This window comes from Corythoichthys intestinalis, chromosome 22 (assembly GCF_030265065.1).
Source record: "Corythoichthys intestinalis isolate RoL2023-P3 chromosome 22, ASM3026506v1, whole genome shotgun sequence".
NCBI lineage: Eukaryota > Metazoa > Chordata > Actinopteri > Syngnathiformes > Syngnathidae > Corythoichthys > Corythoichthys intestinalis.
Window position 1 is genome coordinate 31,876,264 of NC_080416.1, and position 119,259 is coordinate 31,995,522.

Here is a 119,259-nt window from a genome sequence, read left to right on the forward strand (position 1 = left end):
AATTCATATAGGCAATTCATTGATATATAAATATGGTTTAAAAGGAAAAAGGTGAAAAGTTTTCGTTAATTTCTAATTGTGTTGTTTTATTTGTGTGCACCGTAGCTTTTACAGTGTGATTACATCAAGGATGGAATAAAAGTTGTAAACCATCAGTTTAAGAGACCATCTTTTCAATCGGGATGCTACACTAGTTAATTCTATCAGCATTTGAACTCATTGTTTATTTGTGATTTATTATTGTTATTTACTTGTTTATTTGTACTTTAATAAATAATTTAAGTGTTCCAATATGTTTTTTTGTGAATTGATAAACGTCAACAAAAATTTCATTGCTAAATTAGTAAAAAAAAAAAAAAAAAAAAAAAAATTAAATTATTAGATTAGTCGACTAATCGTAAAAATAGTCGGCTGACTAATCGGAAGAAAATTAGTCGTTTGGGACAGCCCTAATTCAGTGTCATTCGGCAAATGATGTCACTAACTCCTTTTCACATCCATTCAAAAGTCAAATAATTTGCTAGATGGCACTAAAAGACATCTGTTGTAAGCATTTATTAATGCTCATGACAGTGAAATGTCATAATTATGATTGTCTTATGACAGTCTTATGGCGCAACTGTCAAATAAAGTGTTACCAAATATCATGATTAGCCATTTTTGAGACAAGTGGAACAGTAACTGAAGAAATAATAAGCACAGAACATGAATTTTGTTATTTACATCTGTAGCGCTGCAATGCATGCTAGGAGGCATGTTGGATGACAATAGTGTTGACAGCAAGTGGCAGCAGAGGTTGACTGTCCCCCCAAAGGGAGCTGTGATGGCCAAATGAAGCTTCTTGAAGTTTTGCATCCAATTGGTTCAAAGCTTCATGGTGGTTCATTTGGTCATATGATAGTCTTATGATGCCACTGTCAAATAATGTGTTACCAGTTAATATTTTTTGGTGTAAATATCCCGTAATACAGTGAGAACAGCTGCGGTTTGTAGTCTAGTGCGGCTTGTCTATGAACAAATGCTGTTTTCCTGTCTAATTTGGTGGGTGTTGTCTTATAGTCAGGTGAGCCTTATAGTCCAACAATTAAGGTATTTTTGGTCTTTTAAGATAAATAACAACCTCATAAAAAAAAAAAAAAAAGTTAGAAAAATGATTACGAAAATTAAGACCTGCACAGATCACATTTTTTGTCAGGTAGGCCACAATACAATAGAGTTATCTCTCTCTACTTCGCGCTTCAAACTTTGCGTCCTCAGTCCATTGCAGATTTTTTCGATTAAAAATAAATATAGGATTTTATTTAAAAATGGTAAACTATACAGTATGCATGTACACATGTAAAAATCATTGTTTTCTTTTACATATATATATATCATTTACACCATAATTATTACATTTGCAGTGCTTAAAGAGCATATGACACGAGAAAAAAAGTCTTAAATGGCATTATTATGTGAATTAGAATCATATTTTGAGACGATTCGACTATATACAACAATTTACAAAAGCACAGATGACGAGAAATTAGTTTTTTAATCTGCCGGTTAGCCACGCCTACCATTATAGGGCTTTAGCGTCCCCAACAGGTGGATGACGTCAGCGGTAGACTGGGCTCATCGGTTTTACTATTCAGCCCATTGAGGGGGAATTATTCAGAACGAGGAAAACGCGATGAAGAGAGCCGCAAAATGTCATTGTTTCTGTCTCTTTACTTCAATATTTTTACAGGATATTCTTTTTATGCAAGTATTTTCCCCAATAGCTATATAAATGGCTTGAGAAGGACCAGTCAACCCATCGAGGGGGAACTATTCACAACGAGGAAAACGCGACGAAGAGAGCGGCAAAATGTCATTGTTTCTGTCTCTTTACTTCAATATTTTTACAGGATATTCTTTTTATCCAAGTATTTTCCCCAATAGCTATATAAATGGCTTGAGAAGGACCAGTCAGCCCGTCGAGGCGGAACTATTCACAATGAGGAAAACGCGACGAAGAGAGCGGCAAAATGGCATTGTTTCTGTCTCTTTACTTCAATATTTTTACAGGATATTCTTTTTATCCAAGTATTTTCCCCAATTGCTAAATAAATGGCATGTTCATGACAAATAACAGTCTTGTGCTGAATGGAATATGAAATAATAAAAATGCATTTATTCAGGACGACATGGCAAAATTACTCCATAATGGTCAAAAATGTCGACTTCACCTTTACTGTCACACCTCCCGAACGATATTTTATGACACCTAAATCGGACATATGTCATTTCCCTTCCCCGGCTTCGGAAAATGTAAACAAACCTGAAGCCGTGACAGCTAGCCGACATGCTAACCCGAACCGAGTGATGTTTCAAAGTCTTCGAAGAGGAAAATCACACATAACTATCCTGGATTATTTGACATGACGACCCGGTTGTCGATTGTCTTAGTGGATCGGCAAACCGCCCGGCGGAGAGCAATTTACAGTTCGTTCCCCGGAGGAGGGTGGCTGGATTTGTTGTGCAGCTAACGTGCTGCTGCTAATTAGCATTAGGAGAGCTTTTTACATGCCTATCAATGATCAAACGTAAGTAGTCCTTCATTTAAAGGAAGTTTGTAGTGTTTACTTTGTAATCGCTGTATTCGTATTTGACATAATACAAAACAAGATGTTTACTCACTTCCTCATAAGTCCAATGGTCCCACAGTTAATATCCACGGTGAATGGGAACCTTTTGAAACTCCAAAAAGGTGCATACGCCTCTCCCTCATACAGAATGATTTTTCTGCAGCCGTTTGGCTGGCGTGATGCGAAAAATAAACGTATTAAGCCGCAAAATCAGCTGAATCCTTCGTCCTCATACAGAACAGTACACTGTAGCGTGAAGAGGACGTCTTCTACCGAACACGTCACAGCGCCCTCCTCCTCAATGCAAGACCGAAGCCGGAAGTCACTCATTTTCATGGCGCGGGATTCAAAAAAACTAAATAAAAATAGCGATCGCTTCCACACACATCCAAGCGGCCCATATAATTCAGGGGCGTAAAATACCGCGTGTATTATGAAATAAACATGCTTTTTCGTGTCTCAGGCACTTTAAAACCCCATTTATTAAAATATACATACAGTACATATAAGGGTTTTCTGTATGTTATTATTGTTTTTTAATTTTATTTATACTTTGAGAATTAACATGTCTCATATACATCTTTTTCCAATGCTGTTATAAATCTGAATACAAACCAGACATGTGCCGATTACCCGTTTCAAGATATACCTTGGTATGAAAACGTCGAGGTTTCAAAACCGCAAAAAAATGCTGGTATGGGAATACTTCAGCTACAGAAAAGTTACAGACGACCGCAGCTTAGAGGAGGAGGGCCAACTGATATGTAAAACATGTTTGCGGAGGGTGGCTGCCGAGGACGCAATACCTCCAATATGATTTCGCATTCATACAAAATTAAAGGTTAGTAAACCGTATCATGAACGTTTCCACCAGCTACGAGGGTTAACTCCAGCGTGTTTAGTGTGTTTAGCGATGGTAAAACGTGTTTTTTTTTTCCCTCTCTGGCAACTGTGTTGAGAAAGAAAATGCGTGTAGAATGTGAACATGATACAAGTCAAATGCGTGTACTTTTTATGGAAAATAATTCAATTACAGTGTTTTTGTTCTAATGGTGATAATGTTGAGCTGTAGTGTAGCTGTAGTTAGCTTGGTTTAGGCTCACCTAAAGGACTTATGGCCCTTAATAACACTATTTTTGTTTTGTTTAATTTCAAACTATTGAACTCATTCACTGCCATTGACGGTGATAGACGTCCTTTCCGTTTTGCCTGGGAGAGGCTGGCAGCTATGTGATTATTGAAAACCTTGGAGGAAAAGCCTGCAAAAGGTTTGTATTTTTATGTCGCAGCTCATGGGACGCAGCAGAAAATAAGGCATGAAAAAATGAGAATCACAGTCAGAAAACTTTAATAACAGCTTAACAAACAGCAACGTGTGATGCTGATCAAAATCAGAAATTAGGTCATTGTCCTTAAAACAGGCTTCATTTAATAGTGTTACTCCTCGGGAAATCAGTCAAATGGCAGCTTGGTGGTGACAAATTTGGGACATCTGAATCAGCTATTTAGGAAGCCAGCAAAGAGTGGTGTAGCGTTGTGGTCTTGTTAAACTTACTGCTTAGTGATTTAGTGCCGGGAAGAAAAACAGAGATCCTTGTATAAAATGTGCAAATGAAGTGGACAGTTCATGCTGTAAGTAATGATGATTTCCGTGGTAGAATTTCAATATCTCAAATGGCCTGCCTCCCCTGTTGCTCTGTCCTTATGGAGCGACCCTGTGGAGATTGCGATGCATGCAGGAGGAGGCTGTTGTCAACACCGTCGAGGCTTTTTCGGCACACCGGGCAGGTATCATGCTGGACGGGCAAAAACAGAACGGAGTGTAAGGCTGGAAAGCCTGCTTAACTTCAATCAAAAGGTGAGCGTTAATTGATAGTTTATGAATCTTTAACTGCAAATGTATGGAAGTTGACAATCTTAGTGTTCAAGATTCATTGCAGTACAAATACTTTAATATGCGAAAAACAGAATTCTCTATAGATCATACTTTCATATTTAGCAAGCGCTATGTACTACAGTCAAATCTGAAACTGACCAGTGGCAAGATCTGAACCAGGAACCTCAGAACTGAGACCACTCATGTACCGGGCTATTTAAATAGTCAAAATATATGATTAGATTTTTACTTTGTCATAGAAAAAATATGCCACAAAACAAATCAGCTCCAAAATCAGATATTGTAGATAATATTGAACTACAACATAGAATACTTTTTTTAATCAATTCTCTATAAAAAAAAAAAAGCAAGTTTCAGATATTTATCAATATAGTTTAATTTTTATAAAGTATACTGTACAGAACAGATATTATCCTCATCCTACTAAATTCACCAAAATCTGCCTGTCTATCTGTCTGTCTACCTGGCTGGGACTTGCATGCTCGGAAAAGTTTGTGGGAAGGTGCGTCTTGGCCAGAGGAAGAACGAGTTCATATATTTCAAGCGATTGGTCAAAAAATGGGCTAAAATTTTGTAAAAATTAGTCACAAACGATTGTCTCCGTTGGTGGGGCGGGAAGTGGGGTGTTGAGGGTGCTGCAGCACCCTCTGGTGTTGTGGAGAAAAAAATGTTTTGGTAGCTTTGGGCTTTAGGAAAACACAGACAAAGGAGAAAAAGCATTTTCTGCTCTTGCACCCCTCTTTAAAATAAACTGCTGTATTTTAAGACAAAAGAATTGTTGTGCTTGATAGAACAATATGTCTATATGCTGCCATAGCAGATTCATGGTGCATTAAGCCCCCAAAATATTTTTAAACTCTCCGTTTTACCCCGGAACCCCCACATTTACAGACGTCGAGCAACCGCTTTTGTTTCAACCCAGCCATAAAACAAAGGTAATTAATTATATTTATTATTCAAAATGTCTGTCATTTTTAGCTTAGAATCATTAATTGATGTCTAATATTTCGTTTGAAAAAAATAAATAAATAAAATAAAATTATTCACTCGCATATTTTAAACTTTTAAACAAATTACATCTCAATGAAAAAAATGGTGTCTGTAAAAAAGTTACGGATATCTACCTCATAACTATCGCTTAAGTGCATTTTTTTTTTCTACTGTCGCATTTTCTACGATATGTTAAATGATAAATAATCGAAAACATAACAACAACAAAAAATGGGTAAATATATGAAAAAGAAAATCTTGACCACCCCTTGATGTCTGCGATTTCTGCATTGCGACCCTTCTTATATTACCATGTTTCACCCGTAAAATCCCCCCAAAAATCCAGCTGAAGCCATTGACAGCTGTGTCTTGACACTCAGTGTCAGTGTCATGCTACATGTCATGCTACAGGTTTTGGATCCAAACAAGGTAAGTACGCGATAATATCTCGTTAAAGTCGTGGCGTCTTTAATTCTGCTCTTTCATGCTCTCACCTCCAGATAGGGTTTCGCTGTTTACATTTTTTTTTTTTTTTGTAAATCTCCTGTTCAAAATTTTTCTTCCCCCAGAAAATTGAGATTTTAAGCATTCCAATGATGTATCACACATGCATATAGGACAATTTAAAAATTTGGCCAAATTAGGGGTCTCAGAGCGGAACTTCAAGTGATCTGAGTGTTTTCCACAATATACAGTGCCTTGCAAAAGTATTCGGCCCCCTTGAACCTTGCAACCTTTCGCCACATTTCAGGCTTCAAACATAAAGATATAAAATTTTAATTTTTTGTCAAGAATCAACAACAAGTGGGACACAATCGTGAAGTGGAACAAAATTTATTGGATAATTTAAACTTTTTTAACAAATAAAAAACTGAAAAGTGGGGCGTGCAATATTATTCGGCCCCCTTGCGTTAATACTTTGTAGCGCCACCTTTTGCTCCAGTTACAGCTGCAAGTCGCTTGGGGTATGTTTCTATCAGTTTTGCACATCGAGAGACTGACATTCTTGCCCATTCTTCCTTGCAAAACAGCTCGAGCTCAGTGAGGTTGGATGGAGAGTGTTTGTGAACAGCAGTCTTCAGCTCTTTCCACAGATTCTCGATTGGATTCAGGTCTCGACTTTGACTTGGCCATTCTAACACCTGGATACGTTTATTTTTGAACCATTCAATTGTAGATTTGGCTTTATGTTTTGGATCATTTTCCTGTTGGAAGATAAATCTCCGTCCCAGTCTCAGGTCTTGTGCAGATACCAACAGGTTTTCTTCCAGAATGTTCCTGTATTTGGCTGCATCCATCTTCCCGTCAATTTTAACCATCTTCCCTGTCCCTGCTGAAGAAAAGCAGGCCCAAACCATGATGCTGCCACCACCATGTTTGACAGTGGGGATGGTGTGTTCAGGGTGATGAGCTGTGTTGCTTTTACGCCAAACATATCGTTTTACATTGTGGCCAAAAAGTTCAATTTTGGTTTCATCTGACCAGAGCACCTTCTTCCACATGTTTGGTGTGTCTCCCAGGTGGCTTGTGGCAAACTTTAAACGAGACTTTTTATGGATATCTTTGAGAAAGGGCTTTCTTCTTGCCACTCTTCCATAAAGGCCAGATTTGTCCAGTGTACAACTGATTGTTGTCCTATGGACAGACTCTCTCACTTCAGCTGTAGATCTCTGCAGTTCATCCAGAGTGATCATGGGCCTCTTGGCTGCATCTCTGATCAGTTTTCTCCTTGTTTGAGAAGAAAGTTTGGAAAGACGGCCGGGTCTTGGTAGATTTGCAGTGGTCTGATGCTCCTTCCATTTCAATATGATGGCTTGCACAGTGCTCCTTGAGATGTTTAAAGCTTGGGAAATCTTTTTGTATCCAAATCTGGCTTTAAACTTCTCCACAACAGTATCTTGGACCTGCCTGGTGTGTTCCTTGGTTTTCATAATGCTCTCTGCACTTTAAACAGAACCCTGAGACTATCACAGAGCAGGTGCATTTATACGGAGACTTGATTACACACAGGTGGATTCTATTTATCATCATCGGTCATTTAGGACAACATTGGATCATTCAGAGATCCTCACTGAACTTCTGGAGTGAGTTTGCTGCACTGAAAGTAAAGGGGCCGAATAATATTGCACGCCCCACTTTTCAGTTTTTTATTTGTTAAAAAAGTTTAAATTATCCAATAAATGTTGTTCCACTTCACGATTGTGTCCCACTTGTTGATTCTTGACAAAAAAATTAAATTTCATATCTTTATGTTTGAAGCCTGAAATGTGGCAAAAGGTTGCAAGATTCAAGGGGGCCGAATACTTTTGCAAGGCACTGTACATTTATTCTTTTAAATAACATAGACACCACCTGACACCTTGCTTGCTACCAAGTCACGTTGGATAAGGCGCTATTTGTGAAAAGAGGACGTTAAACTGAGGCTCATTGGACCTTTAAATGCGTTTGTGTGTCATTGCGCCGTCTAGCTGCAGGGAATTGCATTATAATTTACGGGTCCTTTTATTTCCAAGACAAAAACACACACTGCAGGAGAAATAGAACGCTGTCTTTGTAGTAGCCTAGTCGTAGTATGCAAACTATCCTGCATCCATGTGTACTGCCATGGAGAAAACACGCGAGCATGACAAATTTGGAGCGAAACGGTTGTTTTTTGGATGGGAAAAACTAAAAAATATCCTAAGCAAAACGTACTGTGAGTGACTTTCAACCCCCCCAGATCTCAGTCTCAACCAACAAGGATCGCCACTGGACCCAACCGGTCCCCATTGATTGCAACAAACTATTCTCATTGCTTAATAGAATGATGTTTATATTTTGGAAGAACCCGTTGGTACAAAAAGGAATGGCCTCAAGGAAAATCAAAGGAGTAACAATAATGTATGTACGCTATAAACAGGCGTGTAACAGTACACACAATTAACGGTTTGAGACCGATCAACTGAGAATTCGTTACGAAAGACACTTTTATTTATGCACACAAAGGCAACACAAATGAAATCCTTTTGAATCTTCTCCTCTGTGTGTCTGCAAAACCGAACTCCCCACATCACATAATTCAGCTAGAACCCGGTCAGGCCAACAGCACCGTCTACTCCCGCCCAGGACTCGGCTGAAGACTATGGGCGACAGGGCCTTTGCAGCTGCTGCTCCCCGTCTGTGGAACGCCCTCCCAGACCACCTCAGAGCCCCGCAGACGGTGGATGCATTTAAAAAAGGACTAAAAACTCTTTTTAAAAAAGCTTATTCTAGCTAATTTTATTTGACTATCTTATTTTTATCTGATTGGTATCTGATTTTATCTGTGCTTCTGCCTGTTTTGCTTTTCCTCTTTTATTCTTAGTCTTTTTATTTATTTTATTTTTTTCTGGCGATGTGCACTTTGAGATTTGTTTTCAAATGTAAAGTGCGTTATAAATAAAATGTATTATTATTATTATTATTATTAAAACCGCATGTTTTTTTTTTTTTTTTTTTTTAATATTAAACTTTCCCGGCGTTATTTGGTTGTGTAAATGCTTTTATAATGATCATACAAATATGTAGACTATTTAAACATTAAGAAAACTTGCGTTTTTTTTCTGTCAACTGACAATTCGTTACGAAGGACACTTTTATTTATGCACACAAAGGCAACAGAAATGTGATCCTTTTGAATCTTCTCCTCTGTGTGTCTGCAAAACCCAAGGTTTTTCTTTATATTAAACTTTCCCCGCGTTATTTGTGTAAATGCTTTTATAATGATCATAAAAATATGTAGACTATTTAAACATTAAGAAAACTTGCGTTTTTTTTTCTGCCAACTGACAATTTGTTACGAAGGACACTTTTATTCATGCACACAAAGCAACAGAAATGTGATCCTTTTGAATCTTCTCCTCTGTGTGTCTGCAAAACCCAAGGTTTTTCTTTATATTAAACTTTCCCCGAGTTATTTCGTTGTGTAAATGGTTTTATAATGATCATAAAAATATGTAGACTATTCAAACATTAAGAAAACTTGTGTTTTTTCTGCCAACTCAAAGAAATGAAAATAAATTGCTGCTCCTGCGTTTTTTTTTCTTCGTGTCACTCCCAAAAAAAAAAAAAAAAAAAAAATTGGGTTTTTCGGGCTGGGCCTGCAAATCTAGTGAATTGATCGGGCTCGGGCCGGGTCGGCCTTCAATACCAGCGAGCCGTGTCGGGTTGGGCTGGATTTTTTAGGCCCGATCTAACCTCTATTGCACATATAAAGTGAGCTAGGGCTACATTTTACTTTTGTTCTACATTGCAATTTATTTGCAACTGAACTGATCCCTGGATTGATATTGCGATAAAGATGCTGCTGCACTACAATATTTTCTTTGTCTTTTTCTCTAATATTTACTTGAATATTTTTATTGATGGGTCGTTGTGACTAAAATACAGTGACTGTTATTACTGATTTTGCAGAGGAGTTCAGATGTTGCACTGTGTGAAAGGCTGCTACTGAGTGTAAAAAAAAAAAAGAGAAATCCCTGGTCTCATTCAAAGCACTAATTAAATGCTGTGATGTTTTTTTTTAATATATATATCTGAAAGTATTTTCATTTGACTTCAACCAGGAGTGACACAAGAGCCAATAAAAAGTTGTTTAATGTCTGACCGCTTGTGTTGCTAGTTGTTAGTTGTTAGAATTTTAATGCATCCCATGCTTTAATGCATCGCGATTCATTGCCGAATCGAACCGAATCGTGACCCTCTGAATCGAATCGAATCGTGGCCCTCCGAATCGTAATCGAATCGAATCGTGAGGGCAGTACCGATGCACCCCTCTAGTATTCACCATCTTACTGTGTGCACCGAACCGCGATGCCCGTACTGTGACGGAAGGCGACAAATACAAACACCTTTATGGTCTTAACTATAAGAATTATTTGTGTGTGGCCTTGCCGTTGCATCAGTGACGGCAAAGCTGGGGTAAATGCGTGAGTTTTAACAATTCAGGGGTTCCAGATTGCTGACCATATTTCAAAATCTGGGCATGATGATGTTATGCTCCAGTGGACCAATCAAAGCTCTTCACACCCCTGAGACCAATATCATACTTACCAGTTCCAGCCACGGTACTATACACTGACTGTGGAAGTAATGGAGGCAGGGTAACTTCCGGACAGATTCCCCTGATGAATACTCCTCCCTACAAATTGTACACTCCAGTCTGCATTCTGCAAGAGAGGAACAGACAGAAGCTTTGTTTACGAGAGCAAGACAATAAGCGAGACGATGTAAAAATACCAGTCAGAACATTTTTATTGATTTCTCGCAGATAATTTGAGACGCTGAATCATTCCATGTGGGTCCTCAGCAGAGTTGGGTAGTAACCCGTTACATTTACGCCGTTGTATTTACTTGAGTAACTTTTTGACAAAAAAATACTTCTAAGAGTAGTTTTACTAAGCTATACGTTTTACTTTTACATGAGTAGATTTGTGAAGAATAAACGCTGTTACTCCGCTACTTTGGGCTACACTAGTCGTTAAATTTTTCCTCTTTATTCTACATATTAGAGTTTTTTTTTTCCAGCGATGCCAACAGTGGCTCTTCCAGTTACATCAATGAGATGTCGCAATAATTACATGACTCTATTATACCAATCAGACTCAGGCTTGCCATTCTACGATCATGCTGGCCCATTCAATCACGCAGCGTCTTTAAAACGCCGTAAATACTTAGGTATTTGACACAGAGCGCTGCCTTCAACATGACTTAAAAGCGGGGACTCTAACCTCTCTCCCAGTTTTTATTTGTCACTGATTGACCTCGGAAAACCAGAGACATGATCCTTTTAATTTCATAATAGGAGTTATGAAGAAACATAGACTTCATCATGATATTGACGGGACACACTCCCCAGACACTGCGCCACTCCTTCAAGTAGGGGGCCGTTACACACTCCGCTTCAGTCGGTTGAAGTCGTCCACAGTTATTCTTAAACACATGCAGCGATCCAACGCCAGATTTAGGTTGAAAAAGTGCGAAAGCTGTACTGCATACAAACAGGAATGATTGCCTCAGGAGTGATTTGTTCGAGGATTCAAGGTAATTATTATATTTTTCGTACCATTTTGAATTGTTGTGAAAAAAATCAATGGGAGAAATTAACCGATACGGCATTGGTGTCATAATTCGCAATATTTACGTAAAATAAATGCTAACAGCCCTGGGTTTTTTTTTTGCTTATAACCAAGATTTGAGACTGTTTTGCCTCAATATCTATAATGAATTCAGGGATTTAAGCATCTATTCAAAAGAATTTTCAACGTAAAAAGCTCTTTGTGGTGATAAGGCGGAGCCACAGTGGCTTAAAGGCTAGCTATACATTCGACATATTTACGTAAAACAAATGCTAACTGTCCGGTTCCTTGCTCTTTGAACAAAGAATGAGGCTGTTTTACGTCCATAACTTTAAAGAATTCAGGGAGTTACGCATTTATTCACAAGAATTTTCAACGTAAAAAGCTCTTTGTGGTGATAAGGCGGAGCCACAGTGGCTTAAAGAGTAGCTGTACATTCGACATATTTACGTAAAACAAATGCTAACTGTCCGGTTCCTTGCTCTTTGAACAAAGAATGAGGCTGGTTTACGTCCATAACTTTAAAGAATTCAGGGAGTTACGCATTTATTCACAAGAATTTTCAACGTAAAAAGCTCTTTGTGGTGATAAGGCGGCGCCACAGTGAACTTAAAGACGAGCCGCACATTCGCAATATTTACGTAAAATAAATGCTAACTGCCCTGTTTTTTTTTTTTTTTTTGCTTTTAACCAAGAATTGAGACTGTTTTGCGTCCATATCTATGATGAATTCAGGGATTTAAGCATTTATTCACAAGAATTTTCAACGTAAAAAGCTCTTTGTGGTGATAAGGCAGAGCCACAGTGGCTTAAAGACTAGCTGTACATTCGACATATTTAAGCAAAATAAATGCTAACTGCGTGGTTCTTTGGTCCATGAACAAAGAATCGAGACTGTTTTACGTCCATAACTTTAAAGAATTCAGGGAGTTACTTATTTATTCACAAAAATTTTCAACGTAAAAAGCTCTTTGTGGTGATAAGGCCGCGCCACAGTGAACTTAAAGACGAGCCCCACATTCGTAATATTTACGTAAAATAAATGCTGCCGTTTTTGTTGTTGTTGCTTTTAACCATGAATCGAAACAGTTTTGCATCCATATCATAAAGAATTCAGGGATTTGTGCATTTATTCACAAGAATTTTCAACTTAAAAAGCTCTTTGTGGTGGTAAGGCAGCGTCACAGTGGCTTAAAGACAAGCAGCAGATTCGACATATTTACGTAAAATAAATGCTAACTGCTCGTTTTTTGCTTTAAACCAAGAATTGAGACTGTTTTACGTCCATATCTATAAAGAATTCAGGGATTTAAGCATTTATTCACAAGAATTTTCAACGTAAAAAGCTCTTTGTGTTTTCACTCGGTCAGCTTTGAAGGAGATAGACCCCCTGTTAATCGGCCCCGCGACCTGTCAATATATTATGAAGTCTATGGAAGGAACTACTGTATTCACAATTCAACTTTTTCAGACTAGGAACTATTTTCTCCACTAGAGAGCACTAATGCTCTTTGGACGAATTATGCTTCAGTTCTGCAGTTTATTTTTCTATCACCAGAATTCAATGATTTTTTTTTAAAACACATTTTGTTATACAGGTATTGTTTATGCGCCTTGAAAAAAAAAAAAAAACTCAAGACAAAATGGTGGAGAGACTCCTTCGTCGTAAAGTTGAAATCGCGTAAGTTGAGCATGTCGTATCCTGGGACTACCTGTACTTTCTTTTCCACTTTTTCCGGGAGTGTTGAGGAGTATAAAACATATGCTGTATTTTCCGCACTATAACGCGCACCGAAAAGCCTTCAATTTTCTCAAATGCAGACAGTGCGCCATATGATCCGATGTGCCTCATATATGAATCAATACTGGTTAATCATGGCATGACATTCACTTTAGCGCAGCACCATCTAGTGAATGTATAATGTAACCCCAATCATGTCTCCTACTTCTACCAATACCTTATAATGCGGTGCGCCCTATGTATGAAAACAGTTTTTAAAAATGGCCATTCATTGAAGGTGCGCCTTTTAGTGCGGAAAGCACAGTGTATATAAAACCCTATAAATGCATGTGTTATCATTAGAGCATTAAATTGTGGTTTCAAACATTTAAATAAAATTTAATTTAAATAACATAATAAAATAATGTAAAATTAATATAAAAAAATATGCACTGTACATTCATTTGCTCACGTCTCGGCCAATCAGCTTGCAAGATTTCCAAGTCGGGAGGGATCTTTTAGGGGGGAATCCTGGCCAAAATATCAGAGAGGTGCATTTTGAGTTGTCCGGGCTCTCCCTATCTTCTGCTAGCAAGCAGGCAACTTTCTCACTGTGTTTTCTCAAATATGAATTTTTGATGAATATTTTTTTAAAATCGATGCACTGAGGGCTTGAAAGTTAAACCGCAAAGTAACGAGAGATCACTGTGTACTGTATTTGTTTGGGTAAAGAAGTAAGGATACATAATGTAAAAGTTTGGTTTGGTGTATTTACAATGATAGGGAAAAGGGGAAGGAATGTAAGAACACAGAATGTGTGAATGGTAATAAGCTGAAAGACAATTTTATTATTTTTTTACTATATGCAATCGGATGAATTCAATGAAAGCAGAAGAAATAGATGAAGTAGATGAGGGATAAATAGCAGTACCATAATGAGATTCCCACCTGTTTGCTCTTCAGAGATGCAAACTGTCGGCAAGGATGAGATCATGTTCTTTTCAGCTGGAGGTGGACCTGTGTTCTCCAACTGTCCTAATAACTGACATGACAGAACACGTTCAGCTGCGTTTGCGCTACATCGGGGTTCACAAACATGGTGGTAGCCTACAAGGACCCCATGTTCAAAAAATGGGTTGTTTAAGACATCATCAACACGATCAATATCATATGAAAAAGTGAAGTTGGCCCCCTATCAGATGCAAGTTTATATAAAAAATTATGTCAATTGTTTGTGCTACGTTTGTGCGAGTTTGTGCTGTGATCATTTTTGAGATATTTACAATTACAATTTACAATTCCTTCATAGGTCAATCTGAGGTTAACCAGCTCCCCAGCTCATTTTGATCTAAACTGGCTGGTTTGTGCTTAACGCAATGGTGGACTGGCAAGCGGGGAAACCGCAGATTTCTCTGGTCGGCTGTTGTTGGGAGAAAATGGTAGGGCCTCAAATAAGTAGGGTTTGGTGTCACTACACATGCGCGAACTGCGACCCTACATATTTTACACGTATGCGTGAAAAATAAGTATTGGGTGAAAAATAAGTAGGAATTGGTGACTGCGGTCAAGCCAGCGAACGATCATGTTCCCGTGGTCAAATGAGCGGACCCTAAAATAACCTCCACCCGCATAATCCAAGCGTTCCGGTAAATGCATTCCGACTGAGTAGGATGGCAGTTGAGTTCCATGTGCTCACGTTGTTCCCAAATCTTAAAAACACTCCAAAATACTGTATATAACGCCACCATTGTCATCGTTTAACAAAGGAAATAAAGGGGCCGTTCATGGTGACTCACCGAGATTACGAAAAATGTCAAATTTGCATTTGCATTTGCGTCTCCATTTGAACAATGTCGCGATTCCGCATGAAAATGACATAGTATTCATGCCAGGCCCTAGGGGGCAGTGCAGATTTACTGGGCAACAGAGAATGATGCACTTTGACCCCACCAAGCTCCCTCACCCTTCCACTTTGGAGGCAGGATTCAGAATTTTTCGTCTTCGCCTTCCGTCTTCGCCGACACCATATGCACGCGAGGCGAGTCCGCAACTCAGTCATTGCGTCTTTGTGTCGCAGAGTCACCATGTAAACTGCCCCAAAGCCGCCTGATCTTAAAAAGGCTCCATTTACATGTGCACTGTCACATCAGTACAATATTATGTGATTCCCCTGAGCAAAGGGTAATTTTAGTAGTAGTAGATCACAGTTCTCATTTTTGTGGCACTGTAAATCCACAAATCTGAAAAAAGTCTGGCCAAGGTTGGTGAATTTTAGTAGTGGAACTCTCTGACTGGCCACATACTCAAAACAATGCATTTTTGCTGTGGCAATATTTAGAAAAATGAATTAAAAGTCCTACCTGTATACTTTGATCAGGTTACAGTTCTCATTTTGTGGTACTGTAAATCCACAATTTTGAATAATTTCTTGCCAAGGTTGGTGAATTTTAGTATTTTACAAGTAACATCACACTTGGAAATAATATATCAATATCTATAAGGCAGCACAAACAATTTTTTTTTACAACACAAACCAGCACAGAAGAACGGCACCATTGTGGTTCCGTTCCGCCATTTGACATCATCGCTACAAATCAAAAGTATAATACTGTATCTACAAAACCGTTTTAGCACTAACAATTTTTTTTAATAGCAAAACCAATTGACATTTTTAGCAGGTTAAGATCAAAATGGGGGCTGGTTGACCTCAGATTGACCTACAAAATAATTGTAAATATCTCAAAAATGACAGCAGTACAAACCAGCACAAACGTAGAACAAACAATTGACATTATATTTATATAAGTTTGCATCTGATTTAGGGGGCCAACTTCACAGAGGTCAGATGAACAAATGCATGGGCAGCATGTTGAGGGGGAAAAAAAACGAAATTTGACCTCTGTGATGACTGTATCCAAACCTCCCTGACCCCATGCATAATCTGCTGGGTTTGAGTACAGCTGCAGCATGCTTGATCTAAGAGCGAAAAAGAAAAAAAAGTGAAATAACATCAGAATTGAGCTGAATATGTGAAAATAAATGAATAAGAAAGTGAAGGAGGATTACAGTGCAGCTGGAGCGGCGCCGGGATTTCCATTGGTAGTAAACAAGTCGGCCAAGAAGTGCTGCACAATCCTTGAGAACGCCAAAACAGGGAGTAAAAATGATTGCATCCATGTTTTAAGGGCGGGTTTAACAAATCAAATTACATTTGCAGCTGTTCTAAGGCAAATAAAGTCAACTTGATTTACTGTATGCGGAGAAATCATTCCAGATGATTCAATTAAACATATTGCAACACTAATAGAGATCCAAAATAATGCCTTTTAAACTCACATTGTGCTGGCTGTACTTACAGTAGCCACAGTCATGTGAAAAAATGAGGACACCCTATGGAAGTCTGTGTGTTTTCGAACATATTTGGTCGTATGAATACAGTGCCTTGCAAAAGTATTCGGCCCCCTTGAACCTTGCAACCTTTCGCCACATTTCAGGCTTCAAACATAAAGATATAGAATTTTAATTTTTTGTCAAGAATCAACAACAAGTGGGACACAATCGTGAAGTGGAACAAAATTTATTGGATAATTTAAACTTTTTTAACAAATAAAAAACTGAAAAGTGGGGCGTGCAATATTATTCGGCCCCCTTGCGTTAATACTTTGTAGCGCCACCTTTTGCTCCAATTACAGCTGTAAGTCGCTTGGGGTATGTTTCTATCAGTTTTGCACATCGAGAGACTGACATTCTTGCCCATTCTTCCTTGCAAAACAGCTCGAGCTCAGTGAGGTTGGATAGAGAGTGTTTGTGAACAGCAGTCTTCAGCTCTTTCCACAGAGTCTCGATTGGATTCAGGTCTGGACTTTGACTTGGCCATGGATACATTTATTTTTGAACCATTCCATTGTAGATTTGGCTTTATGTTTTGGATCATTGTCCTGTTGGAAGATAAATCTCCGTCCCAGTCTCAGGTCTTGTGCAGATACCAACAGGTTTTCTTCCAGAATGTTCCTGTATTTGGCTGCATCCATCTTCCCGTCAATTTTAACCATCTTCCCTGTCCCTGCTGAAGAAAAGCAGGCCCAAACCATGATGCTGCCACCACGTTTGACAGTGGGGATGGTGTGGTCAGGGTGATGAGCTGTGTTGCTTTTACGCCAAACATATCGTTTTGCATTGAGGCCAAAAAATTCAATTTTGGTTTCATCTGACCAGAGCACCTTCTTCCACATGTTTAGTGCGTCTCCCAGGTGGCTTGTGGCAAACTTTAAACGAGACTTTTTATGGATATCTTTGAGAAATGGCTTTCTTCTTGCCACTCTTCCATAAAGCCCAGATTTGTGCAGTGTACGACTGATTGTTGTCCTATGAGCAGACTCTCCCACCTCAGCTGTAGAGCTCTGCAGTTCATCCAGAGTGATCATGGGCCTCTTGGCTGCATCTCTGATCAGTTTTCTCCTTGTTTGAGAAGAAAGTTTGGAAGGACGGCCGGGTCTTGGTAGATTTGCAGTGGTCTGATGCTCCTTCCATTTCAATATGATGGCTTGCACAGTGCTCCTTGAGATGTTTAAAGCTTGGGAAATCTTTTTGTATCCAAATCTGGCTTTAAACTTCTCCACAACAGTATCTCGGACCTGCCTGGTGTGTTCCTTGGTTTTCATAATGCTCTCTGCACTTTAAACAGAACCCTGAGACTATCACAGAGCAGGTGCATTTATACGGAGACTTGATTACACACCGGTGGATTCTATTTATCATCATCGGTCATTTAGGACAACATTGGATCATTCAGAGATCCTCACTGAACTTCTGGAGTGAGTTTGCTGCACTGAAAGTAAAGGGGCCGAATAATATTGCACGCCCCACTTTTCAGTTTTTTATTTGCTAAAAAAGTTTAAATTACCGTAATTTCCCGAATATAACGCGCACTTTTTTTCCCCAAAATCAACTTGTAAACTCATGGTGCGCATTATAAATGGGTAAATGGATGGAGACAAAAATATATATGTATTAAATATATATATAAACCGATTTTTTTTCATTGACACGGCCACGTTGTGTTGAAGAAACGTATGCGGCGACCCGTTGCCGACCATTACGGTACGTGACGTCACCGTTTTGTTTCGGTAATACTTCACTCTAATCAGCCGAATGATTTCGTCTGTGTTAAATTCTGCTTTTTTCACTCTTCATAAAGCACAGAATTGAGTTTCTTGAACTCATTTGAGTCGACGTTTATTGCAGCTCCGCAATTCGGACCATAACAAATGTAAGGACACACACTTCCTGTGTCCGTCAACTATATCGGTCCCTCGGGAAACTCAAACCCAAATAACAATAGTTCCTTTTGTTACTGTCGTGTTGACAGCTATGAGCTCTCACGGATTTCCGACTTACGTTCTCACTTTCATTTTACCGTATCAATCCATGGAAGAAACATTTATTCATCATGAGGAAATGAGCAAGTTATACAGCAGCCTTTAAAAGAAAAGTCACATCTGTTTTGTTTTCTCCTAGATTCTGGTAAGTTGGAGAAGTTGTCAAATCATATTATTACCGTAAATATTGTCAGTTTACGGTAATGTTTTGAACTACCAATGTGCTATGCTTGTGCTGTGTTTCACCAGTCAGTAAAATGACATCTCTGTATCTGTACACAAGCTCTGTTTTCTTCTAAAATTAGGGTGCGCGTTATAAACGGGTACAATAATTTCCCCTAGATTTTACAAGTAAATTTGGGGTGCGCATTATACACGGGTGCGCCTTATATTCGAGAAATTACGGTACCCAATAAATGTTGTTCCACTTCACGATTGTGTCCCACTTGTTGATTCTTGACAAAAAAATTAAATTTCATATCTTTATGTTTGAAGCCTGAAATGTGGCGAAAGGTTGCAAGATTCAAGGGGGCCGAATACTTTTGCAAGGCACTGTATTTAATATCAATTTGAACAATCTTGAGAGATTAGTTTAGTGTGCCCCTGACTGTTGAAGTGAGAGAAAACACCATGGTAAGATCAAAGGAGGTATCTGAGGCCTCCAGAAAGAAGATTGTAAACGCTTATGAGTCTGGTAAGGGAATTCAAAAGATCTCAAAAGAATATAAAATCAGCCATTCCACTGTCCTGAAAATAGTCTGCAAGTGGACGACATTCAAAACAACTACCACCTTGCCCAGTTCTGGCCATCCAAGCAAGTTCACCCCGAGAGCAGACCGCAAGATGCTAAAAGAAGTCTCCAAAAACTCTAAAATGTCATCACGGGACCTCCAGCAGGCTCTTGCTACTGTTGATGTGAAAGTGCATGCCCCTACAATCAGAAAGAGACTTCACAAGTTTAACCTTCATGGGAGGTGTGCAAGGAGGAAACCTTTGCCCCCCCAAGAAGAACATGAAGGCCAGACTAAAGTTTACAAGAGTGAATGTAGACAAAGACCAGGACTTCTGGAATAATGTTCCTTGGACAGATGAATTATTTGGACACCAGAACATAGGACATGTCTGGTGTAACCCCAATACAGCATTCCAGGAAGAGAACCTCATACCAACTGTGAAGCATGGAGGTGAAAGTGTTATGGTTTTGGGAGTTGCAGGACCTGGCCAGCTCACCATCATAGAATCCACCATGAATTCTGTGAATCAGAGGGTGCTTGAGGAACATGTAAGATCATCTGTGAAAAAAATGAAAGCTGAAGCGAAACTGGACCCTGCAACATGACAAATGACCCAAAACATACCAGTAAATCCACCAAGGACTGGCTGAGAAGGAAGAAATGGAGAGTGCTGGAATTGCCGAGTCAAAGCCCAGATCTCAATCCCATTTAGATGATCTGGGGTGACTTGAAATGAGCTGTACATGCAAGAAACCCCTCAAACATCTCAATTCTGCGTTGAGGAGTGGGGCAAACTTTCCTCAGACCGATGTCAAAGACTGGTAGATGGCTACAAAAAGCGTCTCACTGAAGTTATTTCAGCCAACGGGGGTAACACTAGGTATTAGCTGGTAGGGTGTCCTAACTTTTTCCTCAGTTAGAATATGCATTTTTATTGATATGTTTGGTTTAATGAGCAAAATAATGCTAAAATTTATTTGTTTACCTGCAACTCAATCACTTTCTTTTCCAGAGATAAAGAAAAACAAGATCGAACTTTGATATGTAAACATTTCTTAATAAAGAACTGAATATTTCATGGGGTGTCTGAATTTTTTTTAAATGACTGCAAATGAAAAATAAAACCAGTATTGGAAGATGATTAGAAGAAGACAATGGAAGATGAGCAGTCACAGCTACTCTTCCCAGTTCAGGTCAATTGGACGTCAATAATTGTCAGTGGAAGCCAGAGTTAATTTTAGGTCACCCTATTGTCATTTTAGGGCATTTCAGGGCCACCTCCTGTTCTTTGGTCACTTCCTGATGATTTTTGGTGACATGCTGGTAACTTAAGAGAACTTAAAAGTCACTTCCCATACATATTGGGTATATCAGTGTGGCTTCCTGTACATTTTGGAGCATTTCCTGTCATTTTTAGGACACTTCCTGGTAAGTTCCGCTTATGATGTTGTGTACCATCTCACACACCCTTCCATTTCAGGCCTTTGTTCAGGTTGGGCTGACCTCTCCTCTCCGGGCTGGGAGAGAAACTGCAGTTCTCTGACCTCAGCGTTGCCCGGTGGTACTAGCGGAAGATGACCGTGACCACTGAGAAACATCTCGACGTCTTCCCGGTCCGACTCTGACGACGGCGGGTGCGACAGCAGAGCAGAGCGCTCCATAAACAACAGCTGCCATAACTTGGAACGATAAAGGGGAAACAGTTAAGTCTTGTAGAAATAGGAGTGCAAATATTGAAATCTAATTAGTAAATGATTACTTCTGAGAACAACGAGTTGGAATCATCATTGGTCTCTGGTGTGCTGTTCTCCAAGAGTCTGGACAATGGAACAAAAGACAGTTTTATTTGTGGAATTAAACACAACAGCAATCCCTAAAAGGTCCTGTACCTGGAGTCATTTGCTACCTCCTCAATGAAGTCCGACTTGCACCTGGGGCAGACAAAATCCTTGAAAAGAAAAGATCGTACTAAATTCCACACAGAGAATTTTTAATGTCTCCAAGTGCTTCACAGACCCACACTTGACAGTTACAACCTTGATCTGAACCCCTAAAAGTGCAAAGGAAAACCCCCCAAATCACACTTATAATTATTTTTATTATCACTTTTAGTGGTGTTGAACTGTACTGCATCCCACTGAGCTGTATCACACATTGTTCAAATGATAAGGTGTATTATCCATCCATCCATCCATCCATCCATCCATCCATCCATCCATCCATCCATCCATCCATCCACTTCCGCTTACTCCGGGGTCGGGTCGCGGGGGGCAGCAGCTTTAACAGGGAAGCCCAGACTTCCCTCTCCCCAGCCACCTCAATCAGCTCCTCCGGTGGAATCCCAAGGTGTTCCCAGGCCAGCCGAGAGACATAGTCTCTCCAGTGTGTCCTGAGTCGTACCCGGGGCCTCCTGCCAGTGGTACATGTCCTGAACACCTCTCCGAGGAGGCGTCCAGCAGGCATCCGAACCAGATGCCCGAGCCACCTCAGCTGGCTCCTCTCGACGCGGAGAAGTAGCAGCTCAACGCCGAGTCCCTCCCAGATGACCGAGCTTCTCACCCTATCTCTAAGGGAGAGCCCGGACACACTGCGAAGGAAACTCATCTCGGCCGCTTGTATCCGGGATCTTGTTCTTTCGGTCACGACCCACAGCTCATGACCATAGGTGAGCATAGGAACGTAGATCGATTAGTAAATTGAGAGCTTCACCTTTCGGCTCAGCTCCTTTTTCATCACTACGGACCGGTGCAGAGTCCACAATACTGCAGACGCTGCACCAATCCGCCTGTCAATCTCCCGCTCCCTCCTACCCTCATTCGTGGACAAGATACTTGAACTCCTCCACTTGGGGCAGGATTTCATCCCCGACCCGGACAACCCACTCCACCCTTTTCCGACTGAGGACCATGGTCTCGGATTTGGAGGTGCTGATCTTCATCCCAACCGCTTTATACTCGACTGCGAACTGCTCCAGTGGAGTTGGAGGTCAAGGCTTGATGAAGCCAACAGCACCACATCATCTGCAAAATGCAGAGAAGCAGTGCTGAGGTCACCAAACCGAAACCCCTCAACGCTTCGGCTGCACCTAAAAATTCTGGCCATAATAAGTATGAACAGAATCGGTGACAAAGTGTAGCCTTGGTGGAGTCCAACACTCACTGGGAACGAATTCGACTTACTGCCTACAATGCGAACCAAACTCTGACACGGGTCGTACAGGGACTGAACAGCCCTTACCAAGGGTTTGGTACCTCGTAGTCCTGGAGCACACCCCACAGGACTTCGCGAGGCACACGGTCAAACGCCTTTTCCAGATCCACAAAACACATGAAGACTGGTTGGGCGAACTCCCATGCACCCTCGAGGACCCTCAAGGGTGTAGAGCTGGTCCACTGTTCCATGAAAACCACACTGCCCCTCCTGAATCTGAGATTCCACTTCCTGATGGACCCTCCTCTCCAGCACCCCTGAATAGACTTTACCGGGGAGGCTGAGGAGTGTGACCCCTCTGTGACTGGGACACACCTTCCGGTCTCCCTCCACTCCGGTCTGCCAATCCAGAGGCACAGCATCTTCCCCTGCCATCGGACCCAACACAACACCAGGTAGTGATCAGTTGAGAGTGCCGCCCCTCTCTTCACCCGAGTGTCAAAACATGCGGCCTTAAGTCCGATGATACGATTACAAAGTTGGTCATCAAACTGCGGCCTAGGGTGTCCTGGTGCCAAGTGCGCATATGGACACTCCTATGTTTGAACACTGTGTCAGTTATGGACAAACTGTGACGAGCACAGAAGTCCAATAATAGAACACCACTCGGGTTCTGATCGTGGGGCCATTCCTCCCAATCACGCCCCTTCAGGTCTCACTGTCATTGCCCACGTGAGCTTTGGAGTCCCCAGAGGTGGCGCTCTCCAGCACACCCTCCAAGGACTCCAAAAAGGGAAGGTACTCTTAGCTTCTGTTCGGTGCATAAGCAAAAACAACAGTCAGAACCCGTCCCCCCACCCGATGGCGGAGGAAGGGTAGCCTCTCGTCTACCAGGGTAAACTCCAACATACAGGCGCCAAGCTGGGGCGCAATAAGTATGCCCAGACCTGTTCGGAGCCTGTCACCATGGGCAACTCCAGAGTGGAAGAGAGTCCAACCCCTCTCGAGAGAATTGGTACCAGAACCCAAACTGTGTGTGGACGAGAGCAGAGTTGAATTAAAAGTCCTATACTGTATGTGTACATCGATCAGTTTTCAATTCTCTAATTAATGTTTTACTCATGTTACAGTTTATTGTAGACCTGTTTGCATCAAAATCACTCCATGTTTTAAAGTGCGTACGACAGGATAAAAATAGTCTTAAATAGCATTGTTATGTGAATTACAATCATATTTTGAGATGATTGGACTACATACAACAATTTGGCAAAGCGCAAATGACGAGAAATTAGTGTTTTAATCCGCCGTTTAGCCACGCCTACCATTATAGGGCTCTAGCGTCCCCAACAGGAGGATGACGTCGGCAGGAGAATGGTTTCATCTGATTTACAATTCATCCCATTGAGGGGAATTATTCAGAACGAGGAAAACGCGCCGAAAAGAGCCGCAAAATGTAATTGTTTCAGTCTCTCTGCTCCAATATTTTTACAGGATATTCTTTTGAGCTAAGTATTTTTCCTCATTTGCTAAATAAATGGTATGGTCATGACAATTAACATTCTTGTGCTAAATGGAATATGAAATAATAAAAATGCATTTATTCAGTATGATATGGCAAAAAATACTCCATAATGGTCAAAACTGTCGACTTCACCTTTACTGTCGCACCTCCCAATCCGTAGTTCGTCAGGCTTTTATCATTTCCCTCTGCCGGGGCTTTGGAGAATGTAAACAAACCAAGAGGCGTGACAGCTAGCCGACATGCTAACCCGAACCGAGTGACGTCTCAAAGTCTTATTTTTGCTTTTCGAAGCGAAAAATCACACAAAACCAGCCCGGATCATTTTACACGGCATCATGGTTGTCGTTTGTCTTCGCTGATCGGCAACCTGCCCGGCGGCGAGCAAGTTACGGCTCGTTCCCTTGCTATGGATAGGAGAGCTTGCCGGGGAAGCAGCGAGAGAGTAACATCGGACAAACCGGCCGACGTCGAAGGAACGCGTAGCTGCCACATGGTCAACACGAATATGGCGTAAAATAATCCTTAACTACACAGCAATGATGTAAACAGAGAGCGGCGTGCAGTTGTTGTGCAGTTAACATGGCAGGATCTGTCTGAAGAGAACTTCTCTATTTGTCCATGATCAAACGTAAGTAAATAGTCCTTTATTTAAACAAAGTGTGTAGTGCTTACTTTGTAATCGCTGTATTCACGGCCATTTTTAACAGAAAGTTAAGTCCAATTTCTGATGGGGTTGAAAATTTGACAGAACACCGGGCACACGAAGAGGGCAATAAGCCGAGTATAGCACTCTCCCGGCGGGGGGCGACAAGCTGCCGGTCGTCGGCCAAGTGGCATTTTCGGTGGAAAATCAACCACAAAATGCAAGCCACCTTCATATTAAAACGTCTGCCATTATCCCAGTATTTGACATACAGTAATACAAAATTTGATGTTCACTCACTTCTCCGTAAGTCCAATGGTCCCACAGTAGTAGGGCTTGTTTTGGCCAATATCCACAGTGAACGGGAACCTTTTGAAACCCAAAAAGGCACACGCCTCTCCCTGGTGCGGCAACAATTTTCTGCAGCCGTTTGACTGGCGTGATGCGAAAAATAAACGAATTAACCCGCAAAATCAGCTGAATCCGCAGTCCATCTGCATGCTATGAAGCGATGCTATATTGTGAGATGCTGACCCGGGTGACGTCACATTCGCATTCGTCCTAAACCCGAGACTGAGGCCGGAAGTCACCCAATTTCATGGCGCGGGATTCAAAAATTGAATATATAAAACGATCTCTTCCAAAAACATCCAAGCAGTCCATTTCATTCAGGCGCATAAAATACAGCGTGAAATATGAAATAAACATGCTTTTTGGTGTCATACCCACTTTAAAATCACTACACTATTGTGATTATTTGACTCGAGGCTAATTAAGGGCTCGGGTTATTGTTTACTTTATGATTATTGTTGTTACAAATTTTATTGGGCCGGTCTTTCAATGACTCCCGGGCCACTCCCCCATCCCCAGTCTGCCCCTTCGTCCAATTAATTTTGACTGGATTGGACATCTAGCGCCATAAATGGCTATGAAACCAAAACATTCCCAGCCAGTCTTATGGGCATTGACAGGTTACTTCCTGTTGATTTTGAGTCGCTTCCTATTCATTTGGGGACAATCTTGAGTCACTTTCTTTTCAGTAACCCATAAGCAACAAGAAACCTGTCAATGCCCCAAAATCAACAGGAAGTGACCCATAAATGCCTCAAAAAGAAAAGGAATTGACCAAAAATCAACAGCAAATGACATGAAATGGCCCAATATGAACTCGCACCCTGGCCTTTGCTGCCATTGAGGTCTACGAGTGATACAACCACTAGCGAAATGTATGGAAACACCAGTCTCGGACGAGCACTCACTCAGACATTTTATTATGTACAACAAACTTGTTCAAAAGTGCAACTCCTTGGCATTCAGAAACACTAAAAGAAATGAATAAACAAAATTGTGGTGGTCAGTAAATGTTACTTTTATAGAGCAAGTGCAGGGAAATATTCTGAAGAAAAAAATATGGAATCACTCCATTTTGAGTACAAAATACAGACACACGCAGTCAATTTCGTTTCCTTAATTGGGCCCCTGCCTCATATTAGATCTGCTCGTTAGTCAGCAGTTAAAAACAGTGCAGTTATCACACCTTGGATGGCTGCTGGACCAAGTGGATTCACAAGAATCATGGCTCCAACAAGAGAGATGTCTCTTAAAACCAAGGAGAGGATTATCAAACTTCTTGAAGAAGGCAACCTTACACGTATGGTTGCCAAAGATGCGGGCTGTTCACAGTCAGCTGTATCAAAAATCTGGACCAGTACAAACAACATGGCAAGGTTGTTAAGGGTAAGCGTACTGGTAGACAGAGGAAGACATCCAAACGCCATGACAAACAACGAAAGACCATATGGCTTGAAAACCGAAGATGTACAGCAAGACAAATGAAGAAGAAATGGGAGGAAGCTGGAGTCAAGGTATGTGACAGAACTGTGCAAGATCACTAAAAGGAAATGTGATTTTCATACAGGAAAGCTAAAAGGAAACCATCATTGACACTTAAGCAGAAAAGAACAAGACTGCAATGGGCTAAGGAGAGGCAATCATTGACTGTGAATGACTGGATGAAGGTTATTTTCAGTGATGAGTCAAGAATCTGCATTGGAAAAGGTGATGATGCTGGAACTTTTGTTTGGTGCCGTTCCAGTGAGATTTACAAAGATGACTCCTGAAGAAAACATCAAAATTCCCTCAGTCCTGGATAATATGGGGCTGCATGTCAGGCAAAGGCACTGGGGAGATGGCTGTTCTTAAATCTTCTATAAATGCACAAGTTTTCATTGATATTTTAGACAGCTTTCTTATCCCTTCAATTGAAAATATGTTTGGGGAATAATGAAATCATTTTCCTAGATGACAATGCATCATGCCACAGAGGTAAAACTACTAAAGCATTCCTTGGAGAAAGACTCATTCGGTCAATGTCATGGCCTGCAAATAGCCCAGATCTCAACCCGATTGAAAACCTGTGGTGGAAATGGAATAAAAATGGTCCACAGCAAGGCTCCGACCTGCAAGGATGATCTGAAAACTGCAATTAAAGAGAGTTGGCACCAAATTGATGAAGAATACTCATCTAGTCCATGTCTCAAAAACTGCAAGCTGTCATAAAAGCCAGAGGTGGTGCTACTAAATACTAGAGATGTGTTTTGATTATATTTCTGTGTTTGTTTCTCATGATTCCATATATTTTTCCTCATAATGGAGTGATTCTATATTTATTTCTCTGTACTTGCTCTATAAAGGTAACATTTACTGACCACCACAATGTTTTTATTCATTTCTTTTAGTGTTTCTGAATGCTAAAGAGTTGCACTTTTGAACTAATTCATTATCTTTTTAAACTTTTATCCGAGTTTGAGCTACATAATAAAATTTGTGAGTGAGTGCTCGTCCAAGACTGGTGATTCCATACTTTGTGATAGGGGTTGCAAACTCATTCCAATTCTCAGCAGAAGGATGAAAATAGCTTGTTTTTCTGTTGATTAGTTGTTTTGTAGAACAATTTCCTACTTGTTGTGTCGCCATATCATGAGATCATCGTTATCGTGAGCCTTGTATTGCAATTAGTATCGTAAGGTACCCAAAAGTTCCCACCCCGAAGGTGTATAAACCTAAGGATCAGAATCATACATTGGATTTTCTCCCACATATCGGAAGACCCTCCATGTGTGAGGACTGAACCTACTCTGCTTGCCAAAAAAGAAAATGTTCCTCTGACTTGAACCACATTATTCGTTTTAGCCTGCTTGTTTGTCACAGATTATTTCCATATCAAGATGAACGATGAGATCACTGAGCAAGCAGCGATCCTGAATGATGTCATGGCAATGCCGGGAGATCATAACACTTTACAAAGCATCCTATTAAAATGCGCTGATCTCATCCCTATTTCTGCTAAAAGCTCCCATGAGGCATTTTTGCATGGTGTCTGGGAATGGCTCTGATATGCTAATCACAATAATTATACTCCTCATTTCTTGTATGAAAGTAGCATTTGGCTTAGGCGGAAAAGGAAACGTCACCATTAAAGTGACTCCCAAGATTCAAATGTGCGCTTTCAAGAGAACAATTAGCCATAACTCAACTAAATCTTGTTATAAAGAGTGAGAAGGCAAGTTTACCAACGTACTATTTTTTTGTATTTTATTTTTCTCTCCCAGTACCACTCAATTGGGACAAGAATCATTTGAGTACTGCGAATCATTTATCTTTGTTCAACAATCCGTAAAAAAAAAAAAAAAAAAAAAACTAGTTTACTACTTACCTTAATTTACACTATAAGACACGCCTGACTATAAGCCACCACCCACCAAATTTGGCGCGAAAACGGCAATTGTTCATAGATAAACTGCACTAGAATATAAGCCGCAGGGCGGTGGGACGGGCGGCTGGGTAGAAATTCCATGCTGCGGTCCCACTGCCCCAAGCCAAGTTCTCCTATTTTGATGCATACATTGCACTACCCTCCCCTCACAATCCCATTACGGTGCTGGGTAATGGCTGCCAGCCGGGAACCTGAGAGCCACAGTAATAGTGGTAGGTGGGTCCCACACTTTTTCTCTATGGCATGGCTCCCGGGGCATGGCCTCCCCTCTGCCTGGGCTGCCGGCCGCGGGATTGGGGGGAGGTCGGGGTTCCAGTCTCGCGTCGCCCCGCTGGGGCTGGTGGTGCGCCTCCCCGGGGGACCAACCTGGATCCCTGGGGGTAGGGGGGGTGACGATGGCTCCTTTGCTGGGCTGCGGGAGAAGGGATGGGCTGCACTGAACCCACCACCCCCTGGCCGCCAGCACGGGGAGGGAGGGGCCGCGGCCCTGGGTAGGCGCCCGCGTGGTGTCCCCGCTCGTCTGTGTGGCTGTCGCGTGCTTGGTAGGGCTCGCGTGCGACTGGATGTGATATGGCGCGCTCGGGTGGGGGGGCCCGGTGCCGAGATTGGCGATGGGGCGGCGTAGGGTCGGTCGCCATCGGGCTTACACTCACAAGGGATTCACACGATTACTGGGTTCTAAATCACAGAGCTGATTTGTGTACACTCTACCCCTTTCAATCACTTACCTTATACACTTCCCCTCCGAGGTATGTTGCATGATCACAATGGGAATATGTCATACTCTCAATGTGAAACATTAAAACTGTTCATACCAACCGGGCACTTAGACTTCCATTGTCCGTGTTAAAGAGCTGAAAAGGACAGGTTTAAAAAAGAAAAAAAAAAAAAATATATATATATATATACAGTGGGGAGAACAAGTATTTGATACACAGTCAATGGGAAAACCCATTGGCAGTGTATCAAATACTTGTTCTCCCCACTGGTCAGTGACGTGCGGTCAGGGGAGGCAGGTGAAGCAGAGCCTCACCTGTCATCATGACAAAAAAATAATTATAGCATCAAATTTATATTAATATTTGTCCATTGCTCTTTATTTATGACTCATTTCAAACATTTTTTATAGTCAAAATCGCTGAATTTGCCTATTTCCTGTTCAAATAAAGAAATGAAACGAGAGGTGCGGCAGCAACGAGTAAAGCCTCACCTCTGATTGCGCAATCCTTAACAAACTGGGTTGATACATGGAATTGGAGTGTGCTGGTTGCCGTACATCTGCATGTCGCCATTATAATGTTTCCAGATACGTTTATTTGACCTGATTTTCCTCAGTCTGGCTAATGTCTTTAACCCTTAAAGTTTAATGTTTGTTAGCGACATATTTAGTTTTGCTGATGGGAAATAAAACCGCAGTGAAAAGACACAGGCTGCGGCAGATAGTACTCTGCCGCACTGCAAGGGGGCGTACGTGAAACTGGACTTTCCGTTAAAAGTGGACGCGGTTAACACAATGCCGGAGCTAAAAGGTTTGCTTCAAACTACGGGACAGAGGATAACTCGCGCTTTTCAAACGGACTGGTGCACCCGAAAAGACTGTCTATGTGGCTGTCCTTCGAAAAATCGCCTTTGCTGCTTTCCCTGCCTTTTCTTCTCAACTTGCGCCAATGTCTGGACTAACACGAGATATTGTGACATTAAAAAACTACCACGAAGCCTCAGCAAACATGAGAGCTCGACCACTCACATTCAAAGCCTGTTTGCTTTAAAAACTTTTGGAAGCTCAAGGATCGATTTGGCTTTGACGAACAGCGGAAGCTCAACGGTAGCATCCTCAAAAGCTAAGGTAAAGAAAAGAGTTTGAAAGACCTCATTAATGCAACCTGCATCCTAGCTAAACAGGAGTTAACATTTCGTGGTAACGACGAGCGTGTAGCTCTTCTAAAAGTGGCATATATGTAGAACGATTTCATGGTTTTGCTGAGAAAGATGAAAGGTTAGCTAGACATTTGGACACATCCACTGTGTTTTGTGGCTTGTCAAATAGAACACAGAACGATCTAATTGAAGCAATCCTCTCCATTGAGGCGGAGAGATTTTTTTTTTTTAAAGTAAAGGAAAATAAGGAGGACTTTTACTAAAAGGGCGTAGGTTTGCATAGGGACGGTAGGGACATAACACTACCAACTTTTCAGCATGCTAAAATAGGTCCCCACCAACTTTTAAGCAACCTTACCTTTTTTGCATGATATAATGTTCAGTTATATAGAGAATTTAGATCTTTCAATAGTTCCATATGTTGTAAGGATAGAATTGACCCTACCATTATTAAGTGAATTATTTTCACTACGTTTATGTTTGCTAATAAAAACCAGACATTTATTCAGGAAGTTTTCAAAATGTTTCTTTAGTATTTTCTGAAAACAAAGGTTTGAATTGAACAGTGTATCATCTAAACCAATGCACGTAAAAGTTATTATCAGTAGATAAGGATTTATTTTGCATTGATCATTTTGCCTATTAATTAATTAGGTTCATATATATTATAAATGTGGCCCTTTGCCCCCTTCATCCAATCTGTTTGGTCTAATTAATGTCCCGTCCCCAGCAAAAAGTGTACCTACATGCAGGTTATGCTGTTATATCGTCCCTACGAATGTTGAGACAAAACCTATGCCCTTCCAAAGTAACGCCGGTTTTTGTGGTGAAGGACAGGCGCAAGACCACAAACAGTTTTCATTTCAATCTTATTAAAAAAAAAAGAGCTTGGACCAAGAAAAATACAATAGAATATTTAAAAACTAAATTTTGGCCTTAAATAACATATTATTTGTTTTTCTTTTCACACTTTTTGTTTAGCAATCTGTAATAAATTGATTAAAGTTTCAGAATTAAAAGTTTTAAAAACAACTGAATATTTCACTAAAGGTCAGAATTGAATTCTGTGGTTTTGTACACCACTCTTTACTCTCATTTATGTTGCATTAATTATAGAATGGTGACGGCCAACACATTGAGGGTGTAGAGCAAATGCATGTTATTTTCTTACTTTTACGTATCGATAATATGTACTGTGTGTGCCTGTTTTGTGAAGAATGCTGATGAGATATGAAATAACCAGTAGCCAATTGAGTAAGCTACCCTTTTTGGTTTATATATTTGGAAATCTGACACTAAAGGAGTCAGTGCCTCACCAACCATGAACCTCACCGCACGTCACTGAGATATATATATATATATATATATATGAGGGGGAAAAAAGAAAAATAATATAAGCCACAGCTATCCTCACTCTATTATAGGATATTTACACCCAAAGATATAACCGGTAACACTTTATTTAACAGCGGCATCATAATTCTGTCATGAGACCAAATGAACCACTATGAAGCTTTGAACCAATTGTCTGCAAAGCTTCATTTGGCCAACACTGCTCCTTTAAGGGAGACAGTCAACCTCCACTGCCACCTTCTGTCAACACTGTTGTTGTCCAACATGCCTCCTAGGATGCATTGCAGCGCTACAGATTTAAATAACAATCAAAATTCATGTTCAGTGCTAATTATTTCTCCAGTTACGTTTCCAGTTGTTTCATTATTTGCCAGTTATGGTATTTGGTAATACTTTATTTGAAAGTGGTGCCATAAGACTGTCATATGACAATCATAATTGTGACATGACACTGTCATGGGCATTAATAAATGCTTATAACAGATGTCATTTAGTGTTATCCGGCAAATGATCTCTCCCCTTTGAATGGATGTAAAAGATCTGAGCTGGACATAAATGGAGTTAGTGACATAATTTGCCAGATGACACTTAATGACATCTGTCATGAGCATTCAGTAATGCCCATTTTAGTGTCATGTCATAATTATGGCGGTCTTTTGACAGTCTTATGACGCCGCTGTCAAATAAAGTGTTACCTATTAACCCAAAATAATCAACAAATAAGTTGCACTAACTATAACACGCAGGATTCAAAATGAAGGAAAAGTGTTGCGGCTTATAGTCCGAAAATTACGGTATTTTAGTTTAAAGCAGCACTTGGTAATTTTTTTTCAGTTTTAGTTAATTTAAGCGATGCCGGGGGACAAAAGCGGGAGTGTTTTGCCTTAAAGGGATCCACGGATAGAAAAACATGTAGTTCTTAAATGATAAATGTTAGTACAAGTTATAATTATTTGATATTAAAACCCCTCTTAATGTTTTCATTTCAATAATATTTGTAAAAGAGTTTTAACTAGTAGGTTGCCATTGTTGTTGACGTTGCTTGGCGGTGACGTCACAGTGCCACGCTGCCGTACTTCACAGTGTCACTCTAAAATAAAAAACGTGTCACTCTTTAATTATGTAAGGTAGTGATTTAAATACGCCACAAGGTGTCAATGGCAAGTTTTCAATTAATTAGGGATCTAGCCAATGAGTGCGTTTTGTCCCTTGACTGACGCCGTAGTTTTCCTTTAATGTGCACAATGGGGTGTAAGGCAGAGAAAAAGGAGTGTGGAAACAGGCGTTCAGATTCGTAGCTCGGACCCGCCTCCTTCACAACAAACATAAGTGCCATATAGTGAAAATAAAACTAAAATAATATTCATATCTCTCAAAAAATAATGTTCACCCAAAAAAAAAAAGGCTAAAATCTACATTAATGAGGCCCTATTCTCACACAGTTAAACAACAATGAGAAGAGAACTGGCATTCACAAATTCATAATCAAAATATATATGCATAGCACACATAAAACTTACTCAGAGTTCGGTCAAATTCTATTTAAACATTTTAAACGTTTAGCTCCACAAATACACTGGATGGCAAAATTTAGTCACGATATACAAACTATGATGCTGGGAGCAATTATCAGAAGTCTTGTTTGTTGTGACCTACTCTACTACGGCGTTAGTCGAGGGACAAAACGCACTCATCGTCTTGAGCTCTTATTAATTTAAAACTCGCCAATGACACCTTGTGGTGTATTCAAATCACTACCATACATAGTTAAAGAGTGACACTGTGAAGTACGGCATCGTGGCCATGTGACGTCAACCTCGTGCGACGTCAACAACAATGGCGAGCTACTAGTTTATTTTTTGTTTTAAAATTTTACAAATTTTATTAAAATGGAAACATTAATACCAAATTATTGTAACTCGTACTAAAATTTATCTTTTAAGAACTACATGTCTTTCTATCCAAGGTACCCTTTAAGGAAAACTGCCCTTTCCCATGAAGACCAGCGCACACCCGCATAGTGTCGTAAAATCATGATGGTCGCCTGCAGATGGATTAAACAACATTTCTGCTTCCTACGGCTGTGTGAAGGATGTACAGTGGGGCAAATAAGTATTTAGTCAACCACTAATTGTGCAAGTTCTCCCACTTGAAAATATTGGAGAGGCCTGTAATTGTCAACATGGGTAAACCTCAACCATGAGAGACAGAATGTGAAAAAAAAAAATGAAAATCACATTGTTTGATTTTAGAAGAATTTATTTGCAAATCATGGTGGAAAATAAGTATTTGGTCAATACCAAAAGTTCATCTCAATACTTTGTTATTTACCCTTTGTTGGAAATAACGGAGGGCAAACGTTTTCTGTAACCCTTCACAAGGTTTTCACACACTGTTGCTGGTATTTTGGCCCATTCCTCCATGCAGATCTCCTCTAGAGCAGTGATGTTTTGGGCCTGTCGTTGGGCAACACGGACTTTCAGCTCCCTCCACAGATTTTCTATGGGGTTGAGATCTGGAGACTGGCAAGGCCACTCCAGGACTTTGAAATGCTTCTTACTAAGCCACTCCTTTATTGCCCTGACTGTGTGTTTGGGATCATTGTCATGCTGAAAGACCCAGCCACATCTCATCTTCAATGCCCTTGCTGATGGAAGGAGATTTTCACTCAAAATCTCTCGATACATGGCCCCATTCATTCTTTTCTTTACACAGATCAGTCGCCCTGGTCCCTTTGCAGAAAAACAGCCCCAAAGCATGATGTTTCCACCCCCATGCTTCACAGTGGGTATGGTGTTCTTCGGATGCAATCAAGTATTCTTTCTCCTCCAAACATGATAACTTGTGTTTCTACCAATTATTATTGGTAGAAACCAACTATTTTGGTTTCATCTGACCATAACACATTCTCCCAGTCCTCTTCTGGATCATCTGAATGCTCTCTAGCGAACCGCAGACGGGCCTGGACGTGTACTTTTTTCAGCAGGGGGACACGTCTGGCAGTGCAGGATTTGAGTCCCTGGCGGCGCATTGTGTTACTGATTGTAGCCTTTGTTACTGTGGTCCCAGCTCTCTGTAGGTAATTCACTAGGTCCCCCCGTGTGGTTCTGGGATTTTTGCTCACCGTTCTTGTTATCATTTTGACGCCAGGAGGTGAGATCTTGCATGGGGCCCCAGATCGAGGGAGATTATCAGTGGTCTTGTACGTCTTTCATTTTCTAATAATTTCTCCCACAGTTGATTTCTTTACACCAAGCGTTTTACCTATTGCAGATTCAGTCTTCCCAGCCTGGTGCAGGTCTACAATTTTGTCTCTGGTGTCCTTCGACAGCTCTTTGGTCTTGGCCGTAGTGGAGTTTGGAGTGTGACTGAATCAAGTTGTGGACAGGTGTCTTTTATACCGATAATGAGTTAAAACAGGTGCCATTAATACAGGTAACGAGTGGAGACTCGTTAGACCTCGTTAGAAGTTAGACCTCTAGACAGCCACAAATCTTGCTTGTTTGTAGGTGTCCAAATACTTATTTTCCACCATTATTTGCAAATAAATTCTTTAAAAATCAAACAATGTGATTTTCTGTTTTTTTTCCCCCACATTCTGTCTCTCATGGTTGAGGTTTACCCATGCTGACAATTACAGGCCTCTCTAATATTTTAAAGTGGGAGAACTTGCACAATTAGTGGTTGACTAAATACTTATTTGCCCCACTGTTCTTCATTCTATCCCATTTGGCTATCCATAGTCATGGTCTGTAAATATGTTATGAAGTGATTGTCTGTTGCGCAACAAATGCACTCCAGCAGGGCTCGCACAAAAGCCGGCCTCCCCCAGCACTTCCTTAAAAATGCTCAGCCAGTACCCGAAACATTATCCATCTCAATCTGACTCCCATTTAATCCAAATATGCAATAATTGTGCAACTTTTACATCGGTTGCCTGTGTGTGCTTCAAGTAGCATGCCAAATAAACAAGACCAGAACAGCAGACCAGCCCCCCTTGTATGCAAGTGGAGACAACTGGACACCAGAGTAGCCTTCTAAATATGGCCATGCATGTGAATCACCAAAGTAATACTGTATGTTTATATCTTAAATCTTCTTTTGAAGCAATAAAATGCTTTCATACTGTTTGAAATAGTACAATTTAGTTGTTCACTTCATTTCAGATAGTAGACCTGTTGGTAAATTAACTATCTTCACAAAGCATGATGGACATCTCGGTGGAGCTGGAAAGGGTGGGAAAAAAAACAAACACGCCGTGAGGTTTATCATTCAAATGACTTACCGGCAGCTGAGGTTGCGTTTCACACTTGCAGCAGTGACAGAAGAACCGGTGCTTTAGTGGAGCCGCGACGGCCCGGGCCTCCGCCATGTTCCGGCTGAGGCACCCACCCCCTGACATGTGCATATCCTTATAAGTCAGAAGACCAGGGCTGAAAGTGGCTAGACTTTCTTGCCGGAACTCCCTGACAGAAAGGTCGCTAAGGAGTCAGATTGTTTTGGGGTTTTTTTGCAAAGAAAACGTCATTCGGCATAGTTATACCTATAACACACAATAAAACACAACATGTCTTACACATTCATTAGTCTACTGCATTAGACCTATTGTAACAAGGCATACACGTAAAATTGATTTTAATTCAAAATTATTTTATCAATCTGCAAAGTACCGAAAAAAACAGTAACCCCAAACTCCATTTCATAATTTTTATTTTTCTATCAGCAAACCTCATTTAATACTATTTAATGCCACTTTCAACACTTTAAACTAATTTAATGCCCATGCCCAACTGCAGATAGTTTCACACATACAGTACAAATTGTAAGTAGAGTTGTCATATAATAACTTTATAACCAATATCCCAATATCGTCCAACTCCCAAAAATCTGACACTGATATATACTAAAGATACACGATAATATCGGCTACCGATAATTATCGGCCGATAATGGCAATTATGACGTCACAGAGATAATAAAAAAATCAACCGATAATGCAATCCGATAATTATATACTTGATTTAGCCTCCAAATGTGCGCAACCAAGCAGTTTTCTCCACTTCTTCACTGCCGCCTGCTCAACCCCTCCCCTCTCTGAAGCCCCTGTGGGAGGAGGGGTTTAGGAGTACGGCGTCATAGAGGAGGCGGTGTTACACATCAGTGTTGACACTGTTGAGGCGCTCTCACTAGCGTGCGTTGCTTTTCCCGTGTGTGAAATGAAATAAACGATGCTCTCGCCATCTACAAAACAGTTCCTCAAGGCCTAAAGAAAGCGTCCTCATTGAACACCACTAGCACTAACCCAGCAGCCATTTAAAACTGCATCACAATGATTTTTGGAACGAATATGAGGCTGCTGCTAGCATGAATGCTAAAGCTATTGTTAACAAATAAACTATAAAGGAAGCTACGGGGCTTGTGACGATACAGAGACGCTGCGGTCCTCCCGGAGTCGGGGGGTTTGGGAATGCAGCCCAAAGCGAGTGGTAAACTCCCATCTATGGCTAAACACCTCACGAGATCGATAGTTGACAAGTAGCTGTCTTCCGACGGAGCCCGCCGGTCCGGCAGGCCGCCGCCTCGCCCTAGGCGGGTAGAGGATGAGAGCAGAGCCATGCACCGAATGCGCCGCAGCGAGCCGGCCGGGGCGGGCGGATATCCGGTACGAACTTAGCTGCCACCGCCACTCCGGTTCAAGACAGAGGCCTGGCGCGGGTGCTAATTTGGCAGCCGGGCGGACTGAAGGGCACAGGCGGGAGGAAATTCCCGAAATGACCCGATAGCCAAATCCCTGGATGAAAAAATAATGCAGTTTATACGACCACGCTTCTTCGTGAAAGACATGCCGATCACATCAGTTTTACCACGTACATTTACATAGGTGATGTCAACAAACCATGTTTATCATGACGGCACAGTGGTTAGTTGATAATTGTAACATGCACCAAACGACACAAAGAAGTCATCCAGTCAGTAATGCATTCAGTACGCTTTAAATTTATGACGTCTTAATCAGATCATTCTTCTTAAATCTAGTCAAATAATTTTCTCCATCTTGTTTGAGTGTTGAAGACTAGTTGAATGCGCCAGATTATTCCACTTACTTGAACTAAATATTGCAATTTGTTCTTATTAAGCCCAAACATCTAAAAAAAATAAGGTGATTTTCACCTAAATCAAGAAAAAATTGCTTTCAAATAATGTTTTGAACCATTGAACATTTCTGACAAGTTTTTTTTTTTTTTTTTTAGGATTATGTATAATAATTTATTGCTTAAAATAAGGCTGTTAATCTTATTTTCAGCTGGCCATTTTTCTTCAAGAAATCTGAGTGAAATATACTTGAAGTGCTGGCAGTTAATTTAACTTATTTCCAATAGATTTACACTGAAAACAAGGGACTTTAACTACTCTTAAGGAGCTGTGTTTTTGCTGTGTAGTAATGTTATACTTTAGGAATGGCATACTTTTAAAGCCATTTTTGTGCAACTTATGTATTTACTCTGTAAGTAATTGTTGCCAAAAGTTTACCATTACACAATGTCAGACAATCTGTCTTTATTTAGATGTTGGAATTTACTACTACTACTACTTGTTCACATTTGATGTTGAAAAAAAAAAGAGCAATATTATTTTTGCACAGCAATATTTTCTCTTGTGTATACTTTAAAATTTTACATAAATCTTTAATAAAATTATCGGCTTGACATTATCGGTTATCGGTTGGAACGAGGAGGAAATTATCGGTTATCGGTATCGGCTGAAAAATGCATTATCGTGCATCACTAATATATACGGTCATGGACTTAGAATTTTATGGCTAATTGTATTGTGAAGCCCCACTGGATACTTTAATAATGATGAATGTAACAACTTCAAGGTTATCCAATAAGCATTCTGCAGGGGTTAATTTGTGCCGGTTCCTGCCGGAACAAGATCCGGCACCACTTGATTTTGGCCTCCCTGTGTTCCGGGACTTATTTGGGCAGATCTGGCACCTCTCTTGTAAAGAAAATAATTATCATAAAAAAACGTTTTTTTTGTGTGTGTTTTTTATTTTATGTATTGTAATAGCCCCGAATGGGGGGAAAGAAGGAGAGTGGTCGTTGATGGCTTTCTCCACTTTATTGGGGCAACAATACAGTTTTTCTCAATTGCTAAAGCACAATTTCTTGATCTCTGAGCCCAATGACCAGTTGCCTAAACACATTTATTAAATCAGGCCGCAAGTTGGCTTAACTATAAACACGTCATTTCACCTCAATCTCCAATTTCAAAAAACTCTAAACACAATTGCAATTCTCTAAACACATTCACACTTAGGCTAAACACTTTCGCACTTGCTAAAACACACTTTGCGCCATCATATGAGCACATTCTCATTCACTGAACACATTTTGCTCACACAATGCAAAATGGTGGACTCAGACATCAAAAGTTGAACACAATGAAAGCACGGGCATCATAGCTTAAACACGGTAACTCATAATTGAAGACACATGAGACTATCCACCTTGGCCTCTTGAGAATGCACAACAACTCAAAATTGAGGCTCTCTTTGTGTCCTTCAACAACCAGTGTCTCCTCACATTCTTGGGAGAGCTACAGGACATCCTGATTGACCGTGAGCAGCAGAATCTGGTTCCAGCACAGCCTCCTTCTATCTATGTCATCATCTGGGACAACATCGGCTTTCACCGCACCAACCAGATTAGAGAGTGGTTCAATATACACCAACAAGTCCTCAATGTATGTCTGCCACCCTACACACCTTTCCTCAACCCCATAGAGGAGTTAATCTCATCATGGCCGTGGAAGGTGTATGACCGGGAACCATACAGTGGAGAACCTCCTCAGGGCCATAGACCTGGCCTGTGATGATGTGGGGCATTACTCAGGCTGGGTCCGGCATGAGAAAAGTGTTTTGTGTTTAGAGAAAAGAGAGGGCAGTTTCCTGAAATGTGTTCTGACATTCGAGAAAAACTGTAAGAAAACAATAATAAAATAAAATAACAGCGGACTGCTGCCACCTTCGACCACTAACTTCTGCTTCTTGCCCGTCTCCCCCTCGCTTCCTACTACCTACAGCTCTCCAGTCCCAGCGTCTTTTAAAGAGATTGTGCATAGTTACGGACATTACAGTCAAAAATAAAATAATAATATGCATAAATTCATTTACAGAACAAATCCCAAGAACTGCATGTTGTTTATAAAAATTTAACTTCATTTGAAAGAGTTGGAGATTTGCTGATGCACTGAAAAGCTGGACCAACAAATCACGCCCCTGACATAAAACAAAAACAAACCAAAAAAACTTTGCGGCATTTGGGGAGCAAGCAAGCAGCCAGGATCAAATGGTATTTCAACCTACCAAAAAGAAAAGAAGGAAGATGGTTCAAAACGAGTCAGAAAAGCACCAACTGGCGATGAGGGCAGCAGCAGCGATCATGCTAACGGAGGAGGCATGCTAACAGCAGGAGGCTAGTGCCTAGCAACTAGCCAGGTTCACGAACAGCCAGCCAAGGAGGAGCAGGAGGCTGCTACCGTGGCAGCAGGCCAGTACTCTTATGGGAATTCAGGTTTGAGCTGCACAATTTGTAAGGCGGTGGGAACTTTGGGGCTAGAGAAGACTGGGGGGGGGGGGGGGGGTAAAACTTGCAAAAGAATGGGTTTGTGTCATTTATTGTATTCTGATTTTTTTTTTTTTTTTAATGTTTTACAAGTTAGACTGTACGTTACTGTAAGTCCCACCTGTGATTATGTGGGCAATTGCCCGTGCTGTGCAGAGTATAGCCTAAATAATTGTAAATTGTTGTCATAACATTTATACCATGGATATTATCTGAAATTGAAGCTTGTTAGTCCCCCAGCATGGCAAGTGGGCATTTGCGTGTTGTTTTCAGCGCCATTCTCTGCGTGTGTTCTGGTACCTGTGCCCGTATCGTCATCCCTGCGCTGTCATATGTACTTTGCATTCCGGCACATTATGACATACAAATTAAGCACTGGCATTCTGTGGAAAAATAAGAGATTAACTTCAACTGAAGTTATGGAAAAAGTGCACCACTATATTTGTTGTTGAAATAAAAATAGTGCTAACATCAGTTTTTTGGATCAAGTGCAAGTGCTAAGTGCCAGTATGGCACTTCCATATCACCTATGGTTCACACAGTGGTTCTGGCTCAAAATAACAACAAAAGGCACACATGTACCATAATGAGTTCATAATTCATTATTTTTCAATTATATATTGTTCATTTACTTTTTGCACCATGTATGTCAATGATCTGCTCACATAACAAATCCTAAGCATCTTAGTTTGGAGACATCTAATGGTCAATAAGCATGACTGCTGTGCTAAACTGTGATCAGCCCTTGTACAAAGGCATAAAGCTTCTACATTTACTTTGAAGGAAACATGCATACTGGCCCAGAACTGATAACGAAAAACCGATGTCTTTATTATTCAATGTCATTTTAAAATGCGTTTATCGGCCAATATTCTCAGGTAGCCAATCGTAATGGCCCTTATAATGATCTTATTATCGCGTAGCCTGGATAAGAGAACATACAGTGAGGCAAATAAGTATTTAGTCAACCACTAATTGTGCAAGTTCTCCCACTTGAAAATATTAGAGAGGCCTGTAATTGTCAACATTTGCCACGTTTACATGGAGCCAAATATTCCAATTACAATCGGAATAAATGTGTTTCATATAAACACCTCATTCGGAATGAACAAGCCCAAACAGAATGGAATTTCATTCCGATTCACAGGGGTGGAATATTCCTTTTCCCAAACCGATTAGAAGTAAAATTATATCATGTAAACAGGGAAGCGGAATGGTGTCTGGTTGCGTTCTTTCTGCACATACTCCGTACTGACGTGGTGACGTCACTTGGTGACGCAAGTAACGTCACTTCCAACATGGCTTCCAAGCACACGCACAGCACACCCACACAACTTTTTAAATGAACGGCGTATCATTCTGAAGTTTTGTTTCCACTCGAAAAGTTAAAACAGCAGCTGATCTGACGATCGATCTCCATGTTTTGCAACGTGACGCTTTGTTTTGATTAATCTGCTTATGTCAGACGGCAGTTGTCAAACGTCCTTTCGGAATAAAGGCAGACACATGTAAACGCTGGCTCGGAATAGATGAAGTGACATGTAAACAGCTGATGTGAAATTTCCATTCGGAATGATTTGAATCGGTATGAATAAAAGTCAGCATGTAAACGTGGCTGTTGGTAAACCTGAACCATGAGAGACAGAATGTGTAAAAAAAAACAAAAAAAAACAAAAAAAAAAACAGAAAATCACATTGTTTGATTTTTAAAGAATGTATTTATAAATCATGGTGGAAAATAAGTATTTGGTCAATACCAAAAGTTCATCTCAATACTTTGTTATGTACCCTTTGTTGGCAATAATGGAGGCCAAACGTTTTCTGTAACGCTTCACAAGCTTTTCACACACTGTTGCTGGTATTTTGCCCCATTCCTCCATGCAGATCTCCTCTAGAATAGTGATGTTTTGGGGCTGTCGTTGGGCAACACGGACTTTCAACTCCTTCCACAGATTTTCTATGGGGCTGAGATCTGGAGAATGGCTAGGCCACTCCAGGACCTTGAAATGCTTCATCCGAAGCCACTCCTTTGTTGCACTGGATGTGTGTTTGGGATCATTATCATGCTGAAAGACCCAGCCACGTCTCATCTTCAATGCCCTTGCTGATGGAAGGAGATTTTCACTCAAAATCTCTCGATACATTGCCCCATTCATTCTTTCCTTTACACAGATCAGTCGTACTGGTCTCTTTGCAGAAAAACAGCCCCAAAGCATGATGTTTCCACCCCCATGCTTCACACTTTACCTATATCAGATTCAGTCTTCCCAGCCTGGTGCAGGTGTACAATTTTGTCTCTGGTGTCCTTCGACAGCTCTTTGGTCTTGGCCATAGTGGAGTTTGGAGTGTGAGTGACTGAAGTTGTGAACAGGTGTCTTTTATACCGATAATGAGTTAAAACAGGTGCCATTAATACAGGTAACGAGTGGAGCCTTGTTAGACCTCGTTAGAAGAAGTTAGACCTCTTTGACAGGCAGAAATCTTGCTTGTTTGTAGGTGACCAAATACTTATTTGGTCATTGTTGAGGTTTACCTATGTTGACAATTACAGGGCTCTCTAATCTTTTCAAGCAGGAGAACTTGCACAATTGGTGGTTGACTAAATACTTATTCGCCCCACTGTATCAGAAAACTCAATGCAAAAAAAAAAATAAAATGAAAAATAACCGTGACCTTAACAACTTTTCATGCCTTAAAGATACTGTATTTTTTAATGCTTTTTAATGTTTTTTAAGGCCTGAATTTTGACAAAATCCATTTAATGACTTTTCATGCTTTTTAATGACCTGCATAAAGCCTGTGTACGTATGACTGAAAGTGTCGGGACACATCTGGACCAGGGCATCATGGCGCTCCTGGACAGTCTAATGAGGAGCAACCTGGCGGCGCCGGATGGACCAAAACATAATATCCCAGAGGTGATTTATTGGGTTTAGTTCAGGTGAACGTTGGGCCAGTCATTGGTATCAATTAGGGCTGCAGCTATCGAATATTGTAGTTATCGAGTATTCTACTGAAAATTCCATCGATTAATCGAGTAATCGAATAAAACCTTTTAAGGTGCATCTCAGATGTGACTAGAAAAAAAAAACAAACACACAAAAAACGTAGTTTTTTCTGTTGTTGTTTTTTATAAGATCTTATTTCTTACCAAAAAAAATGTCATTTTACTTGATAACACACATCACTTGAATGTTGTTTTTCCCACGTGTTTCAATTGAATTTCCATTTGTGTCAAGCCATTTTTAAGTTCTAGTTAAGTTTTAATTTAGTCTAAATTGTAAGTCCCGATAGGAGTTTTTGCAGTGTTCAAAATAAATGTATGATACCTGCTGTGTTGGAGCACATTAGGCACCAGTGCTACTTGGTGTTTTATCCATCAATGACACATGCGCATAGGCGGAGTTTGACTTTTGAGCCAAGGGGGGGGGCACAACATGTTGATGACCTCGAAACGCAGCGTCAGCAATAAAATTAACTTACAAAAATATTTATAATAAGATGACAATGAGCATTTTTTGTTTCCCATCATTCTTGAGGGGAATTCTAAATCAGGGTGCTTAGGCAATACTTTTCGCCAAGATCGTCAACCATTGAATATGGTACGCCCGCCGGTGTCGTGCCAATGTAGTTACCCCAGTCAAAAATTGTATCCCCTGGGCAGAGCCATATGAAGGTAGATTTGTGTTTTTATTATTCAATCAAAAAAAAAGTTGCTTCAATCCAAAAAAATGTGTTTGAATGCAAAAATAAATTTGAAACTCAAATAAATGCATGTGAAAGCTATTTGACTTTGATTTTTTATTTATTTATTTATTTTTTTTTGATTCAAGTTTTTTTTTTTTTTTTTATTAAAGCAACTTCTTTGATTGAAGTAATGTTGATTTGTGTTTGGGCCACATTTTGGCTAGGACGTTTTTGTCTTTATTATTCAATCCAAAAAAAAAAGGTTGCTTGAAAAAATATATATTTTCAAAAAGAAAATATCTTCGAGAGAGAGAGAGAGAGAGAGAGAGAGAGAGAGAGAGAGAGAGAGAGAGAGAGCAAAGTCAATTTCATGCAATGACACTTTTCGGCCACCAGGAGGGGCTTGGACCCCCTTTAAATCTGCTTATGCACATGCGGCCTCTTTTCTTGAATGGAAAGAAGGCTAGAGCATGTTGCAGGCATGAAAATGGGTCAGGGGTTAAAAAGGTGAGAAGGGTGTGGAGGAAATATATTCCAGTACACTGTATTGTACACCCCAACAAAATATTGAGCTCTGTCGACCCACACTGTGTTTCAGCAGGGCCATGCAGAGACCGGTGGAGGGGTGGGTGCTCGTAGATCAAAAGGGGCACATGAACAAGTATTTACCGTAATAGACCTTAAAACAACATAACTTCAATTTTAACCAGCTTTAGATAATAATTGGCTGCGACTGTGACATACTTTAATTGGGAGGGGGCAACAGTGAATAGAAATCAAAACTGTCATCAACACTTTCTGGCTGTGACTCAGTCAGTCTGCCTCTTTTCTTCCTTCAACCTCTGCATCAAAACTTCCTTCCTCAACTTGTTCATCTGAGAACAAACCACATCAGATGGTCACTGAGCCACCAACAGCACAGTTTTCTTAAAACTATTATTTCATTATTATCCATACTTAACAACTCTAGCACCTAATGATTAATAAAGCAATGACATAAAAATCTTATAGAAAAATAACATTGTAATTGTGTTTATAATTGGATTTAATACCCGACTATCCTTGCAAACTTGGTCTTACCAGGTCTGCTATTCACCCAGCTGATGAGGTATCCACTGCCTTTAGCAGCCTCATCTAACTCCTTTTTTTTATCCATCAATCTCCCTTCCCTAAGACGCATGTCTATGTAATGAAATATAAATATTTAAACAAACAGACTCCCCGGTGGCTTTTAGTTTTAAAGCTTTCTTAATTTCTTTCTCACTCAATAACGATGGAGTTAGATTTGTGTTTTTATTATTCAATCAAAAAACAAAGTTACTTCTATCAAAAACAAAGTTGCTTCAATCAAAATACAGTATATACTTTTAATCCCAAAAAGTAGCTTCAATAAAAAAAAAAAAAAAATTTTTGATTGCAATAATAAATTTGAGACAAAAAAAAAGCATTTGAAAACTATTTTTCTTGATTGAAACAAATGTTTCCATTTAAGTAATGTTTTGCGTTTGGGCCACATTTTGGCTAGGACATTTGCGTCTTTATTATTCAATCAAATAAGTTGCTTCAAACAAAAAAATATATATAAAAAGAAAAACTTTGCACATGTGCCAATCACCGTTTACCAAAGCCTGAGAGGGTTTGAGTAGACTCACTATGAAGCTTTTAATAAAGCCAAGCATTTTCTAACTACTTTATTCTTGTTTAAAAATAATTCGGTGGGGCAGTAACATGTTTAAAACTTATCATAATTCTTACATTTTGAAGTGCTTGAAAACCATTTATAAATGATACTTTGGTGAAAAAAGTGAAAAAACATGTCTTATATATATATATGTATCTTTTTTCCAATGTAAAATCTGAATAAATGCATTGAACACGCACAAAAAAAATGGGGGGGGGGGGGGAGGGGGGGCGCTACTTCGCGGTTTTCACTTATTGCGGCGGGTTCTGGTCCCCATTAACCGCGAAAAACGAGGGATCCCTGTATTTCTGAAAAGCTTTAAGAAGCAGGACTCATTCCCACCACTCGTCGGGCCGCTGTTGTGCCGACACCGGCCGTCAGCTCAAATCCAAGCCGAAAATAACGCGTCTCCGGCGGACGACGGGAGCGATGTGAGGCGCCCCCTCCATCCGAGAGAATGCCGCTTAATTTGACTCAACAGTGTGTTTCTTCACCAAATTCAATCTGCTGGCAAATACAGGCAAGTGTGTATGCTGCGCTCTGGTCTGCCCCGATGTGGATAAGGCCTGCTTTTTAGCTTTGCAATGCAACCGAAGGCTCTCCGAGCACTCCATGTACACGCGTAAGGAGTGCGCGCGTTTGGAATAATGGAACGCAGCTTGGGCCGATGATTGGTTCTCGTCAGCGAAGCATCTAGAAGGATTTGCTGACTGTGTTCTTAAGTGCTCAGTTTACGTAATAAGTTAATCACATGATGATAATAATAATAATTAAATAAAACCTCCCGACCCCCCCCCCCCCTCCCAAAAAGAATTTCTCCTCGGATCTACGCAATTCACGTAGGTCGCCCTTTTTGACTTCAAAACGGCGAATTTCGCCGAAAGGTGAGAGATTTTCATGCCTGATGTTGTGACCTTACACTTTTGAAAGCAAATACCTATTAGTGCATTCCATTATTTAAAATGTATTAATTTTTTCACTACTTATTTAAAAATGTTTTTTATTTGCAGCCTATGCAGCCATTATTTTCATATGATCATACGTTAATCATAATCCCAATTGAGATTTTTTCCCCCCATAATTTCTCAACCCACTGATGCACTTTGGAGATGAAAATAAGGGAAAATAAGATGAGACAACCAATTGAAGCAACGTATTACTCTTGTGGTGAAGGACAATGTTGGCTGACATGTAGTCCATGTATAGGCATAGACTTCATAACCTATTGACATGACATTGGAAACGAGGCCGATCTATAGAGGGCCTATTTTCATGAACTTCAAATATTTTCAAAACCAAAGCTGCTACAGACCTAAAACCAGGGGTGAAAGTGGGCCAGACTGGTCAGGAACGCAGTTCCGGTATAAGATTCAGGGCCAGAACGCTGTTCCGGTATAAGATTCAAGGCTGGAATGCTGTCCGGTACAGGGTGCTTTGATTCCAGAAATATGACGGCAACTGTCAAAACGCTATATAGAAAAGAAAAAAAAAAAAAAAATGCCAAGCTGCCATACATGCATTTCATCTCCAAGAAGAAAACAATGTACCAACATCAGATTTACATACACAAGTGTTAACAACAAGCATAATAGAGTGCTTGTGTAGCGTAATCCGTTTCCACCAATATTTATTATTTATTCTATTCCATGGAGGTTTCCCCTGCTGCTGCAGTTATCGGAGTCTGACGATGATGAGTAACATCAATGTGCGAATGCACGCAGCAAAGCAAAACGCCTGTACTCATTTATCCGTTCAATTGGCTGACATACTGACACCTGATCAGCATAGATAGTTAGCTCTGATTGGTTCAAATGTGCATGTTTTCTGGAACAGCAAAAAAAAAAAAAACAGGTTGAATTGATGCGACAAAAAAGGGCAATGCAACATAAAATGGATCAAAAATATTTAAGAGCAACGAAAGAGTTGAGGAGGCTTATTTATCCTATTTAGTTTTATTTGCTCTGATGGGGAGGTTCAGAACATCTTAGCTGTCAATGTGCACTTTGGACTTATATGTGTTCTTTTATGGTGGGCTATTCATTTCCTAATGATTTTTAAAAAAAAAAGTCAATGTTTGCGTTATCTTCACTCTGCATAATATAAGTCATTTGTACTTATTTTTCTGAATGTATGTTACTTATATCTTTATTATTAAAAAAAAAAAGAAAGTTAATGTTTACATAAATTTCCATTTTAATATACATTCTATGTTCTTAAGTAGTTAAAATTGAGATTTGGCATTTAGTATGTGAGGAAATGAGGGAAAATAAAAATTAGGAGATGAAGCTTGGGGTTATTGCTGTTTTTGTTAACTTTGATTTTGCAAATCATTGAAAAGATACAATTTTGAATGAAAATCAGTTTTTGTATGTGTTATGGAAATAACTGAGCTAAAACAGTTTTCTTTGCATTTTTAGTTTGAGGGGTTTGATCCCCCCACCCCCAAAATGAAATAAATAAAATCTCTGGCTCCGTGGCGACCTTCACGTCGGGGAGTTCCGGCAAGAAATTCTAGCCACTTTCACCCCTGCCTAAAACCAAAACAGGCACCTACCTCAGCCGTATATGATGCTCCATCAGCAGCGGCATCAAAAAATTCTAAGTCGCTCCCTAATAAAATCCTGATTATTTTTTACAGTGCCTTGCAAAAGTATTCGGCCCCCTTGAACCTTGCAACCTTTCGCCACATTTCAGGCTTCAAACATAAAGATATAAAATTTTAATTTTTTGTCAAGAATCAACAACAAGTGGGACACAATCGTGACGTGGAACAAAATTTATTGGATAATTTAAACTTTTTTAACAAATAAAAAACTGAAAAGTGGGGCGTGCAATATTATTCAGCCCCCTTGCGTTAATACTTTGTAGCGCCACCTTTTGCTCCAATTACAGCTGCAAGTCACTTGGGTTATGTTTCTATCAGTTTTGCACATCGAGAGACTGACATTCTTGCCCATTCTTCCTTGCAAAACAGCTCGAGCTCAGTGAGGTTGGATGGAGAGTGTTTGTGAACAGCAGTCTTCAGCTCTTTCCACAGATTCTCGATTGGATTCAGGTCTGGACTTTGACTTGGCCATTCTAACACCTGGATACGTTTATTTTTTAACCATTCCATTGTAGATTTGGCATTATGTTTTGGATCATTGTCCTGTTGGAAGGTAAATCTCCGTCCCAGTCTCAGGTCTTGTGCAGATACCAACAGGTTTTCTTCCAGAATGTTCCTGTATTTGGCTGCATCCATCTTCCCGTCAATTTTAACCATCTTCCCTGTCCCTGCTGAAGAAAAGCAGGCCCAAACCATGATGCTGCCACCACCATGTTTGACTGTGGGGATGGTGTGCTCAGGGTGATGAGCTGTGTTGCTTTTACGCCAAACATACCGTTTTGCATTGTGGCCAAAAAGTTCAATTTTGGTTTCATCTGACCAGAGCACCTTCTTACACATGTTTGGTGTGTCTCCCAGGTGGCTTGTGGCAAACTTTAAACGAGACTTTTTATGGATATCTTTGAGAAATGGCTTTCTTCTTGCCACTCTTCCATAAAGGCCAGATTTGTGCAGTGTACGACTGATTGTTGTCCTATGGACAGACTCTCCCACCTCAGCTGTAGATCTCTGCAGTTCATCCAGAGTGATCATGGGCCTCTTGGCTGCATCTCTGATCAGTTTTCTCCTTGTTTGAGAAGAAAGTTTGGAAGGACGGCCGGGTGTTGGTAGATTTGCAGTGGTCTGATGCTCCTTCCATTTCAATATGATGGCTTGCACAGTGCTCCCTGAGATGTTTAAAGCTTGGGAAATCTTTTTGTATCCAAATCCGGCTTTAAACTTCTCCACAACAGTATCTCGGACCTGCCTGGTGTGTTCCTTGGTTTTCATAATGCTCTCTGCACTTTAAACAGAACCCTGAGACTATCACAGAGCAGGTGCATTTATACGGAGACTTGATTACACATAGGTGGATTCTATTTATCATCATCGGTCATTTAGGACAACATTGGATCATTCAGAGATCCTCACTGAACTTCTGGAGTGAGTTTGCTGCACTGAAAGTAAAGGGGCCGAATAATATTGCACGCCCCACTTTTCAGTTTTTTATTTGTTAAAAAAGTTTAAATTATCCAATAAATGTTGTTCCACTTCACGATTGTGTCCCACTTGTTGTTGATTCTTGACAAAAAAATTAAATTTCATATCTTTATGTTTGAAGCCTGAAATGTGGCGAAAGGTTGCAAGATTCAAGGAGGCCGAATACTTTTGCAAGGCACGGTATATAACAAAACTTAAAATGGCTATAAAAGTCTCAGATTTTACACTAGATGCACACAAATCACCAAATGCAGAGATAATCACCTATATTTTCACGATCAATAGCAATATTTAACATATCATATAGGTTTTTGCCCAAAATACCAACTTATTTTTAAGTTTTCAACAGCTAATAAATCACTCAATTTTCACATCAGAAACTTAATACTTGAGGAAAGCATGCAGAATCAATTGCAATATATAAATAGATTATAATAAATTCTATATACAATCACAACTTTTTATTGAATAGAATAGCCCTTCATGTCATTATACAGTTGTACAATGAAATTGTGGAGCATTTCCCTTTGCAGTGCATGATAAGTTAAAATCTCAAAAGTGATTTGCAAGTATTCTTTATAGATACGGACGTAAAACAGTCTCGATTCTTGGTTAAAGCAAAATAAACCGAGCAGGTAGAATTTATTTTATGTAAATATGGCGAATGTGCGGCTCGTCTTTAAGTTCACTGCGTCGTCGCCTTACCACAAGTCCACAGCAAAGAGCTTTTTACGTTGAAATTCTTGTGAATAAATGCTTAAATCCCTGAATTCTTTATAGATATGGACGTAAAACAGTCTCGATTCTTGGTTAAAGCAAAATAAACCGAGCAGGTAGAATTTATTTTATGTAAATATGGCGAATGTGCGGCTCGTCTTTAAGTTCACTGCGGCGCCGCCTTACCACAAGTCCACAGCAAAGAGCTTTTTACGTTGAAATTCTTGTGAATAAATGCTTAAATTCCTGAATATTGTATGGATATGGAAGTAAAACAGTCTTGATTCTTGGTTAAAAGCAAAAAACACAAGCAGTTTGAATTTACTTTGTTCTGTCGAAGGATGATGCTAGTCTGTTAGCTCTTTGTTATGATATGGGGGCTGCCACAATGGCTTTTTCCGTTCAAAATTCTTGTGAATAAAATAAATGCTTAAATCACTGAATTGTTTATAGATATGGACGTAAAACTGTCTCGATTCTTTGTTAAACGACCAAAAAAACAGGTAGTTACGCATCTATTTTGAGTATTTATGTCGAAGAATGACGCCAATGCCGTCGCGGTTCCCATTCTCCAATTGATTTTTTTTTTTTCAAAATGCATTCATGGTACGAAAAATAAAATATTTACCTTGACTCCTTGAACAAATTAACTCCTGAGACAGTCCTTCCTTGTTTGTATGCGGTATAGCTTTTGTACTTAAAAAAATCCAAGCTTAAATCCAGCTTGGAAACAGCGTGTGCAGTCTTCGGCTGACTATTACTAAATGAAACTCGGCCCCCTATGAAGTGTCAGGTCAATAGTTTTGAAGTCTATGTTTGAGCAATGTATTACGGTATTCAACGGGCTAAACTCCATCCAAAATGCACATTTTGTGTGAATAAATCAGTAGTCTATTACAATTCAATGACTACAGTAGACCCAGATATTTTCGCAATGTCAATATATTTGTATTAAAACAAAGATAACTTTAGGATGCAGCAACAGAAAAGCGATACACAAAAGAAACAACAAATTCAATACTTACAGTGTGTGTGAGTTTGGCAACAACATAAATAGGCATTCTCTTTTGGAGTTATTTTTATACAAGGAAAAAAAAATTGTATTTGGTAACGGTGGGGTGGAAATTGTGTTTAAATACAGAGATTTAAGCATGAGCTCATCAACAATGTTCACACCCGTGTCATTAAAAATGGAAGAGTATATTAAATTTGGCACTTTTTAAAAGCTTCCCTGTATTCACACAAACCTTCATACATCTTATTCATGTCTGTATGAATCAACCCTTATATTGTGGAGTTTTTATTAATCACGTGAAAAAACTATTGATACACACATGACATATCCACGGTCTCATGCACTTGTTGTTTAGTTTTCTCAGGGCAATTTACAGAGACTCAGGTTACCCGCCTATTGAAACGTAATCACCGATGGGGAAAATGAACCTTTTATCAGACTCTTTCGAAATCTCAAACTTACTACTGTGTCCCTCTTAATCAGGCGGGTGTGTTGAAAGCCCCTTGAGCAGTGTTGGCAGCGACGTTGGCAGCAGCGTTGGCAGCAGCTTGGCGGACGGCCTGATTAGACATGACTCCGGTGGCGAACTCCGCCTGGGCCTTTTGAAAACTGGCATCGGTTTGTCTGTAGAGACCGTGGACCTGAACGGGGAAAGACGATACGTTATTTGGCTACATTTTTTGGATGGCAACAACTTACTTTGTTATTTATTCCTTGTTCTAAATTAAGTAACAAGCATAGTCCCAACATTGTACAAAGAGGGTTTCCATGGGAGTCTTCAGTTGAACGGTTTCAACTTTTTCAACTCACCGTAGAAGCAAAACCCTTAAACATAATTTAGGTCCGTTCATAACAAGGGCGTTGGTGTGGTGTCAACATTCGTAAGGACAATTTAACAACATAACCTGCATGTACACTTTTTGCTGGAGACGAGAAATCAATAAGCCCAAACAGTTTTAATGTTTCACATTGAGAGTATGACACTCCAATTGTGATCATTCAACATACCTCATTTATTATGACAATGCAGCGAACAGGAAGGGGTTATGGGTGAACAGAAAAAAAAAAACAAGAAAGAAAAGCAACAAGAAACACATTGAACGTCTACACTAATACAATGGGGCAAATAAGTATTTAGTCAACCACTAATTGTGCAAGTTCTCCCACTTGAAAATATTAGAGGCCTGTAATTGTCAACATGGGTAAACCTCAACCATGAGAGACAGAATGTGCAAAAAAATAAACAGAAAATCACATTGTTTGATTTTTAAAGAATTTATTTGCAAATCATGGTGGAAAATAAGTATTTGGTCAACACCAAAAGTTCATCTCAATACTTTGTTATGTACCCTTTGTTGACAATAACGGAGGCCAAACGTTTTCTGTAACTCTTCACAAGCTTTTCACCCACTGTTGCTGGTATTTTGGTCCATTCCTCCATGCAGATCTCCTCTAGAGCAGTGATGTTTTGGGGCTGTCGTTGGGCAACACGGACTTTCAACTCCCTCCACAGATTTTCTATGGGGCTGAGATCTGGAGACTAGCTAGGCTGCTCCAGGACCTTGAAATGCTTCTTATGAAACCACTCCTTTGTTGCCCTGGCTGTGTGTTTGGGATCATTGTTATGCTGAAAGACCCGGCCACGTCTCATCTTCAATGCCCTTGCTGATGGAAGGAGATTCTCACTCAAAATCTCTCAATACATGGCCCCATTCATTCGTTCCTTTACACAGATCAGTCGTCCTGGTCCCTTTGCAGAAAAACAACCCAAAAGCATGATGTTTCCACCCCCATGCTTCACAGTGGGTATGGTGTTCTTCGGATGCAATTCCGTATTCTTTCTCCTCCAAACACGAGAACCTGCGTTTCTACCAAAAAGTTCTATTTTGGTTTCATCTGACCATAACACATTCTCCCAGTCCTCTTCTGGATCATCCAAATGCTCTCTAGCGAACCGCAGACGGGCCTGGACGTGTACTTTCTTCAGCAGGGGGACACGTCTGGCAGTGCAGGATTTGAGTCCCTGGCGGCGCATTGTGTTACTGATAGTAGCCTTTGTTACTGTGGTCCCAGCTCTCTGTAGGTCATTCACTAGGTCCCCCTGTGTGGTTCTGGGATTTTTGCTCACCGTTCTTGTTATCATTTTGACGCCACGGGGTGAGATCTTGCATGGAGCCCCAGATCGAGGGAGATTATCAGTGGTCTTGTATGTCTTCCATTTTCTAATAACTTCTCCCACAGTTGATTTCTTTACACCAAGCGTTTTACCTATTGCAGATTCAGTCTTCCCAGCCTGGTGCAGGTCTACAATTTTGTCTCTGGTGTCCTTCAACAGCTCTTTTAGTCTTGGCCATAGTGGAGTTTGGAGTGTGATTGACTGAGGTTGTGGGCAGGTGTCTGTCATACCGATAATGAGTTAAAGCAGGTGCCATTAACACAGGTAACGAGTGGAGCCTCGTTAGACCTCTTTGACAGCCAGAAATCTTGCTTGTTTGTAGATGATTAAATACTTATTTTCCACTCCAATTTGGAAATAAATTCTTTAAAAATCAAACAATGTGATTTTCTGTGTTTTTTTTCTCCACCTTCTGTCTCTCATGGTTGAGGTTTACCCATGTTGACAATTACAGGCCTCTCTAACATTTTCAATTGTTGGTTGACCAAATACTTATTTGCCCCACTGTATGTAAGGTGCAACTTTTATTGCGGAAAATACAGTACGCATTCTTTACAGTATCGTATAGTATTTTTGTCCTCTTGTAACCTGAAATTTCTTTCTTAAATAGAGGCAATATTTTCCCATTTAAATGTGTCGTAACTACACATGTGCCAATTAGCGGTTTCAAGGTATACTGTGGTATGAAAGCGTCAAGTTTTCAAAACCGTAAAAATTTTCTGTCATACCGTCCCTAAGGTATGAGCTATTTCTTTGTCCCAAAAACGCATGCAGAAATCCCTTGCTTGCAGCTGCAAGGCTCAACCCTCCCCCACTGGTTGCTGCTCAGTAGTGTCAGTGAGTCAGCAGCTGGGCTGCACTATGGCTGGAGGAGGTGAAACTCCAGAACTTTTTCCCCCATCGAAGAAAACAAAATCACCGGGATGGGAACACTACAGAAAAGTCACAGACGGCCTAGCTTAGAGGAGGAGGGCCAAAACCGACATGTAAAACATGTTTACGGAGGGTGGCCGCCGAGAAGGCAGTACCTCCAATGTGATTTTGCATTTATCCAAAATTAAAGGTTATTTTAATGCTTTACTACTAATTAGGTTAACGCTAGTGTGTTTAGTAAATCTAGCGGTGGTAAAACATGTTTTTTTCTCTCTGGCAATTGTCTGTGTTGCGAAAGTGTGTGTATAATGTTACCATGATAGGAGACATACACGTGCTTTTTATGCAAAAATAATTCAATTATTTTTGTTCTGATGGTAACAATGTTGAGCTGTGGCTGTGGGTTTAGGCTCACCTAAAGGACTAAGTTTATTTTAATTTTATATAGAATAAAAAAATATATATATATATATACATATATATATATATATATATATTTTTTTTTTTTAAACAGCATTATACAGGGTGGGGCAGAACAACTTACTTATTTAAATTTGGCGCCCTGAAGCGATGGTTGCTCTGAGGATGGTGGGGATGGATTTATTTGGGAGGGTGGGGCTTAAAGTTTGGTTCTTAATGTGCGTTATTTGTGTTTATTTTTCAGGAACCCCAGTGAACATCATGGAGTGGACGAAGTTGGAACGTGCTTTCGCTGTTGAGGCATTTTGTTCAAGCGGTCGCCCAAGTGTCGCAACGCAACGTGCATTCTGTAGACATTTCAATATTACTTCCTGTGGTTGCCACTGCCTCATCCTGTACCTATGTTCCAATTTGCTAATGTTTTGAAAAATAAAAATCCTGCTCAATGGAAAAAACGTTCTTTTTTTCCATCTTTTTTTGTTTTAAAACAGATTTCTCAAAGTAACACATTTTAGAGCTGTAATACCGTGAAACCGGGATATTTTATCATATCGTCAGAATATCATACCAGCATATGCCTTGTCGTAACCTGAAAATAATGTTTGTAGAAATATCCATAAGTCGAGGTACCACTGTACAACAAAATTAGAGGAGGCTCAACCAGCTTTCAGTAATTTTAGCCATTTTCAAAGAGGATAAAGAATATATGCTCTAATTATGGTTGTATGTGTTGGTGTTAAAATCTAAGTTTAATGAAAACACCATACCAAATGTGTTGTCATTATGCTATTGGGCTCGTCTTTAGTCGGTTATTTGGTTTTGCAGTATACCTCAAATAGGAGGTCCAATGAACAACATGTAGAAGGCTCTTGGCCTAATCTGTTTACTATCTGTTTCTTGTTCAATGCCGCTTATTGTAGTTCGCTCAGATTCATTTTTTGCTTGTACCTCAAGGCTAAGAAATGAGCTGAGCACTGGCTTGTGTAGGTCAACTAACGTTTTAAAACTAAAGGTAAGAGCAGTGATGAATGGGCTGACTTGAACGCCCTTTATCAAGGCAAATTTCTCAAAGAATGTAAAAATAAAGATATTTAAAAGGATGGAACATATTTATGCAACAATTTCATTTTTAGTTAATTGAATAAATCTTAAGAGAAATTCCAGACAAACACTGAGCTCGCTGTTCAATGCAAAAACATATGCCATATGTATATTCTTCTAATTCTTACCTTCTTCAGCATGAACACCCCAATGGTGGTCTGGGCAGTAAAGAGTATGGCGTTTAACATCGTGATCACACCGACAGCGACGTTTCGTTTGAGAGCGGTCAAGCTCACGATCCATCCACTGAGAAAGAGCGAGAAGACTTAGCGAGATAATGAATGACGCCGGGAATAAACATTTACAAGAAACCGTGTTTGTTTTGATTTAGGACGGTCACTAAACACACACCTGAAACCCCATCCAGGGATGCCAATAGTCATAATGACATAAACAACCACTTGGGCGAAGAAAACAAAGAAGAAGATGAAGAAGTTGAAGGAGCTGTCACTCCTGGAGGGAACAAAGATATTTATTAAATGTTTATTAAAAGTAATAATACACAAATCTACATACATGCAGTGCCCTCCATAATTTAGCTTCTAATATTTTTTTTTCTAAATAATATGGGACCTTAATGGAAAAAAAAAAAAAAAAAAAAGAGAAAAATCCAACCTTCAATACAAGTGCATTTATTCAGTGGGGAAAAAATCCCACATAAAGAAATAATTATTTGACATCAAATAATGTGTGTTAGGACACCCTAACAAGGTTCTCAGGGCCTTTGGAAGTGAAACACCCCCACAGCATCACTGACCCACCCCCATACTTCACAGTGGGTATGAGGTGCTGTCTACACGCCAACAAGCTGTTTGGGAGGCATGCACGGAGAAAACCTTTCCTCACTCACAATCATAAACGCAAACGTCTGGAGTTCGCCAAGCGGTATTGGGGCTTCAACTGGGACTGTGTGCTTTGGTCAGATGAGACAAGATTGAGCTTTTTGGCAACAAACACTCTACGTGGGTCTGGCGTGCCACGAAAGATGCGCATGCTGAAAAGCACCTCATACCCACTGTGAAGTATGGGGGTGGGTCAGTGATGCTGTGGGGCTGTTTCGTTTCCAAACCGTTTGTCCCTGATAGGAAATGAATGGAAATTGTGTACGAAGGAGATGTTTTCAGGGCTAAACCTAATAATTCTCTCCGAAAATGATGTGCCTGGTGCCAAATTCACTGGCAAAGATGTGGAAGAACATAAAAATGTTCAGTTAAAGAGATGGCTTGAGTGTCGAAGGCTGAAAAAGACGAAAAAAACCGAGCCGACCTAAGCATAGCTTTAGCTTTTTTATCGACGCGACTGACAATGACATTCTCCTGTTTCAACAAGCTATCCTTTACCATCAGCCCTGTCTTTCTTATATATCCTCTGGTTGTCCTATGTCTCTTACCATTCTTGGGGGTAATTTAGTTAGCTTTGTGTAGCGATCGCAAATGCTACGCAGTGACAGCCAACGAACACTTTAAATTTTTTCATTGATAACACATCTTAATTCTATAATTTATTTATATTTCCCCCTTACTAAAGTTTTTTTTTTTTATATATATGTATATAACAGAAACGGTAACAGTGGCAGTCAGATACCATTGTAATTCTTTTCAGGTCATTCATTGTCGGACAAAAGCAGTACGGTACAACGTTACGCTAAAAAAATAAGTTAAATATATAAAAATGGCTTACCTCTTTGTCCTCTGAAAGACCATGCCAACCCAACATGTTTTACGCATATGAAATGTGAATGGATTCACCGAGCTGGTGTTAAAGTCCGTGCAAGTTGATTCAGTCTTCACATTTTTTCCTCCCGAGTTTTTGGTTTCCGGAAACGTATGAAGAAAACATCCTTCATGTGTCGTAATGTCTAGAGTGTTTCTACAAGTTCCAAAAAAGCAATGCGTGATTGGCAAGTTCGTTTTTGAAAGATTACTGGGGAAAAGTAGCACAAATTACGTTGGGTCTATGCGAGGGCGGGTCTATAATGTCCCACTTCGGCTTTACTTCCGCTTTATGATGCGACGTCACAGTCTAAAAATAACCTGCGTACGGTACGCCATTGTGACACACATTATTTGATGTCAAATAATTATTTCTTTATGTGGGATTTTTTTTCCCACTGAATAAATGCACTTGTATTGAAGGTTGAATTTTTCTCTTTTTTCCATTAAGGTCCCATATTATTTAGAAAAAAAAATTTTTAGACGCTAAAAAACACATAATTATTATAAATCCAATAATTATGGAGGGCACTGTACGTACATTACACACATAAACACTTAAATTAGTGATTTGCGATCTGGGGAAAATCCTCTATCATGATATAGGCTATTTTATATACGCAGTGCTACACCATATGTTTGTATTTGTTATTCTCCAAGTGGTGAGTGCGCAGTTGAGCATCGATTGTAATATCCCAAGTAACGATGTCAGGCTTTTGTTGTTGTTTTCTAAAGATTTCAATCACAACTGAGCAACTGCGTGCCCTCCCTTCACTCTCGGTCCCGTGTCCAGCGACCCCCGCGACCTTCGAGAGGATAAGTGGTTCAGAACATTAATTTTATGTGAATGTAATGTTTGAAAACATCACTTTAACTGGCTATACTGTGACCAGTAAGTGCACAAGGGCTGCAGGCGTGTACAATATTATTCTGCCTAAGATATCACGATACTGGCTACATGAGATCCTCATGATATGTCATTTTGACAATCTATTGTACATCACTAACTTAAATAGCTCAGTTCCGTTATCCTGTATTTTGACTGACAATTCAATTACATTCATTCCCTTAAGGCAGAAGTGAGCACCTGAAGGCTTTGTAAGCAGGCCGATACCAGCAGACGAAGGAACATGGCGTAAAGAGAAGAGCCCATAGGATGGCGAGACCCAGTCCGACACCAACTGTCGTGTCGATGCAGAACATTGCCAGTGAAGAGATAAGATTGAAGAGCAGAGTTCCAGTGCCGACTGCACATGGACAAAAAAAAAACAAAACAAAAAAGTAACAAATCAGCATAAGCCAAACTGGACCGTGATACACCAAACCACGAAAGCATTGTTTTCTTACGATGTTAGGAGTTTTTGGAGGTGTTTTAGGCAAAAACAACGGATACATCTTCAATTGTAGTAAAATGATCAGAAACTTACACAACCAAAAGTAGTACATGAGGGTGACCGTGCGCTGGAAGCGCTGGCTAATCTCCACATTTATGTCCTGGTAGAAGCAGGGGCCAACAGGACAGAATGATGGGAGGGGAGGCCAGTTATTTTGTCGCGCTGAAAAGAAAAAAAAAAAAAATGAAACAAACACTCATTTTCCAAAGGAGATGTAGCAGTTTTCAGATTTTCACACAGGCTTAATGAGTTCATACCTATGAGATACATTTCTCAATTTCATGTTCGGAGACGAAAAGGACAAAGTAAAGATGATAAACTCATTCCATTTCACAGTAGAATGAGGAAAACAGCTTGTTTTTCTGTTTAGTAGTTGTTTTGTAGAAAGAATTCCTGACCAATGTATCAATAATTGTTGTATCGCCATGTCGTGAGGTCGTCGTTACCATGAGCGTTTTATTGCAAATCGTATCGTGAGGTACTCCTAAGTTCCCACCCGTAGTTACTGCAATATAGCACTAAAACATCAATAATTCAATCTTTGCCTTACAAGCTCCTGGCCCCAAGCTGTGAGACTGCAGCTCCCGCTCTCTCTGCTCCAGCTCTCGAGCTTTCCTCTCGAGCTCCTCTTGCTTTTTCATCAGCTCTGTTGTGGTAGCATTAACTGCACTCTGTCAGATATCACACATAATACAAATAGTCACCATCATTTTTTAAAGAGGATTTTAAAAGATGTTGCAGTGGAAGTCTTGTCTGTGCTACCTGAGAATTATGAGTGTTATAGGAGCCATAGTTACGGGGCTCTGTTGGTGTTGTCCGGCTGGGTGGGGTCTTTGCTGAGACAGGTGGAGCAGAGGGAGAAGTGGCTTCATATGGAGGTGGGGGCTAAAATACAAAATGATAGAAATTATATTACTTCGATGCAAATCTGCTGACCGTCAAAACTTCTGAATTACTTTGTTAGTCAATATCAGACAACAACAGCTGTTGTGTACTCTATGAATAGCAATATAAACACATCCTGATGGGTGATTCTCATGAAAGCTGTGCAACACGGTAATGAAGGACAAAGCTAGCTTAAAATAGCAGAATGCTATGATGACTCATGCATTTTTTTCATCAAGCTTGAACTCCCTCATATTTTATTTACGGTACAGTAAAATATGTCATTGATTAATGTCTAAAAACATGTAATATTACACATTATGGTCATGATTACCATTGGTAGGGTAGTAGGTACATGAGAAAGTAAATACAGTGATCACCCGTTCTTCGCCGTTAATGGGACCCCCCCTCCCACGAAATGAGGCAGAGCTTATTTGCATTAAAAATATACATGTATACACAATGAGCAGAAGTATTTGCACCCCTTGTGATTTTGCAAGTTCACTCACTTAGAAAATAGGTATAGGTCAAAAGAGGCGACAAAATTAAAAACAAATAAAAAATCTGGAACTCACATTGTAGTATTTTCCAATAACTTATTACTAATTTACTGTGGTTCTTAAGTATTTACATGCCAGAAAATCAGCAATTATTACAGTGGTATGAAAAAGTATCTGAACCTTTTGGAATTTCTCACATATCTGCATAAGAACACCATCGAATGTGCTCTGATCTTTGTCAAAATCACACAGATGTAAAAAACAGTGTCTGCTTAAACTAAAACCACCCAAACATGTAAAGGTTTTGAGTGAACCCTCTGCTTAAAGAGACTTAAAGAGCTATTGAAAACAATTTTTCCAAACAATTTAAGTCAGGTGTGTGGCCAATCACCGATGAGTGGTTTAAAACTGCCCTGCCCACTATAAAACACACACCTGGTAAGAATTGTCTTGATGAGAAGCACTGTCTGATGACCATCACCGCTCCGTCAAAAGAGCTGTCTGAAGACTGAAGAGGATTGTTGATTTGTATAAAGCTGGGAAAGGATACAAAACCGTCTTTAAAAGTCTGGATGTTCATCAATTGACAGTCGGAGACCTCGACAAATGGAGAGAGTTTGGCACTGTTGCTTCTCTCCCAAGGAGTGGCCGTCCACAAAAGATGATGCCAAGAGTTCAGCGCAGAATACTCAGAGAAGTAAAAAAGAACCCTAGCGTGTCTGTTCAAGACTTACAGAAATCACTGGCACAGTCCAATATCTCTGTGTACACATAAACTATATGTAAAACTATGGCCAAGAATGGTGTTCAAAGGAGGACTCAACGGAAGAAGCCACTGCTGTCTAAAAAAACATTGTTGCCCGTTTAATGTTTGCAAAAAGGCACTTGGACACTCCACAGAAGTTTTGGCAAAATATTTTGTGTACTGATGAAACCAAAGTTAAATTGTTTGGGAATAACAAACAACGTCATGTATGGAGGAAAAATGAAACAGCTCACCAACATCAACACCTCATCCCCACCGTGAAGCATGGTGGAGGGAGCATCATGATTTGGGGCTGTTTTCCTGCTTCAGGGCCTGGACAACTTGCAATCATTAATGGAAGAATGAGTTCAAAAGTTTATCAAGATGTTTTGCAGGAAAGTCTGAGGCCGTCTGTCAGACAGTTGAAGCTAAAAAGAGGATAGATGCTGCAACAAGACAATGATCGAAAACACACAAGTGAATCTACTTCAGAATGGTTTCAGAAAAACAAAATACTCTTTCTGGAGTGGCCAAGTCAAAGTCCAGACTAGAACTCCATTGAGATGCTGTGGCATGACCTAAAGACAGCGATTCATGCCAGACATCCCAAGAATCTAACTGAACTACAGCAGTTTTGTAGAGAAGAATGGGCCAAGATTAGTCCTGATGGATGTGCCAGACTGATCTGCAGCTACAGGAAGCGTCTGGTTGAAGTTATTATGTGATGTGATGGTTCACTTACTTATTTTTCCCCACTTCTGTCATTGTTTGCATACCATCCTAATTAAAATATAAAAACTTGTTTAGGTGGTTTTAGTTCAAGCAGACACTTTTTTTTATCTGTGATTTTGACAGATCTGATCACATTTGATGGTGATTTTATGCAGAAATGTGAGAAATTTCAGGTTCAGATACTTTTTCATACTTATTTCGTATACGTATCATTCTTACATGAACAAAATAAGTACAAATGTACAAATAAGTACAAATAAGTACAAATAAGTACAAATACTTACTAGTACATTATGCACAGTGAAATGGAATATATTTTAAAGATAACACACACATTGACTTTTTTTATATTATAAGAAAATAAGTAGCCTAACATAGGTAAATGAATAAATATAAGTCCAAAGAGCACATAAACTATACTGCCAATGTATCACATTTGAGACAAGCATTTCTGGACCTCATTGCAGTAAAAAAAAGTTTTAAAACCTTATTGTGTTCAATCTCACTTTCGTTATATTTTTTTTACCACGAGAACTGCAGTCATTTATAATACAAATTAGAGAACACATATACTGTATACAAATTCATTTTTTTTAAATGGTCAAACATTTTTTTAATTACTTTTATGGACAACAAAGTTTTTAAATTGAAAAAAAAAAAAAATTATGTTCAATATTTCTGAGGTCAGGCATTATAGGGTTTAACAAGATGTTCTGAACCTCCCCATTAGAGAAAATTGAAATAAGTCTGTTCAGCTCGTTCCTTTCTCTTAAAGATCTTATCAATTTTCCATTCCATTGCCCTTTTTTTGCATCGCATTAATTCAACAAGCTTGTTCCTTTTTTTTTGTTTTGTTTTTTTGTCCCAGAAAACGTGCATGTGAACCGATCAGAGCTTCCTATCCATGCTGATCACACGTCAGTATGTCAGCCAATTGAACGGATAACTGCAATTGAACGGATAACTGGAGTCCAGGCCAAGGAGGGTGATTAGCTGAGCACATGCACACATCGACGCGACTCGTCAGACTCTGATATATGCTGCAGCTATGGATCTCCGTGCTGCCTGTGGAATAAATAATGAAGGAATCTGACCTTTTAGCTCGACTGCCGGAATCACGCCAGCCGAACTGCAGGGCCCGTGCTGGCGCAGCTCCAGTGACCAGAGACCCCGACAACCCGGCCAAAAGGCCAAAATCCGCGCGTTCACCTTAGTCTTAACCCTTTGTACTGACTTCATTTTGAAAGCTGGAAAAAGGCTTCAAAACACAAGTTGACAATTTATTCTGAGTCGACAGCAATCATACAGCACAGAGGGACCCAGGTGAGGATCCAAGGTCACCATATCACAAGTCAATAAAAGGTTTCAAGAGGAAAAAATGACCATGCTTAGTTAAACATTCAGTCTTTTGAAGGCTCTCGCTGAGCGGGCCGTGGGCAGGAAGAAGGGTGTGTTCGGGCGTTGTTTAGGACTATTGTCTGTTTGTGGATTGGAAAGGAGGATTCGGGAGTTACTGTTGTAAGGGCAACAAGGGTTGTGGATTTAGCCACCTCAGCGTCAAAGGGGCTCTTGGAGTCTTGTCAGTCGTGTTATCAGTTGGATATCCGGCGTTCTCCGGTGTTCCTTGTGTTGGGACAGGGCGTCCCACCATTTGTTCTGGACTGTTCGGGAGAACTGATTGCAAGAGTTGGTAGTCACTTGCTCAGTCAGTTGCATGACGCACACGTTGGGCTTCGCGTTAAGAAGGCGTCATGTATCTCTAATGCCCTATATACTGCTTGTTTTCCTTAAACTATGGTATAAGTGCTATTTATTTTATATTGGGTGTGTTAGAGTAATAAAAACAGTCGATCGGTAAATACGAGAAGCAATACTATTCCCTGATTGTTTATATTAAGTGTGTTAGAATAATGCAAACGGTTAGACGGTGCCTATGAGAAAAGGTCTTATCAGTGACGCCTTATCAGAGGGGGCAGAGCTTCATTTAGTAATAGCCGAAGACGGCACACGCTCATGTCGGATTTAAGCTTAGATGTACCGTATTTTACGGACAATAAGTCCCTGGTTTTTTTTTTTTTCATAGTTTGGCTGGGGGTGCGACTTATACTCAAGAGCGACTTGTGTGTGAAATTATTAACATATTATGATATCATTTCACATGTTATTTTGGTGTTTTGGAGTGACACTGATGGTTTGGTAAACTTGTTAGCATGTTCTTTATGCTATGGTTATCTGAATAACTTAAGAGCTATGGCCACGTTCGCGTTCTGCCTTTGGCAATGTGTGTTCAATTGTATTATTGACTTTTTTATAGTGAAATGCATGCTTTTAGTTTGTGGCGCTTTCAGCCCACGTGGGGGTGCACTTGCACTTGTTTAGGTGAAGAAGAGCGCTCTCACGCCAGAAGAAGACCGACAGCTACGTAGCTCTGAGTGAGTGGGCGAGTTAGCGAGAGAGAAACACTGCTGCGAACCTACGTTCATTGTTTATGCTTGTAAAATATCTCTACAGGGGCAATGCCTGCGTGTATCATCTTTTCTGTTGTTGTTGTGTGTTTTCCACCCGCGACCGGACACTTAGAGCCACTTGTGTGGTTGTTTGAACGATGCGCTAATGCTAGCGAATGCATGCTAACCGATTGTGTCATGTCATTGCTGTAAAAGCACCTAATTATCATTTATTTACGTCGATGCGAACCTGTTTGGTATCGAGGACGAAATTGACTCAGCAAATTATACGGACGTCCAGCATCGTCATTTGGGAGTTTAGCCCGCTGAATAGCCAGGACCAAGCCGTAGCGTCCTGGTGAGGACAGTGTATTCGCATTTCGTTGTTCATGCACTGTACACAGTACAAGTATTCAGCATGTTGTTCTCTATTGTATTTTTATATTAAATTGCCTTTCAAGATGATTTCTGTTCTATGCGTTGGATTTGATTACTGATGCACGATAATTATTGGTCCGATAATTATCGGTCCGATAATAGGAATTATGACGTCATCCCGATAATTCCAATAACATTTATAATAGGACCGATAATATGTACTGTTCTGGCTTTACAGTTTACACACTTGTATGGGAAATCAGTTGACCATTTGTGGGGCATTGCTCCCACCTGCAGGTCAGAATAATTCACTGCATCTATTTTTTGTTACAGTAGTTTGGTTCAGTCACTTACTTACACATTGCGGTGTCTAGCGCCAGCATTGACAGTAGAGCTGGGAATATTTGGGCACCTAACGATTCGATTACGATTAAGATTCAGAGGCTCCGATTCGATTATAAAACGATTATTGATGCACCCCCCTCCTTTTTTTTTTTTTTTTTTTTTTTTAAAATGTTTTGTACATTAGTTCCAAAATTGTTTAAAAATACTCTCAGTCTAAACCAAACAACTATTTCAGTATCAAGTTAACATATAGCAGTAAACAAATATACAAAAATAACAGTAAATAAAAAACTCCAGTCCCCATTCTGTATCAGCAGCTTTAAACTACATTCAATTAATTTAATGTTGTGAAACAACCGTTAAAGTTGTTAAAATTGCTCCCGTTATTCCATAATTTCCCTTTTGTCTACTTTCGACATGTGAAAGTTTAAAAACCATTTTAAAGATAGATTCAAGTCAATATTTTACCGATTTAGGAGTATTTTAGATAAAAAGTTAATCAGGTTTGCTTGGAAGGTTCGCTACAACAGCCTTGCAGGGAAGTGTACTGCTTTAAGATGGCGGCCGTTTGCTAACGCCCGCATCTAGCTTTTTGTAGATGTGCTGCAAAGTAGGGCTGTCCCAAACGACTAATTTTCTCCTGATTAGTCAGCCGACTATTTTTACGATTAGTCGACTAATCTAATAATTACTAATTTAGCAATGAAATTTTTGTTGACGCTTATCAATTCACAAAAAACATATTGGAACACTTAAATTATTTATTAAAGTACAAATAAACACGTAAATAACAATAATAAATCACAAATAAACAATGAGTTCAAATGCTGATAGAATTAACTAGTGTAGCATCCCGATTGAAAAGATGGTCTCTTAAACTGATAGTTTACAACTTTTATTCCATCCTTGATGTAATCACACTGTAAAAGCTACGGTGCACACAAATAAAACAACACAATTAGAAATTAACGCAAACTTTTCACCTTTTTCCTTTTAAACCATATTTATATATCAATGAATTGCCTATATGAATTGCCTTTACCTTAATTTATTACCTTATCATTGACAAATCTCTCCCTTAAGTGCAATCACTGTATATACTGTATATATTTATGACCTTTTAACCTTATATAATTTTCTATACCATAAAATAAACCATAACATGAAATAAACCTTTCAGTTAGCATTAAGAACAATACTAATAGCACTTATAGGCCCATTGTCAATGAAACATTATTATTTAGTAAGGCGACAGCACCCTCTGGTGTACAAAAAATGAAAAAAAAAATTACAAACTGGGTTACGGCGCTTGAGGTGTTTATTCACGGCCTACGTGCAGCCAAGCTTGGCATTGAAGAGACAGGACGGAAGAGTGTACGCTCCTTTGTTTCTTTGAAATAAGTCAATGTTTTGGACACTCTGGTGCGCTTTTTTGGCTTTGTGCCGCTTTCCCCGCTTGCATACAGAGCATCTGACATTCTGAACTTTCCACGCATATATTTTTTTAACCCTTCATTAACCGTCGACGGGATAGTGTGCTCGTCGACGGATTTACGTCATCGATGACGTCGACTATGTCGACTAGTCGGGACAGCTCTACTGCAAAGGCTACCGAATCTTTATTGCATCTAGTCCTATATAAATGATATCTACCGTAACATTATGTGGATGTACTTTGTAGCAGCTTTTCGGCAGCAGTCAGGTATGTTGTGTTTTTTTTTTTATCTCGTGGCATGAGTTGAGCTAGAGCCGTGAGTTGAGCATTGGCATTACCCGAGGGGCCGGGTAATGAGAAGCATGATGTTTAGCTACTCTCGCTCCGTTCCTCATTCCGAAGATCGCGCGGCGCGCTGAGTGTGTTGTACTTCCGCTTTACTTGGCATATTTCAATAATGGGAATTTGGATGTTTGTGAATCGTTCTCGAATCTTCCACGGCCGAATCGCGAATAATCTAAGAATCAGAAATTTTGCACACCTCTAATTGACAGTCGTGAATGCTTTCTGTTACGTTTCCGCCTCAGAAATATATGTAAGTATTTTATGTTTATTATAACATATGGATGTGCAATATATGTTTACTTCTGTGGTGAAGGGTCATATGTATAGAACTTCATAAGTTGTGTTATAGAAGCCAGCCAATGCTTTAGTAGCTCAAGCTAGTGTGCAATGCTATACATATAATAGTTGTGTATATAAGTGTATTTTGCAGTTTGTTGGATATTGAGTATTGAATATGTGTATTTTTCTGTTGTACTTTCACAATATTAAGACGAGTGTCTTCCCATAAAAGCAAGCAAAGACCAAGCCTCGTGGTTTATGGAAGTGCATTCATTCTTGGCTGGCTGTCGGGCAGTGCAGAAGTGAAACGCACTGTTTTGTTCATGTCATTATAAAAAATCTGGTGAGATCAAGGGCAAATCTATGTTGAATCCACCACTAGTTGTTTTTGGTTTTTTTTCTCTTCGTTGGGCATTTTATGGCTGGTGTGACTTAAACTCAGGTGCGACTTGTAGTCTGAAAAATACGGTACTCACGATTGGATTTAACTGCGAAAGTTGTACCGCATACAAACAGGAATGATTGTCTAAGGATTTATTTGTTCGGGGATTTAAGGTAAATATTATATTTTTCGTACCATGCACGCGAGATTGAAGCATTTATTCGCAGGAATTATCGAGACTGTTTTACGTCCATATCTATGAAGAATTCGGGGATTTAAGCATTTATTCACAAGAATATGAAGTTTTTGAAAATAGGCCCCCTACGAATCGGCCCCGTTTCCCGTGTCATGTCAATAGGTTATGAAGTCTATGCTTGTTGTCAACACTTGTGTATGTAAATCTGACGTTCGTAGATTGTTTTCCTCTTGGAGATGCCTTTGTGGTAGCCAGGCAGGTTGTTTTCATCATGGGGTTTTGACTGTTGCTGTCATATTTTCGGGTTGAAAGCACAGTTCCTGCGCCGAATCTCTTACCCACTTTCACCCCTGGACAGCCCTAATACTATTTCAGGTTTTTATGAATATACCCCTAAAAATCTTCAAAGACATAGTTTAGGTTAGCTTCATGAGAATCACCCAGTTAAGAGTATGATGGTCCCCTTTAATTTTGTAATCAAATGCTTAAATTGCCATACCTCAGCCGTGCCCTCAAATGGGTTGTACAGGTCCAGTGTGGCATAACCACTATTGCTGCTGTGTTGGGTCACTGCTGGGTCCTGACAACAAAAATGGCTTCATTAGAAGCAGTCATTTTCACGTTGCTGTGTTTATTGCTATTAGCTAAAATAAGCTACAAGTGGGCCCAAGCTTGAGAACACACTGTCCAGAAAGGAAACCCCACATGGCGGTGTCACATGAGCGACAACACGCCAGCTATTTACTCGCAATCCACATTTAGTGCCAGGGTTTTAATGTTACTCATTTAGAGTGTACTAAATGACTTTTTTTTTTTGACAAATGTCACTCACCTGGAAAGGGTTGTGGTCGTCCATTGGCTCCGGAAAGCTGGTGTATTTTGACATAATCGCAAAAAACGCTGGGAAATCACCGCCACTTGCTGCTGCTAATGTAAACGTCAGTGATGTACAGCAATACAGTTCGCTTCTCCCAACGTAAGAAACAGGCCATGCAGGCTAGCTAGCCTTTCATTCTTGCTGCAATTTAAATGTAAAGCCACACACGGACAGTTAGGTTAAATTTTCGAGTATTTTCGTCTTTCGGTCAGCAGGATGTAACCGCTACTTTCGCTGCAGGAGAGCAAAATCCAATACAGGAAGTCATGAGCTAGAGTCATGGTCATGTGACCACTGCGGCGCAAAGAAACAAATCTGACACACAAAGCAGAAGCAAGTCGTAATGATTAACTCTTTAGCTGCCATTGACGGCACTAGACGTCCAATCCATTTTGACGGGTAGAGGTTGGCGGCGAGTAAATGATCCTTGCTGCCAGCCAGGGGCGTCATTAAGATTTAAGAACAGAGGGGGCTCAGCCCCCAGCCAGGAGTATGTCTGAGACCCCCAATTTGGCCAAATTTCAAAATGTCCAATATCAGGGGTGCCCAAGTGCAGTCCTCGAGAGCCCCTATCCAGCTTGTTTTCCATTTCTCCCTCCTCCAACACACCTGACTCAAATAATCAGGATCATTATCAGGCTCCTGCAGAGCTTGCTGATTTCATTTGATCATTTGATTCAGGTGTGTTCAAGGAGGGAGACATGGAAAACAAGCTGGATAGGGGCTCTCGAGGACCGGACTTGGGCACCCCTGTCCTATATGCATGTGTGATTCATCATTGGAAAGCTTAAAATCTCAATTTTCTGCGGGAGGAAATTGCTTGAACAGGAAGGCATTTAAAAAAAAAAAAAAAAAGAAGAAAAAAAAAGAAACAGCAAAATCCTAACTTGAGGTATTTGTATTTATTTTGATCTCCATTAGTTGTAACAAGTACATCTACTCTTCCTGGAGTACAAAAAAAATGCATACAGAAAAAAAATAACTATAAATAAAACCAACCCACCCCCTCCCCTCCCTCCCTATCCACAAACACTCACACACACATCTACATATAAATGCACATTTCGTACATAGACATACACATTACATATATCTCTATAAATACCTATATACAACATGCATGTACATGTACAGAAAGGACCCAGTCTTTGTTTTCCTGACGTTCATTGAAATTCTCTGGTTCATGGTGGTTAGTTATTTCAAATTCAGAATTCATTACCAATAAAATGCCTCTATAGAATGAACTTAAATTGTTCTTTACTGTTTGCAGGAATAATTTCACTTGGGAAAGTGTTCCAGTTAAAAACTGCGCTCTGCATGACTGTATTTTTCCATGGTTTGTTTTGACATTAGGTAGTTTGAATCTACCCCCCATGGCATGACGGGTTTCATATTGATGTTCATCAGAGCTTAGATATAACTTTTGGAAAAGTACATTTGGTAATTTAGTTGTAGCAATATTTCTAGTAAAATGAAGCAATGAGGCTGTAAATCTTTCTTTAACTTTTAGCCAAGACAATGTGTTGTGCATCCAGTTTACATTAGTTCTGAGTGGACAGCGAAGCGCACGTCGAGCTGCTCTATTTTGGACAGTTTGTAAGGTCTTTATATGTGTTATAGCAGCACGTGACCAAATCTCAGAGCAGTAATCTAAATGCGACAACACAAGTGTCTTTATCACATCTACTGTCATGTTGAGAGGCAGCATGTGAGAAAATCTTCTTACCATGGAGAGACTTTGACCCATTCTGCGAACTACTGTACAAATATGTTCTGACCATGATAGTTTATTGTCAATCTCAACACCAAGACGTTTTGTCACCTGTACCTGTTCAACACTAATGTTTTTGACAACCAGATGTAGTTTGGGTTCGGTTAACAGCGTATGTTTGGTTCCATAGACAATACTTTTTGTCTTGTCAACATTTAGGACTAGTTTGTTATTCATAACCCAATCAAAAACAGATTAGGTGAGAGCATGAAAGAGCATAATTAAAGACGCCATGATTTTAACGAGATATTATCTCGTACTTACAGTACCTTGTTTCGATCCAAAAACTCACACACAGCTGTGAATGGTCACAGCCGGACTTTGTGGGTATTTTATGGGTGGAACACGGTAATATAACAAGGGTTGCGACGCAGAAGTCACAGACAACAAGAAGTGGTCAAGATTTTCTTTTTCATATATTTACCCTTGTAAATGTTTTTTCCCCCAATTTTTCTGTGTTTGGATCAATTATTTATCAGCTAAAATATCGGGGAAAATGCGACACTAACAAAAAAATACAATTAAGCGATAGTTATGAGGTAGATATCCGTGACTTTTTTTTTTCATTGTGACGTAATTTGTTTAAAATATGCCAGTGTATAATTTTTTGTCGTTTTTTTTAAACTAAATATTAGACACCAATTAATGATTCTAAGCTAAAAATGACAGACATTTCGAATAATCGACTTAATTGCACTTGCAGCCAGTTAAAATGGATTAAAGTTGACTCAACCTCTGTCCTGTGTCCTTGTGTGTATCACATTGAGCATGGAGAAAAGAAAGAAAACCAAAGAACTGTCTGAGGACTTGAGAAGCAAAATTGTGAGAAAGCATAGGACATCTCAAGGCAAGTCCATCTCCAAAGACCTGAATGTTCCTGTGTCTAGCAGTGTCATCAATAAGTGTAAAGCCCATGGCTCTGTGGCTAATCTCCCTGGATGTGGACGGAAAAGAAAAAATGACAAGAGATTTCAACCAAAGATTGTGCGGTTGGTGGATAAAGAGCAGCAGTGTATGACATGACACTATCATGGGCATAAATGAATGTTTATGACAGAAGTCATTATGTCACCAACACTCCACTTTATGTCCAGCTCAGATCTTACACATCCATTCAAAAGTTAGATAATTTACCGGATGACACAAAATGACATCTGTCATAAGTATTCATTAATGCTCATGGCAGTGTCATGTCATATTTATGATGGTCTTATGACAGTCATATGCCGCCACTGTCAAATAAAGTGTTACTAAAGACCACAACTAGCCTACTGATGAAACAACTGGAACAGTCACTGAAGAAATAATTAGCACATAACATAAATGTTGATTGTTGTTTACATCTGTGGCGCTGCAATGCATGCTAGGAGGCATGTCGGACGACAATAGTGTTGACAGTAGGGTGGCCTGGCTCATTGATAGAGTAGTTGCCCCCCAACCCAGAAGTTGTGGGTTCGATTCTCCGCCCTGATGATCTCGCCTGAGTATTCTTGAGCAAGGTATTAAACACCACATTGCTCCTGGTGCTGCGGCACCAATAGGTGGATGGTGATGTGGTGTAATTGCTTTGAGGGCCTTGAAAGGTGGAAAAGTGCTTTTCAAGAATAACATGATTTACCATTATATTGAAAAGATTTTTTTAAATTCACATTTTAAATATACTGTATATCAATGGCACTGGCACGTTTTAAGAAATAATAATAATAATACAAACAAATAAATACATGGTTTGACGGATCCTTATTGGCAAGATTTCACTTGAGCAATTTTAATTCTTCTGTTAAAATACTTATAATTTGAAGGCATACAGCATGTACCTCTCTGTTCTTACAGCAGGTGTCACTCTTTGAGAGCACGAAAGGCAACATGAGCGTTGACAACTGCTGTTCGCTAAATGCCATCTATTGATACATAAGGGTGAAAAAATGAAATCATTATATCTAATGTTAATCTTATATTTTTAGTTTGAAGTGGTGTAACGCAGACATTTTTCTAATATTTTCATTTTCAGAAAAAAGAAAAGACAGTTTTGTGTTGCCAACACAACTATAAACATGGGGTGGGGTTACACAGTTCAGCTCTAGATGGTCACATTAGATTTTGCAGGTCTATCAATCGTAGTCCAACCAGCAAAATTTTATACTTAACCTGTGAGTTGGTCCTAATCCTTATAATCCAAACATTATTCCCTCTACAAGTCACATGGGGTCACATGGGTGAGGGCAGTCATATGATTCAGGCACCTATGGAGTCCATCCTGCGGTGACCTTCTTTCCTCTCGTTGATAATTTCATATAGGGTATCAAATCAAATTTAGTCATATAGCAATTTACAAAAACCTAAGATGTCCTCAAAGTGGTATGTATATGGTACATAATAAATAAAAGTCAGGAAATTACTATACAATAAAATGGAGGAAAGAAAAAAACAAACAAAAATTGCAAAATCTGAACACATTAAAACCAGGCGTGAATTTGGGCTGGTAGAGTCCGGTATGCAGTTCCGGTAAAAGATTCGGGCCCAGAACGGTGCTTTGATACCTAAAATATGATGTCAACTATCAAAACCCCATGTTAAAAAAACCTACCAGGCTGCTACACACGCATCTCCATGAAGAAAACTACTAACGTCAGATTTACATACACAAGTGCTACCAAATAAGACTAATATAGTGCTTGTGTAGCGGAATCCGTTTCCACTAGGGTTGTTCCGATCATGTTTTTTTCCCCCGATCCGATCGTTTTAGTTTGAGTATCTGCCGATCCCGATATTTCCCGATCCGATTGCTTTTTTTTGTGTGCTCCCAATTCAATTCCAATCATTCCCGATAATTTTTCCCGATCATATACATTTTGGCAATGCATTAAGAAAAAAATGAATAAAACTCGGACGAATATATACATTCAACATACAGTACATAAGTACTGTATTTGTTTATTATGACAATAAATCCTCAAGATGGCATTTACATTATTAACATTCTTTCTGTGAGAGGGATCCACGGATAGAAAGACTTGTAATTCTTAAAAGATAAACGTGACTTTGTATATTGTGACTAAATATTGCCATCTAGTGTATTTGTTGAGCTTTCAGTAAATGATACTGTAGCCATTTAACTTCTGCCCAAATGCATGATGGGAAGTGCAACCATGACTGTGTGTCGTGGTACCAATTGATATATCTTTTCTGTGTAGGGAAATAACATAGGGTGTTAAGAAAAAGATCAACTACTACCTTTCTTCCCCACATTGCTTCCCACGATTATTCTAATCATTGGGAGAGTGATTGCAAGGCTCCAAAGGCTGCCCAAAATTCACTCTACTCATTTTACGCTGCCTTTTAGCTCTATATACTGTATGGGTAAAACGGTGCCATAATAGATTGAACGAGACAATGCGTGAGTGGGTCGTGCAGCCCATGCGTTAAATATTGTAACGTGATAAATGTAAAAAATATTCATTCTCGCCGTTAACGCGATAAATTTGATAACCCTACCTTAAGCTTAAACTAAAGACTCTGGAAGAGTGTAACACATTATGTGTGTAACATTAAACACAATTAGAAAACGATTTAATCAAAAAATATATATATATGAAAAAAAGGCATGTCCAATATTTTTTTGCCGATTCCGATACTTTGAAAATGACGTGATCGGGCCCGATCGATCGGGATGCCGATCGATCGGGACATCTCTAGTTTCTACCGATATTTATTACTTATTTACTCCACGGCGTACTGCCCAGTGGCTCTGTCTACGTGTATCTGATGAGTCGCATCAATGTGCGCATGCGCCAGTGGCGGTTCCAGGATTTTTCTGAAACGGGCCAAGGAGGGGCCACGTACAGTCATGTGAAAAAATTGGGACACCCCATCAAATATTCAGTTCTTTAGTAAGAAATGTTCAGATATCAATGTCTTATCTTGTTTTTCTTCATAACTGGAAAAGAAAGTTATTTGATTGCAGATAAGCAACAAAAATTAACATTGTTTTACTCATTAAACCAAATATATCAACAAAAATGGAAATTCTAAATGAGGAAAAAGTTAGGACACCCTACCACTTAATAGCTAGTGTTACCCCCTTTGGCTGAAATAACTTCAGCGAGACACTTTTTGTAGCCATCTACCAGTCTGTGACATCGGTCTGAAGAAAGTTTGCCCCACTCCTCAACACAGAATACTTTCAGCTGTAAGATGTTTGAGTTTTTTTTTGTTGCATGTACAGTCACCTCAAAGCATCTCAATGGGATTAAGACCTGAACTTTGACTCGGCCATTCCAGGACTCTCCATTCCTTCATTTTCAGCAAGCCCTTGGTGGATTTACTCGTATGTTTTGGGTCATCGTGTTGCAAGGTCCAGTTTCGCTTCAGCTCTAATTTTTTCACTGATCATCTCACATGTTCCTCAAGCACCCCCTGATACACGATACAATTCATGTGGATTCTATGATGGTGAGCTGGCCAGGTCCTGCTCCAGGAAAGCATGCACAAACCATGACACTTCCACCCCCATGCTTCACAGTTGCTATTAAGGTTCTTTTCCTGGAATACTGTAATGGGTTCACGCCAAATATGTCCTCTGTTCCGGTGTGCATCTGTCCAAAGAACATTATTCCAGAAGTCCGGGTCTTTGTTTACATTTACTCTGGCAAACGTCATTCTGGCCTTCATGTTCTTCTTGTAGAGCAAAGGTTTATTTCTTGCACACCTCCCATGAAGGTTAAACTTGTGAAATCTCTTTCTGATTGTAGAGGCATGCACTTTCACATCAACAGTAGCAAGAGCCTGCTGTGGGTCCTGTGATGACATTTTAGGGGTTTTGGTGACTTCTATTAGCATCTTGCGGTCTGCTCTCGAGGTGAACTTGGTTGGACGGCCAGAGCTAGGCATGTTGGCAGTTGTTTTGAATGTCCTCCACTTGTAGACTATTTTTCGGACAATGGAATGGCTGATTTTATATTCTTTTGAGATCTTTTGAAATCCTTTACAAGACTCATATGCGTCTACAATCTTCTTTCTGAAGGCCTCAGACAGCTCCTTTGATCTCACCATGGGGGTTTATCTCACTTCAACAGTCAGGGTTACACCAGACTATGGCTAGGTTCATACTACAGGTCTTAATGCGCAAATCCGATTTTTTCGTGTTTTTCCGACTCGAGTCAGGCATTAACTTGACGGTCTGAACGGGACAAGTCGCATAGAAGTGGACCATTTCAAATCCGATCTGGGTCACTTTCGTATGTGATTCAATTCCATTCTGGGCCACATTTTTTCGGAACGTGACTGGCGGTCTGAACTGTCAAGACTCCCAAATTGGAATCCATGCAGCAATTACGTCAACAAAGAACAAGAGGCACGAAGGACGGTAGCCATGTAGGCCTTAGCGCTTAGCTTGAACTCTGCTTTTAAGCACGAAGCGGGCTTGACTACAGTCATAAAAAATAAAATGAAGAAAAGAATAAGCCCTACAATTTTCGATTTTCATTCAGTGCGCCGAATGAGCATTATTTCATTATTGCACACATGGCCGAGTCGGGGCAAACTGACGCAACCACGTCATTTCACGCACACACGTCAAGGCTCGTGTGTGTGTATATGCGTTCTATCAGTCGATATAAACTTTGAATATAAGACTAAACGGGGTTTATTCATGTCTGTTATTTGTGTCCTCTTTTTGGAAATCAAAATATGATCATTGTGGAATGACATACAGCTAGCATGTGTAATTTGTTTTGATGTTTCTGCGCATGCGGGTCTCTTTGCTGAGCGCATCTCGGACTGCGAATTAGTGCGCATGCGTGATACTTGAACGGTCTCAATGGACAAAGGCAGTCTGAATGGGCACGCCAAAAAACAGATATGGCAAAAAATTGGATTTGTGCATTAAGTCCTGTAGTATGAACCTAGCCTAAATGTGAGGTTTAAATAAGGCAAGCCTCCTTCAAAACACTGGGTAATGATGTTCTAATCATGTGCACCTGATGTGATACACCTGTGTATGTTTTTAGCCATTTTAAGTGGGATTGAATTTGGGGGTGTCCTAGATTATTCCTGAAAAGAAATTGCATTTATTTATTTAAAATTACATTTTACAGAAAGTTATAAAGAAATCTTTTCAGTTTTAATTGTTTAGTTCTATTACTTGAATCTCTCAAGATTGTTAAAATTGATAATGAATATCCATATGAACAAATATGTTAGAAAACACAAAGGCTTCCATAGGGTTTCCTAATTTTTTCACATGACTGTACTCTTCAGGTGCCAAGTGTCGCTGCCATCTCTGTTCAGTGTTTGTTTTGGTCAACAATGCAATACATAGATCAATGTTCCCCCTAAGCGGCGCACGTGCGCAATTGCACGCTGCTTGCACATACTCAGATTTATGCTGCGCACAAAATAAAGTTAAACAGTAACGTATTGTAGCATCATAAGGACTTCTCTTGGCGCCGCAGTGACGTGTCAGCGCAACACTCCTGTTGGTGGGTTACTACACTAGGACTGTATATACAGGTAGTCCCCGGGTTACGACTTACGACGTACTCAACTTACATGATTTGGACTTTACGACGCCAGAGTCTTGTCCACCATTTTGTCTCTAGTTGTTTTTTTTTTTTAGTCGCATAAACAGTACCTTATTGTACCTCACAGTATTTTTATTTTTTACTTTACTTTATTAATATTACATGTTCTGCCCTCACTAAACGTGAAGTTGCTCAGCTGTACAGACATCAAACAAGGCAATTGTGCTTTTTGAAGCTTTTTACCTCCTCCACTTTTGACAATTTGTAAAGGTGTAGCACACATTTACACTTGTGTTCAAAACGACACTGTTAGGGAGCGCGAGGAGGAGAGGATCCCGGTGCAGACAAACAGGGCTTGTGATGACCAATGCTTTATTAGCGACACCAAGGACAAAGTGTTGTAGTAGCGTGCCCTGTTCAGGGTGGCTGAGCCGGCGTGAGGCGAGGGAGCTCGGAAGGAGGCAGGCGTGGAATCCGACAAGGGGCGCGCAGAGAACAGGTCCTGGGGCGAGAGAAAAAACAAGTCGTGAGCCGGTGATCAGAGAACGTATCCAAGCAATGCGAGAAACAACTGACGGTGGAACCAGACGAGTTGATCGGGCGACATGGTGGTGCGTCTGCTGGGCTTTTAAAGCTGGCTGATGTAAACCGCTCTCAGCTGTGGCCGCTCCACCCGTCTGACCTGTAATCAGCCAAACTCCCCTCACCTGAGGAAGGCTTCAGGAAGAAGGGGCGGAGGCCCTAACAGACACGCATTTTAACAATAAAACACTTGACACAAAACAATTGTTGTTCAAACATCCATCTACTCTGATCAATATGTAAATTTAGTAGATTAAATTAGCCTAATTTGCCTAACAAAAGTCCAGTACCATGAATGCTACGAATGCTAACGTATTTACAATTCTCATAGCAAATCGCTGACACGTAACTCCACAAACTGTAACTGTAAACTTAATTACAAATGCATACTGAAACAGATATTAGCTGAAACAACTTACAACTTACTTGGTCAGACTTATCCCAGTGGGATGCACAAAAGTAGCACAATTTATTGACATTATTTATTTATTTAGAAGGACATGTAGTTCTTAAAAGATAAATGTTAGTACGAGTTATAATAATTTGAATTAAAAAAAAATCTCTTAGTGTTTTCGTTTTAATACATTTGTTAAAATTCTTTTAACTAGTATAACTCGCCATTGTTGTTGACGTCACAGGGCGGTGACATCACAAGGGTATGCTGCCAGTCTTCCACAGTGTCACTTTTAACTAGATTAATATGTCATCGGTTCTGCCCCTACCAATTTGAACCAGAGTGGAACATTAATGAAAAGGATAGCAAAAGCAAAATGAACACGAAAGACGAGATGAGATGATTAGCAATTATGTGTTAAATTCGCTAGTGACAGCATTCTCCTGCTCTAGTGACGAGAGCAGGAGAGTGTTTGATGACAAAAAATGTTTGCAGATCTTCGTGGTAAACTATTGTATGATCCAGATCTTCACGGTAAACTATTGTATGATCCAATTGATTCCAGATTGAAATAGTTTGCATCCAGAGCTGTCGTGTGCATTCAATATGATTAGGGTATACAGTGAAACAAGTTTGACAAACAACAAAGATTGATTATTTTTGGTGATAGCCTGTACAAAACTGCACACGAGAACGATGATGTAGTTTGCCTTTACCGTGACGTCTAAGGGGCTCCGTGACCGAGAGAATGCCGCCTTACTTTTTGTAACGTAAAAGCAGATGTCCAGATTGTTGATCATCCTGCCGGTATTCTAAGATTATCAGATTTATCAGACGTTGCTCCCAAAGCTTGCTTCCCGGTGAATAAACGACACGGAAAATGAATAAATGTATTAAACTTAGTTTGATTGCTGGGTATTTGTATCATTTTCTGCTCAACAGATTATAATGACGCCTTGTTTTGCACATTAAGATCTAAGAGGCAGAGAAAGGCGAGTGGACACAGGCGTTCAGATTTGTGGCTCAGACCGCGCCGTTTATTGCCATAAGCTTCGGCAACTCCTCCTTCACAACATACAACTGAACATAGGTATCATATAGTAGAAATACAACAAAAATAATATTCATCTCTCAAAAAATAATGTTCACTAAAGAAAAGTGATTCAGTCTGTAATAATGAGGCCCTATTCTCACACAGTTAAACAACAATGCAAAGAGAACTGGCATTCACAAATTCACAATCAAAATATATATGCAAAATACACATTAAACTTACTCAGACTTTGGTCAAACTCTATTTAAACTAGTGTTGTTCCGATCATGTTTTTTTGCTCCCGATCCGATGCCAATCGTTTTAGTTTGAGTATCTTCCGATCCCGATATTTCCCGATCCGATTGCTTTTTTTCTTTGCCCCCAATTCAGTTCCAATCATTCCCGATAATTTTTCCCAATCATATACATTTTGGCAATGCATTAAGAAAAGAATGACTAAAACTCGGACGAATATATACATTCAACATACAGTACATAAGTACTGTATTTGTTTATTATGACAATAAATCCTCAAGATGGCATTTACATTATTAACATTCTTTCTGTGAGAGGGATCCACTGATAGAAAGACAGGTAATTCTTAAAGGATAAATGTGACTTTGTATATTGTGACTAAATATTGCCATCTAGTGTATTTGTTGAGCTTTTAGTAAATGATACTGTAGCCATTTAACTGCCCAAATGCATGATGGGAAATGCAACCATGACTGTGCATAGTGGTACCAATTGATATATCTTCTCTGCGTTGGGAAATAACATAGGGTGTTAAGAAAAAGATCAATTACTACCTTTCTTCCCCAATGGTAGGGAGAGGGATTGTAAGGCTTTAGCCAATTAAAAAAAGGCACCAAAGGCTGCCAAAATTCACTCTACTCATTTTACGCTGCCTTTTAGCTCTATATATAGGTAAAACGGCGCCATTACAGATTGAATGCGACAATGCGTGACTGGGTTATGCAGCGCATACGTTAATAGCGTTTAATATTTTAACGTGATAAATTTTTTAAAAAATTAATTACCGCCGTTAACGGGATAAATTTGATAACCCTATCTTAAAGCCTAAAGACTCTGGATGAGTGTAACATATTATGTCTGTTACGTTAAATACAATTAGAAAACGATTTAATTTAAATATATATATATATATATATATCAGGGGTCGCGTTAACCGGAAATTTTCCGTCGTTGAGCGGTTTTTTAAAACGGTGACGGAAAAAACTGAAGTCCGTCCGTCATTTTGACAGGTTGCAATTCACACCCCAGACCACAGGGTGGCGAGTTAGCATATTAATTAGCTATTGTCTCGCTTAATGCATGACGTCGTTGGCTATTCTGTCAGAATATTGTAGTGTCACCGGGGTCTGGCGGCGGCACCGTGATTGACACATCAACGCGAGGTTCTTATTGGTGCACCCGGTGTGCCAGCGCGTCATCCAATTGATGGACAAGATTGCCACCTTTGTATAGACCCCAATCACATGACGTCACAACTCCACCCCCCTGACCGGAGCCGCCATATTGTGTGTCAGCTCGTCATGTTTACACATTACCGCTACGTACATGCCTCCTATTACGGCGTGTTTTTCTGCTCGTTAATATTAATAATCAAAATGGTGAAGGCGTGTGTGGCGGTTGGTTGCTGTAACAGAGAAGATAGACGGAGAGACTTGAAGTTCTACCGTATTCTGAGAGACCCGAAGATGAGAGCGAGATGGACTGCTGTAATTCGACAAGAAATCTTGGCACCAAACGATCACCACAGACTATGTAGTAGTCTTTTTATATCTGGTAAGATGCATTTAATATATATTTAGAAGATTTTGGGCTGACTGTTACAAGCCGCCGTCAGCGGTACTGATTTAGTCATTTCATATCCTGTTTTATTTTGGTAGGGTACTCTCTGTTCACTTCAGTCAGCTTTGTCATCCTCCCCTAATCACCTGAGTGCCTGCACCTGGTTCCTATTAGAAGCACTCATTAAAAACCCTTCTTGTCTGTTGTCATTTGCCAGTGCGTTTTCAGTGTTTTGAGATCATTTGGAATCTACGCCACAGCCAACCTTGAAGTTAAGTTTTTTGCCTTGCTATGTTTTTGCCTTTGACTGTTTGTGTTGGAACTTTGAATTTTGTCATCACGTCCCTTTTCCTGAATTAAATGTTTATTGGACAGTGTTAATCTCTTGTCTCGTGCATTTGAGTCCAGCCGTGTGTGCCCCAACCCGTGACACTGACAACCACAATTAAGATCATTGTGTGATGTTGGTGATTGGGGTCTATATCGTTGCCTCTTTTTCTTTGGGGGCGGAGTTGTTGGCGGTAAGCAGAGTAAAAAAGGGAGAAAAATACCACGACTTCCGTGTCTAATTTTTCGCAGCCAAGCAAGCGTTACAATATTAATTAAAAATGAATGAAAACTAAATACTATTGAATATGTCATCATTATCATTTTAAAAATTTAAGTGACGGGTAAAAATAGATTCTGATACTTTGAAAATGACGTGATCGGACATCTCTAACTTAAACATTTTATCAACTCGTTTAGCTCAACAAATACACTGAATGGCAACATTTAGTCACAATATACATACTATGATGCTGGGAGCCATTATCAGGAGTCTTGTATGTTGTGAAAGGGAACCATGGATAAAAATACATGTAGTTCTTAAAAGATAAACGTTAGTATGAGTCATAATAATTTGATATTAATGTTAATGTGTATTAATTAATGTTTTCGTTTTAATAAATTTTGTAAAATTTTAAATCAAAAAATAAACTAGCAGCTCGCCATTGTTGTACTTCCACATTGTCACTAACTATGTAAGGTAGTGATTTAAATACACCGCGAGGTGCCAATGGCGAGTTTTATATTAATAAAACATCCCGCCAATAAGTGCGTTTTGTCCCTCGACTGACGCCATAGCTCCCTGTTTTTTTTTGTAGACTGGGACTGGGTCTATTGTGATTCACGTTCATTTGAGTGTTGTCATCACAAGACTCCTGAAAATGGCTCCCAGCATCATAGTTTGTGTATTGTGATTAAATATTGCCATCCAGTGTATTTGTTGAGCTAAAGGAGTTGCTGAAATGTTTAAATAAAATTGACGAAAGTCTGAGTAAGTTTTATGTGTATTTTGCGCATCTATTTTGTTTGCGAATGCCCGTTCTCCTTGCATTGTTGTGTTAACTGTGTGAGAATAGGGCCTCAGTAATACAGATTGAAGCACTTTTCTTCTTGGTGACATTTTTTTGAGAGATATGGGTATTAGTTTTGTAGTAATTTACTATATGATACTTATGTGTGTTGTGAAAGAGTTGCCGAAGCTTATGCTATGAAAGGGCACGGTCCGAGCTAAGAATCTGAATGTCTGCGTCCACAAACATTGAGAGAGGTTTGAATATCAAATTACGATAACTTGTACTAACATTTAACTTTTAAGAACTAAAAGTCTTTCGATCAGTGGATCCTTTGAAGACAACATACAATTGGACACAAGGCACAATGGACACGCACTAAAAAGGAAACTACAGCATCAGTCAAGGGACAAAACGCACTCATTGGCCTGATCTCTAATTAATTTCAAACTCGCCAGCGACACCTTGTGGTGTATTTAAATCACTACCTTACATACGTAGTTAAAGAGTGACACTGGAAGTACGGCAACGTTCCCATGTGACGTCATTGCCCTGCGACATGAACAACAATGGCGAGCTACTACTTAATTTTTTGGCCTGAAATTTTACAAATTTTATTAAAACAAAACATTAAGAGGGGTTTAATATCAAATTGTTATAACTCGTACTAACATTTATCTTTTAAGAACTAAATGTCTTTCTATCCGTGGTACCCTTTAAAATCGATTTGAGTTGAATTAACACTTGCTATTTTGCTATGTAAGTATAATGACCCAGCGTCCCACTCCCTAACAATTAGTGTTCAATGCAACCATTGAGTTTATGAACCATTTTCTGTCTGCTAAACAGCTTCATTTCATGTACTTTGACAGCCTTTTGTGCTGAATTCTGCAACTCTCTTGACAGCCAGGGGTGTTTCAGATGCCTCCTCATCAAAAGTCAGCCTCTGGTGTCTACAGGCTTCGAAACCACAGCATTCCGAAGCTGATCATGCTACACACGAGGCCCCATGACATCACTGTATAGGGAATTAACCAGCACCACCGTTGCATGTGGAAAATGACCTGCTTTAAAAGGAGGTACTCAAAGTTTAGAAACTTTCTGTGAGGAGAAAACATTCAGTCAAGGGGGTGGCGTCACTTAGGCAGATTCAATATGCCTGCCAATTATTTTTTTTTATACTGAACTTTCCATCCACCCCAGAGTGCAGTGAAATATCTGTGGTTTTTCCTCACACAATGATGTGTGCTTCAGCAAGGTCGTTGAAAACTTGACATATTAAATGAGAGAATTGCGTACATTCGGTTGCGGGACTCGCTCCATCACTCATTGAGGTCGTTGAGTACACAGTATTCATTTTAGTATTGTGTGCATAAACTGGAAAGAATGTCACAGGAAAATCCATAGCTGTCCTTTTCCCTGGAACAGTCAGACAAGTCCATTTTTCACAGCAAGGCAAACAATAGTGTTGAGTTTTTGATTGGTGAACTGAATTCTATGAGGTTACCGAATAGTAAATCTGTCTACTTTACTTGATGACTCCAACTTTTCACATTTGACATTTTGAAAAAAGTAAATGAGCAGCTGTGCCCTGCGACACTCCAAATAATTTCCAAAGCATTTCCTCATCCACATATATGTGGGTTTGACCAATGCGGTTTTCTTGCCCTCTGCCATGCTGAAAAGAGCTCTTAAAGTCATTCAAAAACACTAGCTATGTATCAGTGTTGTTTTCGGCAACGAAGACGAAGCTTCTTGGTGCCAATGTGGCCTGGGGTGGGGCTTGTTGTCCCTTGCCGGTGGGGTGGATATCCCCTGGTCTCCGGCGTTCGATGTGGCGCCTGTCCTGTGGGTGCTCGGGCGGCGGGCGGATGTGTGGGCAGCTGCGGGGGGCGCTGGGGGTAGTCTGGGGCTGGGGTTGATCGGGGCCCTGGCGCTTCCCCAGCCCTGCGGTCGGTGGGTCTGGCAGCCAGGGTCACACCTTTGGGAGCCTGCCCCTTAATTCACATACTCCCTCACTTTGCACTGTAAATATTTTTCATACTGGCACCTACATACTCATTCATGCCTCCGGGGAGAGTTGGGACGGGGCCATACAGTCCCTGGCCGGCTCACCCTTGATTTTAATGCATCACACACCAAAGTTGCGGGATGGATGGGGCCTGTTGGCGGGGGTGAGATCACGGTTGCCTCCTCACGACAGGCCCCGCCATTCCCGCACTTCTTTTAACACACCACACACATCATACTCCACGGGGGAGCTCCGGCAAGGGGCGAGGGGACGGGTGGTTGGGTTGAACCTCCATGCAGTGGTCCCGCAGCCCCAAGCCGAGCTCTCCTATTTTAATGCATACACTGCCGGTCGCGGAATTCGGGGGGAGGTCGGGGCTTTGATCTTGCGTTGTCCCGTGGCAGACCCTCGGCGCTCTCCTGCTTCCGCCTTCCTCTCTTCTTTTCCTGGATATCTACCCTGCGCTCCGGCGCGGGTCGCTGGCTGGATGCCGGTGGGTCAGCTGTATGTTGCCTGCTCCGGTGGGGGGCCCTGCCCCGCCCTGTGGTTGGTGGGCCGTTGGGGGTCCTGCAGTGTTTTGCGCTGGCTGCGGAGCTGCGGCTTTGGCTCTTGGGCCGGGTGGGTGGGCGGGGGTGGGGGTTGTTGGTGCGTCCCCTCTCCCTATCGCTGAAGGCCAGTTGATGGGGGTGCAGGTGGCCCGGGGGTCCACCCTGGATCCCTGGGCTGTGGGAGGAGGGATGGGCTCGTTCCCCCCTCCCCCCTGATGGGATGGGCTGGGGAAGGGCCGGGGCCCTGGGTTCACACCCACGCAGCATCTCCATTCGCCTGCGGGACTATCACATGTTAGATGGGACTCACGCATGACTAAGTGAAATTTAGACACACTCAAGTAAGAAACCTTGGTGTCAGGATTAGCGAAGCGATAGCATAGAATAGGATGCCAACATACTCACACTCGCAAGGAATTCACAAAAATACTTGGTTCTAGACCACATGGATGATTTAGGTACACTTCACCCCTTCCAATCACTTATTTCTCAGACCCTTTCTCCACCCCCCCGATTTCCTTGGTTATCAGGCCCCACACATGGTGTCAACCGGAACTACAACCAGCTAACGATAGCTCCAACATATTCATAGTTAATTAGAGTAGGTGATTAATGCCTTTCTTATTGTTGTTTGTGCTTTTTCTGTCTCTCTCCCTCTTTTCTTTTGTTCCCCCATAACCGCTTTCTGCTCACTGCTTTCTCCTAATAAACGAGGTACATTGAATGATCACAATGGATGTATGTCATACTCCTATGTGATACATTAAAACTGTTCAGATCAATCAGACACTCAGATCTCCATTCTCCGTGTCAAGCAGCGGAACAGGACAGGTTAAGAAAAAAACACAACAACACTTTTTTCATGACGACGACGAGATGATAACGAGCTAAAAAATATGTTTTGGGAGACTAAAAGCCAGTTTTCATTTGATAAGACGAGAAGAAAATGCGCAATACTTTCCGTCACATGTTTACAATGTGTGACATTTTAGCCTGCATGTGGCAGTCTCTGGTTGTGTCACCCCCCTGTGCCGCCCCCCTCCCTGACTCACCGGTGTGTCGTCTCCATTTTCCCCATTGCTTGTTTTGAGACACACACGGGAAGATTTGTCTTCTTATCTTGGCAAGACAGAATATCCAATGTTGCTTTAGCTTTTAAAAGTCTTTGCTGAGTGATCATCACACACTAAATGTAACTCGTAGCGTTAGCGTTATCATTGCATTTGGGTTAGCATTAGGCTAATGCTGTCTGTGAGCGTCTTGTAAACTCTCGCACAGCTTATTTTTACATTGAGTTCGTGGCGTGTAGTTGACTATAATTAATTGAAAATAATGGTAATTTTCCTGATGAGTGTGTATAATCACCAAGTTGGTGTTGTTCTTGTAGACGCTACAGTATGTGCTTGTCTGTCAATGTTCTTTCGAAATAGTTGGAAACCATTACTTATTTTTGGAGTATTTTTTATTTTCATTTTACAGACAAAAATATTTTTAGTAAACGTCGGCTACAACTAGACGAAGATAAACACATTTTGAGATGACTAAAAGATGACTATGACTAATAAGTATTATCATCCGAAAGACTAAGAGGAAAATTAAAAGGGCTGTCAAAAACAACACTGCGATGTATTCACAATTACAGTGAGGAAAAAAAGGATTTTAACACCCTGTGATTTAAAAATGATTGGCTGGTTTGAAATTTTCATGGTAGGTGCTTGTCCACTGTGAGAGACAATCTAAAGAAAATCCGGAAAGTGTATGATTTTTTTTCACAATTTGTTTGCACTACACTGCTGCAAATAAGTATTTGGACACCTGAGAAAATCAGTGTTAATATTTGGTACAGTAACCTTTGCTTACAATTACAGAGGTCAAACATTTCCAGAACTTTTCAGCAGGTTTTCACAGACTGAAGCAGATATTTTGCACCACTGCTCTACACAGATCTTCTCTAGATCAATCAGGTTTCTGGGCTGTCACTGAGAAACATGGAGTTTGAGCTTGCTCCAAAGATTTTCTGTCAGGTTTAGGTCTGGAGACTGGCTAGGCCCCTCCGGAACCTTGATATGCTTTTTACGAAGCCACTCCTTGGTTATTCTGGCTGTCTGCTTCGCGCCATTGTCATAATGGAAGACCCAGTCACGACCCATTTTCAATTATCTAACTGAGGGAAGGAGGTTATTCCCAAAAATCTCCTCAATACAGTGCAGTCGTCTAGTCCCATATGCAAAAAATAAACACCCCCAAAGCATGATGCTACAACCCCCATGCTTCACAGTAGGGCTGGTGTTCTTGGGATGGTACTCATCAATCCTCTTCCTCAAAACACTATGAGTTGAATTAAGACTAAAAAGTTTGATTTGATCTCATAAGACCACATGACTTTCTCTCATGACTCCTCTGGATCATTCAAATGGTCATTGGCAAACTTAAAACGGGCCTGGACATGTGGTGGTTTAAGCAGAGGAACCTGACGTCTTAGTGTATTACCAACGGTAACCTTGGAAATGGTGGTCCAAGCTCCTTTCAGGTCACTGACCAGCTCCTCCTGCTTAGTTCTTGGCTGATTCCTCACCATTCATAGGATCGAGACCCTACGAGGCAGATCTTGCATGGAGCCCCAGTCCGAGGAGATTTACAGTCATGTTTAGCTTCTTCCATTTTCTAATATTGCTCCAACGATGGACCTTATACTGTATCACCAAGCGGCTTGGCAATTGCCCCGTAACCCTGTCCAGCTTTGTAGAGGTCTACAATTCTTCTATGGTGTCTTTGGACAGCTCTTTGGTCTTGACCATGTTAGGAATTGGAGCCTTTCTGATTGTATGGTGTGGAGGGATGTTTATATGCAGCTAACCATCTCATCCAATTAGTCAGACTCAAAAAGTCCACCTCCATTCCCCTTGGACTTTTTATAGGTGACTAACAGGTCTTTGAGGCTCACAACTTTAGCTAAAAGACAGGTGTTCAAATACTTATTTGCAGTACAAATACATTGTTAAAAATCATACACTGTGATTTCTGGATTTTTTCCCCCTCCTTAGATTGGCTCTCATAGTGGACAAGCACCTACCATGAAATTTTCAAACCCGCCCATCATTTCTAAATGGGAGAAATTGCAAAATCGCAAGGTGTTCAAATATTTATTTTCCTAATTGTATGTCAATCATTTCGATGAAGTGGTGTCGTTAGTGTTGCCTCCCATGATAACCCACTCACAGTGACAACTTTACAACACAAAATTTGCTCCAGTGCCTGAGCATATCTTTATTGTGATATCTTAACAAAATATCAAACCAAGATAAGGCACAACATCGAGTCATTTATGTGGAAGCTAGTAAAAAACGGGTAGTTTACACTGTTCGACAAACTATAAAAATATTACACATACAGTATATTACTGAGGGATCAAACATGCGGGATGCTAATTTACAGAATTGAAAGTGGCTAGAATTGTAAACTTCTAAAACCATCGAAATGCAAAGAAAACTGCTTTTGGCACAGTTATACCAATGACACACAATAAAACACATGCATTAGGCTACTACAGGGTGACCCAAAAAAAAAAGTTTACACTCAGTTGACTGCTTGTCTAAAAGCCATTGAAACATATCTAAATAGGTTGTCATGCTTAAGTGATTCATTAAGGTCACTCAATGCAGCTGGTAATCTCTCGTCTCTACAATTCCTGTGCTTCTGCTGAAAATGAAGAAAACTTTAGCTGTACCTGAATTGCTGCGTGCCGGTCTGACACCTACTGAGCTTGCAGCAAATCTGAGAATATCCAGATGTGCAGTCTACAAAGTTAAAAAGAAGCTGAAAGATACTGGAACAGCCTCACGAAAACCTGGGTCTGGAAGTGCCGATCTGTGCGGACCAAAAAGTTGATTGACAAGGTGATATGTGGCCACCCCAGAGTCCAGATCTCAATCCCCTGGATTATAGCATATGGGCAACTGTGGAGGACAGTGCCTGTAAGAAGCCACAAACTTCTGTGGCAGCCTTGGAGAGGTCCATTGTTAGATCTTGGGAAAAGATGACAGCATCCTACATAAAGAAGACCTGTCAAGCATTCCGCAGGCGCCTGGAGGCTGTTGTGACACTTAAGGGAGGACACATTGAAAAATAGAGTGTACTGTACATGTTCTTTACCATAATGTATAATTTGTGATTAAATTCTAATTCTAAGCTGAATAAACATGGCATTTAAGTTGTATTATGGCAGTGTAAACTTTTTTTTGGGTCACCCTCTACTTTAGACTGATTGTAACAAGGAAAATATGAAAGACATGGGTTGTAACACCGTACATGTACTCTGTTACATTTACTTGAGTAACTTTTTGAGGAAAATGTACTTCTAAGAGTAGTTTTAAGCCATACTTTTTACTTTTAAATGAGTAGATTTGTGAAGAAAAATGCTACTCTTACTCCGCTACTTTGAGCTACACGAGAGTCGTTACATTTTTCCTCTTTATTCTACATATTCGATTTATTTTTACCAGCGATACCATGAGTAGCTCTATTAATTTCACCAATGAGACGTTGCACAATAATCAAATGACTCCATTACACCAATCAGACGCAAGCTTGCCTTTCTATGATCATGCCAGCCTGTTCAATCACGTGGCGTCTTTAAAGCACCGTAAAAAAGGAAGTATCTGACAACGAGCGCTGCCATCAACATGACTCGAAAGCGCGATTTTAAACCTCTCTCCCAGTTTTTATATGTCACCGATTGACCACGGAAAACTGGAGATATGATCCTTTTAATTTCATAATAGTAACTATGAAGAAGATTTACTATTCAAACTAGGAATTATTTCCTCCACTAGAGGGCACCCATGCTCTTTGGATGAATAATGCTTCATTTCTGTTTTTTTTTTTCCCTCGCTGGAATTCAATGATTTTTTTTTGTATTTCTTTGGCTTAATGTGGTTATGTAATTGGTTATTGTACAGTATCAATATAACAGCAGTTCATATAGATAAGTTTGTGCTGAGAGAAAAAAAATACAATTGCTTAAAAAAAAAGAAAATATAACAAAAATAAGCAGTCACTCACAATGTTACTCCTTACTTGTGTATTCTTTTCACTGGATACTGTTTTAGTTGTACTTGAGTATTTTTTTGGATGATACTTTTACTTGAGTAATATTCTTTCAAAGTAACGCTACTCTCACTTGAGTAAAATTTTCGGCTACTCTACCCACCTATGTACATGAGAACTGATTTTCATTCAAAATTGTATCTTTTCAATGATGTGCAAAATAACAGATAACAAAAACACCGGTAACTCCAACCTCCATCTCTTAATAGTATTTCCACTCACAATCTAAATGCAAAACCTCAATTTGAAAAAAGACGAAAACTTGACAAAGGTTTTGAAAATAAATGTCTCATCATTTTTGTTTGATACGTCAAGAATCCTTACACTTTTGGTGATACAAAAGGTTTTAGATTTAAATGCAGAATTAAAAAGAGTTTTAATCATCTTTGCTGGCCAAACGTATTGGCACCCCTGCAATTCTGTCAGATAATGCTCAATTTCTCCCAGAAAATGATTTAAATTACAAATGCTTTAGTAGTAATATCTTCATTTATTTTGCTTGCAATGAAAAAACACAAAAGAGAATGGGGGAAAAAATTAAATCATCATTTTACACAAAACTCCAAAAATGGGCTGGACGAAAGTATTTTGCACCCTTTGAAAAATCATGTCATACTTCTCTAATTTGTGTAATTAACAGCACCTGTTACTTACCTGTGGCACGCAACAGGTGGTGGCAATAACTAAATCCCACTTGCAGCCAGTAAGAATGAATTAAAGTTGACTCAACCTCTGTCCTGTGTCCTTGTGCGTACCACATTGAACATGGAGAAAAGAAAGAAGACCAAAGAATTGTCTGAGGACTTGAGAAGCAAAATTGTGACCAAAGAACTGTCTGAGGACTTGAGAAGCAAAATTGTGAGGAAGCACGGGCAATCTCAAGGTCCATCTCCAAAGACCTGAATATTCCTGTGTCTACCTTGTGAAGTCTCATCAATAAGTGTAAAGCCCATGGCACCTGTTCTTACCTCCCTAGATGTGGACGTAAAAGAAACATTGACGAGAGATTTCAATGAGAGATTGTGCGGATGGTGGATAAAGAACCTCGACTAACATCCAAACAAGTTCAAGCTGTCCTGCAGTCCGAGGGTACAACAGTGTCAACCCGTACTATCTGTCCGCGTCTGAATTAAAAGGGACTCTATGGTAGAATACCTAGGAAGACCCCACGTCTGACCCAGAGACATAAAAAACGCCAGGCTGGAGTTTGCCAAAACTTACCTGAGAAAGCCAAAAACATTTTGGAAGAATGTTCTCTGGTCAGATGAGACAAACGTAGAGCTTTATGGGAAAAGGCATTAACACAGAATTTACAGGAAAAAAAAACGAGGCCTTCAAAGAAAAGAACACTGTCCCCACAGTCAAACATGGCGGAGGTTCCCTGCTGTTTTAGGGTTGCTTTGCTGCCTCTGGTACTGGACTGCTTGACCGTGTGCATGGAATTATAAAGTCTGAAGTCTATGACCCAAAAGACACTTCAAATATCACTAGAAAATGGTTTGAGAGAAAGCACTGGAGACTTCTAAAGTGGTCAGCAGTGACTCCAGACCTGAATCCCATAGAACACCTGTGGAGAGATCTGAAAATGGCACTCTTTAAATCTCAGAGACCTGGAGCAGTTGGCCAAAGAAGAATGGTCTAAAATTCCAGCAGAACATTGTAAGAAACTCATTGATGGATACCGGAAGCAGTTATTTTGTCTAAAGGTTGTGCTAGCAAGTAGGCTAAGGGGTGCCAATACCTTTGTCCGTTCCATTTTTGGAGTTTTTTGTAAAATGATAATGATCACATTTTTTTCCCATTCTTTTTTGTGTTTTTTCATTGCAAGCAAAATAAATGAAGATATTACTACCAAAGCATTTGTGATTGCAATCATTGTCTGGGAGAAATTGAGCATTATTTGACAGAATTGCAGGGGTGCCAATACTTTTATGATGATATCAATATAATATTTGATAACATGACAATAACTGATTATTTAATGCCCCCAAAACCAATCAAAATAGTCAAACTTGTAAAGATTGTTAAAATCCCAATGCCCAGGTTTGGCTTGGCTAAAAATTTACAATCAGGGGAGTTTCAATTTTCCGTGAATTAAACAGTCATTTTCGGTCCGGGCAAATTGGCCTTTTTTCGGAGTACAGATGGGAAGAGTTCGGCAGGCGAGTTGGGCACAAAGGGGAGTTTGGTATGGCAGCATTGTCATTTCTTCATTCCCTTTCATAGACTCTGGTGCAGACAACATCCCCTGCTGTCATTGTCTGGAAAAACAAAGAAAAAATGTTTCCCTTAGACTTAGATGCTTTAAAGCATCAAGGCTTAACCGTCGCCATTTATCCATCGATTTGGAAACAATTCTTCACTCAAATGATTTACCAGTATCAGCTCTCCGTCATAAGTCAGCTCTCTCGTCCAAGCCGTCTTGGGTCCCTCGCCTTTCTGTAATGTCTGCTCACAGCTGATCTTGCTCTCTGATTCCCATGTAGGAAAACTCTTCGTAAAATAGAAATAACAAAAGGTTTCTTTAGCAGGAAAAGTAAGATTACATGACTGCATCCTTTATTAAAATGAAGACCAGAGCCCAGCAATATCACACAGCCACATGTTTGAGTAAGAATTAGGAGTGTAACCATATTTGTCCTATACCGAACCTGTATGCAGTGCTTCTCTATTATTTTCTGTTACGCCCCCCTCCCCCCGTTTCACGTAGTGCTGCAACGATTAATCGATTAACTCGAGTAATTCGATTAGTAAAAAGCTTGAATTAAAGGTGCGTTGTAATGGTTTGTTTTGAAAGTGTTTGCATTTAGTTTTATTGATTTGGGCGGATACACTGCCCTCTAGTGGCAACAGTGAATATGCCATAACTCATCTAACATGGGTGGATCCAGCTGCTCCCTGTTAAGACCAACATAAGGTAATAAGTAGGGTTGTTCCGATCATGTTTTTTTGCTCCCGATCCGATCCCGTTCGTTTTAGTTTGAGTATCTGCCGATCCCGATATTTCCCGATCCGATTGCTTTTTTTTTTGCTCCCGATTCAATTCCAATCATTCCCGATAATTTTTCCCGATTATATACATTTTGGCAATGCATTAAGAAAAAAATGAATAAAACTCGGACGAATATATACATGCAACATACAGTACATAAGTACTGTATTTGTTTATTATGACAATAAATCCTCAAGATGGCATTTACATTATTAACATTCTTTCTGTGAGAGGGATCCACGGATAGAAAGACTTGTAATTCTTAAAGGATAAATGTGACTTTGTATATTGTGACTAAATATTGCCATCTAGTGTATTTGTTGAGCTTTCAGTAAATGATACTGTAGCAATTTAACTTCTGCCCAAATGCATGACGGGAAGTGCAACCATGACTGTGCGTCGTGGTACCAATTGATATATCTTCTCTGCGTTGGGAAATAACATAGGGTGTTAAGAAAAAGATCAACTTCTACCTTTCTTCCCCACATTGCTTCCCACGATTATTATGGGAGAGGGATTGTAAGGCTTTAGCCATTTAAAAAAAGGCTCCAAAGGCTGCCAAAATTCACTCTACTCATTTTACGCTGCTTTTTAGCTCTATATACTGTTTGGGTAAAACGGCTCCATTATAGATTGAATGCGACAAAGCGTGAGTGGGTCGTGCAGCGCATGCGTTAATTGCGTTAAATATTGTAACGTGATAAATGTAAAAAATATTAATTCTCGCCGTTAACGTGATAAATTTGATAACCCTACCTTAAGCTTAAACTAAAGACTCTGGAAGAGTGTAACACATTATGTCTGTAACGTTAAATACAATTAGAAAACGATTTAATTAAAAAATATATATATATTTTAAAAAGGCATGTCCGATATTTTTTTGTCGATTCCGATACTTTGAAAATGACGTGATCGGACATCCCGATCGATCGGAACATCTCTAGTTTATGTTTGAGCTAAAATGATTTTTTATGCATTCGTATTTTTGTTTAGAGGTATTTTTAGCAGTTTTTTTTGTGGGAATACAGTATGTGAACGATTTGTTAAAAGCATTGTAAAAAATAAAAATTTAGCATTTCATAGCATTTAAGCTAGTGGAGGTGTACTATGCAAGTTAGCCAATTATTATTTTGTTGTACTCCGATCCTAATTTATCAATTTTTTTAATACCGTTTTAGGCTAAGCTCAGGAATTTTAATTTATTTTTAAAAGCATTTATTTCTCTCTTGAAATGAATGTGCATTTCTGCATAGTTAAAAAAAAAAAAAACACTTGGGAATTTTATTTTGTATTCACATTTAATGCTTTTTTGAATGTGTAATCATAGCAAGCCAAAATAAGTATTATTGCAAGCATAAACACTTGTTTATTCATTTAACATATCCTAAAATTTATTCAGCAACACATTAAACGTTCCTTATCCGGTTACTCGATTATTCGAACGAACTATTTGATAGATTAATCGATTACTTAAATAATTGATAGATGCAGCACTAGTTACTTTTGCGCCCCCCAACTCTCTGCCGCCACTGTAAATCGTATCATTTGTCTATACAATTATTATTATAAGTACACCTCTGCATAACATTGTGCCTTTTTCAATATTAAAGAAGAAAAAGTAATATAGATCAACTTATAATAAAGTATAACTTTAATTTACATTCCTGATGTAACACTGACAAAGCGGGATGATTGTTTGCAACATTTGGTTTGTTTTTGCTGAAAAAAACAAAAAAACAAATCAAGCGGCTTATTAATGTGCCGGGTCTAATGTATTTAAGTGACGTCTTAATTGATTTGGCTTTCTGCTGTCTGCGGCAATTACACTTTATTCTAGTACAGCAAAAAAGTATGTTCCCTGAAGTCATTTGCAGTTTTTATTTTATTTTAGCCAATATCAAAATATATCTTATGTGGTCGTGTATGTTCACTGGTAAAGGTTTACAGTTAACTGTGTGTAATCCAACATTAAAAATAGTATAGTCTTTTTTTTTTTCAAAAGTTACCAAGCTGGCGAGTGCTGACTTTAACTGTTATCTCAGTCCATTCCTACAAAAAGAGTTGCTGTCTATTTTTGCACATAAACTGTGAATTAAAGAATGTTTGAACAATAAATAAACAATGTGTATTTATTGTTATGATGTTTTCTTCTATTTATTTTCCACTTTATTAAGAGCTGCTGTTTAGTTTTACTTAACTCTCTTATTCACTTAACTTTCAAATTCTGTGATTAAAAAAAAAAACGCCTTTTTGTTTTTCCTGTTGTACTGAACCTGTACCGAACCGTGACCCCTGTACCGAGGTACGTACCACTTGTGTGTACCGTTACACCCCTAGTTAGAAAATATGGTCTGAACCAGAATGTCAAATACCGTGCATGGGCGTCCATCTACTGTGGTTTCATTGAACGACTGACCCACAGTGAAGGAAACATGGGTAGTGCGGATGCTGGTTGATGTTTTGATGGACAGACTTTCCCCCTGCTGGGTGATTTCCACTGCAGGACTGGAGGCTGCCGTCACGGCGATTTTCCTCACGAACACATTCACACCTGAGCACAAAGTTGTAAAATGTCAGAAAATGTCCAAAAGGCATCTGTGTTTTGCATCACTCCAAACCCAGTGCCCTTCTTTTTGCAATACTGGGTTTTGGCAAATGCGGTGTTATTATATACAGTGCGGAGAACAAGTATTTGATACACTGCCGATTTTGCTGGTTTTCCCACTCGCAAGCCATGTAGAGGTCTGTAATTTGTATCATAAGTTCTCTTCAACTGTGAGGGACGGAATCTAATACGAAAATCCAGTAAATCAAATTGTATAATTTTTAAATCATAAATTTGTATTTAACGGCATGAAATAAGTATTTGATCCATTACCAACTAGTAAATATTTCAGCTCTTAGTTCTTTTTTAAGAACCCCTCCTGTTCTCCACTCATTACCGGAAGTAACTGCACCTGTTTGAACTTGTTACCTGTATAAAAGACACCTGTTCACATGCTCAAACAAACAAACTCCAACCTCTCCACAATGGCCAAGACCAAAGAGCTGTGTAAGGACATCAGGGATAAAATAATAGCCCTGCACAAGGCTGGGATGGGCTACAGGAAAATAAGCAAGCAGCTTGGTGAGAAGGTAACAACTGTTGGAGCGATTATTAGAAAATGGAAGAAGTTCAAGTTGACGGTCAATCTGCCTCGTTCTGGGGCTTCATGCAAGATCTCACCTCGTGGGGCATCACTGATCATGAGGAAGGTGAGGGATCAGCCCAGAACTACACGGCAGGACCTGGTCAATGACCTGAAGAGAGCTGGAACCACAGTCTCGAAGAAAACCATCAGAAACACATTACGCCGTCATGGATTAAAATCCTACAGCCCACGCAAGGTCCCGCTGCTGAAGCCAGTACATGTCCAGACACGTCTGAAGTTTGCCACTGACCATCTGGATGATCCAGAGGAGCAATGGGAGAAGGTCATGTGGTCGGATGAGACCAAAATTGAACTTTTTTGGTCTAAACTCGGCTCGTCGTGTTTGGTGGAAAAAGAAGGATGAGTACAACCCCAAGAACACCGTCCCAACCGTGAAACATGGAAAGGGAAACATCATTTTTTGGGGCTGCTTCTCTGCCAAGGGCACAGGACGACTGCACCGTATTGAGGGAAGGATGGATGGGGCTATGTATCGCCAGATCTTGGCTAACAACCTCCTTCCTTCAGTGAGAGCCCTGAAGATGGGTTGTGGCTGGGTCTTCCAGCATGACAACGACCCAAAGCACACAGCCAAGGCAACTAAAGAGTGGCTCCGTAAGAAGCATCTTAAGGTCCTGGAGTGGCCTAGCCAGTCACCAGATCTGAACCCGATGGAAAATCTATGGAGGGAGCTGAAAGTCCTTGTTGCCCGGCAGCAGCCCCGAAACCTGAAGGCTCTGGAGAAGATCTGCATGGAGGAGTGGGCCAAAATCATTGCTGCAGTGTGTGCAAACCTTGTCAAGGACTACAGGAAACGTTTGGTATCTGTAATAGCAAACAAAGGTTTCTGTACCAAATATTAAATTCAATTTTTGTGATGTAAGTAATACTTATTTCATGCAATTAAATGCAAATTTATTATTTAAAAATCATACAACGTGAACCTCTGTTTTTTTGTATTAGATTACGTCCCTAACAGTTGAAGAGAACTTATGATACAAATTACAGACCTGTACATGCTTTGCAAGTGGGAAAACCAGCAAAATCAGCAGTGTATCAAATACTTGTTCTCCGCACTGTATATCAGATTGCATTAGGAAAATGATAAAATTCAGGTTACAGTGGTGCCTGAAGATATGAAATGAATTTTTTAGGTGCGGCAGCGATTAATCGATTAATTCGAGCAAATTCACTAAGAAAAAAGCTTCCAATCAAATTTTGTTGCTTGGAGGATTTGTTTAATTAAAGTGGCGTTGTAATGATTAGTTTTGAAAGTGTTTGCATTTAGTTTTATTGATTTGGGTGGATACACTGCCCTCTAGTGGCAACAGTGAATATGACAAAACTCATCGAATATGGCTGGATCCAGTTTCTCCCTGTTAAGACCAACCTAAGGTTGTTAAGATTGCACTTTCAAAATAGAATTAAATCCGAATACAAAATAAAATTCCCGTGTACTTTTCAAACTATCCAGAATTGCACTTTCATTTCACAAGAGCAATAAATGCATTTAAAAATAAATTAGAATAACAGAGCTTAGCTTCAATATTATAAAAAAAAGAAATAAATGAGGATTGAAGTACAACAAAAAACAATTGGCTTAAATGCTATAAAATGCTAACTTTTTAAACAGTGCTCTCAACAAATCGTTCAAACACATATTCCTACAACAAACTGCTAAATATACCGCTAAACTAAATTAACACTGGAAGTCCCGTATTTTTTTTTTTTTTTTTTTGGGGGGGGGGGGGGGGGGGGTCGGCTATAAAGTAATACCAGAAAGGCGTCAAATGACCCCAATACCAAACTGACTACTAGGCTTAGTCAAACAATAGACCACTCGAACAAGCAATCAAGCCCCCCTACACACTCCTGTGGAGTCGCTGCCTAGGTGTGAAGGGGGGTGGGGTTCACTCTGGATAGCTGCAATTAGCATCCTGAATATAAGAGAGACGGGTTGAGTTCTTGGTGGGTCTTGCAAAGGAATTGGCTCGCTCTCATGTGAATGCAAAGAAGGCGCAGAAGAAAAAATTGCTTCGGCAACAACCTCCATCACCTAGCCCCGGGAAAAGGGCGAAGTGTCATATGTCACCACTTAAAAACTGTTTTGTTTTGTTTTATATTACATAGTCCCTTGTACTGTAGGCAAACTGCAGCTTTTGGAATATGTAAAAAGGTTGTCCGTCCGATTGCCTGCCTGAGCGGTCCACTGTCCAACAAAGCCAAGGCAGCCCTCCCCCACAAACACTCAAGATGCTAATTGGAGCAATCCAACACTGTGGTTTTGCGAGTGTGAATGAGAATGACTTATGAGGACTATAGTGCTCACAAAAGATATGCTGATTTGGGTCAAATGATCCTTCACTGGTTACAAAAGTGATTTGTATCAACCTATCCACCCTTGGTAGTTCTAGTGTTAAGAATGCATAAAAAAAAAAGATTAGCTCAAACATAAACGTACAACCTTACTGTATGTTGGTCTTAACAGGGAGCAACTGGATCCAGCCATATTAGATGAGTCATGTCATATTCACAGTTACCACAGCAGGGCAGCGTATCCACCCAAATCAATAAAACTAAATGCAAACAGTTTCAAAACAAACGACTATAACACCACTCTGATTAAACGAATCCTTCAAGCAGCAAAATTTGATTCGAACCTTTTTTCTAATCGAATTGCTCGAGTTAATCGATTAATCGTTGCAGCTCTAAACACAAGGCAATTCAAAGTGCTTTACAGCACATGAAGATCCACTAACAGAGATAAAATGACTCGAAAAATTACATTGAATAAAAAAATAAAAATAAAAACAAACACAATTAAAACAGGAAATTACTTTGGTATGAAAAAGTTTCTGAACCTTTTGGAATTTCTCACACATCTGTATAAAATCACCATCAAATGTGATCTGATCTGAAATCACACAGATGAAAAAACAATGTCTGCTTTAACTAAAACCACCCAAAGGTTTTCATATTTTAATGAGGATAGAATGCAAACAATGACAAAAGGGGGAAAAATAGGTAAGTGAACCATCACATTTAATATTTTGTGGCCCCCCCTTTGGCAGCAATAACTTCAACCAGACGCTCTCTGTAGCTGCAGATCAGTCTGGCACATCGATCAGGACTAATCTTGGCTCATTCTTCTCTACAAAAATGATGTAGTTCAGTCAGATTCCTGGGATGTCTGGCATAAATCGCTGTCTTTAGGTCATGCCACATTATCACAATAGGGTTCAAGTCTGGACTTTGACTTGGCCACTCTGGAACATGTATTTTGTTCTTCTGAAACCAATCTGAAGTTGATTTACTTCTGTGTTTTGGATCATTGTCTTGTTGCAGCATTCATTCTCTTTTTAGTTTCAAATGTCTGACAGACGGCCTCAGGTTTTCCTGCAAAACATCCTGATAAACCTTTGAATTCATTCTTCTATTAATGATTGCAAGTTGTCCAGGCCCTGAGCCAGAAAAACAGCCCCAAATCATGATCTCTCCACCATGCTTCACGGTGGGGATGAGGTCTTGATGTTGGTGAGCTGTTCCATTTTTCCTACACACATGTTGTTGTGCGTTACTCCCAAACAATTAATCTTTGGTTTCATCAGTCCACAAAATATTTTTCCCCAAACTTCTGTGGAGTGTCCAAATGCCTTTTTGTGAACATTAAACGAGCAACAATGTTTTTTTTTAGACAGCAGTGACTTCTTCCGTGGAGTCCTCCCATGAACACCATTCTTTGCCATAATTTTAAATATAGTTGAGGTGTGCACAGAGATATTGGACTGTGACTTCTGTAAGTCTTTAACAGACACTCTAGGGTTCTTTTTTACCTCTCTGAGTATTCTGTGCTGAACTCCTGGCATCATCTTTGGTGGACGGCCACTCCTTGGGAGAGACGCAACCGTGTCAAAGTCACTCCATTTTCAGAGTTCTCTGACTGTCGATTGATGAACGTCCAGAGTTTTAGAGATGGTTTTGTATCCTTTCCCAGCTTTATACAAATCAACAATCCTTGATCGCAGGTCGTCAGACAGCTCTTTTGACCGAGCCATGATGCACATCAGACAATGCTTCTCATTAAGACATTTCTTACCAGGTGTGTGTTTTATAGTGGGCAGGGCAGCTTGAAACCACTCATCAGTGACTGGGCACACACCTGACTTAAAATGTTTGGTAAAAATTGTTTTCTATTGCTCTTTAAGTCTCCTTAGGCGGAGGGTTCACTTACCCCCCCCCCCCCCGTCATTGTTTGCATGCTATGTTCATTAAAATATGAAAACATATAAATGTTTGGGTGGTTTTATTTAAAGCAGACACTGTATTTTCATGTGTAATTTTGACAAAGATCGGATTGCACTTGATGGTGATTTCATGCAGAAATGTGAGAAATTCCAAAAGGTTCAGACACTTTTTCATACCACTGTATTGAGTTAAACTTTTGATATGTCCCATTGCACAAATAAATTGTTTAAAAATCATATAATGTAATTTCCTGGATCAGATGGATAGTTAATAACTTCCATTGAAAAAGGTCATTAACAATCTATAGCACTGTTCCATCCTGTTCATTTTATTGAGGGACGCATATCACATACATGCTGCTTAGATTTGGCTCCAGGAGGCCCCGGGCCATGCAGTCTGTCTCAAAGCTGCTGAATGGCTACAGGGGCCCAAGTTGAGGCTCAGTTCCGTTTACCCTCACTCTAATTACATCCGCATGAGAAATACCCTGCTTCAGATGAATCTAACATTCCACTGCTTGTTTGCCTTTTGATTTTTAATGGATGCCACTAGTTGGCCCATTCCTGACCTCTCCTGGGCACTTGTGCCAAAGTATTTGCCACAGCTGTTTATTAGAGACATGGCCTTGCAGGGAACCCAGTTAAATTTAATTTTGCATTATTTGCAGAACAACCATGAACCCTTTTATCCGTTGCATTTACTTGAGTAACTTTTTGAGAAAAATGTACTTCTACGAGTAGTTTTACAAAGACATACTTTTTACTTGAGTAGATTTGTGAAGAAGAAATGCTACTGTCGACTATTGGTTACATTTTTCCTCTTTATTCTACATAGTAGATTTTATTGTTTTTTTCTTTTGCCAGCGATGCCAACAGCAGTTTCACCAATGAGACGTCGCACCAATCATCACATGACTCCATTATACCAATCAGACTCAAGCTTGCCATTCTATGTTCACGCCGGCCTGTTCAATCACGTGGTGTCTATAAAGCACTGTAAAACAATAGGTCTTTGTCATAGAGCGCTGCCCTCAACATGACTCGAAAGTATGGTTGTTCCGATCATGTTTTTTTGCTCCCGATCCGATCCCGATCGTTTTAGTTTGAGTATCTGCCGATCCCGATATTTCCCGATCCGATTGCTTTTTTATTTTTTGCTCCCGATTCAATTCCAATCATTCACATATACATTTTGGCAATGCATTAAGAAAAAAATGAATAAAACTCGGACGAATATATACATTAAACATACAGTACATAAGTCCTGTATTTGCTTATTATGACAATAAATCCTCAAGATGGCATTTACATTATTAACATTCTTTCTGTGAGAGGGATCCATGGATAGAGAGACTTGTAATTCTTAAAGGATAAATGTGACTTTGTATATTGTGACTAAATATTGCCATCTAGTGTATTTGTTGAGCTTTCAGTATATGATACTGTAGCCATTTAACTGTTCTGCCCAAATGCATGATGGGAAGTGCAACCATGACTGTGCATAGTGGCACCAATTGATATATCTTCTCTGCGTTGGGAAATAACAGGGTGTAAGAAAAAGATCAACTACTACCGTTCTTCCCCACATTGCTTCCCACGATATATCTAATTGTCGAGAGAGGGATCATAAGGCTTTAGCCAAATAAGAAAAGGCTCCAAAGACTGCCATAATTCTCTCTACTCATTTTGCGCTGCCTTTTAGTTCTATATATAGGTAAAACGGCGCCATTATAGATTGAACGCGACAATGCTTGAGTGGGTCGTGTAGCGCATGCGTTAATTGCATTAAATATTTTAACATGATTAATTTAAAAAACAATTAATTACCGCCGTTAACGCGATAAATTTGATAGCCCTACTTTAAGCCAAAACTAAAGACTCTGGATGAGTGTAGGACATGTTATCTGTAACATTAAATACAATTAGAAAACAATGTAATTTCAAAAAATAAATAAATAAATAAAAAAAGGCATGGACGATATTTTTTTGCCGATTCCGATATTTTGAAAATGACGTGATCAGACCCGATCGATTGACATCTTTACTCGAAAGTAGTCATCTGCCGATTACTGGTTTCAAGGTATACCGTGGTATGAAAATGTCAAGGTTTCAAAACGCAAACATTTTCCGTTATAGCGTCCCTAAAGTATTAGCTATTTTTTTTACATCCCAGAAATGCATATAGAAAGCCCTCGCTTGCAGCTGTAAGGTTCGACCGTCCCCCACCGGTTGTTGCTCAATGTCAGTAAGTCAGCTGTGCTACACGATGGCTGGAGGAGGTGAAACTCCTGAACTTTTTCCCCCATCGAAGAAAACAAAATCGTTGGTATGGGAATACTTCGGCTAGAAAAGCTACAGATGGCGGTGGTTGGCTGCCGAGGAGGCAATACCTCCACTGATTTTGTATTTACCGTAATTTTTGCACTATTAGGCGCACCTGACTACAAGCCGTTACCCACCAAATTTGGCACGAAAACGGCATTTGTTCGCACTGGACTATAAGCCGCAGCTGTCCTCACTGTATTATGGGATATTTACATCAAAAGATATTAACCGGTAAGACCTTATTTGACAGTGGCATCATACGACTTTCATAAAACCAAATGAACCACCATGAAGCTTTGCAGCCAATTGGTTGAAAGCTTTATTGCTTCAAGAAGCTTCATTTGGCCATCACTGCTCCCTTGGGGGAGATCGTCAACCTCTGCTGCCACCTGCTGTCAAGACTGTTGTTGTCTAACATGCCTCCTAGCATGCATTGTAGCGCTACAGATGCTAATTACAATCAAAATTCAATATTCTGTGGTAATTATTTCTTCAGTTACTGTTCCAGTGGTTTCAAAATTGCTAGTTATGGAATATGGTAACACTTTATTTGACGGTGGCGCCATATGACTGTTATTAGAGAATCATAATTATGACATGACACTGTAATGAGCATTTATGAATGATTATAACATGTCATTTAGTGTTATCTGGCAAATTATCTCACTTTTTAATGGATGTAAAAGATCCTAGCTGGACATAAATGGAGTTAGTAACATAATTTGCACGGTGTTAATGACATAAGCATTCAGTAATGCCCATGATAGTGTCATGTCATAATTATGACGGTTTTATGACAGTGTTATGACGCCGCTGTCAAATAAAGTGTTACCTATTAACCCAAATAAATCAATAAATAAGCCGCACTGGACTATAAGATGCAGGTTTCAAAATGAAGGAAAAAAAGTAGCGGCTTATTGTACAACAAATTACGGTATAGAAAATTAAAGGTCAGTAAACACTGCCATGAATGTTTCCCACCAGCTACAAGAGTTAACTCCAGCATGTTTAGTATGTCTAGAGGTGGTAAAACATGTGGTGTTATTTTCTCTCTGGCAACTGTCTGTGTTGAGAAACAGTGTGTGTATAATGTAAACATGATACAAGTCATACACCCGTGCTTTTTATGGAAAATAATTTAATTATTTTTGTTCTGATGGTAATATTGTTGAGCTGTAGCTGTGGGTTTAGGCTCACCTAATGGACGGCATTTATTTTAATTTTATTTAGAATATTATTATTATTATTCTTTTTTTCAACTTAACGTTATACTTATGTTCTAATTTGCTAATATGTTTTGAAAAATCAAAATCCTGTTCAACGGAAAATGTTTTTTCCTTTTATTATATCTCAAATTAACACATTTTAGAGCTGTAATTGCAATACAGTGATACCGTGAAACGGTGATATTTTGGCTAAAGGTTATACAGTCATACCGGCACATGCCTAGTTTAACATCTCTCCCTGTTTTAATTTGGCACTCATTGACCATGAAAAACCGCTGATATGATCTTTTTGATTTTATAATAGGAACTCTGAAGGAACTATTCACTATTCAGTTTTGCAACTTGCAACAATTTTCTCCACTAGAGGGCACTCATGCTCTTTGGACCAATGATGCTTCAGTTCTGTAGTTTTTTTCCCCCTTTTCTTCAATGATTATTTTAAAAATGTCTTTGGCTTAATGTGGTTATGAAATAGGTAATAGTACAGTATAATAACAGTTCATATAGATAACTGCAGAGAAAAATTAATAAGATTAAAAAAAAAAAAAATCAAACATTGTCAGCAGTTACTCCCAATGTTACTCATTACGTGAGTATTCTTTTCACCAAATACTTTTTTACTTGTACTTGAGTAGATTTTTTCGATAACTGCTTATAGTCTTACTTAATACAGTGGTACCTCTACTTAAGAACGTCTCTAAATACAGAATTTTCAGGTGAAGACACGCCTCAATGGGAAAATATTACCTCTTGTTAAAGAAAGAAATTTCAGGATACAAATGGCATAAATACAGTATGGCTGGTACTCGCAGCTCCAAGAGTTTACTGAACGTAACGATCCTTATAATTGCTATGCCATTGGCTCTTGCTTCCAATTGGCTAAGAGGGATCTCTACAGTATGTGTGTATCCCAGCGTCCTCTTCATTCACCCCTCGTGTTCTGACAGCTTTACATGAGTACAGAGGCGTAGCAAGGGTCCCTAGGGGCCCCAGGCAAAACCCAACATATATATCCATGTAAGGGGGACAGTTAGACTTGGAGCAATAGAAGACAGAGTAGCAACACAAAATACCACCATCGGATGCGGAGGTTTATACAGTACCTTTGTGTGAAATCAGTAGTCAGATTGGCCCTCCGACCCACCAAATTCAAATTATTCCTCAAAAAACACTGATTGGTGAACTACCGACCGAAATGAGTATTAAATTTGCTAATAAAATTGTTTAGGATTATTTTAGATGCATATACAGTGGGGAGAACAAGTATTTGATATCAAATACTTGTCCTGTATGTTATATTTTTCTTATAGAGTATTCGACGAGGAATACGATAGACCCATTAATAGACTTTTTGGGGAAAAAAATTACCATTTCTTTAAGTAGTCACATGAATAATGAGGTGGCCTGTGAAAATATACATAAAACAATCCGGCAAGGACTTTCCAGTCAGTACTTGGTGAGTCACTCTTTAGACAATCATGTGGTATTATTAACTGAGTGGACTTTCTTGAACATGTATAATCTACGAGACATGGTTAGTGCTGATTGAGATTGATAACAGAGTAGTTAGATAATCTGCCAAATGATTCCATGGTGTTGAAACACTTCTTATACTTCTTGCTCTGACAGTGCAATAAAGCTGCGTGTGCTAAATCTGTTGCCCTCTGGGGGGCCCTAGGCTATTGCCTGGTTTGCTTAATGGGATGCAACGCCTCTGCATGAGTGTATTAACTATTATTCTTTATTATTATTATTTTTATTTTTTTATTACATTATGCACAACTCTGATTTTATGTTTATTGTGCAATAATCTAATTGTAACATGTACTTGTGACATTTTTTGATGCAATTTTATGCATTATGAAGGAATAATGTCTGAAATCAGGGGGCTTGGAACGGATTAAGGCATTTATATGGAAAACGCGTCTCTATTTACAGAATTTTCAAGTTAAGAAACTACTTCCAAAACCAATCAGTTTCGTAAGTAGAGGTACAACTGTATTATTTTTGAAGTAATACAACTCTTACTTGAGTTAAATTTTTGGTTACTCTCCTAACCTCTGATATGTGTCTTCCCCCTGCCCCCCCCCCCTCCCCGCCCCCCAAAAACAGCTGGATTAGTGATTGTTTTAATTTAAAATGGGACGCATGAGGGGAAAACTCACTTATTGGCACACCAAAATTCTAATACTAACTCACTATAACTGGTACTACTGGCTCTTTTTAGCATGGTTGCATAAACGCAAGCAGACCATCTATCTATCCTCCGCTGTTGAATTATACAATCCTAGATAATTGGATGGATGAGTGGAAACTCTGTACTGTCTGAACAAATTATTACATAGATCATGTTACATTCAAGAATATAACACAGTATGGGTTTGGTCTGTGACTCACCCAGCGCTTTCAAGAGTTCCTCAAAACTTTCTGAAGACTTCATTTTCCATTTTCCAGAAAAGTCCGGGATTTTCTTCTCCATCTCGAAAATTTGCGTGGATAGTTCTTGCGCACAATCGATGTGTGTGAACGCGTCGCCGCTAACCAGCTCTGCAAAGTCCACCCCTCTTTCTTGCAACTGCGACTCTTTGCGATTGGCTGATAGCTGGCGTGGATGTGAAGAGGCTCCAGCCAATAAGAAGAGCAAGCAGGGTTTCTCCTGCTGCACCCTCCGTCAACGACGTGAGGCATTTGGATACGAAATGGAAAAAAAACCCAAATGTGCCAGCTTTCTCATTTAATAAAAGAAAGTGCTGTACATCTGTGACACACCATTAAAAAATCATATCCGAAACATCTAAGATTTATATTTGCCTATTGCTGCATAGTTCTGACAAGAGATTTAAAGTATTAATTAGTAGTGACCGACAGAGGGCGCAAGATTTTAGGCCTAATGTTGCCAAAATGGGATTCTCAAGGTAGTTAGTCGCCACCACCCCACCCCCCAACTCTCTGCCGCCACTGTAAATAGTATAATTGGTCTATATAATTATTATAAAGAATTAAAGAAATAGGTAAAATTGAGGTTTTGCATTTAGATGTGAGGAAACGAGGGAAAATAAAAAAATTAGGAGATTAAAGCATACTCGGAGTTTAAGGGGGGGCATGGCTCCCCTTGGTGGCCGAAAAGTGTCATTGCATGTAATTGACTTTCCTATATGAATAAAAGTTGTAAAGCAATAAAACAAACAACAAAAATGAATGAAATGAACAAAAAAATATAGTTGTATAGTGGGTCAAAAATTATTTTTTCGAACAGATCGTGTGATTAGCACCTTACACGGTCATATCATTTATATTTTATATATATATAAAAAAATAGGGGAGGGCTATTTTATTTTTCAAATCATTTTTTTTTCTTTGATTATCATTATTATTATTATTATTTTTTGATTGAAGCAACTTTTTGGGGGATTGAATGATTTAGACACAAATGTCCTGCCCATAATATGGCCCAAACACAAAAAGGATTGCTAAAATCAAAGAAAACTTTTTAAATGAAAAATTCAGTGTTCAAATGCAAATTTTTGAGTCTCAATTTTTTTTCGCATTCAAAAACTTTTTTTTTTCTATGATTGAATTTTTTTCTCTTGTTTTGATTGAAGTGATTTTTCTCTTGAAAATATATATATTTTTTGTATGAAGCAACTTAATTTTTGATTGAATAATAAAGACACAAATGTCTTAGCCAAAATGTGGCCCAAACACAAAACAACATTACTTCAATCAAAAAAGTTGTTTCAATCAAAAAAATAATAATAATTGAATCCAATCAGAAAAAAAAAATCAAATCAAAATAGCTTTCAAATGCATTTTTTGGAGTTTCAGATTTATTTTTGCATTCAAAGACTTTTTTTTTTTTTTTTTGATTGAAATGACTTCTTTTTTTTGTAAATATATATTTTGATTGAAGCAACTTTTTTATTTTGATTAAAGTAACTTCTTTTTTTGATCGACTAATGAAGACACAAATCTAGCTCCAAATGGCCCCGCCCAGGGGATACAATTTTTGACTGCGGTAACTACAGTGGCACGACACCGGTGGGCCTGCCATATTCAGTGGATGATGATCTTGGTGAAAAGCATAGCTGTCCTGCCAGCAGCCTGATTTAGAATTCCCCTCAAGAATGAAGGGGAACGAAAAAAACCCCGCACATTTTCAACTTATTATTATAAATATTCTTGTAAATTAATTCTATTGCTGACACTGCGTTTCGGGGTCATCAACATGTTGTGCCCCCCCCGCCCCAAAAGTCAAACTCCGCCAATGGATGGAAGTTGGGGTTACTGCGGTTTTTGTCAGCTGATATTGTGCAAATCATTGGAAAAAATCTCAAAAGTTCGCAGCAGACAGCAGGAATTCTTTTTTTTTTTTTTTTCAGCGAAAACGTGCCGAATATTGCCAAAAATCGTCCCGCTTTGTCAGTGTTACATCAGTAAACCAGAGAGCACTGTCATCATCACATGAGGTGGCATACCAAGTTGATCGATGCAAAATAACTCAACACCACAGCAAAGGAGCTGATACTGGCTGCAGCAAAAATAAAAACTGTCTCTCTGTCCAATGACACTGTCGTTTTCGTTCTATGAATTTTAGTTTTTTTTCAGTCTAATTGTTTGGCATATTGTCCTCTTGAGTTAATGTTGTTAACCAATTTGAATTTATGATTGTTTATTGATTTTATTGATTTATTTTTTTCCAATATCAAACGGTCAAAAAATGTATCTTGAGTCTATTTTTACAGTTTGTATGTGTGTTGTTTTTTTTGTTGTTGTTTTTTTTAACTTCATTTTTTTTCTCCTCTAATATTAAAAATGACAGCATGTGATGCAGAAGGTTACTTATATAATAGGATTCTATATACAAATGATAGTACAGTATATTTACAGTGGCAGCAAAGAGTTTGGAGGGCGGAACGTTTACGTCTTCCTGGGGGGGTGGGGGGGGGTAACAGAAAATAATTGAGAAGCACTGCAGTAGCCTAATGCATGCAGTGGCGTAGGAAGTGGGGTGCTGATGGTGCTGCAGCACCCCCTAGTGTAGGGAAGAAGAAAGAAAAGTATTTTGTGAGTTAAAAAAATTTTTTTTTTATTAATAAGTAAATAAAACTACGGAGCCCCCCGGGTGCCAGGATAGAAAAAATAAAAAATCATAGCTAATCTGTACCCACAGTTTACTAATCTGTGGGTACAGTTTACTAATCTGTACCCACAGATTACTAAACTGTACCCACAGATTAGTAAAATGTACCCACGGATTAGTAAACTGTACCCACAGTTTAGCAATCTGTACCCACAGATTACTAATCTGTACCCACAGTTTACTAAACTGTACCCACAGTTTACTAAACTGTACCCACAGATTACTAAACTGTACCCACAGTTTACTAATCTGTACCCACAGTTTACTAAACTGTACCCAAAGTTTAATAATCTGTACCCACAGATTAACAGATTACTAAACTGTGCCCACAGTTTACTAATCTGTACCCACAGTTTAGCAATGACCTGGAAACAGTAGTCACCAATGTTAAGCGGGGACTCCGAGTCCAAACGCCGAGGGACCGACCGAGCAACCATCTGCACCATTTGCCCTCGGCAAACAAAGGGGTTTTAAAAGGTAACTATTGCACGTTTTCTTTGGTAGGCGTCTTTCAGGTGTCATCAATCAATATGGCATGTTGTGTTTGCACATTTTCTGTGCTGCTGTCGTGTCCGCGCATGCTTAATTCAAGTAGTGTTTATTTGTCAGTTAGCTATTTTTAGTAGCCGCATTAGCGGCTACTAACACACAACATGCCATATTGATTGATGACACCTGAAAATGTAGACGGCTACCAAAGAAAATGTGCAATAGTTACCTTTTAAAACCCCATTTTAGTAATCTATGGGTACAGTTTGGTAAATTGAGGGTACAGTTTAGTAAACTGTGGGTACAGTTTAGTAATCTGTGGGTACAGATTAGTAAACTGTGGGTACAGATTGCTAAAGTGTGGGTACAGTTTAGTCATCTGTGGGTACAGATTAGTAAACTGTGGGTACAGTTTAGTAAATTGTGGGTACAGATTAGTAATCTCTGGGTACAGATTAGCTATGATTTTTTATTTTTTCTACCCTGGCACCCGGGGGGCTCCGTATAAAACATTTTACAATGGAGTATTTAATTTTGGGGATTAAATATGTATGTTGAATTTTTTTTTTATGTTAATAACATGGTCATCACCTGACGCTATGAGGCACTATTGGAAAAGTTAATTGTTGAAAGAGAAGGCTGTGGGATGAGCAGCTGGGTAGAACCTCCATGCGGCGGTCCCACTGCCCTTAGCCGGGCTCTCCTATTTTAATACATACACAGCACTACGCTCCCCACACAATCCCATCGTGGTGCTGGGTCATGGCTGCCAGTCTGGGACCTGGCAGCTACAGTCAGGGGCGGACTGGTAATCTGTAGCTTCTGGAGGATCACAGAACGGCCGGTGCTCTGGACGGCCGGCGGCCGCCATATGAACATCACTGTTTTTATCCCCCTATCCTCTATGATTATCTACAGTTCGCACCTAATCCGACAGGTGGCAGCAATGCGTCTGGCTGTTAACCGCCAATCTGATAGGAGGAGAACGAAGAAGTGGGCCATTGGGAAGATGCTGTGACTCTGAAAGACTTGCTATGGCCCATGAAGGGGCAGGATTGAGCGATAATAGCTTTGGCGGACTTTCTAAGTTTCTAGTTGCTACCGGGCTGAGATGGAATGAAGAGGGTTACTTCCACCAGGTAGCTACGATTTAAATGAAATAAATGCCAAGTAAAGGGCTAGTATTTTAGCTGTAAAACAACGTATGCACACGCAGCATCAATATTAATTCAGAAGAAATATAACAAAATATTAATAAAATGAATAGTTTTACTTTAGAGTTTAGGTAGTTAAATTGATATGATATATATTTTTAATCATTTATATATCGTTTTGTTTTCTGGTTAATACTTTCCAATGAAGGTTACGTATACAGGATTTGTCTTGAAATATTTATTGTATTTTCATTGAAATTTATTACAGTGATACCTCAGCTCACGAACATAATTGGTTCCCAGAAAGTGTGTGTAAGGCGAAATTTCCCATAATAAACCATTAAAATGAGAATAATCCATTCCCAGGTCCCCATAAAACATAATTTTCTACTAAATAAGCCTTAAAACTACACAAAAATATACCTTATTTTCTTTAATGTCTTCTTAGGCTTAACACTAGCCTGTGGTGGGGTCTTTTTCGGTCCCATAATAGCAAAAGTACACTCAATATGGTCCAAAATGTCTATCAAACACAAACCACATCCACACTCAAAGAAAGGGAGGGGACGAACTTGGACGCCGTGAGCGTGCGTCAGCTTTTCGTGGCGCTGTTCGACCGCGTGGTTTGGTTTGTCCGCCGAAAACTAGTTCGTCAGCAGAGACTATATGCTCGCGAATTTAATGTTCTTGAGGCGAAAAGTTCGTGAGCTTAAGCGTTCGTGAGCTGAGGTATCACTGTATTTGTCTGGCAAGATTAATAATGGCATAAACAATGAAGTCATTTTATAGACACAGATGATAGGTGTTATTATAATCAATTGGATACATAAAACTTGCTTTTAAAAAATACTTTCATTTGTTTATTCAGGTTGATTATAGAGCTAGTGCAGAAAGATGAATCCAACTCCAGTTCAGCCTTGCAGTACTTTGAGCACCCCAAGTCAGACAGTCACAGTCTACACACATTTTTTTCATTTTTCTCTCAAAGTGCACGAAATTGATGCATTTTACAATAATTTTTTTTTTTTAATTATCCCGGGGGGCATGCCCCTGGACCCCCCTAGAGGGTCTGTGTTTCCCTTCGTACAGCGATTCTTTTGGGCTGGGCTAAGTCAAAGTCCAGGGCTGCTTTTTGGTCCCAGTTCGCCCCTGGCTACAGTAATAGGGCGGTAGGTGGGTCCCACACTTTTCTCTATGGCGTGGTTCCCGGGGCGTGGCCTCCTCTCTACCTGGGCTGCCGGCTGCGAGGCTCCGATCCCGCGATGCCCTCTCGGCGCTCTCCTGCTTCCGCCTTCCCCCATCTTTTCTGCCTCCCTGCGCTCCAGCGCGGGTCGGTGGCTGGGCTTGGTGGGCCGCTGGGGGTCCTGCAGTGTGCCATGCCTATTGTGGGACTGTGGGGGTGGCTCGTGGGTCGGTGGTGGTGGGGGCACGTTCCCTCGTCCCACCCCTGAAGGTTGGTTGCTGGGGGCATGGATGGCTTGCGGGACCACCCTGGATCCCAGCGGGATGACAGTGGCCCTTTTGCTGAGCTGCAGAAAGAGAGATGGGCTTCACTGGATCACCCCCCCCCCCCATTGGCTGGGTAAGAGCTGCGACCCTGGGATGGCTCCCACTGGCAATTCCGCTCTTCTGCAGGACTATCACATGCCTAATGGGTCACGCATGACTAGGTGTAATTAGACACACTCATGTAGTAAAACTCAGTGTCAGGATGAGCGATTAGATAGCATGGAATAGGATACCAGCAGACTCACACTCAGAAGGGAATCACACAAATACTGGGTTCTACACTTCACATGGCTGATTTGTGTACACTCCACCCCTCCCAATCACGTCCCACGGACGACTCGCTAAGGGCGTAACATAAAACGACCCACTCGAGTTCACAAGTGGCACAATTTATTTACACAAATAAAACTTGCAATGAACAAAATATACAAAATGCGGAAGAAGTAGGCTTCAGGGTAAGTCCAGGCCAAAACAACAAACAAAATGAATCTACACTTACGCCCCACCCACGAACTAAACCCTGATCGTAAAAAAGAAATAACAAAACAAAACAGGAGAAAACAGGTTGAACAGAAATGGTAGCTTACCCCTACTGCTTCGGTGCTCTTATTTACAGTGGTGAACAAAAATGATACAATAGCCAATAAACACAAAAGACCTTACTTAAAAAGCAGGAGTGTAACTAGCAAACGATCAAATGCACAAGAATGAATGGCGAGCAAACAGCTGGCGAGGAGGACTGTGGCATGAATGCTGTCAAATGCGACCTCAGCTGTCAGTTGACAGCGTCTGACTTTTCAAGCTTGGCACCCTTTCTTCGCGGCCAATCAGCGGCGGCGACGTCGTCTGTCCGTCTGGCGTCGATCAGCACATGTCACGCTGGGAGGAAAGGCAGCCAGCTGGCGGCGGAGACGATCAGCTGACTGAAAGAGCCTAAAAAAATAACAATTAAACGCCCGGGACCGTCACACAGTTATCTTTCTGACTCTCCCCCCTCTTCTTTTTTACCTGGTCATCGGGCCCCCCTCATGGTGTCAACTGGAAATACAATTGGCTAACGATTGCACCAACATATTCATAGTTAGTGTAGGCGTTCAATGTATTTCTTGTTGTTGTTTGTACTTGTTCTCTCTCTCCCTCTTTTCTTCTGTTCCGCCATTACTCCTTCCTGTTCACTGCGTTCTACTAATAAACGAGGCATGTTGAAGGATCACAACAGGAGTATGTCATACTTCCATGTGATACATTAAAACTGTTCAAACCAATCTGACACTCAGATTTCCAAACAGCTGAACAGGAAAGGTTTAATAAAAAAATAAAAGAGGAGGCGTTAACATGGCCCAAAAACAAATTAACGATTTTTTTCTTTACAAAAACAGCAAATTTTTCTAAAATTCAATTTAAGGTCGAAAATGAAGATGTTTATAAAGATAGTTCTATCTACCTTTGGTGTCTTCCAATAGGTAAGACTTGCTTGGATTGTAGCCATATTATTGTTTGTTGTTGCTGTTGAGCTGCCGCCATGCAGAGCGCTGTTGGATATTTGTGTGCAATTTATTTTAGTGTTGTGAAATGTTGTTATACTAAGGCTTATTGGACCTTTTCGTTTTCAAATGTTGTCGTGTGTCATTGCGCCGTCTAGCAACACTGATTTGCGTTATTATACACGGGCGCTTTTATTTCCAATACAAGCACTCCAACACACACTGTAGGTGAAATCGAACGTTGTCTTTCTAGTAGCCTAGTAGTAGTACGTAAACTACCCAGCAGTGTGCATTGCCATTATGCACACCTCGATTGGAGAAAACGTGAGCATGACAAATTTAATCCGAAACTGCTGTTTTTGGAGGGGAAACATTAAAAAAAAAAAAAAAAAAGATCCTCAGCACCCCCTGCTGTGAGTGACTTCCAGCGCCCCTGAATGCATGTGTAAAACCAGTTGTGTGTGTCTGTTGTAGGAATAACTATGACAAAAGCAGTTTTCTTTGCATTTTGGAGGTATTACGAGGTTTGACAAAATTGGAAAGAAAAAAAAAAATCAAGAATTCTGGCTCTGTGGCCACCTTTATGTCAGGGAGTTCAGGCAAGAAATTATAGACACTTTCACCCCTGACTAAGAGGAACAGTTATGTCCCCATATTTTCGAATATTTATTCCATTCAATTGTATAAAATCTAATAAGCAGGAGATCATGGTGGCCCCTGTTGTAAAACGTCATCCAAATAGAAAGAATCTGAACCTTTTGGAATTTCTCACATTTCTGCATAAAATCACCATCAAATGTGATCTGACCTATGTCAAAATTACACAGATGAAAAAAACAGTGTCTGCTTTAACTAAAACCACCCAAAAATTTCTGGGTTTTCATATTTTAATGAGGATAGTATGCAAACAATGGCAGAAGGGGGGGAAATAAGTAATTTAACCATCACATTTAATATTTTGTGGCCCCCCTTTGGCAGCAATAACTTCCACCAGACGCTTCCTGTCGGTGCAGATCAGTCTGGCACATCGATCAGGATTAATCTTGGCCCATTCTTCTCTACAAAACTGCTGTAGTTCAGTCAAGATTCCTGGGATGCCTAGCATGAATCGCTGTCTTTAGGTAATGCCACAGCATCTTAATGGGGTTCAAGTCTGGACTTTGACTCAGCCACTTCAGAACGTGTATTTTGTTCTTCTGAAACCATTCTGAAGTTGATTTATTTATGTGTTTTGGATCATTGTCTTGTTACAGCATCCATCCTCTTTTTAGCTTCATCTATTTGACAAACGGCCTCAAAACAACCTGACAAACTTATTTCATTCTTCCATTAATGATTGCAACTAGTCCAGGCCATGAGGCAGCAAAACAGCCCCAAATCATGATGCTCGCTCCACCATGCTTCACGGTGGGGATGAGGTGTTGATGTTGGTGAGCTGTTCCATTTTTCCTCCACACATGATGTGTGTTACTCCCAAACAATTCAACTTTGATTTCATCAGGCCACAGAATATTTTGCTAAACTTCTGTGATGTGTCGAAGTGCCTTTTTGCGAACATTAAACGAGCAACAATGTTTTTTTAGACAGCAATGGCTTCCTCGGTGGAGTCCTCCCATGAATACCATTCTTGGCCACTGTTTTATATATAGTTTATGTGTGCACAGATATATTGGACTGTGCCAGTGATTTCTGTAAATCTTTAGCAGACACTCTAGGGTTCTTTTTTACCTCTCTGAGTATCCTGTGCTGAAGTCTTGGCGTCATCTTTGGTGGACGGCCACTCCTTGGGAAAGAAGCAACAGTGCCAAACTCTCTCCAATTGTAGACAAAAATCTCTGACTGTCGATTGATGAACATATATCCAGACTTTTAAGAATGGTTTTGCATCCTTTCCAAGCTTTATTAAAATCAACTATCCTTGATCGCAGGTCTTAGCTCTTTTGACCGAGCCATGATGCACATCAGACAATGCTTCTCAACAAGACAGTTCTTACCAGGTGTGTGTTTTACAGCGGGCAGGGCAACTTTAAACCACTCATCAGTGAATGGGCACACACCTGACTTAAATTGTTTTGTAAAAATTGGTTTCAATTGCTCTTTAAGTCTCCTTAGGCAGAGTGTTCACTTACGTATTTTCCCCCTTGTGTCATTGTTTGCATGGTATCCTCATTGAAATATGGTTGGGTGGTCTTAGTTAAAGCAGACACTGTTTTTTAATCTTTGTGATTTTGACAAAGATCAGATCACATTTATTAGTTATATTATGCAGAAAAGTGAGAAATTCCAAAAGGTTCAGATACTTTTTCATACCGCTGTATATTAATTTTGACAACAATTTATCACAGATTTTTGTTGTAATGCCCTCCCGTGCTCAGAATAGCACGATACAATTCCAACATCTGAATGGGAAATCTGATAACCAGTTCTGCTGTACAGTTTAAGGACTGGAGACTAGCAACACAGATAAGACTTTTAGCTGTAGGCAATCCACAGCTATTAGTCCCAGCCATCGATCCCACTCAGACTTGTGTTTTTGTGCCTTTGCGTTTCATGTCTTTGGGACTGCATACCAAATTCATTGACAAAAGAATGCGTGGATGACCCCACTCAGTGAGATCAAAACACTCTACTGCCCTTTTAACCCTCCAGACATCAACATTCTGTCTACAACTCAGAAGAGAAGCCCTTTCAAAAATGGATGCAATTGAAAAAGCAGTATATTATTGTAAAAATAATACTTTGTTTATCACCCCCCCCAAAAATGAAATGAATATTTAATAAGGCCAATAGCAATAACGATATACAGAAAAAAATGATACAGTATATCAGTGGTTCTTAACCTCGCTAAAGGTATTGACCCTCACAAGTTTCACATGTTGATTCACTGAACCATTCTGAAAAAGCTATTTTTATTTCAAATTCAAAACTGATATATTTAAACTAGCAATGTTATAATTGAGCAAATTCCCGTTCAAAGTTATTCTCATTTTTATAGCATGTTTAAAAAACAGGTCAAAATTTGAGACCACGCCGCCCATTGGTCTTTTGTATTCCCTCACACCAAGTGCGAGTCAACCTTCCACTGAGCAAACCAGTTCCCTTCCCATCAGATCGAGGACTAGCAGTTTCTGTAAAAGAACTGGATTAAGCTTGTAAATTGGGAGCAAACCAGTCTAAAACCTGGTCTTAAAAGACACTTTGCCAAGATTTAATCAATGTAGGAAAATAGGGCTCTGCGTTTCTTTACCTTCGCCAAACACCTTAGACCAGGTGTGTCCAAACTTTTTGCAAAGGGGGCCAGATTTGGTGTGGTAAAAATGTGGAGGGCCGACCTTGGCTGACGTCCTTTACGTAGAACAATATATTTAAGCAAATTTTAGCAAGCCATTCTGTGTGTCACATTTGCTTTTCTTTTTTTTAAAAATTAATCTAGGGCTGTCAAAATTATCGCTTTAACGGGTGGTAGTTAATTTTTTAAATTAATCACATTAAAATATTTGACGCAATCAACGCACACGCCCCGCTCAGATTAAAATGACAGCACATTGTCATGTCCACTTGTTACTTGTGTTTTTTGGTGTTTCGTCGGCCTCTGCTGGCGCTTGTGTGTGACTGATTTTATGGGTTTCAGCACCATGACCATTGTGTAATTATTGACATCAACAATGGCGAGCTACTAGTTTATATTTTGATTGAAAATTTTACAAATTTTATTAAAACGAAAACATTAAGAGGGGTTTTAATATAAAATTTCTATAACTTGTACTAACATTTATCTTTTAAGAACTACAAGTCTTTCTATCCATGGATCGCTTTAACAGAATGTTAAAGCCATCTTGTTGATTTATTGTTATAATAAACAAATACAGTACTTATGTACAGTATGTTGAATCTATATATCCGTCTTGCGTCTTATCTTTCCATTCTAACAATAATCCATCCATCCATTATCTTCCGCTTGTTCCGGGGTCGGGTCGCGGGGGCAGCAGCTTTAACAGGGATGCCCAGACTTCCCTCTCCCCAGCCACTTCAACCAGCTCCTCCGGCGGGATCCCAAGGCGTTCCCAGGCCAGCCGAGAGACATAGTCTCTCCAGCGTGTCCTGGGTCGTCCCCGGGGCCTCCCGCCGGTGGGACATGCCCGGAACACCTCTCCAGGGAGGCGTCCGGGAGGCATCCGAACCAGATGCCCGAGCCACCTCAGCTGGCTCCTCTCTACGCGGAGGAGTAGCGGCTCGACGCCGAGTCCCTCCCGGATGACCGAGCTTCTCACCCTATCTCTAAGGGAGAGCCCGGACACCCTGCGGAGGAAACTCATTTCGGCCGCTTGTATCCGGGATCTTGTTCTTTCGGTCACGACCCAAAGCTCGTGACCATAGGTGAGGGCAGGAACGTAGATCGACTGGTAAATCGAGAGCTTTGCCTTTCGGCTCAGCTCCTTCTTCACCACTACGGACCGGTGCAGCGTCCGCATTACTGCAGACGCCGCACCGATTCGCCTGTCGATCTCCCGCTCCCTCCTACCGTCACTCGTGAACAAGACCCCAAGATACTTGAACTCCTCCACTTGGGGCAGGATCTCATCCCCGACCCGGAGAGGGCACTCCACCCTTTTCCGACTGAGGACCATGGTCTCGGATTTGGAGGTGCTGATCTTCATCCCAACCGCTTCACACTCAGCTGCGAACCGCTCCAGTGAGAGTTGGAGGTCACGGCTTGATGAAGCCAACAGCACTAAATCATCTGCAAAAAGCAGAGATTCAATGCTGAGGTCACCAAACCGGACCCCCTCAACGCTTCGGCTGCGCCTAGAAATTCTGTCCATAAAAGTTATGAACAAAATCGGTGACAAAGGGCAGCCTTGGCGGAGTCCAACCCTCACTGGGAACGAATTCGACTTACTGCCGGCAATGCGGACCAGACTCTGACACCGGTCGTACAGGGACCGAACAGCCCTTACCAAGGGGCTCGGTACCCCGTACTCCCGGAGCACCCTCCACAGGATTCCCCTAGGCACACGGTCGAACGCCTTCTCCAAATCCACAAAACACATGTAGACTGGTTGGGCGAACTCCCATGCACCCTCGAGGACCCTGCTGAGGGTGTAGAGCTGGTCCACTGTTCCACGGCCGGGACGAAAACCACACTGCTCCTCCTGAATCCGAGATTCGACTTCCCGACGGACCCTCCTCTCCAGCACCCCTGAATAGACTTTACCGGGGAGGCTGAGGAGTGTGATTCCTCTATAATTGGAACACACCCTCCGGTCCCCCTTTTTAAAAAGGGGGACCACCACCACGGTCTGCCAATCCAGAGGCACTGTCCCCGATGTCCACGCGATGTTGTAGAGGCGTGTCAGCCATGACAGCCCTACAACATCCAGAGCCTTTAGGAACTCCGGGCGGATCTCATCCACCCCCGGGGCCTTGCCACCGAGGAGCTTACCAACCGCCTCAGTGACTTCAACCCCAGAGATCGAAGAGCCCACCTCAGAGTCCCCAGACTCTGCTTCCTCAAAGGAAGGCGTGTCGGTGGAATTGAGGAGGGCTTCGAAGTATTCTCTCCACCGACTCACGACGTCCCGAGTCGAGGTCAGCAGTACACCATCT

The 119,259-nt window shown here is 40.1% G+C and overlaps 4 protein-coding genes across 6 annotated transcripts; 1 reads left to right on the forward strand and 3 right to left on the reverse strand.

Moving 5' to 3' along the window:
• Positions 1-3,984: 3,984 nt before the first annotated feature.
• Positions 3,985-36,123, reverse strand: rnf115b (ring finger protein 115b). Of its 2 annotated transcripts, none has more exons than XM_057828421.1 (9): positions 36,030-36,123; positions 21,313-21,371; positions 21,183-21,240; positions 20,927-21,102; positions 16,378-16,446; positions 16,209-16,287; positions 14,260-14,353; positions 10,567-10,682; positions 3,985-4,405 (listed from the first exon to the last, which is right to left on the reverse strand). In XM_057828421.1, the coding sequence occupies exons 1-9, from the start codon at positions 36,114-36,116 to the stop codon at positions 4,280-4,282; spliced, it is 864 nt and encodes a 287-aa protein (XP_057684404.1). In that variant the 5' UTR covers positions 36,117-36,123; the 3' UTR covers positions 3,985-4,279. The 2 variants fall into 2 exon arrangements, with proteins under 2 accessions (XP_057684404.1, XP_057684403.1); XM_057828420.1 differs by having other exon boundaries at positions 20,891-21,102.
• On the forward strand, positions 29,791-55,380 carry LOC130910834 (uncharacterized). Of its 2 annotated transcripts, none has more exons than XR_009061914.1 (2): positions 29,791-30,359; positions 55,272-55,380. XR_009061914.1 is itself a non-coding variant. In XM_057828422.1 (2 exons), the coding sequence occupies exons 1-2, from the start codon at positions 30,027-30,029 to the stop codon at positions 39,620-39,622; spliced, it is 633 nt and encodes a 210-aa protein (XP_057684405.1). In that variant the 5' UTR covers positions 29,791-30,026; the 3' UTR covers positions 39,623-39,861. The 2 variants fall into 2 exon arrangements, 1 of the variants encoding a protein (XP_057684405.1); XM_057828422.1 differs by lacking the exon at positions 55,272-55,380 and adding an exon at positions 39,323-39,861.
• On the reverse strand, positions 50,714-69,141 carry scamp3 (secretory carrier membrane protein 3). Its single transcript, XM_057828419.1, has 9 exons — positions 68,736-69,141; positions 68,403-68,483; positions 59,997-60,119; positions 59,785-59,905; positions 59,268-59,396; positions 58,928-59,087; positions 56,480-56,581; positions 56,257-56,374; positions 50,714-52,199 (listed from the first exon to the last, which is right to left on the reverse strand). Exons 1-9 carry the CDS (start codon positions 68,787-68,789, stop codon positions 52,038-52,040), a joined length of 1,050 nt encoding a protein of 349 aa, XP_057684402.1. The 5' UTR covers positions 68,790-69,141; the 3' UTR covers positions 50,714-52,037.
• A 22,624-nt stretch (positions 69,142-91,765) lies between these two features.
• Positions 91,766-106,428, reverse strand: crabp2b (cellular retinoic acid binding protein 2, b). The gene is made up of 4 exons (XM_057828158.1): positions 106,274-106,428; positions 95,263-95,441; positions 92,275-92,391; positions 91,766-92,159 (listed from the first exon to the last, which is right to left on the reverse strand). Exons 1-4 carry the CDS (start codon positions 106,353-106,355, stop codon positions 92,109-92,111), a joined length of 429 nt encoding a protein of 142 aa, XP_057684141.1. The 5' UTR covers positions 106,356-106,428; the 3' UTR covers positions 91,766-92,108.
• Positions 106,429-119,259: the final 12,831 nt, after the last annotated feature.

Coding starts and splice junctions, on each gene's coding strand:
- crabp2b (XM_057828158.1), bottom strand. CDS start 106,355: ATGGAGAAGAAAATCCCGGACTTTTCTGGAAAATGGAAAATGAAGTCT. Junction 95,442..106,273: donor GGAACTCTTGAAAGCGCTGG/GTGAGTCACAGA, acceptor CTTTGTGCTCAG/GTGTGAATGTGTTCGTGAGG. Junction 92,160..92,274: donor ATGACGGAGAGCTGATACTG/GTAAATCATTTG, acceptor TTGTTTTTCCAG/ACAATGACAGCAGGGGATGT.
- LOC130910834 (XM_057828422.1), top strand. CDS start 30,027: ATGCCGGAGCTAAAAGGTTTGCTTCAAACTACGGGACAGAGGATAACT. Junction 30,360..39,322: donor TAGCATCCTCAAAAGCTAAG/GTAAAGAAAAGA, acceptor TTCAACAACCAG/TGTCTCCTCACATTCTTGGG.
- rnf115b (XM_057828420.1), bottom strand. CDS start 36,116: ATGGCGGAGGCCCGGGCCGTCGCGGCTCCACTAAAGCACCGGTTCTTC. Junction 14,354..16,208: donor TGGATACAGTCATCACAGAG/GTCAAATTTCGT, acceptor CTGTCATGTCAG/TTATTAGGACAGTTGGAGAA. Junction 10,683..14,259: donor CATCTCTGAAGAGCAAACAG/GTGGGAATCTCA, acceptor CCTCTCTTGCAG/AATGCAGACTGGAGTGTACA.
- scamp3 (XM_057828419.1), bottom strand. CDS start 68,789: ATGTCAAAATACACCAGCTTTCCGGAGCCAATGGACGACCACAACCCT. Junction 68,484..68,735: donor ACGACCACAACCCTTTCCAG/GTGAGTGACATT, acceptor TTTTGTTGTCAG/GACCCAGCAGTGACCCAACA. Junction 52,200..56,256: donor GGGTGTTCATGCTGAAGAAG/GTAAGAATTAGA, acceptor TTCCCCGTTCAG/GTCCACGGTCTCTACAGACA.